The 144,179-nt window shown below is 38.0% G+C and overlaps 1 protein-coding gene across 1 annotated transcript; it reads left to right on the forward strand.

Moving 5' to 3' along the window:
* Positions 1-37,502: 37,502 nt before the first annotated feature.
* ADGRL4 (adhesion G protein-coupled receptor L4) lies at positions 37,503-110,620 on the forward strand. The gene is made up of 16 exons (XM_030455451.1): positions 37,503-38,140; positions 39,628-39,777; positions 76,052-76,204; positions 82,204-82,359; positions 82,881-82,951; positions 84,519-84,692; positions 84,784-84,967; positions 87,138-87,254; positions 88,342-88,535; positions 89,793-89,963; positions 91,501-91,704; positions 92,648-92,868; positions 92,963-93,029; positions 106,683-106,774; positions 108,360-108,528; positions 108,972-110,620. The coding sequence occupies exons 1-16, from the start codon at positions 38,119-38,121 to the stop codon at positions 109,032-109,034; spliced, it is 2,208 nt and encodes a 735-aa protein (XP_030311311.1). The 5' UTR covers positions 37,503-38,118; the 3' UTR covers positions 109,035-110,620.
* Positions 110,621-144,179: the final 33,559 nt, after the last annotated feature.

Below are 144,179 nucleotides of genomic sequence, written 5' to 3' on the forward strand. Positions count from 1 at the left end.
GCTTTACAAATGACTCTGCATCTAAATGGCATTATCACACCATAACACCTGACCTGAGAGGTGAAATTGATTACTTTTATTGAAATCAAAACAATTATATTTCTATCTTCACTGGTTTCCTTCAGCTACCTTGGGAAAACATTTGAAGAAAGCAGAAAGGTGAAGTGGTTTTGGTTTTTTTTTGTTTGGGTTTTTTTTTTTTTTTTTTTGTATTCTTGCCAGAGTACTGCCTTTCTGAAATATAGCAAAGATGCCTTAAACAGAAATGCTGGTGAATAGCAAATGACACATGCCTTAGTTTTCCTCCACCTCCATCTTAGTTCCTTTACCGTGTCTTTTTGGAGATAAGACATTAGTCTCAGTATTAAAAACATAATGCTGCAAGGACAGAAAAATCAAAGATGCACAATTAAAAACATTTGTCCAAACTTCTTACTGAGGTATGCCAATTCAGCCATTCAACATGGTACCTACATTCATCAGACACATTATTACATAATCCTTGTGCTTTTGGGAAGCAATATTCTGTATGTGTTGGTTTTGCTAGAGGGGAGATGGAGTTGGCAGAAAATCCAAAGGAAGCAGTGAGTGGGAGTGATGTACGTGCTTCATAGTAACAATGAAATCAATTTCTGGTATGCACAGAGTAGAGACAAGCTGATTTTATTTTGTTCTGTTTCAACATGGCTTAAAACATTTTCTTCTCAAAGTCATTTTGAGAATGCCAGTATGTATGTGGTGTGAGACTGTGGGTACATACTAATATTCCACTAATATCAGAAAGACAGACAATTTCATTTCTAAAAGGGCAATGCCTGACACCCTGATACAAACAGCTTGTTTCAGAGTAGATGAAATAGGAGATGAAAGTTGCCCTTAATGGAAATCAAAATTGTTTAAAATTGCAAAATGATTGCTCTCTGACTTGACCATACTTCAAAGCTTTTCATGTTGATACATTTAGTTCCTGCCTTTATTTTTATTCAAAGTTCAAGAAGCTGGTGATAATTTATCTGCTTCCTTCTATATTGCCCATGACTGTTGAACTTAATATTGGTTTAAAGTAATCTGGATATAATTCTTCCTGTAGATGATTCCTAGATAATTCAGTTAAATTATCCATTTATCAGATAAAACAGGTACGTGGTGCATGCAAGCCGTGTTCAGTCTTATGGGCATTTCTTTCGCAACCTGGAGCTGCCTGTTTGGTTTTTGTTGGTTTTGGGGGGGGTTTTTTTGGCCAAAAACATTTTGCTCGTGTTTAGAGAAGAGGAGAATTCTGAGAAAGCTGTATCACTTCACTTTCACTTTTAAAACAAAATAGGCCTGTGTTCTGTGAGGAAAAAAATCTTTATTAAAAAAAATAGGAAATTCAGAATAAGAAATGCTATTTCAAGAGAAACAAAATGCTTCATTCACTCTATAGTGATTTGCCATTTTTTAAATATATGGGTTTGAGCCATAAAATATGAATTTCTGATTTTGTTGTTGGTGTTATCAATAACAAAAAGACATTTCTTTCCAAAGCTTTAGAATAAAAATAACCTTTCTTCACATGTCACATTTGTAATGAACCTTTCCCTGTTTCCAATCATCACTGAAATCCTTTCCCAGAAGTGAGAAGACTATCAATCAACTACTATTGGATAAGAGCTTATCTACATGATTACCCAAAAAGTTATTCTGAATTAGCCATTAAACTAGTGGACCTAAATCACTTCAAGAACTTAGTGTGGATGCTGCTATTCAAAATTAAATTGGTGTTAATTTGATTTGATTTTGTTCACAATACAATAACACTTTTTTATGGCAGGTTCTACTGTAAGCCTATCAGACCTTCTAAATGGGAAAAAAATATGCTGTAGGATGTGATACTGGTTATTCAATTAGCATAGTTTCAGTATTTGGTTATCATTAAATGAAAGATACAGGTAAGTATTTGGGGTAATAAGCTATTGAATATGAATCTTAATGCAAAGCTATTGAACATGAATCTAAATGCAAAATGTGAAATTAAGATCTTGACCACTTTGCATAAAAATGTGTCCAGACTCTATCTCTTAACTGCTATTACTGTATCCGCCAGAGAACATTATTCCAGCCTAAATTACATTTTACTGTGTTGTTTCTCGGTTTCATGTAAGGAACAGTTTTATTTCAGTTGTAGTTATGCATTCTTTATTTTTTAACAAGTGAAGTAATATTTATAATTTATTCTTATGTCTTAAGAGGAAAATAGCTACGGAAGTCCAAACTCTTATTTATCTTCATCCATGATGTATGCTGTGTGTGATGACAGGAGTTCATCAGAATATATTTGTGTTAGATGCAAATCAGATCATGAGCTTAATCCAAGCCTTTTTAGAAGACATTTTTATAAGACATTTATAAGACATTTTGCCTTGAATCAGAAATTTGCTGTTGCTGCCATTGGTTATGCCCAAGGATTATTAATATTTGGCATCAAGTTCAATTTTATTCAGTGACTGTAACAAAGATCAACCTTGTTTGATCCCTTGCTTTTTCTTCAGGGAAATTAATTCCAAATGTTGAAGCTGGATTGAAGAATTGAGAATTTAAATTTATCTTCTCTGCTAAGTGAAGGAGGATGCATATTTATAGCATGAAGAGCAAACGCTCTACATCCTGGCTTCCCATATTTTAGTACTTTTGTAGCAAAACTTTATACTCTCAGTAGTAGCATTTCTAGAAGTTTTTTGGTTTTCTTAAAACTCTCATATCCAAGAGTTAGCAGTCCATTCACAGAATTTCATAAAGGAATATTCTCCTGCTTTTATAAAGTAATGGTTGTTTTGAATTGTGTCACCAAAGGGTGAAAAAGAAAAGCATCTTCTGTTCTTCATTATTTCTATCTGTTCTTCCTGGCATGTTCAAAGAGTGTCCAGACTCACATGCTGTTCATGTTTCTTTGCTTTGTCTGTATGTCAGATACTGATTTAGCCCTCCTTGCTAAATCTCTATGACAGCTTCTAATGGAAAATGACAACAATGAAAATTAATTTACAATATTAATATTCTCTCATTTGGCCTGAAATATCAGCGCTCAAGGCTTTGTACAACCTTCCTCACCAGAGAACTGTTTCTTCTTGAGAGCTGCATCAATTTCCCTTGTGTTAGCCTGATAGGCAATTCCACTCATTACCTTCTCGAACCCCAGAGTGCCACCACCATAGCCTGCCTGTTAGATTGAGCAATATAGAGTGTATATTCTCAGCCTCCTATATCAATCTAAGTAGTTGCTTTTAACCTTAGTTGCTTTTTCACTTTAATAAATATTTTTAATCCGTCCCCTACTCCCCGGTTTGGCACACAGTAAGCATCACTCTGTTTATGTCACCTCCCCTACAACCACATCTTCTGGAAATGTCCTGGAGATGTGCCCAGTGAGGGAAAAGCAGGACACAGCTCTCCTGTGACTCAGGTGGTAGCATAGAAAGAACTCAGAAACTTCCTTCCTTCTAGTCTGTCTAAACTTCTATTTTCTTTCCCACAATGTTTCAAGTAGGATTAGCCAGAGAAGTACACAACAGAAAGCAAAGTATCCCAGCATAACAGGTCAAGGGTGCCTTGAGCATTTTCTGGGCATGGTGGTTTTGCACCCAGCCCATGGGTGATGATAAGTTTACCTTGTAGTTAGAGGGCATAGCTTCTACTTGAAAGTTCCTTCACATAGGAACAGAAAGAAGCGAGCCTGTGTGATATAAGTTGGTGAAGGGACAGTGTTTGCCATCAGCTCCCTTAGCACACTCCCTTTGCTTTCATCCTAAATTCAGCAAATGAAACATTCTGTCCTGTCCTGACTCACCATAATTAGCTGGGCCTGCAATCGATACCAGTAATGAATTTAGGGACAAAGTTGATGCTATTGATTAGAGTACTTTGTGCAACCTTCCCTCTTTTGGCAGCATCATGGGGAGAAATGTATGGTTATTTCAAGGCCTTTTGACATCGGGCTTTGCAAAACATTCAGGCATTCTGAGCAACTGACCCCAATTGTTCTTTTTTTCTGCTTACAGGGCCTGTTTTTGGTCAGAACCACAAACCATTTTAAAAGTCTATAAAATTGATAGGACATTAAAATTACATGTTTCCAGAGTGTCTTTTTATTACTGCGCTGTGTCAGCCATGCTCATGCCCACCGTGTTACAGCAGTATTCAACAGATCTGCCTGCATGATGATGATGCTTTTTCAAAAAGCACTTTGGATTTAGAATAATAACCACAATCTGCTACAAGACAAATGTTGATGAAAAGAGGATGCCAGCAACAGAAAATGTGACAGAGCTGGAATTTCTAACAGCAAAGCTGTGTGCAGCAGTGTTATTCACACTTCAAAATGCAATCTCCCTCGGATAGCACTGCCTTCTCATATGTAATATGGGCCTGATCCAAAGTCTATTTAAGTCAATGGACTGATTCCCAGTGACTTTAATGGGCTTTGGATTACACCCTAATTGCACTGATGTTCCTTTTACTAAAGCTCTTGGTTATAATGAAGCTCAACAATGCTCTGTTTGTTTTTCCCTCATTTCCAGGTGTTAATATTTTCTCTGTCTCTCTCTCCATCTACGTGAAGCCTCAGCTATCAGGGAGGAGAAGGAAAGCTGAGTCTTTCACCAGCTGCAGTGATCTGCTGCACATAGATCACTAATGCTCAGTGTTGAGTCACAATGAGCAAGATGATGATCGTCTTGTAAAGGCACTTAATAAAAGCAATAGCACTGTGGCATTTCAAGCCTGATTTGGCAGTAAATGTCTCCATGCATGAATGGCCCACTCTAGTGAGAGAATCAAAAGTATTTTGGGGTTGGGAAACTATGGAATATAAGGTGGGAGCAGAGTTCAGCAGGAGGAAAGGTCTGAAGAGAATCAATGAGAGACTTTTTCTGTAAAACATAAAGAAAACAACTCATAGTTCATAGGGATATTGACAGTTTCTAGAACTTTTCTCTAAAAAGTTAAAAGAGAAAAAACCTACCAGATACACCTTTTTTGAGCTGGCCTTGCAAATGGTGGAGTAAATTGCCCTTCCGTTCTCTAGTGGGCATGTCCCATGAGGACATGGCTCCATCCATTCCAAATAAAGCAAAAGGTAGGTACAATGTCCTGTGTCTGTTTCCAGAATGTAAAGCAGGATATCTGACAAAATACCAACTTTTACATCATTATATTCTTATCTCATAACTAAAAATAATCTTCCCGCTAGTCCCTGGCTGATTTGGCTTCTTTAGTGAGATGGGATACTCCTGTGGCAGCTACTTGCTAACTAAATGTATTGACAGAAGCTCCCTATAAATTAATTAACTGCTTAAGCAAATTAAACAGATGGAAAATGGGGAATCAGCCATGAGGGAGGGATAGATGGACAGTCAGAGTTATACACACACACGCTGCTGATGGCAGCTTTCCTTTTCTCTCCCTACAGTCTTCTCCTTTTTAAACAGGATCCAAAACTTTGCTTATTCTATGAACACTGTGAAGTGATAGAACCCAGAGAAAGTGAGTTAATCACGGCATTTATTTTAGGTCCTGATTGTAATTGAGTATTCCATAAGATTAATAGCAAACCAAAAATTACAGAAATAGTAGAGAAACAAGAATACAGAAAGTTAAAAAATGTTCCTTTTATTTTTTATTTTAAGGTAAGCAAACAGATATTTTCTTTTTTATCCCAGGCAAAATGTTCTGCCCCACTTCCAGTTTATTTAATCCATTTTCATTTGAGTACATTTCAAATTGCAGAAATCACAAAAAGTTGGGGGTTGGAAGGGACCTCAAAATTAATTTCAAAATAAAAATTTAGAAAATTTCACCCATAAAATGTCTATGTGAAATCTTTTGATGTCTCCAAAATTGAAGATTTATGTTTCAAAAGATGTCAAAACAAAATGTTTGGTATTTTGGCTGAAACTAATTGCATAAGGAACCCTGCATTTCCTAATAGGTTCACTCCTTCCACTCAAGAGGGATTTTTTTTTTTTTTTATTTTTTTTTTTTTTGGTTGGTTGATTGTTTATTTAGCAAATGTATTATTCAACACTCTTCTTTCACTCCAGATTTGATTGCATACGTGTGGGTTTTGGTTTGGAAAATATTACTTTACTTATCAAGGCACAAATACACTATCAAATGCTAAAAAACTTGATCTGAGAAAGACAAGAGGTGAGATGGACTAACAGAATTATTTTCGGTATGAGCAGAAATAATCTTATATATACCAACAGAGAAGTAACTCTTTGACAACTTTGAATTTTCTCCTCTCAGTAGTTAAACTTTGGCCACAAAAGATACATGTATTCTGTACACTGCTCCTACACCCCAGATTCAATAATACACAAATGTTTCTGTGCACTTAAGAAAACCAAAAGTTCCAGAATTTGAAAAACATTAGAAAAGAATAAAAAATATCCCTAAAGAAAAAATTACTCAGAAATCCCTGGGAATTTTAAAAAGTCTCACACAGATTTGTATCTTCATCATTTTTATGGGACAAAAAGTAGCAGTAGAGCGTGGCTTAGCAGCTGAGAATCTCTCCAAATAACTATGAACCACTGGTATTTTTGTTGTTGTCATTATTGAGGGAAGGTGCAAGATCTGATGCTAAGTCTTTTCTAGTATTTTAGGAGTTCTACTTACCTGTTTTCATCTTTCTCAAATATCTGAATTTAAATGATGTTTTTTGTGGTTCAGCTCGGGAATTTAATACTGATTACTTAATGGTAACTTTCTCAGGTTAAACTTTTAACAAAGCTGTTCTTGTGAAAAAACCAAAAATATTTGTTTATCAGTAATCTTTTACAAGACTAGATAAAAATGCATCTAAAATTTGTTTTTAGTTTTTAGATACTTTAGAAGAGACACTGACTGTCCTGTTTTGATCGGTAATTTCCTATCTCCTTTTAACATCTGCATTTTTTGCTGTACGTAGTATGCTATCACTGGGTAAGCTATGCACATCTCAATGAAATATTTTTCAGGTTGTAAAACCCTACATAAAACTCTCCTGGGTCTTTGAAATTCATATTATTTATCTACTTGTGTAGACCACACCTTTTGTGGTCTTAATCCTTCAAATGTTATGACAGCCATGCAACATTTATTCATTTTAGATCTCTCTTAGGTATATGATGCAGGAATTGTGAGCTCTTACCTAAATAAAGGCTTCAAGAGAAACCTATAGTGCAAATTTTTATGTGTTTCCATTAAAAAAAAAAAAAGTTGCCATGGTGATAATTTGTTTACAGTCCTGGGTTTAAATATTCACTGCTTCAGTTATCTGTGATTTTGACTATACTATATCATCAGCCTCTTCTCTGACAGTCACTTGCTTTCCCTCCATGACCTGCAGCACTTCATTGTCACGTGTGCTCACATAAAGTGCACTAGTGCTGTCTCTTGCAGCCAGTTTGGGCTCCTGGATGGATAATTTACATGTTACTCATTGGTCTATGCTTGGCCTGGCAGCTTTTCTCTTTAAATGCTGTTGTATCAGTGGAAGCTATGGTGAATAATCAAAGGCTTGTTAGATTAGAGATAACCAATGTCTTAAAATTTCTCTTTGGTTTTAAAAGCACAAAAATATTTAGGTTAGTTAACATCGATAAACTGTATTCCCAGTAAGACTGACATGGGTAAAAGGGCCCATGGTGAATCATGCACTGTTAGTATGTTTTTTGTTTGATCTTGGTCATAGATGTATTCTTTTCTACTGAAGTCTGAGTGTAATTTAGTTGTCAGGTTGAATGGGCAGAGAGAAAGTTGTTCATTGACCTGAAGAAATGTATGGTGTCTTCATGATGATGAGGAACATAAAAGAGTCTCCTTCTTGGGAAATATTAGAGTTGATAGGGAGTGTTTGAAGAAGAATGTGTCAAAGAGACTGACAGCACCGTGAACAAAAGGAGGAAGGGGAATAGAAGATGAGAGGCTGAACTTGTTCTCTTTAGGATTTCACATTTAGGAATTTTAACAAAGAAAGGGTCATTATCTGGGCAGCATAACTTCCTGAACCCAGCTTTTATCTCTTCTTGTCCTTTTATGTAATTGAAAAAAAGGGTCTTTCACACAGAAGAACAGTGGAGGAGCTGGAGGAAACATGATGGACACTGGAGAAAATCCCTCTGGCACATGGCTTTTCAGTGCTCCTTCTCATGGGGCAGGATGCAGCAACCTCTTGCTTTCACCCTAGGTTCACTGCTCTTTAGAAACTGTCTCCCTCTGAAGTTGGAAACTATTTGTTGAACTCTTTAAATGTTCATTTTTTGCTATTTGCTACACTATGCAAGAACTGTGTTAATTCTTTCTACAAGATGTTTGATCTGAGTCTAGTCCTTTACTAATCCAGCTCAATTAAAGCAAAGAGAAATTCTACCCTTCATTCATAATCAAATTGTAATATTATACATTCAGACAAATATTTGCTAGATTGTATGAAGTCCATTCAGGTTTGTTGTTTGTTTTCTTTTCCAGGGATGGAATTATTAGATTTTAAATCCCAGTAATAGAAGATGTGAAAGACAAATAAGCTCTGAACTTGCCTAATATTCTGCTGGTATTTGATTTGTTATTTCTCTCCTTGACCTCATCCTTAGCCCTTCCCACCTTAAACCTTAGATTTCTTAACCTAGTCCATCTCACATCCTCATCTCTTGTCTGACTTGAGTCTAGTAAATTTCTTCTGGCTTAGTACAAAGGAAACAACTCATGTCAGAGTGATGAAGCCCACTAGATACGGGTTGTCCATCAGCAGTGAATTTGGCTACTGGCATAAGTGAAATATGAGGCTAACAGCAGATCTGAAAAGAAAAGCTTCAGAGTAGGAATGAATGAACTACATAATTGACTCAGATTATATGCAATTTCACAATCCCTTCCAGTTCTTGATTAGCTGTGGGTCAGTTCTCTTATTCTGTTAACTTGCTATGCATCTCTACAATGAAACAGAGCATTATTTTCCCATAACTGTTATGATTGCACCATTTTTATAGATCAAAGTATGCAATCATAAAAATCCATGATTGTAACAGCAAGTTTTAACAATAATAATAATAAAAAAAAAATTACATATGTGATGAGCTGCCTGGCTCCACACAGAAAATAAAAAAAAAACAAATAGTGAGCCCAGGGGACAAAAGACATACCTTCCAGGTGAAGTGCCTCTTATACATGCAACCCCAGTAGGTTGGTTGGTTTAGCAAAATAGTGGTTTGTGGTTAATTCAGAATTTTAAAAATGTTCTGTTGACGCTGAGTTGCCAGGTAAAAGCTACCTGAAGGGATGTGAGGTATGTACATGCACATATAGGTACTTACATATTGGTGAAGGTTTCTGGCCTTGAGGACTGTAATACCTGAGAAAAGGAGACTTGAAAAAAAGCTGCTTCCTTTGAAACTTTCTTCTGCAAATATTTATTAGCTGTGTAGTAGATATTTGCTAAATAAAATAATGAGGAGATTTCTCTGAAGTTTACTGTGCCAAATTTAGAGACTTCTCAAACATTAAAGTGTGAAACAAGGGGATATCACCCTTGATTTAAATGCAAATCTCAACCCAGTCTTTACTGGGTAGCCATCACCAACATGCTATTATAAAAGAAACCATTCAGTGTTCTTGTAGTGCTTGATTTTCCTGCCATCTTTCTTCCCTCAGCATACCATTCTACTAAGAAAGAGACTTTTCTACTCAATAAGGCGCAGGATAAAAGATGCTACTGGCCAAAATCCAATCCTTTAATTTCTACATGTTTTATGTCAAATTCTCCTGTTTCTTCTAATAGATATCTTCTTGCTGCTATTTATGTCTGATAGCATAACTGATGCTGACAGCTATGTAACATTTATACCTACTGTGTGCCTTTAGAATTGGTAATATTTATGTAAAAAGCAGTATATTTCTGTGTTGGAAATGCAAGCTGCTTTTGCTACAGCATGTTAACAGTCCCGAAATGCTCATAACAGTCAAGAGCTTAACTTCCTTTTGTCTGAGATTTTAGCTGCAGAATGTTTTAGGGCAGTATTTCAGTATTTTGCTGAATATGCAAATTCAGCTCTACAGTGTTGAAGAATCCAGGCATTTTTGTTTCTGTAAACAAGATGTGTAAGAATTCCCCTGACTTTCAGAATTGCACTTACAGATCTTTTTTCTCATCTTAGCTGATCAATGAAGTGCAAACTCTTTTGATCGATTTCAAGTTTCCATTTATACAATGGTCCAGCTGCCATTTCTGAGGGTCTTGACTATTTGCTGTAGGTCAGTCCAGATGTAAATCCAGCTTGTATGAAGGCAAGACTTTAAACACAGATTTTTCAGTTTAGTGCTCAATCAATTTCATATGACAGTCTAATGGCAGAAAACGAAGCAGCTTCAAGGACTGTTCGTGAAATATAAAAGAAATACTTTAATGTTATGAGAGCAGCAACTCTCAGCAAGCTGCATGTTACAGCCCTGATCTGATATACCTGAATGCTCAAACATCTTCCATGAAAGTGCTTTTAGATCTTACTTATCTCTTTTAAGGAGCTAAATGTGGTACCAAAGAGGGGTGGTCACAAGCAAGACAAGTGTAAATGCTATATCTTATTCCCAGTTTAATTCCTGGATTCAGCTCTTCTGAGCACAGAAATCCCATTCATTGAAAAGGCTGAGAGGAGGTAATTCAGTCTCCCAGGCTTGAGGTTTGAATCAGTTTGCAGAAGAAGCATCAGTGCTAGTGTCTGTCTGTTATGTAAGACCTATACATGTATATAAGCACATAGGTAAGGGAAAAAGAATGAAAGGGCTATATTATTATTTCAGTGTTGCTGAGAATGGCTGTCAGTAGGTTTAAATAGAAACTTGAGGTAAACTGTGCTCTTCATGCATTGCCTGCACTGAAATGTAGATTTTGGCTTCTTTTATAGTCAGATTCATTATTTGAACATATTTATTCATTTTTAATCAGTGTGCTTCATTTAAACATAGCTTCGTACCTTCCCTTCTTGCCAACACTTAATACTTTATTTAAAAGTGAATGATAGAAGTGAATATCTGATTATGGAAATCCACTGCAAAACATTGCCTGCCTACTCATTGTAAAAACAAATCAAACATCCAAACATGGTTTTTAATATGAGTTTGAGATCAAAGGACAAAGTGGCTATGTTCTTCAGAAAACAGCAAAGAATTTGTATTTTAATGTATTTGAACAGGGCAGGTGGCACTAGCAAATTACATTACAGTCCCTGGGTAATGCAACAAGGAAAACAAGCAATAAAATACCCCTTATTTGAACTCACTGCTACAGAGAGTAGTAAGTTTTGTTTTAAAAAGCACTATCCTTGTCACTCTACTGTCGTTAAAGACAAAAATTGCTTGGCATCTGCTCACATCCTATGACCTTTTCTTTTCAAATAGGGATCCTGTTTCTCTCATCCCAGTCTTAGTTTCTGCAAGGAACAAACACACAGCTGTATCTCAGCTAAATAATATTTCAGCTGTTATATGCAGGAGGCTGCCCATTTAGAAAGGTGTCCAGGTAGTGAGTAGATAACAGGTGCTGGTTTCTTATGAGCCTCTGAATTGAATTGAGCTTCTGAATTGAATTTAGGGTGTGAATTTTGATCTCTTAGAGGTCCAGAGTGTTTGGAGTATTTCTAATAGAACCCATGATCCACCACAGCCATCATTGTGGTCAGTGGCAGTTCACCTCCTGCATCCCCAGTGGTTTAGAGAGGGATGGATGGGTGGGTTGAGCTTCAGAAAACCAAATAGAGGAAAGTGAAATACCCAACAGGTCAAAATTAGCCTCAGTCATTGGTTTAATGGTGTGCAAGGAGGAAATCTGGGGAAAGGACAGCAGATAGGGTGATGTCTGCAGAGAGATAACCATACCAGTGGTTAGATTTGTGGTAGGGAATGAAATCATGTTCATTTTGTTGTAGGCAGAGTTCTACTGGGAGGCTGAAGTAAAAGACTAATTATCTCTGATCTGCTTCTGCCAGGACTAAAGTCTCTTTATGCATTGGAGACACAATGAATCCAAAGAATTCCCATAAATTAATGCTGGGTTGGGTGTGGGGGATGAAGAGGAGTGAGGCATGTCAGAGTTTCATGGCATTTCTATATCTTTTAGTGGAAATATTAATGCATATTACTCATATAAAATTCACTCACATAGGCAAGATTAAAATGTGCTACAAAAACACTGCACATAAAAATAAATAAATAAATAGAAGTCAGTAAAATTGCACTTGGTAAAAATGAACTAAAGCCAGAAAAATCTATCTTGACTCAGAGCCAAAACACTTCTTTTCTTCAGATTTGGATCGTAATTGAAGATGAAAATAAAACAGATGCTAGGAATGTCAATTAAACACATTTTTCAATCTGGTTTTTTTTTTAATTTCTAGCTCTTTATACACAGACAGACTTCTGCTTTTCAAATCACTGCTAGTCATTTGGTTTTTTTAGAAAGAAATTATGTTGCTTCCATGGAGCATGACTCAGTGTATATATGGCTAGTATGTTCTTATAAGCCTGTTTTTCATGGTATTTTCCAGTATTTAATTATTTCTCTTATTTAGTAATAAGATAATTTTTCAATTATAATTTATAAGTATTTCCATATTTCCAGTGCAAATAACTAGTACCTTAACTGGCACTAACTGGTAGGGGCATCCCTGCCCATGGCAGGGGGTGAGAACTAGATGATCTTTAAGGTCCCTTCCAACCCTAGCCATCCTATGATTCTATGATAATCTACTTGCTACAGTTTTATAAATATGAATTATAGAATTAGACCCTGTAATACTTGCTATGCAAGCTCATTGTGAGATGACAACCTGAGGAAGTTATACCTGAAATACTTCAAAAATTTACTTTTCACCATTTATTCTGTTTGTTTCCAGTTTTCTTTCAGTAAACAAATGAGCTGAGAAGTCTGGTTTATAATTTCCTTCCCTGTTGAATGTGTGTTGTGAGAAAGTTTTGCCAGAGTTTTCTCAGAATTTATACATCAAAACCTTAGAAAATATATACAAATTGCTCTTTTGTTTTTTTAAAAAAAGGACCTTTACAAAGTGTCAGTCAGGAACTGCATTTGATCTTTTTCTTTGGCTTTTCCTTTACCTAAAGGAAAGGTTTACTTCCTTGATAGAATGTTTTGAAAAGTTTAATGTTCAATATTTTTATAGTCTGGCAGCTGGTTGTGTAAAGACACAGCTGAATTTGGCACGTCCCTGCCCTCTGATGGGAACAGGTCATGGTCTGGGATGCTAAAGGGAGGGGAGGAGAAGGTGCACCTCCTCCTTCCACCCCTTCTCTGGGGAAGAGGTGTTGCAGAACCACACAGTGAACCACTACAACATGTTGTAGCTATGGGGAAAATTGGCCCGGAACCTCAAACTATTATTTGTGGCTTGTCTATTCACAGCTGGAGTGGCTATGGGTTTGTTATTTGTATAACATCCATGAATTTCACCACAGGCCTTTCTAGCAATATTGAAGCATCTGTGAATCAAACTGTTCCCCAGCTGTTCGTTGCCTACCTGCTGGACTCCTCCAGCCCCATTACCACTGATGGTTACACCGGGCCCCAGGGAGCTCCTGCCGCACGGCTCCGCTCTCGCCGCGGTTCCAGCCGCTGATTCCCAACAAGACAACGAGTGTTCTTTCTTTCTTTCAATAAAAAGTTCTCGCCAATGGTTGGGGTCCTTGCCAATGTTTACTGGCAGCTATTGATACTTACATTTCAACTATTTTTTGGTCCAGCCTTTGCAACCTCGTCAGAAACACTCAAGGTGATTTTCTGCCTTAAAGAGAAAGAAATAAGAGAAAACTAATATAAAACTGTTTCCATCAGGAAGGGGGAAAATGAACTAGAGGGTGTGGAGAACATAATGAATATCCAACAAATGTTGTTCGGAGCTTATCTTCAAACGAGCAAATCAGCTCAGAAGTCTTAATAAATGGCTTTATCGATAAACCTCAGAAATTGTAATTTCTTTTTACAAGAAGGATATATTTTAGGTTTTATTTAAATGCTTTTAGTGATACCTAAATCATTGTAATAAGTCACTTATGTTTAAGAAACACATCATATTTATAGACTACTGAAAACTGTTTGAACTTTTATTCGATTGGTTCTTTGTTAGACGAGGGCACTGGAAAAGGAGATCAGAGACTAACCAGTGCTTTCTCACTTGTAGAGAATTCCTTGGCTTTTCAAGAGTGCATAGTACTATTTTAAACTACTAACACATGGTATCTGGAGGCTGTAATGCACAGAGAGGAATTCAGAGGTTTAGGAGCTTTCCCAGGTTTCATCTGAGTGTGCCTAAGGCCAAATATTGTTGTAAAATGTCTGTGACTTTTGTAAGCTTCATCTTGACACAGGGAAGTTCTATTTTTGAAAGCTTAAACAATATTAATGAGTCTGTTCTGTTGATCAGGGAAATTTACAGCCTTCTTCTGTGTCATGGAGACATTCAAGTGCCTCCATGCACGGGAGTAGAAATTTGTAATTTTATAATGAGAATTTCTGAAATGTAACGAGTTCTTACTAACCTTAAAGGAAGTTTTGCATTTGACCATGGAGTAATTTTTTTTAATTCTCAAGAGATCTGCAGAGTTTTTCAAGGAAGGGACTTGTACCCTATATGCTAATTTATGATTTAAGATATCTTAGTGTTCGTGGGTGGCAATGAAAGTGTAAAAGCCCTTAACTCTGGAGGGGATAAGCTCACAAAAATACAGTGCCAGTCATTTTATTCTAGGCAATGATCTTCAAGCTCTCATTACTGGTACTACATGCAGCATGCAGTCTTCACAGATTACACTAAATGTGTTGGTTCTTTACTTCTTAAGATTCATCACTTTTATAAACTAAAAGTTTATAAACTTTTAGTATCTTCCAAAAAACCAAATCCCCTGTGTCACATTTTTGGAACTCCATCCCAAGGGATGAATATCATATGACCTGAGTAGAGGTTTCAGTCCTTAAAATTCAGAAAGAACTGACCAGCTGTGTAAATTCTGCCATGGTTTCATTTTGCTTTCAATTAAAAAAATAATACCCAAAACAAACAAACCCTCACTCAATGCTTATTATGTTGTTCTAGTCTTGCTGTAATTTGTGTCTAGTATTAGGATACCTAAATTGATTGATTCATCTCAGATCATCTAACAGTGAAGTGGATCTATTTATTTATTTTGAGGTGGTCATTTATTTCCTTTTCAATTCTTCAAGTTTATATTCTTACCTTTCATAGCTAAAGGTGCTGGATGGTTTACCTTATGTTATCTGAGGAAGTTTTTATATCAGTTTTTCTATCAGAGGCAATAGAGTAGAATTTAAATCACATCAGTTTTATTTCAAAGATTTTTAGCAAACCAAAATATTGCAGACATATGAGAACAGTTGACATTCATGTGTTATTTTCCCCACTGTAACATTTCTGTTGTCTTGATATAACAGAAGACATATACTGCAAAAAAAGGGGAATATATCTTTTTGTCCCATTGCCTTGTGATGCACATTTATGTATACATTTATTAGAGAAAATGAGAACAGAATAACTAAGTAATAGCCATACCTTATGCCACTAGCAAACAATATTTGTGCAAGTTTCACCCATGGCTGCCTGGTATCCCAGCTCTGATGCTGCATCCCCATGCACAGACTGCTGGACCACCTCTGATTTCTGCAACAGTCGACACGTACACCAAGGTCCCTCTTCAGGCTCAATTAGCATTTAATGCTATGCTCAGATGTGTGTCTGCAGTTCTTGCCTGAAGACAATACCTCGGAAAAGCTTTTTCTCAATGAATAAGCGAGCATTTTTGTTCACTCCATTTAGAAGAAGAAGAGGACCATCATACTGCAGGTATTATTAGACAAAAAAAAAAAAATTGATATTAAGCCATTATTTGTACATTAGCAACTTTTCCCCAGGTAGGTTTTATCATTTCAAGACATATTGTTTTGTGTTGTTCTTCTTTTTTTGCCTAATCACCTCTAAAATTATGAACACTTCGAGAATAAAACATCCTGAATAGCAAAGCAGCTTGAAATATTCATAACTATGAATGCAACTGGTAATGCTCATAAACAAAGTTGTTTGGAGACCCCTTTATTAATTTTTAATTTATTTTCAGCCAATTCCTTATTACTTCCAAATTCCTGTAGGGGATTCTGTTAATTAGTCATGTGTAAAATATTCATTAAAAACAGCTTCCTATTTTCTTCTTTTATTGCGAATTTACATTTCTAATCTTATAACCAAAATAAACGCCATTGGGTAGAGAGACCACATTAATTTTGATCAACCCCTTGAAAAAGAAACCCAGAGAACAAAAGTTATGGTAATAAAATTGTATTTACATTGTTATTCCAGATCATTAGAAACAGGTTTGCATTTGTGATGCTGTTTTCTACTTGAGATATAAACAACAGACATTTTAGATTGTTTTAGGAATTAGTTTTAGGGCAGAAAAATCTCCAATCAATAAGCAAGGAGAAAATCACATTCTTCCATTGGCATTTTCTATGGGCATTTACCCTTCTGAATTGATAGGTCTAGGTACAGAAAACAGTGCTTTTGAAATCTGGCCCTAAAATGGAGTCAAAATCTTTCCAAACAAACTGAAGTCAAGTTTTTCTTCAGTTCTCACTTTTTATCTAATGATTAAATAGAGGAAATGTGCTCTTGTGATTTAGTTGGATGACTGAGTCTCGGAGGTCTGAATTCAATTTTCCTTCTGCTATAGAGTCACTTCCTGGCAACTCACCTAATCCCTCTGGACCTCACTTCTCTCTGTGTAAAAGCCTGATGCATATTTCTGGCCTTGTGAGTTCTTTGGTTTTGTACTCAGCTTTAAATATGTGGTGAGGCCAGTGGAAAGGATTGATGACTATGAGTAGCAGAAGTTAAACATGTGCACAAATGTTTCTAGCATCAGAATCTCTGGATTGTCTGTTCTAATGGGTAGGAAAAAAGATGTTTCTGTCTTTCAACTGTATTAAGAAGCAAGGAATATCACCATGTTTTGGACCTTAATCTGGTAATATTACCTGTATATGATGTTAATCCAGAAGTCCTTTTTATGGAGGTCAGACTAAAGCAATGTTTCTTCATTTTCTCACATGCTTTGGTATTTATCAGCAGAGGCATAGAGAAAAAGTTCTGACAAACCTGTAAGCAACAATAAAAGCTCTGTGTGCAGATCAGAAGCCAAGTCCACAGCCTGGCAAATATCTCCATAAAATCAGGGGCTATTCTTTTCTCTCAACGGGGCACATCTCCCACTGATGTCAGGCATATGGTTAATTTGCTAAAATAAAGCCAGCTTGGCTTCTTTCTCTTTTGTTGTCAGGATGGCAGACACTCCAAAAGAAAATGCTGTTCTTCATTTTTCTGGAGAAATGACACTAATAATATAGGGAGAAATACTTTGCAAATCTGTCAGGTAACAATATCTGAGTATAGAAGACATGGTAAAATATTGGCCAAAACCAGAGTCTTTACTCATTTATCTATTTTTAGACCAAATAAAGAGAGGTTTAAGTGGTTTCATAACAGGCAGAGGAGACTGGGAAAAGTGAAAACACACCCTGTTAGAAGGATGGAATTACAAAATCTTGTATATACAAAGGAAAAATCAAGATGACGTCAGACAACAAAAAATTCCAGTTCCAGCAGATCTGGAATCGAGGCAGAATGATTGATTTCTGAAAGAACATATTGAGGCATATTGCTGCTGCAAGCATTTCTGGTTTTGAAAGGTTTTCTACTCCCACCACCACCAAACCTGTGCAGTTGTAAGAAAGCAAGGGTGGTTCAGAGTATTCATAAGGTGATCATTGTTTCTATGAGTTGTTACCTTTTCTTCTGGAAGTAGCCTGTGCACCAGAAAGGTGACCAGGTTGGGAAACAATTAGACCAACATCCCAGAATGTTGTTTCTTACCTGGGAAAAGCATCTGCAGTCCACCACAGAAGTAAGAATGTCAGGGTATTGCAGGAGGCACTGTTCAATCTTCCCCCTGCACAAATGCAAATTAATTACTTCACTCTCCAAGTAGCAATATAATTTGTTCTCTAAATCCCAGCCTGGCCGTTATAGTAGAGAATAAAGGATGTAGCTATGTGGAATGGTTTTATTGGCAAACTAGATTTTGTGGGGCTGTTATAGTGTAGGAAGGCTCAATTCTATCTCAGCTAGGGAAATCTGCATTTCATGTTAAATTTCCAATTCATAAACTGCTTCTCCTTTTGTGATGTAATTTTCAAAAAAATACACTTGGACGTAAAATGCATAGTTTGTGGTATTCTCAATATAATTGGAGCAATTAAGAATTGCCTTGAAGCTTCTCTCTGAATAAGGAATGTTACTGACCTGAATTCTCTCACTCAATATCACAAGCAGCCTGTCACACTCCTGAAAGTGGTGAGAAACTTCAAGCATTCGTGCCTGGTAGCATTTTGTACTCAGCTCATGCAGGTACACATTACTATGCAATAAGCATAACTTATGTCCATATGTATTTATCCCAGGAGAAAACTGGCTTTTCAATGGCCTTTTTATGTTTATTCTTCCCCTACTTTATCCACTGTTTTGCCCCTATCTCTATCTTTGTAATAATTTTCTAAATAATACTTAAAAATGGGTTTATAAATTGTGACTCACCACCTCTTCCTTCCCTTGACATAAGAGCTCATAACTGCTGCTCTAACAAGACCCAGAATCCTCCTCAGATGCATTTAATGCATATAGCATCAGCTCTAGGGAAACAACTATTTATTGCTGCTCCTAATTCCAACAATAGATTTGATCAAAACCAGATTAATCACTGCCTTAAAATCATTAGACATTATGTAGTACAGAGCTGGCTGAGCTGAACCATGACTCAGCCCGAAAATACTCTATCTGAAAACTAATCACCACCCACCATATCATCATCTTGAGCCAGCAATTCATCTCCATTATCTCAGTGGCTCTTCTGATTGCAACTAGATCAAAACATCTTGCTGAAGTCCAGATTAATTTTACCTCATCCTTTTTTGTCCAATTCAGTATGTGGAAAAAGTCGATCAGTAATGTTATCCTGAGTTCAGCAAACCCAGGCTGGCTCTGCTGAGATGCTTTCCACTCCATCAGTTCTCATAAATTAATTCCTCTGTGATTCTTTCAAGTTCCTCACCTGGAACAAAAGCTAGGTTAAAAGTTTACGTGTCCTGGTCACTCATCCTTTCCCTTCTGTTTAAACTCAAGCACTACATTTTGTAGAACATTTGGATAGTGGAGCCTGAAAAATCTGACAGATGCTCTCTGCTAATGTCTCTGCTAATTCTTTGTTCCCAAGGAGCAAAGCCCTTCAGATCCCAAAGTCTTCGTTGGTTAACTTTTCTTAAGTATACGTTTACATTCCCTTTACTGAAGATTAGTTTTATATTTTCCCTTTGGTTTCTTGGATTTTGCTCCCAATACATCTCTGCTTCTGATTCTTTCCTGTTGACAATACAAAGAGAAGTATTTACACAGGAATTTTGCCATACTTAAGTCCTTGTTGGTTGTTTCGCGTTCTCTGTTCTCAGAAATCTTATTTAGCCTTTTGTTTTTCTTTCCCCTGGACATTTTTGAAATTCTATTCTTCTTACTTATTGCTACAACACACAGGAGTTCAGTGTAATTTTAAGCATCTCATTTTCCTCCTTCAGTTCTTGACTGCTAGTGTGTATTTCAGGTGTGTTCAGGGCATTTTTAATCATGTGCTCTCTCTCTCTTCAGAAGTCTTATGCAAATCTGTTCTGTACTTACACTCTTCTGAAGGAGAAGCATTTTAATGTTTTAGTTTAAATTCTTCAAATACAAAATCTACAATACAGAATGTTGAATGATAAAAAAGTGTGACTTCACATCAGAGCAGAAGTTTTAGCGGGGGACCTCCATAGGTCTCAATGAAATAATTAAGAAAGGAACCATGGAGCATATTATTCCTACGGCAAACTTAAAAACTACATGTCTTTTGAGGCATTTTGTATGTACTTGTACAGGAACTGAGATGATTTCCAAATAGGTTTATATTTTGATTCTTTTGCCCCACTAATCCTGTTGGCCAGTACAGGGATAAGTTGGTAGGGTTGAGTGCAGGAATGGCTGCTTTAATTCTCTGATTGGAATTTGGTGAAGATCTTCCATTTTTTATGTTTTCTTCACATTGCTGATTTCTTTTACCTATCTCTTTCTTTATCATTTATTTCATCATAGTGTATTAGGAGAATAGTTGTACTAGGAATTTTATACAAATGTTATACAAATTATATACAAATTTTATACATGTTATTTTTTTCAAGGATGTTGTGCGTACAATGTAGGCTGTAACTCTTTTGGAAGATTGCACTGAATTAGTCAGAGTACTTATATTCAGAATGAGATGATACTGTGCCCTCCAGAGCTCCCTAGGTGGATATTTGTATCATGCCTTGACAAAGACTTCCTACATAACCCTAGTATGTCCCCTCATCTCTGTGCTTCAGGTTCCCAGCTACTCAGCCAGGATAGAAACAGCTCCCTGTCTTTCATCTTTTAGGTTAGATTGTAGCATGCTTATATTTTTTGCTTGATTTTTGCCCAGAACAGTTAGCTAGATTTTAGTGGAATAACTTCAGTGTACAGAAATGGTGTCAAAGGGAGGTGCTTTCCTAGTACTGGATCTCATCAGCTGTTTAAGAGACATACAAAGCTTTAACCAAAATAATTTTAATGCTGTATTAATGATATTGTCTTCAAAAAAGGTTAAACATTTTTCTAGCTAGTACACACTAATTATAAATCTAGAAGTGAGTGACATTATGCTCTGAAAAGAAAGTTATCTGGTGATTTTCTTATACTTTATACCAAAGGCATAAATTTTGAACTTTTTCCCCTTTAAGCTTGTTTCCCTTCATTTAGCTGGTAGATCACTGCTCACTTGTTTTCTTTCAGAAGCGTATTGCCTGTTATGAGAAGACAAGTTATTTTTCTCTTAATATACCATAGTGTAAAAACTTTCCCAAAGTAATCAATCTTCAGCCTTAAAGGTTATTTCATTTTAGAGCACAATATACCACAATTTCTTCTGTGTTTGATCCATTTGAGCTGTGGAGTTGGGAAGATTATACATGGTTTATACTGCATGGATTTTTAATGTTTCACACATTAGCTTTTAAAAATTACCTTCATATTCCCTATGTCAATTTCTGTGGGTCCCAACATTCAGCACCTGACAAGAGCCTTTGCCAAACTCTCCAGATAAAAATATGATACAGGAATCCTCAGCAGGGGCAAAGACAACCACAGATTAAAAAAACTAGCATCCAATTGACCATTTTTCTAAAGTCTCATTGCAAGCTTTTTTTTTTTTCTTTTTATGATGGCATGCACAGTATAACTGCCTAGGGGCATGCTTATTATAGACTGTATTTTAAAGCTGATTAAAAATAAATTCTCCATGCCTGTCTGAAACTTATTCCACAGAGAATCTTGTTTCATATCAGACGAGTAAAAGGATCTGTTGCTTAGTTAACTAGGTTCACCTTTTACCTCAGCACACATTTAAAAACTCATATCAAATTTCTATTACACTTCATTTGTTACCCAGTCTTTCTACTTTCATCAGAAAAAGCATTATAATGACCGTGACTTTGAAAACTTTTATAACTGATGTGTGTCTGTATATATATACACACATATATATAATACTTTATTTATACTCCATATAAAAATTAGGCTATCAATTCTGACAGAAAGATCTTGGTACCATAATATTCAGACTTACCTTTGCAATCTCTCTGCAGCACACAGGACCTGGCAAACTGTCAGGTGGCAGGATGAAGAGGTAAAGCTCAGTATCTGCAAATTCTGGCCGTACACGTGGGAATAGGTTCTGGGCTTTCCAAGAACTTGTAGAGAAAATGAAACTTGGCAGGATCCATGTGGAAATTCAGTTCATCTGTTTTCATTTTACACTGTCTGTCATCTAGTTTTTGATCACTAACTGAAAAAGAAGAATGAAATTCTGCCATATGCATTCTATAAATTTCAATTTAGCTATCAGGTATCCCACCTGCCACAATTTTGCATTTTGCTGCGTTTCAGACAACAGACGTAATCATTTGTTTGTGTTACTGATGTTGGTTTGGGGAAGTTTATTTATGGAAGTATTTGCAGTAAATCTGCTGGTTTCCATTGCAGTATAAACCTACCACTTGAAGTATAGGCAGTTATGTCAGCTTGTATAGGAAACATATTGTATAATGTTAATTCAATGGCAATATTTATACTCACTACTTCTCTGCTGAAATGCTCTGAGCCCTGAAACTGGCTGCTGTGACATTTGGAACAAAGTCACCCTGTACACATTTCAGGCCAAGATTCCCCAAAGTAGAGTGGGTTGATTTATATTCCACATTTCTGGTTTGCCTGTTGCTGCCGAGAGTGGGTTGCCCTGCCAGGACAGATGGGCAGGAAACCTGGCTGCCCACCACCTCCTCACAGGGCTCTTTCCCTGACCATAAAGGGTTTAGAGGGGTGAGGTGAGTGATGAGCTGTTGCATGTGTGGCCATTCAGAAATTTTGTGTTGCTGTGTTTGCTTTTGCCATGAAACATTGTCTGAGGCCAACCCCTCATCACCCACCCTTGAGTGCCACATCCCCACCACACCTTTGGACTGTGGTCCCCAAGATGTTGCCCATACCTTCCTGACACCCAAAAAGCCTTAATGCACCTGCATGCTGAAAAGCCACTGATTATTTACTTATTCTCTTAAAATCTAATTTTTCATACCCTCAAAGGGAGGACTCCATGTAGGGTAAATTTATGCTGCCATTAGCCGGCAGAATTAATGGCAGAAAGTTATCTCTCCATGGGCTGTCAAATATATTTATGTTGGCACTTCTTCCCCAATTGTATTTTTTTCTTCTAGAAAACCATAAAAAAAAAACAAACCTTGAAAAATTCATAAATAAATTAATCTTCTTGCCAAGTATGAGGAAAAAGCTAGAGGTAGGTCAGATTTTGTTGGAAAACACTGATTGGGTGGCAATGAGTTTTTCCTTGGTTCCATTTCAATTTCTCCGAATTGTTTGTGTCAAGAAGAGATGGATGAAAATTTAAATAAAAACTGAAACAGAAGTCAAGATGCTTTGCTCTGATTCAATATCTTGATATTTCGGTACTTTAAATTGAAAGGGTTTTTCTAGTTGAGGATTTTTTTCTTTATTTTAATTTTTAGAGTTACATGTTTTGTTTTCAGGCGGTTCATGCTCTCTCATTTTGACTCATTTTTTTTTGGAACCATTTCAGGCTTTCTGGAATTGCTGGAAAATCAGGAAAGATTTGTGCATTTATACACAGAGTACAAACATAAGTCTATTGATTTACCCATTTTATTTCTTCTCTTCATACTCTCTTCTTTAAAGTATAAATCTCTAACTTAGAATGTGGGACCAGGTATGCAACACAGAATGCAAGCATAATCTATTATATATTTTTCCAGTAATAAAAAAGAAGTCATATAGTAGTCATATTAATGAATCAACATCATGTTGTATACCTGAGTTTTGTTATCTTGGATTACAGGGCCATAACACTTTTTTTTTTTTTTTTTTAATTTGAAAGTTAGTGAGAAGATTAAAAAATGCATTCTAGTTGAGCTTTAAGATATTTCATGATTTTAAATTGAATTTCATTGAGGGCTTTTTACTTTCCCTTGGATAGGTAGATATTTTACCAACTTTCCTTTAGTTACGGTAATTTTGAAAAGTTCTGATTCATGCTCTGGTAAATTTTGGTCCAGGATTTGAGAAAAATGTAATTCACTTTAAGGAAATAATGGAGAGGATTCATTGGGTGAAAGTGAACATCTGTAGAGTGACTTACAGGGTACATGATTTTTGCAACTGAGTTATAATGAGCAAGCATCTGTGGAGGAAATTGTCGTGTTGTGTGCTGATAAGCACTGCACTGATGGGCCAGTATTCTCCTTGTACACATGCACTCCATCATACCTATCCAAAGGTGAGTGTATCACTCAGTTCAAGATTCAAAAATTTGTTAGATGCATACAGCAGAATCATCATATTAGTGCGTGGGGTTTTTTTGGTTGGTTGTTTGGGGTTTTTTGTTGGGTTTTTTTTTTCCTCTCTTTGAATTCCTGGTATTTCACAAGCTTATGTATAATACATTTTATTGTAATTTCTTTCATGGAATAATGTCAAACCTCTGTACTTCTAAGATACACAGTGCCAGCCCCACCTCTTTCTGTTGTCTGTATCTGCTGCCTCAACAGTTCAGCTACTGCCAGCACCCCATTGCCAGACACGTTCCAGCTCACCCAGTAAATTAGGCTTTCTTGTAGGCTTTTCATAGAAAATCCACTTAAGTGTTAAAATACACAGATATTATACCTTCATCTCTGAGGAAGCTGAAGCACCATATACCTATTACTAAAAATGTTGAGTCAAATATATCAGGGCATGTGTCTCCTGCTTTTTTAGAAACTGACACATTTAATCAATTAAATTCCAGTGCTCTATTCATAGCTCAAGTTTTTTTATGGTACAAAGATTTGCATTCTAATTAGTGCTCACAAAGAAAGTTCATGTTAACCTGATCAGTAGTATTTCCCCCTCCTTGGTGTCTTTCTTATTCCATTGAGACTGCAGCAATGTGTCAGGAAATGCATCTCTGTTACCTTCTGATTGAACAAAACTCTCTTAGGCCTCCTTTGAAATCTTGAGGGCTTGTCACTTGAGATGCTATTTTTTTAAGCATGAGCAAATCTTGTCAGCCTAAGCTGAGAGATCAGCTGTACTTTATCAGCACTTTGGGATCAAACTTCACATTCGGTATTCAGCATTGGGTGCTCTATGTGAGACAGCACTAGGGGTTACAGTCTGCTTTAGGAAGATCATCTCTGGTGGCAGGGGGGGATAAGTTTCTTGTTGTTTACAGAATACACTTTAAAAAAGTAACTCAGATGCTTCTATCTGTGTGATACATAAAGTGTGTAATATCTTGCCACACTTGCTGCTAGACGCATTATGACAGCTTCTTAATGCTCCTTGAATCCACACACAATTTTTTAAAGAGAATTAATTGGCATCATTGGTCTTTTGTAATTAATCCTCCTTAAGGCTGAGGTAATGCTGTTTTGCAGCAGGTCTATCACTTATCCAATTACACATTGATTGCTCTACTCCCTGATCTTCCAGCTGGACATCTGTAGAGCTCTGGAACTCAAAGAGCTGCATGCACAGTCCCATATGGAGGAGTGTTGCAAAAGCAAACATCTACAAGATGTTGAAGTAAATAAATTCAAGATGGTAATTCTTGCTCCTACTCCTAGTGCTGAGCCAAAGTAAAAATGGTCTGAGATAGTGATAGAAGACAGGACAGGACTAAGCTTTAATCTGTGCTCCCAATACTTGCCCAATTTCTTGGGAAAGGAGAGTACTTGGCAAGCTGTTCTACCAGTGCACACATACACTGACAAGTTTCTCATCATAAATCGTAACCCAACAGGCACCCAAGAAAAGGTGGCAGGCTCTCAAGATACCATGAAAAAAACTCACTCTTTCCACTTACATGCTGAGGACCAGAAGGAGACTTTGTACCATGACCACGAATTACATGACCTGGCAAAAAAGTGAGAGGTCTTCATCCACAGCTGTTTCTGAGTCCATGCTGTGGAGCTTGTAAGAGCCAGGAGTTTAAGCTGGGTCCCAAGACTAAGCCATAGGTCAGTGCTGTAGTAGGGAGAAAGCATCAGGGCTGAAACACTGCCTGGCATCCATAATAGATGTGAGCATTGATGGGCTAATATTTGAATTGCAAACACTTTTAAAGAAATTTTAATATTTTTTAAAGCATACTTTGTACTGTGGGTGCAAAGTGAGATAGGTAGATGTCATTAAGGGGAGCTCATGGCAAAACTTTGTTTTAGCATTATCATTTCAAGACAGATTTTATACTTAGAATTTTCTTTCTAACCAAGTCTTCTTCCATTTCTGAAGCTGTAATTTCTCACCCACTGGCAGCACTGTATATTACAGGCCTACCTGGATCTGCTTAATACCTATAGGGAACATCCAAACTAACCAGTACATTCCCTGCTTGCTGCTTTCAGTTTAGCCTCTTTCAGTATTGTAGGCAACAAAAGTTTAAAATTTGGGGGAGAAAAAGGGTTTCCATGTGAATGTTTTTTTGCTCCATATGAGCACCAAATAGCTTATAGGAATCACCACTTTCTGCAGCATAACATTTTTCAGCACTGCCTTTCTTCCCAGGATTGCATCCTAACTAGCATTCACAGCTCATCAAGTAAAGCAGCAGTGTTGCACTTTGTGAAAGCATTTGCAGAGAAATGCCTCAAAAAAAAAAAAAAAAAAAAACAAAAACCCAAAAGACAACAAAACAACAATAACAAAAAAACAAACAAAAAACCCAACCAAACAATACCCCAGTAACTAAAAACCTCATAAACTGCTTTTCCTTTATCCTATAAATCTCCTTCTCCTGAAATTATAACGCTACTTTTCCAAAACTACAAAGCCAAATCCATCTGACTGAGTGCAAATACAAGACATTTTCCTGTTTATATTAAAGACTGCTGTGAGTAATGTTTCTTCCAGGCTGTTCTCGTGGCTGTTCAGAAATGGAACTGGAAAAACACAGCTGAGTTATGGCAGAAGCATCATAGCAGTTTAGCAGAAAAGTCTGAGGCCTCCTGACAGTTGTAGGAGGCATCTCATAAAGCACAGTGAGAAAAATCACAGAGCTGACATGCAAAAGTTTGCACTGAGTTTCTGGCTAAAATTGCCAACTATGGAGTCAAACAAAAAAGACCTGCAAATGAAATGGTTAACATGGGAATTTCAATAAATCAGCTTTAGGAGTGGTGTAGAAGCCCTTCTGTTTAACATAGTCTAGCACTGACTTCTTTTCATCATGTAAAAATCCTTGTGTAGACAAGCCTAATGTACTAGAAAAACATCAAGATAGTTTAAATTTTAGAAGACTTTATCTTCATCCAGAGTAGTTTAAATCAGCTTCTTTTTGCCTTGTATACATTACATTGGAGAGCAAGAAATATTAAACATTTCTTATTTCATCTAGCATCTTGAGCCCACACGTGAATATATATTTTAATGAAATGCTTAAAACATCTTTTTCTTGTAATGCAGAGCAGTGTGAAAACCATGAGAAAAGAATAAATTGCAAGCATGCATAGCAACCACGTGTCAGTTTAAAAACTGCAGTAGCTAAGCCTGAAGAGGAGAGTTAAGGATGTATATGTGGAAGCAGTAACCCTAGAAATTGTATTATGCAGGTTTAAGTCCCACCATTATAATTATTTTAAATTTTTTTTATATGTTGTTGAGTAATAGTTGGTCCATGCCCTGGCTGTTACCAAAGGAACTGCTTGTGCAGCAGTTGTACTGGGTAACCTCTAATACAGTTGGGGTCACTTAATTAAGCAATTTGGAAGTTTATTTAAGGTGACATTTAAAACTGAGATTTCAAGTACATTATTCTACTATGTTCTCTCTTGCTATTGTTCAGTAAAATGCTGTATTCAAGGAAATCCATGAAATTACAATTCAAAGACTGTGATAAGAATGGATTAGTTTTGTACCATTTTTAGCTCTCATTACAATTTTTGTTGGAAGACTAAGTCTACAGATTTAGTATAAAGTATCTCAGGCTTTAAACTCAGTGATAAGTCATTGTTAGGACAGAGAATATAGTGATAACAGAGCCAGAAGATTAATCCACTCTGATGACAGCCTTGCAAGTCTATGAGGAACAGAACACAGAGTAAGATTTATCCATTGCATTGACAGGGATGGTAAGGAGAATAGGAAATAGAACAAATGAGTCCATTTGCATGACAACCTAAGACTATAATCATATGATTCCACTCAAATCCTACAGTAATGGATCATAAAGAAAAAAGCATAAACAAGGCACATGATTCAAAACTACATTGTACTCATCAACCTTTCCAGTGTCTGTAAAAAACATAATCAGGGAAGAAAAAATAATTTCAGTCTGCTAAATTACACTGTAAGTGCAGAGAGGATACAACAGAATTGTTCAAACAAAGTTATTCATGTGGCTTTCATAAGTTTGAATAAATTCATTCTGCTCTGTATTCACAAAGATGAAACGATCAAACTAGATTCCCAGCTTACATAAAGCAGCATAGTTCCCTTGACTTCACTGAGCTCAAAATCTTCTCAATATCTCCAAGGAAACCCTCTTATTGATAGGGAGGCTTTGAAAATACTGAAATAAAGATAATTTGAGATACCTAGGGGAGAATTTTAAAGAATGGAGATTGGCAAACACTGTGAAATATAGAATAGCAAATGCACATGTGCATCTTCCACATCTCTATAGCTGTCTGAAGTACACTGGAACTTCTCACTCACGTCCATTTTTGTTCCCAGATGTTTGCAGGATCATGGCTTTAAGCATGTAGGGAACAGATTTGTGACCTAAGTTCAGCACACCATCAGTTAAAATAAAGCAAGTGTGATAAGTGTTAGGGCTACACTGTATTTAAGAGTATATCATGCACATACTATAAATCTATAGTTGTTTTAGTCTTTTAAGTAGTTAAAAGAGTGCAAACTGAGTCATAGACACCAAGTAAATATGATGTAATTGTTGCAAAGCTCTTGAATGCTTTGTCTAAAGGTCAGAATCAGAATTATATTCATTTAGTCATGAACCTTTGCAGTTTCTCATCTAAACAATGGAATCTCATTTTAATTTCCTTTTACTCTAAATACAGGCATTTCTCTGACGGAAGTTGCATATGAATATCTGCACGTCTCCTTTCCTGAAATGTTATGAAAAAAACTGTATCATACAATGTAATCGGCTATGACTATACCACACACATATAGCATCAGTGTGTTCTGAAAATATTTAAAACAGTTAATCTGAAAATCTGAATTAGTAGCAAAGATTTCAATGTGCTAGTTCAAGAATTACATTAACAGAATCTCTCTATTTCAGTTCTTTTAAAGAACAAGTTCTGTAGCCATAAATGAGCAAAATTTCCTCTAACTTGAGCTTACAGACAAGAATTTATTCAGGAACTGCCTGCCATATCTGGATATTCATGGGGAGAACTACATATGACAGAGGCAAATATATATTTCTTGCTGCTTTTTTAGTGTTTCAGACTATATTCCATTCTGGTTTTGTCATTTTACTAATACGGAGAACAGACTTTAAAAAAATGTGGGCTAATCATCCCAAAGGCCAAATGTTCCTCTGAGTGAGTGTGTGAGAACTTTGACATTGTGTTCATGCAGAACTTAATGTGGAGCACAGATTTGAATTTACTGAACTGACTGAAGAGGCTTCTTTCCTAATATGCGCACTTAACACTGTAGCAACGCCACTTAAAAATAATAAGGAATAACGGATGGGGGGAATCAAATTAAGCTGCCCACAAGCTACCTCCATTCGACCTCTTCTTGGTGTATGGAAGTCCTATCATTTTAATCTCTCTGCTGTAACATGGTTTCTCATCTATTGTGTCACAGTATTGAAAACTCCTTGCCTTATTGACAGGCTTTACTTCTCTCTTTCCCCTTTCTAGCATCTGTGTGGATTTAAAAGATAACCTTGATCTAGGTTAGCACTGCTGTGCGACGCAAAACAGAAGTGGTGACAGACTGGACTGGTTCTTAACTGCTATTATAAAATACCTCCTTCTTTTATGATCTTGATTTATGACATATTTTATGATGTTGTTTTAGGAGTACACGGTGTCATGTTTAAAAAGAAGGTGTGCCTCATATTCACAGTTGCTGTGTATGGGTGAGGGAGTCTGCTACTTCTTGAAATGGCTGAGATTGACGAGGTCCCTCAAAGTCCCGTTGTCTCCTGGGGCTCGGTCTGGGTGTGCAGCTACAGGGGAGAGCAGAGATGTGGTGGCCAGCAGCCTGTTTGTGAGAGCTGTGGATGGTTCAGCTGAACCATACCAGTTAGCACCTGTACAATCAAACCTGCTGGGAGTCCATAATCGCCTACTAGATGGGACTGAACCAGAATGCCAGGATGCGTGGAACAGCAAATCCATAAGCCAAAACAGTTGGAAATAGGGGATTGGTCAGGAGCCAGTGCAGATGGTGATGGAAGGCTGGTAGAACTGCACGTCTGCTTGGCATTGGTTGGGCACTGGTACAGATGGTGAATGGGATGTATCAAAAATATAGTTCTCTCCTTACTTGTCTTGTGTCAGATTGTCTCTGCATAAAAAAGGAAGAGGTCTTTCAAAATACACTCTTAGCTTCTGGGACTCTGTCCTCTCTACTGATAACCTTACTACCCCTGAAATGTGGGATTTGCCTAGAAATATGAAGGTTGAATTTTGTTGGAGGGATTGTTTGTATGTGGGAGTAAAATGTGAATTTCTTGCAAGCATTTGCACTAGTAAATGTGTAGCACTCAACTGTCTGCAGAAAGTGGACAAAGACAAAATGGAATTTGCTTTTAACTTCAAATGAATATTCATGAATAATTTCCTCCACTATTTGCTCACCACTCATATTTTATGATATGGGAAATGAGATGAATAACAAGGTGCTGAAATTTGCTGACAATACAAAATTGTTTAAGTTAATATAAACCAAGGAGCAAAGTAAGGAATTTCAGGAGGATCTAATAAAACCTGAGTGGCTGAATAACAAGATATCAGATGAAGTTCAATGCAGATAAGTACAAGATAATGGACATTGGAAGAAATTATTTGAACTATTTGTACATATTAATGGGGCATGAATTAGCTCTAACCTCTCTGGGTAGAATGGATATCCAGCAGCAGTGAGGAAGGAAAAAAGGCTGCAAGCCAGTCCTGAGAAATTATGAGTCCAGATCAGAAGGATCTACTTCAGCCATACTCAGGGCTAATGTAATACAGAAATAGGGATCTCTAGACCTAAGTGCAGGAGTCCACAGTGGGGAAAAATATCCCTAGATTTACTTATTTTTAATGAATTTTTCATATTGTGGATGGAATGACACCAGTTTAAGCCAAAAGGCTACTCAGAAAGGATATAAAAAAACAACTGTAGAGGAAAGGGTAGACACATGAAAAGTGGTCTAAAGGATGCAAGCTAAACATACAGCTTATTTTTATAGTCAAAAGAGCATCAGCATCATACAAAATAATATGCAATTTATGCACCTCTGTCACAGGCATATTTTGAATTTCTTCAAGGCATGCCACAATAGAGCAGTGAGCATTAGAGTGCAAATAGAAGGGTTTATGAATGAGTAATTAGGTTTAAATTAAGATGCCAAGCTTTTCATTGAAGCAACTGAGATAAATTGTTACAGTGGTGGTGTCTAGCAGAGGATCAAACCAGCATACTACAGACTTTAATTTTAAACAACTTCAACAGGACTTGCCAGAGCTCAGCCACTGATGCCCGAACTCCACAGGAACCTGAGCCTCTAGCATGAAGAAGTGAGTAAGAATATGCCTTTAAATCACTGCCCCAGGCAGCAGCAAAGCTCGAACTTTCCTATAGCTGCTATGAACTCTCTGCTGTGTGCTACTGGAGTCCAGAGGAAGCTCTTTCTGGAGTCAGTCCACATCAATAACAGGGTTTATCACGTAATTGGGATACAAGAATCAGATAGTGGAGATGCCTGAGGACCTGTCCCTCCCATTCATTCTGCTCTTCTCTCTGTCCATGTTGTCACTAAGTGGAGGGACCTCTCTTGTGCTCTGTGGGCTGCTGCCAATTTTTCCTCAAACTTTACATAACTTCCTAGTTCTTGAAACCTTGAGTGAAGAAGATTATATCACAGAGAAAGAATATTACAGAGTAATTACTTTCTTGGCCCACGCATCACAGAGAATGTTCTGCCTTGGAAGGGTTAATGAGAAAAGTCAATGGTGATACCTGTTTCTGTGCAGGTGTTTTGTTTTGTCTTAGAGCACTCTTGGCAGTTTATAGGGTGAACTGTCTGCTCTAAGTCCTAAATGACTGTCCAACATTTTCCTCTTCTGAGGATTATTTTGTTCCATTTCAGTGTCCTCAAGCATTTTTCTTTCTCTGAGAGTTCTCAGATAGGAAATACATGCACAGATTCCTGTGGAGTCACTGGGAGAGAGGAGGAAGGGATGCAGCTGGCAGAAGGTGGTGAGGCAGGAATGAGGGCAGGGTAAAGACGACTCTGGCTGTGGGCAGGACAGTGAGGAAGAGGGCGGTGCACAAAAACAGCATAGAGAAGTTGCCTCCAGTAGATGTTAACCAGGAAATTTGTAACTTTGAGCTACCAAGAGGCTGGAAAAGCTTATTTCCAGCATTGTGTGTACCTCACCTGACCACAGTCCTCTCTGTGCATGTACTAGCTGATCACACCTCCTCCTCTGCTCTCTTTGGGCCTACATCTTGGCAAGATACAACCTCACAGCAGCTGGAGATTCCTTGGAAGAACAGGATCCTTCATACAACTATTCCCATATATCTACCTTTACCTCTAGAGTAGGATACTCAGGATCTTGTCATTCCTCAAGAGATGTGAAAGTTAATTCAATAAGGATCCAAATCCTTAAATCCTTAATCCAAAATGTAACCATTTCTCAGCTTGTTATCTGAGAAGAAAGAATCCAGAAAGGTTTTGAGAAAGATAAACCTAAGGCTGTGAAAGTAAACACATGGACAGTTTAGGTACAGTGACAATCACTACTTCAAGTCTAAGACTGGTGGCTGACATATTAGCACTGCACTGTAAACACCTTTCATGTCTAATGCTCTGTTATAAAATGGGTGTGGACTAAAAACAACATATAATCTAGCATTTCATTGCTGTAATTGTTCATGGGGTTCATTCTATTTATCCTGCAGAGATGGGACTGTCATTAGCATTACCCTGGCATGACCAGTCCCATGGAAACAGAATTACTTTACCCCTTTTTACCTGTGAGAATCCTTATACTCAGACAGTACATCTCTTCTGTATTACAGTAGCTGTGGAAACAGAGCCCAGGTTCAGGGCAGCTAATCTGGCTTTCAGAAATATTGTATTCACTTTAAATACCCTCATTTCATGACTTCATCCTAGGTAAAACAAGGAGCAGAAAGAAACTATCTCTGAACACTGAAATATGCAATTTCTTTCAGATGGGCATAGCTACACAGATTTAGTAGAATGTGTGCATGCATATGTTTATGTGTGTTTGTGTGTTTATTGCTTTAGAATTGCCTAGAGTTACATCATCCCAAGAGATATGTTCAGCCCTGGATGCTCAGATGGATTATAATGTTTGCCCATAAAACGATAGGGTTTCGTGAGGCTCTCAGACAGGAAGGTGAGGTGAGGCAGTTATAAACCAGATGCTAACACTGCTTTTGGGCTAGAGTCCTCTGTGATAGGCTAGTCTGCATTCAGAAAATGTTTTCCCTGGATTTTTTATTTGAAAATAATTATAACCAACCATGGAAATTAATTATTTTGATCTGACATTTAAGTACATTTTCAGTTGTATCCAGATTTTATTAACTGGAAAAAAAAACCAAACTATAATTGCTCCAGTGACTAAGATAAATGAGACATTTCTGAAGTAGTATAAAGACTAGCTGAATTCTTGAGGTGATAGGATTCGGTTTAAAACCAATAAATTAATTTTATATTTAAAAAAAAACCAAAAACAAAGCAAGCAAAAAGAACCCAGCAAGCAAAGCATAGAGGAAAAGCTTTATCCAAGGCATATGTGCATCCTCAGTCTGTTTTACATTCCATCTTCCTCTTTTTGGCACCAAACTTGGTGATTTAAATGGACAGTCATTTGTCAAAATAAGCAAAGGCTGAAAGTAAAGATCATGGATCATGATAATCTTTTTATTATTGGCATTAAATATTTATCAACCCAATTCAGTAACAGAAACATATATGTGTTTATGTAATAGAGATAAATGTGGGAGGGTGTACACGTAAACACACGTGGCTGCTCTGTGTATGCAGAGTGAATTACAGTGGAGCACCCTGTTGGTGGGTTAGACATGCCAGTCTGAGGATGATGAAAATATGTACAACTCAACAACAAGGAGGCTGAAGATGTATGAACTCTCTTCTTGAGAGTTCAGGATGCCTCAGTCTGATATTCTTACCATCCCCTCTCAGGATGATCCACAGTGGTCTGAAAGCTGGGTCCCCAGCCTATGGTAGATACATTTCTAAGATGCCCATCAGATAATATTTTTGGCTCTTGCAAAGTATGTACAGGTGTAGTTAATTTGTAATTTAAAAAAAAAAAATATATCCTGATATATCACACTTGTTTTTCCCCAATGTAATATAAAACTGCACATGTGGTGAGACTTCTTGGTATATATCCAGCTAGGAGTCCATACTTAATCACAACAAAGGAATAAATATCTTTAATACATTAGCTCATGTTCATTTAAAGGAAACACACATAATACTAAATCTGTTCAGTTTTTGCTCCTTTGTTGGTACTATAGGCAGTTTCTGGAATTAAATCTGTTGGTTTATATTTATGCATATTTATCTTTTGAAAGCAGCTGAGACTGAGCACTAGGAAGACTTCCATCCCTCTTTAGCTGTGGGTCTTAGTTTCATAGCATTGTCTGCGCAATCAGCATCCCAATTGCCTTTAAACCACTGTGAATAAACACCTATCTTCACCATGCAAAGCTTTGAGAGTATCCAGTAATTTCTAAGAGCAGCCCGATGTTTTCCTATCAGTTCACCAGCAAAAAAAAAACACCAACTGGAGAACTCTACAGTCACACATAAGATATTGCAATCACAGTGATCAGTAATCAAAAATGTGTGGTTTGAAGCCAAGTATGTTAACCTGTGTATATTCATGTACTTATGCACTCACAATTCAGTCTTGCAAAGATATATGATCCCATTTATAATACGAACAACACATTTAAGTACAGATTTGGAGCTTTGTTTCCCATGAGTAAAAATGGAAAAGATGTCTTTTGGAGTGTTTCCACAAGCCATTTATTTTTAATGCTTCTTTATTCAAGGAAAAGAGAAATGAGTTCTGCAGTTCTGACATTCCACATTCTTGTACCTTTGTGTTTGGTTTAGATATATTCTCCTGTCTTCCAGAAATATGCATGTTTGAGTGTGCCCCTCCTTTCTGCCTATTAGAGACAGAAACCCATCAATACTTCAGTTTTATGACACCTTGATGATTTTTCTCAGCATATTTTGAAAATTTTGACAGCACAAATTTCAAGGTGTCTACTTTCTCATGTCTTCACCTTCTCATCTCCACTTGTTCAACTCCTTATTCCTGTATGCCAATAGATATTATCAGAAAATCCTCCTGGTTTAATCTCAAAAATGACTTAGAAATCTCCCCTTTCCTTTTTATTCTCCCCATAAAATCTTTGTCAAGTCCATCCTTCTCCCCATCCATGCCTACTGCGACCTTGCTGTCTTCAGCTTCTAACTGACACACACATTAGCCAGTTTTCAAAGTAGTCTAATGCAAAAGTAATCCACTGCTCCCAGTATTGAGATCTCATTAAGATATTCCTAAATCCCTCTTCTTCACTGTCTCCCCATTGCCTTTTAAATCTGATCGAAGCTCCTTTTATCACCCAGAGTTCCTCCTGGCCTAACCTTCCTTCTCCTGTCCTTGCTCTGTTCTTCCATATCTTTCTTCTTTATGTGCTCCCTCCTCACCCACTGTCAGTGTGAGTGTAACCCATTTGCCAATTAGACCTATGCACTGCCTTTGAAGTTGTCCACTTTGCCTGTGAGTCAAGTAAGTGGTTCAGCAATACAGTTTCAGATGGAAAGTAGCCTGATGTGCCTGGCCTGGTCCCGTTGATAAGTCTGAACTACTGACTAATAAAATCCAACTTACGATGTTTTTTGCCAGCGAAAATGAAAGAAGACATTTGCCTTCTTCTAGTGAATTTTTTTTTTCCTGAGTCATCCACAATTTATCCCATGTTCTTGCATAGGAAAAAAAATCAGGTTTTACTATAAATCACTATGACTGATTAATTGCTCTCAAAACACTCTATTTAACACCCCTTGCAGAAAGCTGGTGTCCAGATGAAATTGAAATCTCTTACTTTCAGAAGTATGGTTCCAGCTCTGAAGACCTGAATTTTAGGTTGTAACTTCTTGCTTTCTCCACTTGCTTACTATTAAACATTTCATAGCTTGATTTCAGGAAGTAAAGAGACAGGGCAATGAGATGTTATTTATGCATTACAGTCTTTCCAAATCCAGCCATTATAAGTTCACTTAAATTCAGCAGCACAAGCTGTAAGTTATTTCAGACAAGCCAAGTTTTCAGTACAACACATCAGCATTAAGGACATGCAGATCAAAGCTCCCCTCAGCTCATCTGACTTTCTGTTCCTCTGTGTCTCTGTGCATTAGGTTACAGGAAAACTTAACAAAACAAACTATCTCCTAGTCCTTTCCTCTCTTCCTCTTTAAGTCCTTCCCCCCTCACAAAGTGAAACAGGAGAAAAACAGTCTTCCTACACCTGGATCCTTTGTTCATTATTCATTATTATTGGAAATCAACATCCGGTTACTGGAGCTTCCTCTCTCTTTCCCAAGGAGCTGCAGAAGTACTTTGTGCCATCCAGACACCTACGTGCTATTTCAACATGCTTCACACCTCCCTGGCCTGAGCAGAGCTTAACTTGTTGAACTTCAGCCAGCAGCAATTATGAAGCTGGAAAATGGCGGTGAGCAAATAGTTTCTTAGAAGTTTAGGAAAAATTTTGCCATATCCACTTATGACTCCTAGGAACAATCTGGTGCCCTTGTATTGTTCCCTTCCAAACTCCAAAACTTTATAGTCAGACATGACATATTTTGCCACAGTGACATTCCACACATCCATGGCTATGTTAGTTTAGAAATTCTCTGTTCTTCCAGCAGCATGCCTGTTTGTGCGTGTCCTTCTGCTTCCATCTATAAAGACAGGAACACATCAGTGCTTCAGTTTTACAATGAGTCATCACCTCCAGAAAGCTGGGAAATGATGATATGCACATCATCCATAACAAGATTAGAGAAACTATTACCATGTCCATGCATAATATAAGGACGTGCTGAAGTATTACAGATTAGGAAGCTGTAATGAGGATAGAGCTGCTCTCATGTTTAACAGAAAGACATGTGAAATGCTCTACCAGATTAGCTCTATTGAGTATTTCCAACTACACAACGCCCTGTTTCAGTCTCACAAACCCATAGAAATTTAGGGTCCTTTGGCTCCTGAGCTCCCCAGCCATACAATTGCTTTCCTGCCTCTTTCCTCCCTGCATGTACATCTTTGTTTTCTTCACAAAGCAGAGTTCGGTGGATTTCCTGTACCTCCTCACAGGCCATTATCCTTAAAGCAACATTGCTTGGCTACAGTAAAGATTTGCCTTAAAACTGAAGAAAGCATCAGGAAGAACGACTGCAGTCAGGCAAGGCTGTCTCAAACAAAATAGGTTTTGAACCTCACAAATACTCAGCTCACCAGGAAGAGGTGGAAGGAAGCATGTAGATGGTTACTTCTGAGCCTGTAAACCCTTAGCTTGTTACTTATCTCCACCTTTTCCTCACTCTCCCTGATTTGCTCCACCTTTTCTGCTGCTCCTTAACTCCTTCTGCCGGCAGGCTGCAGCTCACCCCTTCCATCTTCATCCTCCCCCTGCCCCAGGCACCCTCCCCAGCAGTTCCTTTAACCCATGCTCCTCTCAACCTACTCACTCCTGGATCTTCTCTGATATCCCCTGCAAGACCCAGGTTCCTGCGTCTCTTTTAATTTTTGTGCTTATTCCTCTCCCATTTGTTCCCTATTTGCCAGAAGACCAGGTCCTCCATCCACCCCTCCTGACTCTCCCTGTCCTGCCTGTGAGTCTCAGGACGTTTTGGAAACCTGAAGCTAAGGACAAAGCAATTTCAGGGCAGTACCAGGACGGCACTTTCCTGATAGGCATGTGTGCACATTTTGCACATGGTCATACATTTTAAGGCAGGGAGTTTTTTTCTGTGACACAGGGGCTCTGCACCAGGCACCGCACAGCAACAGCAACACCAATGAAACTGCTTCCATTCCTAGGTAGGTGAAATCTCCTTCCCTGGGGAGTGAGGGGCAGGTGGGAAGGGATTGGGGTCTGGCAAGGAGACCTGTGGCAACAGTGATGGGGGCTGCAGAGAAATGGGTGTGTTGGAAATGGAGGGAAGCTGCTGGGTACACGGGACTGAAAGTCCTCATAGCTTCATTCGGTGCTTGCTACTGGATTTAGTAACTGCAGGGTTAGCATCATCCCAAAACTAAACCCCACAAATACCAGTCTTTATCTCACTGTTGCTTTTGTTATGTAAAAAAGTAAAAATACTGTGGTTTTCTGTGAGCTTGTTGGGGTTTTTTCGCCTCCCTTCATCCGCCTCAGAGATTTTTAGTTTTCACATGTTACAAACAGTAAAATAGTCCTACAGATTTCTCTTTTAATCTCTGTAAAATGGTCTTCTCTATCACAAACAGAGGGAAAATATAGAACTTGGTGATACCTAAATTGATTTGCATAATATACAATTGTGCATAATTTCTAGTCTTTCTAATTTTTCATGTTGTTTTAATTTGTCCAAGAAAACAGTGAGTGAAATCTCACTTCAGAGAGATTTTCTGAAGCAATGAAACCTGTAATTGTAACACTAGGCTAGAAAATATCCAGAATCATATTTGGGTAGGAAAAAGCAGAGCTATGGGGGAAGAGAACATCTAAAAGGGGCTTTGCCTTCTGCAGCTTTTATTATGTCCTATAAACATTTCATAAAGTACGAAATAAAAACTTACTTTCCTTTCTGAATTAAATGCCCCGTTTCTAACCTGTTACAGAGTGTGTATAATTATTCAGTCAGCCATTAATTTTCTCAAAGGCAGAGAATCTTTTGTTTTCTTTGAGTTGAAAATCATACGTAGTCATACAGCAGGAAAGTAGCTATACTGTTTAGTGAACATTCAGTGGATGGAAAAAAGGAAAATAGTGCTTTCTAAACATAGGAACAGTATTCTAAGAGATTAAATAATCTGGAGAATTTTTTAAATCCTAATTCTATAACGTGGTAAATACTTTGACACGTCAATTTAATCTCTCAGCCCATGCATGTGTTAGCTACAGAAATATGGAAGTGCTTATAAAACTCCTATAAGGGAATGCTCCTTGGTATTTTTAACTTGACATATATCGGGCAGTTTGGGTTACACTTAATACATATCAAATAAACGTGCTTTTCTGGAAAGAACTAGAGCACTTTTAAAACATTTCAAAGGTTTCACCCAGATCAACAAGCAACTTATACATTATTTACCAATTATACACTGAGTACATACGAGCTCTTAACCCACAGTGTCTGCTGTTTCTAGACACTGGGTAGTTTTACCAAAACAGTCCCCATAGTTGGTGGCCCTTGCCTCATCCTGCAATACAGGTGATTCTGTCATGATGTTATGTTTATTGGAATACACCAGTTTTATGGTTTTCTTTTGTATGATTTTAGAGTTTAGAATGAAGGTTTTAGAATCAAAATTTTCTTTTGTTTCAGTCCTGATTTCCAGTCTGCTGGACTATGGTTGCACTTCTGTGAGCTGCAATGTGACATGCCACAAAGATGCCAGGTGTGAAGTCCAGAGTGGGATAATAGGCTGCTATTGCTCCCAGGGATATACAGGAGATGGCATAGAGTTCTGTTCCGGTAAGCAGATGTTACCTACGTGCATTTCTATTAAGTGCTTGCTTGAAAAACTTTCTCAAAAGCCCATTTGCTCAAGAGTTAAATTTTATGTCACTACATCTTACACTAACGTGTTCTCAAAGCCAAAAACTTTAGCAGTTTTGAGAAAATTCTTCAGTTTTTCTTCAACCTTGTATTTTAGTATAGCATACCATGCATTCCAGCTAAGTACGACATGTTTTCCAGCTTCAATTTAGGTCCTTCCCTTTTCCATGACAGCTGATGATGTATCTTCTTTGATTTAGCTTCAGCAATTTCCCTTGTGACTCAGGAATTCTGAAGGTTGCTCCTCTCCAACCCTTACATCTCATTGAAGCACATAACACTAGACCTCTCTTACCAGCAACTGATCATGATCAAATATTACAGGTCCTGGGCTAATCTGAAAGACGGAGAAGGGATGTGTGCCACAGAGACGTGCTCATATGTGAAGCCAATATTAATTTTTCCATTACAGTTGCTTGCAAGGGAAATATTTCAGAAATCCCACAGAGGGCTCTGCCTCTGGATACCTTTAGCGTCCTTTCAAAGAAAAGAATTATTTTCCCTGCCTTCAAAATTGAGTTGTCTTTCATTAGCTCTAGTGCTATATTTGCTGTTAGATATAGCTATGCTCAGCTGCAGGCAAGCTGAAGTTCATATGAATATTGTCAATTGTCACTGTATCAAGAAGTAGTTATGAATATTGACCATCTTTTTGGTCAGTTGGGGGGATTTTTAGCAGTAACAGAGAAACTTTGTTTTGGTCTGGGCACGGGTAAACTGCCCACCCTTAGCTTGCATTTTTTTAGCTTCTTTGCCATGAATGTGTGGACTTTTTTCCTATGAAGACTGTCTACCCTCTTATAAGCTGGGATGCTTAGAGAGAAAAATAGCTGGCTAAAATAATAAACAATAAGAAATCACAGAAATCGTAGAATAATTTAGTTTGGAAGAGACTACCGAAGGTTATCTGGCCCAGCTCCCCACTTGGAGCAGATCCAACTTAGAGGAGGGACCTTGTGCAGGCAAGTTTTTAATATCTCCAAGGGTCAAAATCACCCACCTCTCTGGGCCCCTCTTCAAGTGGTTCACTGCCATAATATTGTAAACATGTTTTTGATACCTAGTCACAATTTCTCTAGTTGCAGTTGGGAACTGCTGCCTCTTATGTGCACTTCTGTACATTTTTAATAATAGTTTAGTTTTATCTCCTCTATAAACCCCTGTGACCCCTACTTAGGTAGCTGTAGACAACAATTTGTTTTCTCCTTTGCCTTCTCTTCTTAAGGCTGAACAAACACTGTTCTCTCAGTTTCTTCTTTGCATCACATCTTATGTAATCACTGAAGTTATTTCTTGCCCTAAATAGAGGTTAGTCATTATTTGTCTATTGAACTGGTCAAATGAAAATAAGAAGAAATGGCCTTCACCACACAAGTATTGTATTTGCACTAATTCACTTTTAGTACCATGAGTAAGCTGCTTGATTTAGAAGTTAAGTGCACATTATGTCTGCAGAGTCAAAGGCCTACACTTGTGAATAATGCAAAGAAGAAAAACAAGTCAATTTTTAGTGATGCTACCAGGAACAAATCAGACCAGTATTTATTTATCTACTATTATTTGGTATCCACTACCTTGCCTGTACTTTTCTAGAAAGTTGTGATAATATATCATTAATTAAATTTACAGTAAAGATATTTTTTTACTTTACTGACAATACTGATGTTCTTGAATCCATCCATTATAGATGGTCCCATTCTGGTGTTAAATCTATTTGTGTGAGGAAGGATTTATTTTACCTTCCATGTTCTTTTTTCTCATACAGTACCTTTTCTTCACTTTCTCTTTTGCTTATATTTTCTTAGGGAAATCTATATCCAAATTCATTAAAACATTTATAGTTAGTCTAAAGAAAATTTGATACTGTGAAATATACATCCACACATGTATCGATTTATTGTTTTGTAAGAATTATACTAATGTCACAGTTTGGAAACTCAGTCTTTAAAATGAAATCGTCAGTATCAGCCCAAGAAAACCAGCTACTAGATCTATTTGTGGTGCTTTTCAGTTCTATGGCAATGGTTTGAAGCAAGCCTCATTGCAGGAGACCAATGTTTTCTCTGGTTAAACACCTCAACAACCACCAAAGTCCCTTACCCTCCAGCTAAGTCATGAAGCAGAACTATGTGGCTGTTGACTCTGAAAGAGACACCCCGTTTCTCTAGGGCAGCTTGTTACGTGGTTCATTATTAATATTGCACAATAGTCCTCTAATAGCATAAACAAGTCACCTGGTTTTAATTGGTAAGCCTCTAAAAGGATTAGAAATATAGGCTGAACCCTATCATAGTTTAAGGCTACAAAAGTGTAAAGCAAAGCCTCAGTGATTCAATGATGTATTAGATCTTACTCATCTGTGTGGCAAAAGCATCAGGTGTATCTGCTGCTCTAGAGATAGCCACTCGTTTTTCTTCAGTGAATAATCTTAGGTTTTAACTACAATAGTGCAGTTACCTTTGAAGGAGATCATCAGTTATGTGCTAATACAGGCCTTTGCAAAAGAATATATACACTGTGTTATGTTTACATATTTGCCCTTTTTGTTAGATAGCTTGTGAGAATTGTAATTACTGTTAACAACACTAATAATTTTGTATAGCATAGAACTAACTTCTTCATTGTCCTTATCCTGGTAGACAATTAAATTAGATCAGTGGTTTTATTCTGGTATAAACAATTAAAAGTCTTTCTTGTAAAAATGTTGAACAGCAAAGAATGCTAGTTTTCACGTGAGTCCTCCTAAGCATGTATAGCTAGAAAACTGTCCTTTTTTGTTTATAGGTACATTCTCACTGTATTTAAAAGGTTTACATTTCTTTCTTTATTTTCATTTGCTTGTGACACCTCTTAAATACTTGTGAAAGTTATTTCTTTGCTTGCTTTGTCTTCTCAATGTGATAAACTTAGACATTTTCCCTGGAGTTTACTATGCTGCAAAAGGCAATAATGCCCTGCTACATTTATTTCCAGCACCATTATTGATGAATCATGAATCACTGATGTCAGCATACCTTAGGAATGGGGTTTGTTAGTTTTTACTTTGCTCCCTTTGCCAGCTGGCTAAGTGACTGCAGAGAGCTCAAGATTATTGGATTTGCTGTGTATAGATAAAGACATATAGATATGAATTTAATTTCCTGGTGTCAAAGTCATGGCTTTTAAAATAATTATCCTCTTACAATCTTTCCCACAAGGTTTCAACCACTTTAAATTAGGTCATGTTTTGGACCTTCCAAATGCATACTTTGGCTAGTCTAATAAAAAGTTAATTCTCTTCATAATCTCATTGTCTTCAGTAAGAATATGTGCAGGAATCCACACACTCAGGAGAATAACTGATTGCAAGATCTGGCCTCTTTTATATATTGAAATTATAACTAACATGGCAATAAATTCCTTCTGTACATTGTCTTCCAGAAAGCCATAAATGAGTCACCTTGCCAAGCTTTACACCTCAGAGGTACAAAATACTACCCTACTTACTTCTTCTTTTGTATTTATATTCCTTCTTTTATTTAGTATAAGTTGGAAAAGAACGGCCTCTGAAAATAAAACTATTTGCCTTTTCAGATGCCATTCTTAGGCAGATGTGTATTCTGATTGGAATGCACGAGGCATTAGTTTCAAATTATCATACACCTAATTGAAGCAGCACAGCTAGAACTCAGCATAAAAATACAAGTATATCCAGATAAGACTGATTTATAGACAAGTTAAGTTCCTCTTGTGCAAAAATACCATGGATTTTTTTTTACAGATAAATAGCATATACTTGCAACTTGTATATATCCATTTCTTTAAATAGAAAGAGTCGGCCATATAAATTAGGTGTTGCTCATAATCTCAGCTTTCTTCCAAAAGAAAATTAAAGGAAACATACAAACTTTCTGATCCTTCATAGAAGCCAACATTTTATTTTTAAAACAGAAGAAAAAATGAGTTGGCATCATTGATGCTTTCCCAAGCAGCTCTGCTGTTTCAATACTGGCTGCTTCTTGATTGCTGACTGCCAATTTGCTGCTTTGCTGGCACACTGCAGGAAATTAAAGTAAACAGTGTGATTACAGTGTTTACTTTAACTTTGTAAAATACGGAAGGAAAATGAAGCAGTGCTGTTTGTTCCAGGAGGGTACAGGCAAGCAGGAAAGGTCTGAACACAATATCCCTCCCAGATATCCCCGCACAATATTCCCTTGTAAACGTCACTTGGAAATTATGCTGCAAAATTAATCAGTCTCACTTGTAAAATGGTTACAGCTCCTCGAGAAATATTGTGTGGGGTCTTAGTCTTTCAAAGAAAGACTGTATTGAGGCTAGGCACTGACTCTCTTTCTGAAGTGTAGTTTACAAGTTTTTATCATCTTCCAGAATAAAAAAAAATTACCACTCTAAAGTGATATTTTCAATCAAAATAGAGTATCCTTGTTAGAGCAGGGCAATTTGTGTAAACTCAGCTGATACAAATCGAAAGCCTACTCAATATCTGAACACAAACATATTTTCTTGTATTACTAAGAGTCATATGACCAACTTTCTGGCTTTTGCCAGCTGCAAAAAGGAGCTTTGCTGTAAGACATCGGCTCCTTGCTCTAAGGTGGTGTTGCTCTGTCCCACCATCAACTTGTATTGTGGTCACTGAATTTGTTTTGATTCACTGGTGTCACCATTGTCATTCTGCAGCTCTGAGGGTATTTTCACCTTTCATATTAACACGACCCTGTAAAACCACTGTGTATAATAAGTTCTTTCTATCTAGAAGTGTCCTTCAATAGAGAACGATCTAATCCAAATGTTGGTTCACCAGAAAAGAATTTTTTATTTTTTTTTTTGCCAGCAGGCATATATCATTGGATGTCACTTCTGTGTTTACCAAATAGTCTGAAATCACTGATACGGAAGATCCAATCCACACACTTCCTAAATTCATTTCACTGCTATCAGATACCACAAGCAATAAAAAGGCAAATTGCAGCTGCTACTAGCATTGCACAGCAGGAGCAAGATATGCCTTAGCCAAACACAAATAACAGGGCTCAACAAAGTGGGTGACAGCTTGGAAGACTTGGGATGTGCTATGAGGGAAGCCAAAGCAGACCACTGATTGCCAGCCATTTGGACACACTCCTCTGCCTCTGGGCTCATCTCTCACTCTCTCTTACTCTTTTTCCTTTTCTTCCCTTCTCCTGTGTGTTCCAGTCTCTGACACTTTGCCTCCGAATTCTGCTGACTCGTTTACATGGTTTCAAGGTGGAGGCTGACTGTGTGAAAGGGCAGAAGTTATCTCTGAGTTCAGAATTCCTGCTTCAGACTTAGGTGTCTGGCCTTTTGGTGATCCTAAGAGGTGTTAGGAGGCACCATCCTATTTGTTTCATATATGAGTATTACATTTAATTAATTTCACGTCTTCAGATTTCCTCTCCAGGGAGCAGAAAGTTTTCCTGCCTTCCAGGCCTTCGTTGGTCATAACATAGCTGAATGTTATTCAGCTTTTCCTGAAGTGCGGAGATCGATCACAGAGCTGTGCAATATTGCCAGCTGAGGTATCCTGATCACATGTTCCAGATTAAACCTGTAGTTAGACCATGGAATTGAAAAGCCTGGAAAAATTAGCCAGGAGGGTTTAATACTCTGGACTGCACTTTCCTGGGAAAGTGTGGGCATTAACATACAGGTTAACACAGCAGGTTCCTGGCCAGCTGGGAACCTACACTTTTATATATATGGCTTTTGCCTTTTCATGTGCAAGATTTTACACTTTTCTGTGAATTTGGGTTGTATATACACTAGATGTAGACTTCTGGGGACTAAATAGCTGTTGTATGGCTGCCTTCAAGTTGCAAAGGATGAAGCTATGTTTATGCTCCTGAAAATTGCCATTACCTTGTCTAGCATTTAGTCAAAACTGTGTTTTTGTAGAGGTGTCTTTAGTTTTTATGACTGATTTTGCTTATTGTAACTAGCTGGTGTTGAAATTATATTTTAGTAAAAGCTTTTAAGGGTAGATTGGGAATTTGAAAGGGGAGAGTGTGTTACAAGAGTGTCTGGTGATGCATAAGAACATTAGTCAGATGGAGAGCAGTGCAATATGAAGTAACAATGCAATCTTGCTGAACAAGACACAGTGGAGTCTGTCTTAGTCCAATTGTCTTATGTCTGTAAATGGCTGAGTCCATAAAATTTTGACTCAAAGCATTTTATACATTCAAAGTCCCAAATGCAGCTTTCTCACTCGTTTGAAAAATCCCTGTTTCTTACTTGAAAGAGATAGAGAGAAATCTTCAGAGGGTTACCTCTCCTTCCTACTGACAGACAGCACAGCTCACCTGGGCCAGAGCTACAGCCAGCTATGATAATTTGTAAGATTTACCTTCATTTTAATAAGCCTTGGGCCAAGCCCTTGATAGACTCATAGCATTCATAATGTAAGAAAGAAAAAACAAAACAAACAACCCTCCCCCTACAAAAATAAAACAGGCAGCTCTATTCTTTTTTCCATGCTTTTTGCTTACATTTTCTTGAAATGGTAATTTGAGCATGACTTAGATACAGTAATGCATGTTTGACTGGGCCAGGAAGAAACAAAAGTTCCTATTTTTGTATCTTTAGTAATATCCAGTTTTTCTTAAAGTAGTCCTGTTTGCATCTAAAAATGTATGTAGACGATATGGTAGAAAAGTTAGTTGTCTCTCTCAAAAATGGACCCAAACTTTCAAGCTGATCAGCTGCACATGGATGGTTCTTATTTGTTTAATTGTGTTTTAACCCTTGCCAAATACTGCTAATTTCCCTTCTTGAGAAAATACTCTTTTCATCCCACTTTATGGTCCTAAGAATCAATCAATATGTTACATGTTTAGAGGATGTGGGAAAATTCTTTTAAGGAGCTTTAAACTTATTATCTCTGAGTATGCTCACTTTGTGTCTGCCAGAGACATGATTCACATCCTGTATCTCTAGCATGTGAAGTGATCCCAAAAGGTCCAACAGAAGCAATACAAGGATGGAAGGTATTTACAGAACATATATACTCATACAAGTATAATGAATGCACACAAATGTTCACACATGTGTAAGTAGATATATGCATAGAAAGCAGTCTTTTCTATAAAAAGAAAATTAAGTCAATCTCAAAATTGTTTTACTTGTTCTGTGGTTGGATATTTCAAATTAGCTTTTGTTAAGGTAAGACCAGGTTTTATTGGAAATAAATTGTATCTTTAAATTCCACTTCCTTGAGACATATTCTGTACCTAGGTCTGCACACTGTAAAGCCTGCTACAGCTATTGGATTCTTTGGTTGCCTTTGAGGCTATGAAGTTTGTGTTACTCATGTAACAAGGAAAGTATCCTAAGGATTTACACACATAAGAGAAGAAGATGTAATTTCTGTGTAGCTACATTGATTTTCATATAATATTCCACCAACCTGGCATAATGATTTTACTTTTACTCTCTGTTCAATAACTCAGAGTTCAATAGTAGAAAAGTGTTCTCTTAGGGATTGTTTTTTTCCTATTTTTTTGTTGTTTATTTTCCTCTTCCAGAATAAACTTCCCAGGAGTGGTGAAGTTGTCTGTAACCTCATTTGAAATGTGTAATTTATTTGGGATGATATGCTGGTGCAAAATTTTTCCATGTATGACTGTGAAAAATTGCCAACTGAGCTGTTGGCAGACAGAATATCAAACCCTGCTCAGACCTGTGTGTATGAAACAGTTTAAGAAGGTAACTGACACTTTGGGCTTCTATTTGCCAAAGAAAGAGATAATGACATTCTCCAGGATTAGAATCTAACCAAACATTGTGCTCTAAATATAGAGCACAAAGGCAGGTGATGCTTGTGAAAATGCTGCTCGGCAGCAGAAGGAGGAGGGAGCTGAAGAACTCCGATTTTGAACTGTATATTTTTTACGTACACAGATTTAATTTAGAGATTATGGCTTGAAAATGAAATTTACAGTATGAGTGTTTTTTGGTGATAAGAAATTGATTTCGTGACCTTGGTACACACTTAATTGAAATATCTGGTACTGTGTTTTGCTGAGGTTAAAGGAAGCCATATATGCCTGGAACCGCATTCTTCCTTCACCTTGAACTGCGCAGTTAATCACGACCACAATCACTGGCAGGAAGGAAGCTGCTGTTGCTGGGGTACAAGGAAGCTGAATAATCTCTGTTCATTGTCTAATGGATAGGTTGTTGTCTGATTACTTCAGGCAAAATTTAAGAGATTCACAGTAACTTCAAAATGGAGACTTCTGGTGGAATTAACATTCCATGAGCACCAGGGGCCAGAGCTTCACCTGCTGCTGCACAGCCACGGCAGCAGAGGTGAGGGGGCTTCTCCTTTGATCTGCCCACCACACGTGTGGCTGCTCATTTAGGGCAGAGAGAGCTCTGGCCTCTGCTCTTTGCCACTGTGCCAGGAGCTGATCCAAGGAAAAGGCTCCCCGGTTGGGCTCTCCTGCACACTGCTCCAGCAGCGGGGAGGAGAGAGAAGCACTTTGGCTGCTCTGCCCTTGGACACTTATTGCTGTGCATCCTCCTGCTTGAAAGGACAGTTGTAGTGTTTAGGAACAGCAGCTATGCCCAGTGGGACTCTGCTGGTGGGATTTTTATTTAATATGTAGGCTTTATTTAACTGGGTTTCTGCCTTAGCTTAGACTTGTGCAACTGTGACAGCCTAAAGTTGTCTATAAACCAGTGTGGCATGGTGTCCCATTATTTTGCTTATTACTTAATGTTATCCATTTGTTAGGTTGGCACAAGATCATGTTTTTCAAAAAGGAAAATGGAAGCTCCTGAAAGGCCTTGACAATAAATGGTTGTTTGTTCAAAAACAGCCGAGTCCAATCTTTGTTTATGTTAGTAGGCTGCTTGTAATGATGTTGTGATAAAGAAAAATAGCTATTCAGGATATGCTTTGGCTTTTATGTTTTATTTGTAAAAGCTATGCACATAGGCAGCAATCTACATAAGTTACAGGGAGGGAGATCATAAGCATAGGTGGTGACTTGCATGTTTATATATTTAATGTTTATTTGCAGCAAAGTTCCTGAATCTCAATTTTAAAGAATTAAATTGGAATGAGGAATTACAGTTTTCATTCCCAGAAAGTTGCTGAAGGAAGACAGAGAAAAGGTAGATTTGTACAGAGCACTGCTTCTCTCCAGCCCCATCCATGCAGAGCAGCTGCAGGTCCTTTCCCAGAAATGTTGCCTTATCTTCTGTCCAGTCCCAGGCTGGGAAGGAGTCCAGTGCTCATGTTGTAAGGGGTTATGGGTATCCCCAAAAGTTCAAATGGGCTGAGGGCAGCACAGCCCTGGCTCACAGCTTGTGTCAGGAATGTCTTGTGGGGCAGGGAGTTATTGCAGCCATGATCTCTGTATCCCACGAAGGCCTTCATCACTGATCTCTCTAAAATCAGAGGCCATAAAAAATTCCCAGAGAAACTTCAGGATGTTGGTGTGAGCTGAAAGAGAAGCTCAGCCAAGCTCTGTGAGTCTAAATAAGAGCTCTGAGCCTTTGAGTAGTTTTTGTGATGGGAAAGTGGTAGGTAGAAAATAATACTACAGTGGAGGCTTTGCCTTACTTTTTGTCTTGAATGAATAATTTGGGTGGCTAGTACTGATCCTGAGGAAGGTCTACCTTTTCAAAATCAGCCTGTAGGAAGTTCAGAATGGAGTTCAGTGCAATCTGAAGATGCTCAAGTGAACGTGTTTGGGCCTTTTGTACCTATCCAAAACTTTTCATTATCAGCTGTGATGAAGCATGCATCAATTCATAAATCTGACCTGCTGTGCAATAGAAAAATCTCAATATTTCTGTCCCATTGTTTAAGGGCTATCTGGTGCATACAGAAAGAATTTCATCTTAACTACCACAGAGAAAATGGGAATGGCAAATAGCCTTCAAAAGTGTATTGACTTGAAAACAGACATAAAGAGAAGTTTATAAAACTTAACACAGCTTTTCATCTGGGCTAATCAAGATAGCAACTATGCAGGATAGTGGTTGTAAACAATGCAAAGCTGCAATCTGGCTGCTTTTTGGGGGGATTTTCATGCAAATCTTGATACATAGATTTAACAAAACTTTCACCATATTCAGCTCTACGGTTAAAATTTAGCAATTCTTAGTAAAGCTGTCTAAAAAATGAGGTTGCTTCAGGGGTGAATCATACAGCATCACAGCACTCACAGGAGAAACTAGATCCACAGTCTTAGGTGCGTTGGGACGCAGTGGTGGCTACAGCAGTGCTGAGCTCCATTTGTATCATTTTGCACACAAGGTCTGAGGCTTAGATGAATGTCAAAGGAGAGGCTGGGATAATATTTACACAGCTGTTGGTTACAAAGGAAAGAACTGTTAGCTGAACTTTTTGTACATCCTCTTGAATAAACAGGTAGTATGCTAATACCACCAAATGCTGGTTGTTGGGAGGGGAGGGATGTGCTAAAAGGTCTCTGAGCTGTATTCTGTCTTCCAGAGAAAGTTATTTCAGCTTTAATTAGCTATAAAGTGCTCTTGAATTATTACTCAAGTTTATGCCTTTCATTGATGAACACTCAGAAAACTTTAAACCTGACAATGGCACATTACCCTCAAAGAATGCCATACAGACAGTGGCACTCAACTCAGAGCCAATATTTGATCTAGTAAGGGGTCTGTGCTGCAATATGGACATTGAGTGCTGCAATAGCATTACATGTGTGAGGCTATTGCTGCTTTCACTAGCAGTGTGGTAAAAATAATATCTTCCTCTACCTGCTGCCTCTGGTCTTCTTGCAATAAGCTATGGCAAGAGCACATATGAATACCGTAATGTATTTTGTTATAATTTCCTGTAGAAGAGGTGATGCTCATGACTTTCCTCCAACAGAGAGGTGAATTGTGATTGACTCTTGCAAGCCTCAATGACTGTAGGACACAAAGCCACAGCTAGGGGTGGATTTGCCAAAGAAATATTTGCTGAGCACTTTTGAACTGTCTGGCTCTATCCTAGGTGCCTTAAGGAGGACTGAGTTGTTTCAAAAGAATAATCCCAGTTGTGGGTGCCGAGCAATTGAAAATCTCTCCCTGAAGTGCTTTTTTTTCCTATCATCTCTTGGCAGTTTTGGCTTTTGATTGATTTATTACTTCACTTTTAACCGCAAAGACCCTTTAATTAGGGAGGGAAAGTATGTGAATGAGCTGGAGCTGCTGGTGGTAACAGCTCCTTGCCGTCGGAGATTCAGTAATTAAATAAGTAGATAATATCCTCCTTATTGAGAAGATTTAGAAAATCATAAGGACTTTGCATTATTACAGTGTTTAACATCTGCAAATGGAGGGGAAAAAAACCCATAATGGCAATTTTCATTATCTGCAGTGCATGTGGAGGGCTCTTTTTCTTTCTTTGAACAGCCAAACACTAAACAATTTCTAAATCCCTTCTTGTTACTTATGTTTTCTTCCTGGTGGTTAAAAACCCCATAAAGCAGAAATTGAAGACTTGCTATTAAAATACTTGCTGACAGCTCCATTCAAAGCATTCTTTCAAATAGTGCTATCACATCATGATTCATCTGCTGTTCTGATATAGTTGCTTTAACAACAAGTACCTTCCTTCTTGGTAAGGGCCCATCTCTTTTCATCAGAAAATTCAGAAAATTTAGACACTTTATTGAATCTCTGCTGTAAAAAGGTCTTTCTCTGGTGTGGTACTGTTTGTCTGACAGAACCCATATAACCGCTTTAAAAAAAGCACAGTAGCAGGCACGTTGGGGATGGAAAATGAGAGATGGTCACAACATGAAAAAGAAAACCCAACCTTTCTCACCTCTTCACCTGGAGTATATGTGTGCAAGTATCTTGTGCAGTTAGCATAATGAGTCAGGATTTCTGGCAGAGCAGAATGACCCCAAGCCCCTTGGTACCCAGGTGGCACGCAGTGCCCTGCTGGCTGCAGAGCTCCCAGGAAGAGCCCCTCTCCTCTGCCCTGACTCGGCCAGGGCTTCACCTGCTGTGATGCAGCAGCTCCACCACTTACCCACCAGCTGAACACCAAACCGAGGAGCATCCTGGGAATTAAGTGGCCCCCAGTGGAGCAGGGTGAATTTCCCTCTTGAAGTTAGAATTATTTACAGTCGCTTTAACAGGACAACAGCTGCTCTTTGCCTAGAGATGAGCCAACAGCATTGAAAGAATTTGGATCTGAATTGCAGATGGATGGATTTCAATTTGATTCAAGTAGCTGGACTGCATGATGCTGTACTGCAAACTCTCAAAGTCAGAGCTTGAGAGAAAAATCATTAATTTGGAAGCTGATACTCTGAAATACTTTTATGAAGCAGTATATTTCTATAGCAGACACAGATCAATTTAAAAGTAGTAATCAGGGGCCATGTGCTACGTGTTCACAGGCAGAAAATGTAGAGAATACAGCCAGAGCCAGACACTTAGCATTCAGAGCATTCAGAGTAGCACTGAGGATATTGCCTCTATGGAAAATAGTGTGGTTCAGAATTAAAGTATTGTGACTTTGTGAGATAATGACAGTGCTGTGCAGTTATAAGGATGCTGCCAGATAGCTGCCAGAAACAAGCTCAACATAACTTTTCTGGGCAAATCTGGATTTAACTTCTCTACAAATTTTGGTAGAAGGAAATGTCTCCGCAAATATTCCCCAGAAAAAAAAAAAAAATATTTAATTCTTGAGAAAAAAGGCAAAATTACAATATAATAAAACTCATAGAAATGACTTTTTATCATCTTTGAAAGGCATTCACTAAATTCAAAGTAACTACACCAGTTTTCATCAAATGAGATTCATGCCCAGGGATTTTTCCCTTGCCAGTCCTAAGAATTTTATGAGATGTTACATACCCTTAAAAAATAAAGCATCCACAGACCACTGTTTTATATCATGCAAGTAATAGCATTGTACAAAACCAAAATTCGTATTTACTTGGATTCCAAAACAACTAAACTCCTCCTGAAAATTTTTAACCTTGCTCCCTTAGTAGTCTCTTTGGGGATACTTATATGAAAAAATAGTGGCCACTGGCAGTGATAGATATTTCAAAAGGCTGATTCATTTCATCTCTCAAGGCAGTCATCGACAGACTCTTCTCTGTACCATGCCAAGTGTCTGAAATTAGATCCTCAAGCATTCAGGATTTGTACTTGGAACCAGACATGATTTTCACTCCCTTGCTGAAGTTGTCCTCTGTCATAACTTGAAGCAAACTGAAGGCTTCGGGTGTGAATTACTTACACCCTCACAGGTTGATTTTTCTCAAGTTTCTGTATCAATCTTTGCCAGCCATGAAGGAGAGTAAAGTATAATGAAATCTTAAATGGGTTGCTTTATTAGCTGTGCTAAGGTTTTCCATGGGACTGACATTGAAGTGTACACATCTTCAGTATTGTCTTCCATGAAAAAAAATATTTTTTAAAGGTTTTTAAAAAGCTGGAAGTTTTGCATAAGTAATCTGATGCAAAAAGTTACAATGCCAACTCACAGGCACAAAAAAATCAACCCAGAAGGGTTATTTTACTTTGGATTGAGTAATGAAAAAAAAATTTAACCTTGAATTTATGTTTCCCTAGCCAGCAAAGACAGCAGACTCAAAACATAAAATGGTAGGAGGCCAGGTCTCAACAGTTGCAGGTCTTGTGAAATATTTTGTCTGCTTCAAGTATTTATAAACTATTTTATATGAGATGTTCCTATCTATTTTGCTTGGCTTCATATTGAGTAATATAATGTCATCTTAAGAAGCAAAATTTTATGTCTCGTTAGACCTACAGTCTAATTAGGTTTTTCTACTCCTTGGGCTATAAACTAATAGGGAAATTTTCTTTATAAATACACACGTATATAGACCACACTGTCAATTACATTTAAAATGTGTTAAAACCATCTGAATTCCTTTAATTTATGTAAAGGTCCAAAAACTTAATTAAAAAAAATTAGATCTAGATCCAGTTCATCATAAAAAATGTATTCTATTGATGGATAAGAAATAAATAAAAAACATACTGAAGTTAAGCAGTCTGCACATAATTTCACTGAAGTATATCAGAACAATGAAATAGCTTCACTGTTTTTTTCTATAGCACATAGAGCACAGCAATTGAAAACAAAATTTATTTTTTTTTTTATTCTGTTATGGTGGAATTATTAGGCAGCTGCTCCAGATACCTAGAGAATTTATTTTTACTTTGACACCTCTAAAGAGATTCAATCTGGAGGGCTGAGTTGCTTGTGGAGAGTGAAATCCCTCTAAGAGCTTATTACCTGTGTGACTTTTTTGCCAATTCTCTCTTCATGTTAATACTTTAAGTAAGTAACATGTACAAAGAAAATGTTAAGATTTTTACCACTGATTTCTCCTCAGAAAACTGACATAGCACAGTGGTATTACATTGCTATATGCTACTCTGTGGCATGCAACCTGGCAAAATCTTAGAAAATCACAAATGTTGAAATTTACTGAGGCTAGAAAATGTGTGAAGCCTTTTCTGGGATCTTTCAGAGAAAGTTTATAATTAAGAATTAATATCCTATCTAGTTTTGTTATTATTTCTCTATTTCTACAGATTTTACAGATCAGATATAAACTGCTTTTGGCTGGTCTGTTAAGTGCGCTTCCATTATTATCAGCTGAGACATAAAACCCTCCTGCATATATATGTATAGGTAGATCTGATCACTGACTCTTCCCATTCCCATCTTTTCTGCTCTCCCTCTATATAATATCTCTTTCCTGACTGGTGTTAACAGCATCTAGTAATTTAGCATCATCTGTGAATTTAATTCTCAGGCTATTCATCTCTTTTTCCAGAGCATCAATAAATATGTAAAATAAAACTGGGCTTAATACCAACTCCTGTGGCAACCCAACTGGATACCTCTTCACAGCTCAGTGCAGTGCTGTTTGTCATGACTCATTATCCTTTGTTTACATTCCTTCAGCCAGTTTTCAATCCACATGACAGCACTCTTGTCCAAGACATTATAAATTATTTTTCTAATACGATTTTGTGAGCTACTGTAGCGACTGCTACACTACAGCTCAGATAAATTGCAGCCACTGTTTCCTCTGCACACAAACCCAGAAAATGGTGAAGAAGCATTTAGATTTGCCTGGCATTATATGTTCTTTGAAAATACAAACTGTTTACTGGTCACGGTTCTTCTGTTGTTCCAGATTATTTTTACACTTATAATACTTATTCTGTTGTTTTAGAAGATATGGGGAGCAGTCATTAAAGAAGATAACAGCAGGTTTGCTCTTCCTCTGTTTCCCTTTTTCATGGACAACTTTCAGCAATTGCTGAGGTTCACACCTAGGGTTTTAAGGCAAAGGGGGACATTTAATCCAAATGCATCTTCAGCAGCAGGGTGACATATGTGAGGAGAACCCCCAGAAGAATGGCAGGGAGATGGGATGATCTATAATCCAGTCGATACAGTCAGAGAGAAAGAACAGAAAGGCATGGCATGGCTGTTGGAGGACTGTCATGATGGTCTTAAAAGAAAAAAGAAGCAGGGTAAGACAAAGAGAATCTCAAAAGTGGGAGTGAGTTCAGTGGGGGGTATTCTGCAGCTGCTGGCTCTAGGGGAGGATGTCTAAGCTGCCATTCATTCCATGATTTTGTCAGGTGCTGTTCAAAGCAGGAGCTGTGCCTTGTTCTATTTCATAGTAATGCTTTTGCTGCTGTTTGCATCTCATGCCACTTGAGGCTTTAGAATACAATAATCCAGTTTCTTTGTATGAATTCAGTTGTAGGCATCATGATAGTGCACTGTGCAGTCTATATCTCTTGCCCATTTCTTCTCACACCAACTGGGAACTGTGGATTACTGTGGACAGGAGATTTTGCTCTCAGAACCCCATGTTTGGGGTTTGTCCCTGAGTCAAAATACAAATACATGGACAGACCTTTCACTGGCTTTACTAAAAGCTGTTCTTGACTGAGAACTGCAGGATCACACCAAGGATCAAATCCCCTTTGTGGAAGGATTACATTTCCTGCCAAATATGTGACATGGTTCAGTTTCAAGCACATACCAAATAAATCTGTGACAAGACAGACATTTAACAGTGGCTTAGTATCCAGGACTGTCATGGGAGACAGCTCTCAGTGTCTGATCTAGCAAGATCTGGTCTATGTCTTCATGACCTTGGGATCCAACTCTCTAAAATAATTCCTAGGGATGATGTCTAATGAAATTTTAGTACTAATTTACACAAGTGTGGATTTATACAGTTAAATTATACTGGGAGATGACCCCTGAGATGCTACTTCTAAAGAAACTGGTTTTCCTTTCTGCCAGCTCTTGTTACCCTTCTGCAAATCTTCACTGTCTTCTCTGTCATTTGCCTGTGCTTATCCTTAGACTTTAAAATGCATTCATCAAAGAGATAACAGGTTTTTGTGTATCACTAAGGATTATCCTATGAAAACAATGCTACTGAAAATATGTGATGGCTGACTTGGAAGGAATATGTGGACACTTTGTACATATTACAAAAATTTCAGTCCAGCTCCTGGACAAAAAAAACCAAAACCACAACATAAACTTCTCAAGGGATTCCTGTTCCTTGCAGTGCTGAGTGCCTGCCCTGGGAGCTCTCAAAGACAAACTTCCTGTACTGGGGACAATCAGTGAGGCAGCTGCTGTCACTTTCATCCTGGAAACTGACTCCCAATGCAGTTAATACTCCGCTCAGACTCAGGAAAGTGTAGGTAATAACGTAATGGGATTTTTTCTTATATGACTATGCAAAAACAAAAGAAGGAAATAAAAAGAAGAAAACCAAAACAAAATAAAAACAAAACCAAAAATAGTAGTAGTAATAATAATAATAATAATAATAAACAAATCAACAATAAAAATAATAATAAACAATGTTAAAAAAAGAAAAGGAAGCTTTCAAACAGATATGAAGGGCTTAAAAGATTTTGAAGCACCTTCCTCCTCTGGAATTAAAGAATATTTAAAGCAGACTAACTTGGGGTGTGTCAGCATGGCTATGTGATTCCAGCATGCCAAGATTTCACCAATTGCTACAATGCTTTCATGAAAAAAATAATAAAGGATAAAGTGTCGTTTATGATTTCTCAGCAGATTAGCTACGTACAGCTTGTAACATAGGCTGGCTCTGTGGAATATCAAGCACAGCAAGAGACCTGTTAGAAAATGAATTACATTATACAGCCAAAGCAATATCATAAATGTCCTGGAGTCTACACTATCTTAATGTTGATTTAAAATCATATATTCATATTACCTTTTTATGTCTAGTAAAGCAATATGATGGAGCTTTTCTTTTGCCAAAGCTGTATTATCCCATTTCTCTGAGTTAGATAAACTGTAACGTGTCTGCCTTACAGATGGGTAAATGTAGCATAAAGAGAGGGAAGCCATTGTTTTCAGTCAAGAATGCCTAAATGTAAGCAATCCCATCTATATTGGCCATCCATACTGGCAGTGGCTCTGAAAATAAGCCTCTTTCCATTCATTTATATGACAGATTATTTTTCTTTAAACAGTTCTTGGATAAAATACATTAAGCATCCCTAGGGCTGAAACCTGATATCACGACTCCCGCATAAAGATGCTACCAGCCCAGCTGGAGAGAGGTGTTCACAGGATCAGGGTGATTGAATTGCTGTTGCCAACTAAGGTAGCTTCAGTAAGAGGGACAGGGATGCATTTCTGCTCAACTACTGCCTGCAGCTGGGTGATTAGGGTGCTTTTCAGATCCAGAGGAGTGTGGGTTTGTTCAGGATGGTTAGACTGTATAGGACTGCCTTTCAGCTCCTGAATACTAAAACACTGCAATGAAGGACATTGCTACTGACTTCTCTTTCTCTTCTTCTTCTTCCTGTGTTTGAACAAAAATGGTTGCAGCTGGGTTAAGCACAGCACAGATTCCCATATGTATTAGGCATATTATGTTTATACGTCCCCATCCCTTTGGCAGCGTTCCCAGTGAAATTGAGGCATCACTGAAAAATAGACTGGGCTGCTTATTGCTGGCAGGACCAAGATGGTCCTGAGCATATCAAGGAGTGCAACACAGGCATTTGTCAAAGCCCTGCTTTTGCTGCCAAAATCCGTTTGTTAAGTTGTGACTAAAGAAGTAAGTAGCCAGAGAGCAAGGAATTAGAATACCTCAGTCAGTAACCAGCCTTTTCCAGCCAGTATTTTGATAAATGTTGTATAAATTATAGCATAGTATAAATTATAGGCATATAAATTACAACTTGTAGCATGGGATATCAAACCTGCTGGGGTTTTTGCCTGCATATATGGCATAGCCAACATGCTGTTTCCATCATTTTAATAACCTTTATAGAGCAAGTGGCTGATGCAGTTAATGCTGCTATCATTTTTCCTTGTGTGATTTGCTGTGATGACAGTTCTGTCATTTCATTTTGAGTATTTAAGGCTATTATGAAGCATTTTTAGGCAATGATCTAGTATAGGTATTTTCAAGCATGCCTAAAGCATATAGGGAGTCACTGCCTTTCACACTGCATATTTCCAAATAAGTATATGGCATGTTCTGTGTTAATCTGTGGAAAAACTATGGGCAAGATCACCAGCTGTGATAAACTGCCTAAATTCATTTAGTTAGATGGAGTTATGCCCTTGTATTTCAGATGGGGATCAAGCCCAACATCTTACAATGGCAAAGATTTCAAAGATGTAAAACATTTCTAAGTTTATTGAAATACGTATTTTGCATTTCAAAGATAAAATACAGAAACCAATATGTCATCAAACCATTTAATTTTCTTCCAAGTTTGAGAGTAAATTGACAAGAGATCAGCAATTGGCAGGAGAACAAATGGAACATATTGAAAGAGACAGTTTGCTAGTATCAAGGGAGCCAGATGTGTCAGTTTTACATCTGCTCAAACAAAGTCCTTGTTGCTGTTTTTCCCCTCCTCTTTTTAACAAATATTACATTATCTAAAACTTTAATTATTAGATAATTAAATAATCCTTTGTAAGTGACCAAGGACCATGCTGTTCATTGAAGATCCCCTTTTATCACTGTGCTGTGCTTCTGGCATTTGCAGTTAGTTTGTGGAAGTTTCTGATTTTTTTCCTGAACTCATCACACCTGACACACACCAGATTTCCATTGCAGCTGAGTAGTTTCCTGTGCCCCAGTATTCCAGATGCCAATTTACTACCTCTTTTTTAAACTAGCTATTAAGAGGGAAGGAAGTAACAACAGCACTGAGGTATCTACTGACAGCCTGCTTCAGGGTATGAGCAGAGATGGTGGCAATGAGCACCAGAAAGGAAAAAAAGCAGGCAAGGGTAAGCACTTACATGTTTTTTAAATGCATAAAGCAAGATGGAACCCTTACATAGCTACTTTCTCTATGGAGCAGGTAGTGAGGCATGAGCTGTCTATCAGTAGGTGTTATTCAGAGCTGTAAGTCTGAACTGTGGCAGTAGCTGTTGCTTGAGGGAATGTGTCCAGTTAATGAAATGAATAATTATCTGCCCTTGACTTCCCCAGCAACTATTTGCTGGCCCCTATTCTCTTTATTGTTAGTTTATTGAGCAGGATTTTTAACACGTCAATGAAGTTAGGTAGCAAAATTCTATAATTCTGAATATTTTATTAATTTTCAAAAGCTTTGATGTGTGGTATACCCTGAATGTGTATGACAAACTGGAAAACCAATGAACTTTGTGAGCAAAGTGGTAGGAACACTGGTTTTATAGAAGGGTTTTTGTCAAGCTCTGTGTCTATGAATCAGATTTCGTGTATGGATGTATCCTGCAAAACAGGAAACTGGAAACATGAAAATATGTGATTTTCATTCAATTTATGTAGTGGGGTTTTGTTGCTATGAGTTTGATTCTTGTTTTTATTTTTGTCTTGTAAAGTTTTGAGTATTAGAGTTGTTAATGTGACTTCAACAGTGAAAGCTTTAAGTAAAATAATATTAATGCTGTGAAAGTATTCATTTCACATAGTGAAGGTGTTTTTAAAGCACTGAGCACTGTAGCCTAAAGATGTCCATTGATGCTTTAAATTCCTTGCTAAATTTTTTTCCACAGGAGAATACTTTGCTCTGGGGAAGGGTTTGATCTGATTGCATCTATGGGCTGGGCTGGAATAGCTCCCCCTGTGCCTCCAGACCATTTCCAGTTCTCAGAAATGGGCACAACAGCACAGCAATGTGTAACTTCTCTGTGGTGTCAAAGGGTACTCAAGGTTAAATCTCCCAGCCACTTGAATCCATCACAGAATTTTTCCTTTTTAGCTCTTCTTGTTGTTGGGGGAAAAATGGTACTTCCTAACTATGCAACCATTTTTCATTCAAAGTAAAAACACTCTGGGGAGAAGTACTTGAAAAGAATTTTCAGTTTGTTTCATTTCTTAGGATTCATTATTTGGTTTATGCTTACCCAAACAAGATCAAAGTGCCAAACAAGTCCATATTGCTATCGACGCACATGTGACCTCTAGGAGTCTGGGTCTGGTTTGCTTAAATCAAAACAGACAAGGTAGAAGAAAGGATTTCGTGGATGGGGTCCTGAGACAAAGGCAGGTTAAGTGATTCCCCAGGCTTCCACCCACAGTCTATAGCAACGTCGATAAATGAAATTGAAACATGTAAGTCTCTCAAGGTCACATTTTCAAGGGTGCATCCAGCTCACAACTTCTAATTGTGGGCATGGCTTTTGGAGCACAGATGGAGGTGAAAAATGAGGAAAGGAGGCTGCTTGGTAAAGTAATGAGCAGGGTCTGTCTTCCAAGAGAAGAGCAACATAAACTGGAGAAATGTAGCAGAACCCATCTTTTTTTCTCAGGGAATTACTAGGGTTGGGAGTTGGGTGAGAGAAGTAATCATTATGGTTGGGGCTGTTAGATTCAACACCGATGAAAATGCCTCGAGTCTCTAGAAGCATATTGTATGTGTAGAACTGTAAAGGTCAACAGAGATGCCTGTATCTACCAGAACAGTTTACACTTACCTACATTGCTGTTTGTTACTAGGGGCAACCTCCTGCTGAGCAGCCACCAAACATGATATTTCCCATTGGGCTGATGACTTGTAATTTTACTGTTCCCATTATCATCCCAACAGCATTCTCCAGCAGCTAGAGCACAGCTGACATAAAAGATGTAGACATTATTTGTCATGAAGTCCACCAGAATCTCCACAGCACTTCTCCATTCCTAGCCTACATGGGAAGACTTCAGTAGCAGCTGGCAATTGTCAGACTTTGTGTCTACAACACTTTATACAATTATTGCCCAGTGATAGTAAAGCAAGATAAGCTTGGTGTCGACAAGAAGGCTTTTCCACTTTCAGAGTTTGGTTAACAGGCTTGCTGTTCAGAAATTCAAGAGGAGTCTACTCTTTCAGGAAGGATTTAAATAGAAAATTAAATAGGTTTGCATATTTCTCTGCATGACAGATTTTTTGTTAGCCTTCAACATCTGCATGATCTACCCAAGCATGTGAAAGTAAAATATTTATTTCTGAGTGCTGTAATAGCTGTAGTTATTGTGGAGAGGAGTTAAATATAAGCAGTTACCCCAAAATGTTCTTTTAATTCACTAAATATTCTGTGGATTAATAATGCTGTATGTGGAGGCAGGAGAACAGAGATAGTTGAATGATTTTTGGGTGGCTTCTCAATTGGTTGTCCATTCAAAGGAAATTCACTTCTTGGTCATCTTTTCTTTCTCAAGTAAATAAATGTAGATAATAAGCGTGATGACTCCACAATTATGCTGTGATTAGAAATAACTGACAGAAATTCCATTTGCTCTTCACCTCTTTCTGATAAAGTGCAGTTAGTACACCTCTTGCCTCTTTATGCAAGATGTTTGTAAGCAGTGGTACTGTGAAGGAGCATAAGCTGCCACTGCAGTTTTTCTTTAAACATGCAGTTGAAAATGACAGCTCTGCTGCAGTGACAGAAAACATCAAAGAAACAAAACACACTATTTTATCTGATGGGGGATAACAATATCTCAGCTAATAAAATGGCTGTCAACCCAGCATGTTGTATAGATAAGGAAGCTGAGGACGTTTGGATGCTCTTTGTTGGTAAGCCAAGTTGCAATTATCCTATGACAGAGCCCTTCTGGGCTATGATCGATGAAACATTTTGAGGGGGAAAGCGCTTCAATAAGTGAATTTCAGTGGATTTGATGATGACATTGCTCACAAAATGGTTAGCAAAAACAAAAACATTTTAAGTAGAACTTTTTTAATCTGCCGGGGATGTCCTTGCCACATTCATTTATTTGTATTGTATGCTGGATATAAACAAGTCTAATTCTGAAGTTCTTGTGTTGACCTTTTCTGGCATTGAGATCAAAGTGCTGTCTGCAGTAAAGATGAGAAGTCTTTAAAGGCTTCAGTGGCTTATCAGAGTAGGGTATGTTTAAACATAAAATAACACAACAATGCAGCCGTTGGCTAAAACAGGCACCAAATGAAGTTCTAAAGAAATTTGTTGCTCCTCAAGAAGCTTGTAATTATCTTGCAATTTAATGGCCTAAAAGTAGACCTTCTTTAAAAACATTTTTTCCTTCTTTTCTGATCCTTCTCTTATGTGGTGGCTCTGCCATTTGCCAGTAGCAGATGTAATATGGGTTCACAAGTTAAGAGGAAAGGCATGTTCTTTCCTTACTTAACTTTTTGGGTGGATTTGAGGACTGGTAAAGTGCTGAACAAGAGTTGTTTACAGCCCTCTGTAAAACACCGACCTTTTTAAAGCATGGTATTACCCTTTTTACAGCAGTATGTGCTGCTGTTCCATCCTCAACCTGCTCTTTTCTATGGCTGTAGCTGTTCCCTATTGCAGATCCTTCAGTGGGTCTCTGGAGGAGATCCTGGAGGTTAACTTTACATTGCCTGAGCTGGCATCAAGGCAGCTGGAGTAAAAATGTTAGCTCTAATCCAGTATTTACATATTTAAGAACTTGACCATTTGAAAATAAATGTCTTAAATAAAAATAAATGTCTTAAAACACTACTTTTCTAAGTGAATAGTCTGTGTTTTGATTTGACAGATAAACCTACTCCTCTTTACAGAGTAAACAAACAAAATGTTTAATTTGAGCACACAAAACCTTTCCCAAGAGTATCTTGACTGAGCTGAGACTTCTGGAGTAAAACTAAGGATATCCTATAGAACTGCCTGTGCTGGTACATCCAGAGATGTGGGCAGAGGACAAAAGGCAATGACTTTTTTAATGAACAAAACATTTGATACGGGATGTAATAGTTTTCCTGGATTGAAAATAAAGTAACAGTCTTTATGGTTGCTTTTGCTAAACCAGCTTCTTGTCCAGTTCATAAAAAAAGCTTGCAGTGTTTCTCCACATATCTAATAAATGGTCCAATTTTCAGGCATCTTTAACATGCTGCGGAAATCTACCTAATGGTTCTGAAACTTTGGTCTGTTTAATAATCAAGATGTTTATCTTGATTATGCTTGCTTGAACTCAAATTTAGCCGCTTCTTATGAGAGATTTATTTCAATAAATGAAGGGAAACTATTCTTTTTTGGGTGATTTGCTTGAGAAACAAGTTTTTATCATTTCCAACTGAGAAATTTGCAACTGAATACTTAGAAAAATGTTAGTGGAGGTTTCTGTGGTGCCTCTCCCTGTGACATGGCATGGCTGAGATCCCCAGCCTGGCAGTTTGTGGAAATCTGATATGCTTTACATGCCTTTATCCTCTACCTTATGACAGCCCTCCTTTTCTGTTACTTCTGTATATTTACATTATACCCCTCACTTTAATCAGTGGCAGTGGTGCTTTCTCCATGTTTTGTAATTGGGACTTTGTCTCCAAGTGTCTCCTGTGCTGACACAGTGCAGAACTGGATAAACCAAGGCAAGCAATAGCAAGTGTTGTGGCTGTGCAGCACAGTGCTGTATCCTTATTATGCTATTTTAGGCTGTGCTTAAAGGGCTGATGAACCAGGCTGCAGCACAGCACTGAGGGAACATCACTGCCTGCAGTGTGACCACCCTCTGAGCTCCATGCAGCCCTCTGCTATGGCCTACAGGAATATCTCCAGTTGCAGAAGGTTACACAGCATTTACACAGTGCATCTACAGCCTCCTGCTTGTCTACTCCTAGGCATAAAATGCACATAATAACAGTTTGTGTGGCAGGTTCCATTAGGGTAGGCAAACTTAAAAGTGTTCCGAGCTCTGACTTGTGCAGTGTTTCAAAATTATTCCCTGGTATAAGTATTACTTCTGTCCAAACTGTAGATATGCTTTTAGTGGAACTTTTATATTTTTGCCTGTGATTACATATGAGCAGAATATCTCAACCTAGTAGGTAATAACTACTGAAGAGCAAAGTTGTTGTCATAGTCAGCAAGGGAAGAGTCACTTTGGATTGATTTAGGATGCTGTGTGCGCTCTTCACATTCAAAATTCAGTAAGGAACCTGAGTGGGTTAACTTGTTCTGCTGTTTGATGGGGAGCTAAAGTTTTCCACATCGTATACCTTAGCTCTTTATGGACCTGTCTTTCTATCAAGACCATCTGGCATGAGGAGGCTACGAGCTCCATCACTTTAAAGACGTAGGGCTCAGGAGAGAGAGAAGAAGGAGAAAATATGGCCTTCAGAACAGTCTGGATTTTGGAAGAAGTTGCTTCAGGAAGGAGGAGAGACATATAATTTTCAAATAAGCAAATTCCACTCAATTGATATTTGGCTGTTAGATGGGAAAATGACTATGATTGTCCAAAAATCTGCAACCCTTTAACTGACCCTGAGCAGTACTATAGACCTAACTTCTCCTGAGTTTTATAACCTCTAATTCCACTTGCATCAATATGTTTAGCTTTAATTCACACAAGAAGTAAAAGGGATGAGAACCAAACCCTATATGTTTTTCTAATGACTTCTGTTATCAGAAATGAACCTCTGGGTCAGTCTCTGAGAAGCTGACTGTCAGTAGTTAAGACATTTTCAGCATAGAGTTAAATACTTACAGCATTGACAGTAGCTGGAAATACTTCAGTGGTTATTGTTGAAGTCATTAGTCTAGCTGAAGTAATGCTGGCATGTTTTCCCTCTGGGTAGAATTCCTCAGTCTAATTGTCTCCTCCTTGCCAGACCATATTTGATATCTTCAGGTTTGGAGACTGGATTTCCAGTAATTAATGGATTTTCTCAGCTATAGGTTGAAATTATTTCCTTTTGTGAATTAGTGTATTATCCAGTAGTGAACCTATTGAATTCTGGAGCATTTAAATGGGATAACTTACAAATAGAGATAATATAAAAAACACACTGTCACCAAGCCATGTGAAAGATATGTTGGCCAGTGTAGAACAGGCTTAGTTCACATGTAATTTTTCACAAGAAGGAAACAGTAGTGATTTTATTTTTTTTTTACTTGGTGTTATCTTCTAATGACCTAAGCTTAATATTGACTTAGAGCAATATAGTTTTAGGTCACTTCATCTAGCTTCTGAATAGTACTGGCTAGCAAATTGCATCCAGCTACTATAACTTGGGTTTGGCAAAAGTACATCACAAACTCAATGTCTCTGATGCCCAGACTAGACTCCTTAAAGTATGTCCACTCAGAGCAAAATGAGCCTGTGGTTTCAGAAATCAATGAATACTGTTCCACAATGAAAAAAAAAATTACTTCTCCTGCAGTTGCTGTTTTACAGTCTTCCATGTTACTTAAGCTATTACTTCTTTGAAGGCAATTTTACCACATCTTCCTTGTATTCTGCTTTTTAAATCCAGAATGAAACATAACACAAATCTGAAAGCCAAAAGCAAGAAATGTTTTTAATACTGTTTTAGCTATGTTACAAAAAATATTTTTTCAATGGACAAAATTTATTAAAGATAATAAAGTACAAAGGCACCCGTACTTCATAATGTACCACCTATTTTTAAGTTTCAGAGTCTAAAGCACAAAAAGGGTCTTCTCCTTATACACTGATAAGCCCAGTTGTACTGCTAACATACAGATCAGTCCCTGTTACACAAACCAAGGCTTCCTACTAAAGCTCTTATACTATCTCTTGTCATGATTCAAAAAACCCTTTTTGGTAGATTTCATTTCTTCTTTTCCCTGCCAAAAATGCTGCAAAAGTGGTAAATGTAAACTGACAGGTTATGTCTCCAGGGCCAGGAAGGTAGTCTGGCCATGTGAGATTTAGGAACTTGTGTTCATCCTGACTTCCAGGCTTGCGTTTCACTTGCTGTTGGATGGGGTGCTGTTGAACAATCCAGAGAGATTGAGACCTCTGAGTGATTACTCTTGTGAAATGGGCTGGAGGGGACGTCCATTGAGCACTTGTTAGGCCTTAGATATGGTCAGAATAGTCCTGATATGGTTATAATGTCTTTCTTCTGCATTTAAGAACTGTTGGATGTTGTTCAGTTGCAGTTCAAATACCAGGATTTGGTGCATGATAGTGTGCAAACTCTTTGCAGCTAGTGGGGAATTATTTCCACTTCAAGAGGGCAGTTTTTAAGGTTTTTTTCTGTAATATGCAAAAGAAAGTTTGGATTTAGACAAATACTAGAATGTACCATACTAAGTTTATATATTTTGGTTTAGAAAGTTCTGCAAGCTGTGCTCTCAGTAATGAGTATTCGAAATAACAAGAACCAGGTGCATTAGGAATTGAACAACTACTTTATTTCCTATTTTCCTGAGTGCTATTATACAGTGGCTACTGGAGCATTGAGGGAATATATGTGCACAGCAAAAATCATGGCATTTATTTGTTTAACCCTTTCCTCAGTTTCTATAATGTAATCACGATTTCAGCCTCACATTCTGATACATCTCCTTTCATGGTGCTGGTTCTCTGCCAGCATTATAGTACATGGAAAATACTGTGGGAAGTCTGCAAGACATTATGATGCAGATATTCTCTGGTTGTTTGGTTGGTGTTTTTTTGTTTATTTGAAATACAGTTCTATTTGTAGTGCTGAAACAGAACTTCTCCTTGGGCTGTTCATTAAGTTCTGCAAAGGGCATAATCATTCACTGGCAAATCCCCCTCAGTAAGTGATGTGCTTTAACCTCTGTTTGCTTTCCTCTAAGCAAAAATATCTAGATTGTGCCTATGCTGTTTTACTTTTCAATTAAAGGATGAGTTGCAGAGAAAACCAGCAAGTTAAAGTGAAAACTGGAATGACAGTGTTGTAATTTAATAACAGGAAGGTTTCCAAAACCCTTCTGCTAGTAGCACTTAGAAAAACATTGACACTTGCACACTGCTGGCAGTTCAAATCCAGCATATTCCCATTCAGCTGCACTTCACCTTGATTTAATTCTGTGTTTTTGAAGGAGGCAAACCAAGAAAGTGATGATGTGTCTCATAGATTGATTGTGTCTCAGTTAATTTGATCCTCAAGTGGGAAGCTTGATGCAGAGTGCCTGCCAGGGTGTCGAGGATGGGTCTTGGTAATTCCATCTATGTAGAGTGAGGGTAGAAGAGCAATGTGGTCTTCATTCTTGACTTCAGCTCTTGTCAGATTTTACCCCTTTGCTTCAGTAAAAACAAAGATGTAGGTTAATAGGAGCCCCTTGGACTTTAGTGAGTTTGAGGGCAGGCTCTGGTATCGAAACAGACTTTTCACACACAAACCAAACACAAGCATCTTGTTCCATTCACTTGGAAGTAAATGCAGAAGCAGTCCTGCTGTTTCAGAACCTGCCACAAGACGGAGTGATGGAGCAGGTCAGCTGGGTAAAGACTCCGGGGATTAGTTGCAGGTGAACCTGAGCTTGTCCTCTAGTTCTAAGGCTTCAGATTGCCCACTCTAGGGAGGAATTCAGCAACTGGCTTTTAATTTCTGGCTCCCGACTGTATAATATGAACTGTCCAAAACAAAATTATAGTCCTGTGTGACTGAAGGATAAGTCCATATCCTGACAGAAAACAGCATTACTTCTTATCACAGCCTTTGCTCCGTGCTTGTATTGAGTTTGATAAAGCACATCAGATAATGCTTAATGACACTGCCTCGTCCAAGCTGTGTTGTGTCTCACTTATCCCCTTTTTCCCATCTTGCTCACCCATCCCATGCTGGCGCCACTGTGGTTTTCAATCGTAAGCAGTAAAGCAGTGATGCATTTCCTGTGGTGTTTTCTGAATAAATATCTTCCCTTTCTGTTTTGTTTTGTTTTGTTTTGAAATTTGGGGAAGCACTGCCTTGAAAGTTTTATTCTCCCTTAATCAAACTGTTTGCTAAGCTGTTTCCCCTCTGTTTTATCTCTTACTTGGGACCAAAATGCTTAGATTTGAGTGGTGATGTGTTGCTTGTTCACGTCCTGTCAGTTGGGAGCCTACAGCTGTTTGAGTTCATGGCATGGCTAACTGGGAGCTGTGTGTCACTGGAAAGGAAAATGGGTTTATTGTTTTATCCCCTCCTTTTTAGTGTCTATAACTCAGTTTTCCAGAGAATTCATCCGGTCATCACTCGTCACCTCCTAAACCAGTCTTAGAACTCCAGCAGACCATTTTCATCCAGGATTTTTTCCATTTTACTGAAATTACTTTGCTACTGTGTCTGTCCTTTAGCTTTGCATTTTAGCAGTTCATCAGGCCAGGGGCTCAGCTGGTGAATTAATGCCAGTTTCCTAGGTGGAACACAGAAGGGGAACCTGGAGTGCTCAAGATATAAAGAAGTCACAGTCTGCTTCCCCAAAGAGTGAGTGACAGCTCCTGGTCCCTTGTGTCTAAGCTGTGGTGGGGGTTGTGCTCTTCACCCACACCCCTGACAGGTGCCCTGAGACCTGCTCACCACATCAGCAGGCGATGCCTCACTAACTCCGAGTTTCATCTCCAACAGAAGGGGTAAATCTTTGTAGCACTCACAGATCTTCCCCTCATGATCCATAAAGTGTCAGCCAGACAATGAATTTGAGGTTTCAGCACCCCAGTTGAAGCAGCTGCACAGCTCTGAAACTTTCGTGCTGAGTCTCAGTGCAGTTCCAAGGGGGGAGCAGTGGGGGCCCATTGCTGCTGCCTACAAACCCCTGCTTTCCAGAGGGGAGGCACTGCTGGGGAAAAGATGGAATAGGGCTACTCAGCCACTTATTCTCTCCTTTCCCTCTGTTTGACTAGCTTGAGCATCCTGTTACTTTTTATTCTGAAATTCCTAAAGATGCTTGTCTGGGTAAATGTTTTGTTTCTAGTCAAGGACTAGTACTTTTAAAGATTACCCCTTTTATTTGTCACATGCAAGAAAGCAAATTATATATTTTTCTCTTTTTCTGTAACTCCTCAAATGTTGGAAAGACAGGTTGTTCTGTGTGGCTAAGCAAATGAAAATTTAATTACTGGTGCTTAATAGTAAATGCTCTTAATTTTTATTCGGCAATGTCTGAAAACACCAATATGAGATAAGGGAAGCAGCTTTGATAACATATAAACTGTTCTGAACCTTTTCCATTCTCTGAAACTCAAGCAGTGAATTTCCTTCTTCTTTTAGACTGTTCTGCCCTTTTTCTTAACCTGGAACTAAGGGAATTTTTGTTACGAGTCTTTTCAGTTCAGCCAGATGCAAAACAACTGCTGACCCGAAATCATCTGTGTATACACATAGCCTGTGAAGAGTGCAAGAGAAAATACTTGTTTGCTGAACTAAGGACTTTTAGAAGTCCAGCTAGCTGCAGAGCCATCAAGTTAAAACCAGTTAAACTCCTGTTAAGCTTTAAAAACATCCTGAGAAGGCATTGTGAAAAGCTCCTGGAAGGAGATGGAGAATTATGGAATTTTAGCAAGACAGAGCTTGCACTGGCAAGTTTTCCTGTGCAGCAACTGCATGGTCCCCTGCCCCAGTATAGGACAAAGATGAATCGGGCCCATTATGAAAGCAATTCATATTTAAATGAGATTTCCAGCCCAATTCTGCAGTCTCAAGTGGTTTTTCTAAGCATCTGCTCTTTCATGCTGATTTAGACCAAACTTGAATGCTGAATCTTTGGAGAATCATAAACAAATTGTGCTAAATTACCATTAATGGAAACACATCACAAGGAAGGAAAGGCAAGGTTGTTAATGGTATCGCTGCTCTTAACTCAGGCTGTGATGGCTGTAGACACACAGTCCTGCAGCACAGAAGTAATGTATGTAAGATCACCCACTGTTCTGAGACCTCCAGACAAGCTAAGCACAGCAGGGTGAGTAGCACTGGAATTTGTTTTACAGGAAGCCTTTCATTTCCTTGCTTTTGAGGGGTTAAGTGAGGCACTTCAAGTACTATTGTCCCATGGGGGTTACACTAGGGAAGGGTAGTTTTAGTTTCCCTCAGGGGCTCCGTAGCAGCTTTGGCAGCAGAGCTGCTGTCGAAAGAGAACAGCCGGATGCAATGAATCAGTGTATTCCCCAGCTGCTCCAGCTGCCTTTCCTTCCTACCCAGTGCTGTCCACTTTTCAGACTACTGTGTCGGATGCTGGTCCCCAGCCCTGTGCTGCCACTGCTGTTCCTGACAGACAGCTGTGCCCCAGAGGCTTCCAACCTTGGTGTCAAAAGGCCTGGGTTGGGGCAAAACTAATTGTTGATGCTTTAGTTGCTTCTTATGTCACCTGGGGAATGCACTGAATAGAATGTGAATACAAGTTAGTGTGTGATAATGGCCTCAGGAGGAGCTGCTTGTGGTTCTTGTGGTAATACCAAGCACTTTTCAAATTCTTGTAAAACACAGCATCACGCCTCTGCTTGTTCAGGTGTAGCTTTGGGAAAACTCAAGCTCTGGTCAGAAGTTCTTATTTCATTAAAATCCTTCTCTGAAATGTCAAGGTGTCAAGAGACCTCACCTGCAGCTGCCAAATTGCTGCTGCCTTGGGAAGCTTGGTGCCCCTCGGGCCAGCCTGGCTGGGTATCCAGGTCAGACCCAACCAAGCACTCTGGCCACAGGACAGAACTGATCCCTGCAAGAGAAAAGGGAAAGAGTGTCTCCAGTGCTCTGCATGTAGCAAAGTCCTAGTAGTCAAACGATCAGATTGCAATCCCAAACTTTGAGAATTCCAGCTCTTCTGTAGAAGACACAGGAGCATGGAAGTCAAGGGCTAAGTTTACAGGATGTGCAGTTCTATGTGTGGGCCCCCAGATGGCAAGCTTCTTCAGCCATGGGCCAGCCTACCTCTGGAGTGCTCCAGGTGGCTATCACCGGTGACCAAACTCCAAGTTCAACATTGTTGTTTTGTTTTTTTTCTAGTCAGGTCAATTATCCATTAATAATGCTCATCAGCCTAAATAATACCAATGTAATTAAATGCCAGACAGCCCAGAACATATTCTCCAATACAAATTTTCACTTCTAAAATGTCACATTTTCCATCGACTGGTGAAGACTGATAAATCACTGATTAATTAGGGTGATTTCAACCTTGTTGTTTATTTTAAGTGAAAGGAGAAACAGTTTACTTCAAAATTTACAAAAAGGAAAAAAAAAAAACATTTTTGTGTGGTTGTGGATCATTATGACAAGTTTCAACTCAAAACTAACTCTTCATATTATATGTCATCAGATTATCAAAAAGTCTATCGTGGTGATGCGCTCAGTGCAATGGAAGCCCTTCAAAGCTTATCTAATAAATCTACTGCCATAAGAGTTTTTAATGTAAAATATATAAGCAGTGTTATGAAAATCTTATACCTGAAAATGACAATTCAAAGTATTTTCTTATGCTTGTCACAATAAGAAAAAATGTGTAGCTATAGTTCCCCTGGTATTTTCCTATTATAGATTATAATTTTATAATCACTTGGTATTAAAACAGGCTATATGAAGGGGTAAAACTAGCACTTCAGAAAGCATATGGAATGTGATAGAAGAAATTTCCTATATCCTTTTTTTCCTAAAATCTTATCAGATTCCTCTGGTTTCCAACTGCATCATGGCCCTGAAATCCACAAATAATTCTCCTTTTTTGTGTTTCCTATGTTTAAAATTTTTTTAAAGAATTGAATGTTCTTTACACAAAAATGTATTATATCAATGCTAAGCAAACTTCATACAAATTTTACATAACAGTGAGTGATATTACCTGATGTAAAGATTATTCAGGCACTGAATCCAATTTATAGCCCTTCAAGACTTCCATCAGTGTCCAGACTTCTGAGTGGGGCTACTTAGTCCTAAACTAATGGAATCCTTATATTAATGAACACATGCAGTTTTAATACAGAATTACCATCCGCAATTCAAGTTGAGCTTGAAATGGGTATATCAGCTTTTCAGATTTTTTGCTATTGAAAGTCCTCATATGTTTTTCAAGACACTAGTAGAGAACAGATAAAAGGCAGCTTGCAGCAGATTTTGTCCAACTATAGTTACATTTACATTTATGTGCAGTAAAATATACCATAGCTGCAATTTTAACATGAAAATGAAGGCTTGGTTTTATTTTACATGTGTAAAAATTAAATTTTACACATTTACCTGTACTCAAATTCATGTACACACATTCCTGTATCCACCCATGTTTGGGATATTTAACACAGATTTCCTATGAACCTTTATATAACCTTCCTCACATTGTGATTTTTAACTATAACATTTTAGAGCACTAAAATTAGCATAATATTGCCATTTTAAAAATCCCAAAATTAAAAAACAAAACAAAAAACACAAAAAAAATTCAAAGCAAAAAAACCAAAACACAATCACTTGCTCCCCTGCACCCCTCCCCTGATCCCCCCTCCTATTTCTCTGGGCAGTATAGCTATTCAGCAAATGTCTTGTGTATTAAACAAATGTGGATGCAGTATTATGATTTAGCCAAAAAAAAAAAAAAAATCTTGTCTTTTTGGCCAGTGTTGTTTCTAAAAGTCCCAATTTTTCATCTGTTAGTGGAAAGAAAATAAGAAAACAAATCTAAGATTGCATTTTTAAAATACTGCCTGTAGTCTTCAATGGGTGTCTGTGCCAGCAATGAGTGCATTTGGCATAATTAAATTAGATGTCAACAAAGCAGGTGGCTTAAATGGTCACTGTCATTTAAAGTATCCTCTCTGTATAGACAGTAAATTTCTTTAAAAAGAGCCCCCCAAAAAAGCAACCTAAAATATTTTACTGTCTATCAATCCCATGTTGTTTGGGATTTTTTTTTGTTGGTTGGTTGTTGGTTTTGGGTTTTTTTTCTTATGTCCTTTAAATCACAAGTCAAATAATATTGTAAGACATGTAATATTCAGAAAATTACTTTAAGCCCATGGTCTTAACACTGAACTTCTGTCTCAAGAAAAAAATCAAACTGTTTATACTGAGAACTAGAAGATATTTTTGCTGTCATTATACTCATCTTGTAAAATATTTTGTGTGAAATTAGGCAGATTATATAAAACACATGTAGTCAGAATATGTATTAACCTACTTTTTTTTTTTTTTTTTTTTTTTTTTTTGTGAAAACTACTTCCTCACTTGCCTTTCTTGTTAAACCAGTAGTTTTCCATAGCAAGCACCACTCTGGGCCTGTTTACATCACTGACTTTTATGCCATTAATCTCAATGGAAGCAGGATGTGGTCCAGTAAATTATCCCTCAGCATGGTCTGCTCAGTATTACATCAGACCATGGGAATAGTGAAAGGAGAGCTCCTTATGAATTTAACTCTTTAAAATATCTGTACTTGCGTTTGTGTGAGGTAAATTACTGCTCTTCTTCTTTGGTACTCTAAAGATTTATCAGATTATCAAAGTTTCCCTTGACAGGCAAGCCTTCCAAGGGAATATAGTCACCGTTAAACCCTTTACGGATATCCTAAATACTGAGAAAAACCACCATTAGAATCCACTGGGAGTAATTGTAAAGAAATCATTGATGACCACTTCATGAGTCCTAATAATAGTGCTTATAAACTCTCTGGATTACCTGAACAAATATTTTGAGGGCTAAAGAGGAGCTCCTAGAAAACAAATGCAAAAGAAAAGTTTTTGTGTGTAGCATGTAGCTTTTCTCTCATCATCTGTTATTCTTTGACTTTGAATCAAGTCCTGCAACAATCAGTGTCCTTGTACTTCTCATCTTCCATAAGTGTTATCACATGAGCTTTCTGAAGTCAACAGGTATTGTTTTCTAGGTTCTCTGATACTTTCCCAAGACCAAGTTTACTTGGAAGCTAAAATAAATGCCATAATCTGGTAGTAAACTGGGATTATTTAAGAGCCTAACACACAGAAACACACATACACAAGATATTTGAGCAAATGGATGTTCCCACCAAGATTTTTAAAGTGATCTAGAGTCTGGTCGCCATGATGCCAAACTAGATTTTGCATGTTCTCATGTTTAGCTTTTGAACCTGGATTAACACCACTTTTTTTACTTCCTATTGTAATGTCACTTAAAGTAATATGATTTTAGTTTAGTATTGTCTATGTAAAATCCAAATTATGCACCTTCACTGCTGTATTCTTACGAATACCAAAGCTGTAGCATATATAATGTTGACGCGTGTTGGCAGAGGGCTTTTATACTTGGATTCCTCATTAAATTATATTCAATTTCAGTTATAATGAGCATAATCTATTTGATACTGTTCACCCAAATTCCCCTGAGGAAAGCTGTAGTTCTGAAGTGGTGTTTGCATCTCTGAGTCAACTGAGTAACATTCAAAATCACATCAGACTTCAAATCTGAAAAATGTCATTTCCGACTTTATTCTAGGGGTTGTGACTAAGTTATATAGCAGAAATATTTTTCTGCAATGCTTTACAGCTTTTGGTGCACTTAAATCTTGCCATTTCCCTTGCTTATGTGACACTTTACTTGTCTGGACCATATCTCTGTAAACACTTTATGAGAACACTGACCATCAGGAAGCAGAAGCACCCTTCTGAAACTCATCCCTGGATGTCTTTTTTGAAATCATATTTCTTCTCCCTGTCATGCTGCTTAATCATTCCTCTTCTGCAATAAATTGTTATTTCTCTCCCTGTTAGAATCCTTTCCTGTCATTCATCATGTTATGAGTACCTTTTGCTTGAGAAGAGGAACAAAATCCCAGTAGACTGCAGGAGGCCTTTAACTCTTTTCTTTTCTCACAATGTAGAACATGGATAACTCCACTCAGAGAGTGGATAACTCCACCTATCTTCTTCGGGACAGTTTCATTGATTGGTTATGTTCAGAGTTTTGGGGTGCTTTGGGAGAAATGGCTGTTTGGAATTATCAGTATTGCAAATGTTCCTCTCCATTTTATAAACAGGGTCTGGATAAGGAAGGTTTTGAAATTTTTTTTCAAGTTTGACCTAAAACTTGTTTAATAGATAGCAGGGACCTGGGAAGATACTGGAGAGGAAACTGTCCTATTGAGTCAATGCAGAAGATCAACTATACAGTTCAAAACATAAGTTTATTATTTCACTTGACCTTTGATCAATCTAGCTGTATCCCCATGCTCACAATGTAGAGGCTCTGCAGAGAGGAAGTCGTCTTTAAAACTTGGTTATATATTTCCTTCTTCATGTAGCATTGGGGGCATGGGATTAGCCCTGTAAAATAGATCATTGAATTTTGCAGGTATAAAACTGATGACTTGCAGAGCAATTGTGTGGAGGTCAAGATCAAGCCATGAATCATCTTCACCTATTTATTAAGATCTTTGGGATAACTAGAGAAAAAAAAACATATATTTGAAGTCTCAGGTCTGCCAGTAGGAAAAACTTTGTAAGTTTGTTGTATGGGACTACTGAGAAGATTTACAAAATTAAAAACCTGGCAGTTTAGCAATATTGATCCCTCCTTGGTGTAAGTGTATGAAATTGATTATTTGCTTTTGAGGTCTGTTTTCTGTGATTCTGAATTCCCAGATGCATCCTCAGGGTGACTCTCTACCTGTAGATTTTTGGGTAGCAAAAAATGTTATCAAATATAACCACTGCAGAACATTGCCTCAATCCTTTATTTCAAGCAGAATCCAATTAAACTATTTACTTCAGTATCACACTGGTTTTCTCATTTGTTGACTCACACAGGATGAGGGCAGAACAGTGCTGGTGAACACCTGATTACATTATTTGCAATGGAAAAACTATATAGACAAACAAGAAGAGTGCCAGCTCAGCATTCAAAAATGGCATAAATAAAATACTGGAGGCCAAATTAAGCTTTTACTTCACTGTTTTCTTCAATCGACAAATGCAAATATATTTCTCCATAATTTATGTCTTGACAGATGATAATGAGTGTGAAAATGCTACTCAGCTTTGTGGAGAGCATGCCAATTGCACAAACACGGTGGGAAGTTATTTCTGCATGTGTGCACCTGGTTTCAAATCCAGCAATGGTCAACAAACTTTTGTACCTAATGATGGAACCTCCTGTGTGGGTAAGTTATTAATGTCTGCCAGCTAGCTTTACGTTGTCACTCATACGTTATTGCTTCTGTTAATTATAGAAATCTAGCAAGATGCTTTCAGATTTGTGAAATTCAGTGTCAGGATAAAAAAATCCCACATTTTGGACTGGTGTAAATTTATTATTCCAGTTCAGACCTGCAGTTCTCACTGATAACAGCAGCTGCCATTGCTTTCAGTAACACTTCAGTCTTGATTCTACTCACAATATTTTAATCCACATGTCACATTTTAGACAATTAATATATTGTTAAAGTAACACAGAAATCCCACACAGTCTACCCAATTATGCACCTGTTTCACTGATCTTTGAGTAAGGTGGTTATATTCTTAAGAAAAAAAAAGAAGCAGAGTGACAAAGTATTCTGTGTTCGGGTCACTTGGGGCCAACAAAATTCACTATGTGTTTGACCTACTATGCTCAAGATATCTTTTGTTTGAGGGCTTTGGTTGGAATATTTTTGGTAACGTTTCAGGACTGATCAAAAGAAGCAATGAGCAAGATCAGAAGTTATCCTACCTCCTGTGCCATCCATCGGCCTCTGTTTTTGTAGCAGCTGGATGGAACATGTTCAAGATTACAGGGGAGGAGAAGTTCCCTGGAAAAATGTTATTTCTGAACAACTATGCAGCCCTTTAGGATTTCCTTTGAATGGAAGAACTGCAACTATTTCTCTTTTTTCAGACTCCTGGTAATTTTCTCTGTATGTTGCAACAGTCCTCAGGAAATGGGAAAATGAGAAATAAATCTATTGCCCTTTACACCTTTATGCTGACTGTGTCTCATTCTAGATATGTCTCATGTGAACTTGTGAGTGCTGACAACCTCTCTTCGTACTGCTTTTAATATCTGCAGAATGGCTGCATATTAAGCCAGAAAGTGATCTAATCAACATTTCTCGCCCATTGCTAACATCCATCTAAAAGAGCTCTGCTTTATCCAGCCACTGTGAATTGTTCTTAAATTAGCTGGGACTGAGACTGTTAGCACATTGACCTGTAAATATTCTCACAGTTTCTGGTCCAGGCTTTGATTTTTACATTATGACATTTCCTCAGCTCAGAAGTTTTGTCTTCAAAGTTATTCTCCTGACTGTTCTTGTATCAATTTAGCTTTCTACCATTAGCTTGTTAATTTCTTTTTTTTTTTTTTTTTTTCCTTTTCTTTACTGGGCAGACTGATCTTTTTTTATCCTCTACTGAAAAGTTTACCACTTTTCATCTCCTTTTTGCAAATCCATATGGGAGTAGCTGAACACTTTCAAAACCCACACTGAAATAAAGTATTACCTGTGGGCACCTTTTCTCATTAAACAATGTACCAAGCAGTGAGTCCTAAAGACAACCTTTTGACCCACAATTAAGTTTCTACTTTATCTATCAGGGAAACCATAATTAGGGTATTTTATACCCGATGGATCTGGTGCTACAAATAGCAGCTATAACTTGCACACAAGCAGCTGGCAGTAGTGAGTTCAGGGTGTATGATACACAACTGAAGCCACCACCAAATTGTAAAGACAATGTAAGTGATCCAGTGCAATTTGGAGGATGGACCTACCAAGTATCCATTCTACACATGTTTCTAGGGCCCCCAAATCTTTTCTGATTCTGCAAACTCATAAGAATCCTTTTAAATATATATGTAAAATGAATATAGCAGTAGCTTTAAAAATGCATTTTTGAGAATATGCCATTATGCAGCCTATATGTTTATAATAAAATCACACCAAACCTGCCTGGAGTTCCCAGTGGTGTAAGTGTGGTTCATCACCATGTGTGTAAGTACGTGGCCAAGTCCATGTGCTCACACATGTGCATTCCTACTCTCTTTTGATACTCTATTAAACTTTTGAATACACAGTGTTTACAGTTCTTGAGGCAGTGGATCAAGAGAAAACTTGGCTTTCTGAAATGTCAGTTCACACTTAATCCAACCAGAATGTTGAGTTTTGAGTTGAGAGTCAGCAGTATCAGACAGAACTGGTAAAGACATGACAATGAAACATGCAGATAGAGGAGGAACTGAAAGGTAGGAAGGGAAAGAGAAAAAAAGAGAAGGAGAAAGAAAGTGGAGAGGAGAAAAGAGGAATGCAGAGCTACGATATTTCTGAGGATGACATTTTTCTGCTATCCTGACTGTGAGCTATTAAAATCCTTTTACTGTGTAAAAGCCAGGTTTTTTCCTTAGACTTCACATTTTTATTGAATGTTCGACTGCAGATAAAAAGGTGAAATTTAAACCTACTTTTTTCACCCCGGTCAACAGAGTGAAAAATGGCCATCTGTAAAATGAAAGTGCCATCTGTGCTACTTTGCCTTTTCCAGGAACATTCTATTAGTTTTCTTCAGGTTTTTCTCAGCTTCTTCTGAGAGTCCTGGTAAAGCATCCATTCTCCATTGCATCTTTGTCTGTGACAAGGGAACTAGTGAGCAGATGGGTTAGGGCATTATGCTGCATTGCTAACTTTTCTTTTACTTGTGCCATTCATAGGCTTTTTCATTTTTACTTTATGTCTGCTGCTGCCTCCCACAGTATGGCGACACGGGGAGGGAGCATCTAGTCCTTTGCAATTGGACTTCTCAATCACTTGCAAGCTACTAATAAGCAGAAGGTATAATGTAGACATCAAGCTGTCTTGACTGACTGGTGAAGAATCAAAGAGATGTAGGTACAATCCAGTAATTGGCAAGACTGAACATAATAACTGTTCTCAGCACTTTTAATTTAATTGGAATTTCCTTGCCTGCTGCAGTAAATGAGGAGTGACAGAGCACAGAAATAAAATAAAAGGTTATAAATCTATTTTCACAGTAGCCTAAGTGGTGTTGGTGATACTATTTTTCTGATTGGAGCCATTATAAAAGCTTCAAAATTCAGCTTCAGGATTTGTTTTGAATATTTACTAAAAGACCAGGGCATTTTGCAGAGCTATGGCAAATGCTCTTCCATTAAAAAGCCACTGTTCTTTAACCTTTGCTCAGGAATGCTGTCTGTGAAGACTCCTCACACAAGCCTTGGCAACCCAGTCCAGCTTCCACAGCAGATCGAGGATGGTGTGAGATGCTTGCCCCAAAGCTCCAGCAAAGCTGGATTGCTGAAAGCACTGGCAAGCTGTCTGTATGTGGTCCAACAGTTGCATATTCAGTTAAAAAGGCATAAATAAAAAATATAAAGAAACAAAAACCTACAGCAACTGCACACTGTATTTCAAAGAAAGAACTTAAAAAACAGCATTCTTGCAACTGTCACAAATTGTTGGCTGCTCATGACAATCTTTTTGATTTAAAGAGATATGAAGCCGGTAAGAACCTTGCAAGATCAGGCATATTGGCTTTTAATGTTGTCATCCAGATTTTTTTTCTCCAGGAAACAATAAATTAGATAGGCATGGTATGGACTCACTTTATATGGATATCTCAAATGCAGAAAGCCTATTTGCATATACTTAACAGGGGGTCTCTATCAGATTTCAAATAGCCATCCTGTTGCCAGAGGTGTGCCTTGGTGCTTGAGTTTCTGCTAATGTTTTGGGTAATCCTGACTTCTCATTAAAATCTTCATTATATTTAATATTTGACACAATTACAAAAAGAATGGGACTTTGTATTAATGCCCAATAATGACAAATAAATGATTTATCAAGCTAAGTTCATTAAAATCAAATTATCATAATAATTTTGAAACGCATATATTGGTAAATCATATGGAAATCTGATACTGATAAACAGTAGTCTGGGAAGGATTCAAATGTTTATTTATTTATAAGTCGTTGTAAGTTTTAGGAAAGGTCATCAGTTCCTGGTATTTTAGCACTGCATTACAGGCTGAATATCTTGTTAAGATGTACACGTCCTTCTTCAAGTACCTTCAAGGCCAAAGAAATCTTTGGTATAAGATTGATGTGTGTTCTTGTTATACAAACCAGTATTGTCATGCTTTTTACCCTTGCTAATTCAATTCATTTAAAGTTTTTGTCTTAAACGGAGTCATGCAACAGGGCACTGACAGGAACCCACTTGTTTCTAAAAGAGTTTTATAATTTACTGGTATGAGAGGTTATTTAAATGTTGAGAGTAAGAACTTTAGCCTTATGTCTTTAAATGACACCATTTAATTATGAGGTAGCCTTTGTGCAGCACTGCATCACTCTTTTCCCCCTCGTTTCTTCACTTTTGCCAGATGCAATGATGTGTAGTGCAGTTAGCTCCATGGCCACGAGTACTGAGGATACAGAAACTTTACAAATACAGATAATGCAAAGTTCAGCTCCTTGAAGAGTTTTGCAGTTTGGGGCATGAAATGTGGAAGCAATCTACTGCCCTAATGCAGATAATTATATTTTAACCTCATTCCTTAACCTTCAGTGCTTGTGCCAACCTGTTCAAACACAGAAGGGCCTTGGGGGCTCTCTCTGGAGGGCAGAGGTGGTTACACTGGAGAGGGCAACTGTGCTTCCAGCCTCCCCTCTCCTTTCTACCAGTGCTGTGCTAGAGTCTGAGTGGCTTTTCAAATGGATGTTCTTTTACCATTATTAAGGAACACTATGAAGTTACCAAAAATGCAGACTGAATAAATAGACAGCCCCCAGGTATCCTTCAGGCATCTTTCTGCATTCCCTAGATAGATCCACAGACATGCAGTACATTATTCTTCCACAATTTCCATTTCCTCAGCAATGTTATTTCACATACATTATTACTCATTTTTTTACAGTCCTTTCTGAAAACTACCAAAAATGGTGTATCAAAATAAAAGTGAAAAAAAATGGCTCCTCTACACTGATAATGCATTTCCAGCCCCCTACAAGTGCTTTCTGTCTGTTCTTAAAACCTATCTGACTGCACAAAGGCCTCCTATCAATTCAGATAGCTATTCTCTCCCACTAATCAGTTAATCAGTCTTCATTTTTCACCAGTTTCTTTCCCAAATTCATTGTCATGCCAGTTTTTAACTTAGTTTGTCTTCCCCTCCAGTTCATCCATTCCCTTCTCTGCATTTACTGTCCGTCAATTCAGTTCCCAGCCTCTCAGACTGTTCCTTTAAAGCTGCTCATGTGTCACTTCTTCATTTTCAGCTCTTTTCATCAGATATACCTGTCCCAAAGCTGTTCACTCTTTTCTCCTCTCCAGCACAGCATTTCACAGTCCATTACTTCATTCTTCTGAATTATTTGGTATTGTTCCCAGTTTACTTTCTCCTTTGAGTTATTTGATCTTTATCCTTAGCCAAGGAAATTATGCACAATAATCCCCACTTCAGCCAGGGAGTTACTACCCAGCCCTCCTAAACTGATCAATTCATGGATTCCCTTACCAAAATTCATCACTTTTACTCTTGGACTGTGCCCCACCTTGTTACTGAATTTGTTACCGAACTTGTCTACCTCATAGCAAATTATCTAGAAGCACAAAAGCCATTTTAGGCAAATGTAATTTAAATGTGGATTAAAAAAAAATACATGCAAGCACTTTAAAGGGCACAGTGCTTAAATCTTAGATTAATGAGATGGATAGAGTGATGCTTTTTAGCATATTTTAAAAGCCGTCACTTAAAAGAAAAGGCTGCCTTTTTCTTTCTCTTTTCTAACTGAATTGTAAAGCTGAGAAAATCTATTTAGTCTAATCTCTGGAAAATGGATTTCAGATGATTTGCATCATGCCAAGCATTTTGTTATTATAGAATTAATAGCTAAATGCGTAGTTTTAAAACATGAACAATGCAGTATTATATAGTAAGAAAAGTGGTGGTATAAAAATATGGTCAATTATGATTTATCTTTCTAATCCGTAAGTATTATAATTGGGAGGTGTTTTGCCATTAAGTTTGCCTTTTTAGTTTTTGCTTTTTTTATTCCATGAAACTGTATTATGAAAACTCTTGCAGTGTGCAGGGCTATTATCAACAAAGCAGCAAGGTGTTAGTCTGTAAATACTTAATAAAAAATTCAATTTCTCACGATATTTGCAGATGTAGATGAGTGCAGCAACGAAGGAACTGTAGCCTGTGGAGATCATGCAAAATGTGAAAACACGGATGGAGGGTTTAACTGCTACTGTAAGGAAGGTTATCAACCATCCACAGGAAAATTGCGGTTTAAGCCAAATGATGGCACTTCCTGCCAAGGTACATGATATTATAAAGGTTTATGTGTTATTATAGAGCTACATCTTCTGAGAAACCTGCCGGTGCCTCTTTATCTTCAGTTAGATTAATCAGCAAGACATGAAAAAGGGGTGAGCAGCAGCATCTACGTTTCCTGAAAATAGAATCATTTCATAAATGTATTTTTGCTAACCACTGTGATGAAATCCATTTGAAATAATGGATACTTCCTTAGAGTTCTCAGAGCTTTACTCCTCTCTGAAAATTTGAGCTGCCTCTGAACTTCACCTGTGAAAGTCCCAAGGAAAGGGGCCAAACTCTTTACCTGGGTAAAGCAGAGGCTCACAGTTCAATCCTGTGCTGTATCTTTGCCCAAGATTGTCTTAGTATATGAAGTATGAGAATGGAGTTCTCCACCTCATGTGTGAAAATTGAGAATGCTGGTGGTATGTGGGATTGCTTAGACAAGACCTATTCAAATGATTGTATATTGAATACTAATTAAACTGTAATATGTAATTAGTTTCTTTTAATTTCTACAGAAAATCTGAATGCCAAGTGTGAGTTATACAAAGACTGCATAGCTGAACATATTAACAGAACTTTAGCTGGTGTAAGTAGCACTGGTTTATAAATGAATTTCCAAATCCTTTAATTGTTTCTGTTTGAAACTGTTATTTCAGTTGTAATAGTTCTTAAGGAGCTTTTAACAAATGCTTGAAGCATACAATTGAACTTTAGCATGTTTACAGAAGTCCTTTTAATAATTTCAAATTATTTGAACTGGGTTGTGTGTTCAAATCATGATAATAACTTCCTGGGAATCTGTGAGTTCTCTTTCCAGCAAAGTGAGTCATGATGCATGAAAAATTCAGAAGTGTGGTAATCACTCAACTGTTTCTGCAATTTCTGAAGTTACACATTGCTGCATTTACAGATGTGCAATTATTTGCTTGTTCAGAGTGAAAGGCAGCAAGATAGCTTGCAATAGTAATGACAGCAACTGACAAAATACAAAATGGAGCAAAATCATCCTGGTATGCTAGTATGTTTACTTCTCAGGAACTAAGGACAGTGATACAGAATTTATAAACTTCAGGACTGTGGACTCAAGATGTTTTTCACCTGAAGCAGAGATTCCTGAAGCAAATTTAAAGATTATTAATTAATTCACTATTCATGGGTTTGCAGCTATAATATTGTCTAGTTTAAATATAAATACAACATAAGCATTATTTTTTTTTTAAATTATGTATGTTTGCATTTTGTATGAAGCAGTTTACTGAAGTTACAAGATCCAGAAAGATCCATAAAGGCTTTTATTTATCTAGTGTAAGATATGCATTGTGGTATCATGCTTTCTACATTAATGTGCAATATAATACATTGTACTGAATATAATACATGCTTACCATGTACATGTGCAAAGACATGGTAAATGCCATGCAGGATCTTAAGGAGCGATTTTTTATTTTTTTTTAAAGAGAAGTCAAACTAAACAGAGTAATAAGTCAGCATATCTCAACTTTATATAATAACAATGTTTTATATTTTAGCCTATTTTTTAGCCTGTGCTGTTATTTTGTTCAGCATCAGTCTAAGATGAAGTAAGCCTCGTAAAAGCTGTTCAGCAGCAGAGCCTACAGATTGTACAAAATCACGTGTTGAGAGGCTTTCTGGTGGATAAAATCTCATTGAATTTCACTATCATGAAGAATTCTTTTCTTACTGGGCCATGAGACTGAAACTTGTAATCTTAGTTTTCATCTCACCCTCTCTAGCCCATTACTTTTTAAACTAATTGTTTTATGGAAGTGCAGTTAGCAGTTCATAAAGTGAAGCAGTGAAGGTGAAATAAGCGTATGCTTTCACTGAACTACATGCTTTATAATATGCATTTGAAAAAAACCCCACAAAATACAGAAATAATGCCCAACTACTCCCACCTGTTCACCTAAAACTGAGCTTTTCAGTCAACTGAGTAACCATATCACTGATATTTTATTATTTTTGTGTAGCATTTTCTAGTTCATTCTGAAGCACTATGATAAACTGAGCTACAGCATTAAAAAAAAATGTAGCAGAAGCACAGAATTCAGTCCTTTACATTGAGTTTGCTTTAACTTGCACAAATGTGACTTTACCTGTTTCATTAAGATGTGGGTTCTTGTGTTTTTCAGATTAGTCATTTAAAAACACCTCTGGAGATGCTGCAAGAAATAAATAAGAATACTTTGGGACCGCTTTTACCTGTGGATGTGATTTCATATGTTGAAGCACTATCTTATTCATCGCTGAATACCCCACATTACTCTGTCTCTGACAACGAAGCTCTTCGTAATGCAACCATTAACGTGAGTGGATCAAGACTTAAAGTTGTGGGGGTTTTCTTGCTTTACAAATAATGTAAGGCTCTTTTGCTTAAAAACATTCTTTTCCTTACAGGTCTTTGTAAACACCGTGAACAATTTTTTGCAAAAAGACAAAATTACAGTCTGGGAAGCTCTTCCTGCAGAAAACCAAAGGCAGAGCCTGACTAAGCTGCTGCATACTGCAGAAAAAGCAACGCTTCTCATGTCACAGAACTTCAAAAAGACAACACAGCTAGATGCGAATGCAAGTGATATAGGTAAGATAAAGAAAATCTCAGGTATACTTTAGATGTGGAGTACACTGAGGATTTTTTCAGCAGAGTTATGAAGATTAGAAATGGTGTTGTATGAAATGCACAGGTGTTAATTTGGATGAGTTTCATCACTAACACCTGACTTTCAGTGTAGGTATCATAATTTTCAAAGATCGAACATTTGAGCCTGGAGCCCAGGAAAAACTTGAGTGGCTGTGAGAATTTGTACTTTGAGAGTGACTTTCAATCTCTGGTTATGGTCACGGTCACAGTGAATCTGGATGCATCTTGTTTGCACAAAATTACCCTATGCATTTTATATGCATACAAACACCAGTGGGATGAAACTTGCATTTGTTCTATACAGATTTTTTTACTCTTTTTGGTTCAATGAAGGTATTTGTAACTCAGCTTTGTATAAGGATTGGATCTTGTGAGTCCGATATGACATTGTTTTATTTTCAGAGAAATTTCTCATTTTCAGAGGAATTTTAGAGGAGAATTGCTTAGTTTCAGCTGTGCCATTTTTCTCTCTTACCTTGACTCTGTGTGCTGGTATCTTCACACCAATTCCTGATTTTCCAATGGTAATGATAGTTTTACCATTCCTTCCATGGAGCAAGGCTAATGGCAGCTGCTTTTGCAAATCCTAATAAGGAATTGTTTATTTCTTTGGCAAGGGCCACTTTTTTTAAGTGTTTTTCTAAGTGTACTCAAACTGTGTGAGATCTGATTTCTTATTTTAAATTCAGTACAGTCCTTCAGTGCCTCTTACTGGGTCATCTTATAAAATGAGATGAGAAAGATTCCTCCTTCGGTCCTGAGGCAGGTCAAATCACCTGTTCTTCCCTCACCTTTTTTAAAATAAGCCAGCAAAGGTGATGAAAAGATAGGGATTTCTACAATGATATAAACTCTGTAGCAGCATAATTCTGTTAGTGCAGAGCACCTCTGGATGTGTGGCAGATCCAAAGTGCATCCAGGAGCTGGCTCTAAAGCCTTTTCCCCCAGCTGAGAGCAAAGGCACTTGGGGCCACAGTGTTTGGGTGAATGCTCTGGTGGCACCAGTGTGGTCATCAGTTAGTAAAAACAAAAAAACTGATGAAGAGAATGGCAAGGAATTTCCATGTTGGAAGACTGGTAATTTTTTTGCTTTCTTTCCTTCCAAAATAGGAAGTTCTGTGAGCTCTTTTCAAAAGTGATCCCAAGCACTAAATTTTTAAGTTATTGACACTCAGCAAGAATACTTTTTCTACAGGGCTTACACATGCCCCATATATTTATTCTGGGACAAGACCCACATATATTACCCCTCTCTTTCCACTACTTATTATGTTGCAAGCTCTTGAGCTTCAAGCTTCTGAAAACTCCAGCCACAGAAAACATCCTTACATCCTGACAAACATTTTCTGACAGCTGGTCTATTGAATAGCTCATATTATTTTTGTGTGCTGTGCTATAAGCAATGCAGATGGTCTAGCTTAGTGATATCCCTCCATCAGTTCAAATTTTAGATTTGTTTGTTGTTGTTTTGGTTTGCTTTCAAAAAAGGCTTGATTGACTTTTTTTTTATTCCTATCCTGAGTGATGGAAACTCAGCACTGTAATGAACCAAGTAAAGAGTTCAATGTCCTCTAATGCAGTTTTTGTCCTAAGGGGTGATACTTGTTTGCTTTTTGACAAGACACATCATTATTTCATAATGCAATGTGCATTTGGTAGTATGGATAGATAACTATAAAATATATACTTTTCAAAAATTGGCTTTTATCAAATGTTACTATTCAGTAGAGAATTTAATGCTTTGCTTTTTTTAATTGTGATTTGTGGTCCCGCTCAGAAATGCATTTTTAATAAAGCAATAGCTCTTTCTAAAGTAACCTACATTATTCTTTCCAGTGCCTAATTTAATGCAAGGTAAATAAAACACTATATTTCTCATGAAAAGAGTAAAAAGCATGAAAGCAAAATGTATGCATGAAAATAACAAAACACAGAGGTTTAAGCAAACATGCTATATTAACAACATTTTTCTTTAAATATTTGGCACAATGGTAAATTCTTAAAATTCACAGTAATTATGCAATCGAATAACACATTTATTAACCCAACTGTAAATTATGGTAAACCATAGCGAAGCTGTGATTTTTACAGTATTTTTCTTCCTTTGCAGCACTCAAGGTTTTTGCCTTTGATTCACATCACATGAAACACATTCACCCTCATGTATACACGGGGGGAGATTACATAAAGATCTCTCCAAAGAAGAGAGAAGAATCTTATCCTAATGGTAAGAAAAAATCTTAGAGCATATGTGGGTTCACAAACAGCTGGGGATATACTCGTAAATAACCAAGTGTGCAGTTTACCAATACTGAGCTTCAGCCCTTCTAACTATAGATGGTACAGGTCAAGGTATTTTTATAACTGTCTCACCCATTAATTGACTCAAGATTGATATTTCTAACATTTTCAGTGGCCCAGTGAGTATCCAGTTAATTTTAAAACTTTGAAACCTGAGTATTATCCTTTTGTCAACAACAGATCTGTAGTGTGACTTTGGACAGGCCCCTTCAGCTCTCTGTGTCAGTCCTCCAAAAATTGGTGCATTTTGTTTTAGTTAGAGAGCAGCTCACTGGGGCAAAACAATGTATTCTTCAATACTGAAGCTATCAGAGCCTAGATCTCATCTTGGACCTAAGTCCTAGAGATATGGTTTCCAACTACTGTCATCATTAAAAATAAATAAATGTGCTTAAACATTCCTGGAACTAAACCGCCTAACCATTAAAAACAGAAAATATTTAAGTCTTAATCTTCCACCTGATGTGAATCTCATCATCTGTCAGTTCCTAAAAACATGGTTTATCTTGGTAGCAGGAAACAAAAGCACAACATTACTTTAAATCAGGACTGTATCCTAAAATACCTTTTGCCATATCCCTATGTATCTTCCATCCTGGCTCCACTGTGGTGGAAGCCAAAGCAAGCCATGCACTTCAGAAAGGCCCCAGTATTTACCCCATTTCTGAGCCATTGTAGTTTATGAGACTTGACACCACACATGAAGTCAATTGCAGAACAGCAACAAGCATATATTAATCCAGTAAAAAATATATATATGCATATATCTAATTAGCATCTCCAATGCAAATACACATTTTTATTTCTAATGGCAGTTACGTTGTTTTAAATAAAGCTATATTTCATTATCTCTAAAGCACTTTTATAAGTATTCTGAAAATATTCCATCTGTTTTGCATATTTTATGCAATAGCAGTAATAATGTTGATTGTTTATTGTTTCCTTAATGTCTTCAATTTCGTTGTTCTATAAAAGAACCACAAACTACTAAACATGGTCTGTTTTATTGATAGGCACTGTTGCAGTTGTCTTTCTGCGGTATAGCAATATTGGTTCTTTGCTTTCATCACCTAAAAACCACTCCTCAAAAGATACTTCAGAGCAGAGACAGACAGTAAGCTCATCAGTTATAGCTGTTGCAATTAGCTCAAATCCACCTACACTCTATGAGCTTGAGAAAATAACATTTACCTTAAAATATGCCAAGGTAAGGTTGGTTTTTTTATTATTATCAACACATCAAATATAGCAAAACAATAGCTGATTGTTTTATATAATGTAACCATACCTCCAGTGTGTATAGAGATATAATTATGTTGTTTGCTGATGTGAGTTTAATCGTATTAGAGAAATATATTACAACCCTCAATATGACATCCTAAGTGCAATATACTAAATATGATACAGCTGAAAAGTGCTATGGATCTAAAGCAAGGGCAACAATGCCATCTGTGCTGGGTTGCAGTATCAATACACAGTAGGTGTGAACCAGAGAACACTACAGTATCCTGACTATTCTGTATTTAGGTGGATTTTTCTGAAAATTTATCAGATGGTTAAAAAAAACCACACTAAAAAATGAAGAAATGCTTCAAAGTAAATGCAAAAAGTTAATCTGTAGCTAGGAGTTAGGAGAATCTGTAGTACAGCAAACGGATTACTTCTGAAACCTGACCACATTCATTTAAAACTGAGTTTTACTTCCAGTTTATTTTGATTTTGCTGACTGCCTTTGTATATTAATAATCATCTCACAGGTACAAAGAATTATCAGACATGTAATAAGAAAGTGAGACTCTAGTGAGTCTAGATGTCAACCTTGGTCATGCAGCTGGTAGTAAAACTGTTACTTGCCTTCTAATTTTTGAACTAAAGATCACCTTTATAAAAATTTGCTTGAATTTAGTCAGCACGTAGTTCAGTTGGGATGTTATCTTTGACTAGTGTTAGTAAGCACTAACTGCAATAAATAATACTAATGGACCTACTCATCTCTGTCATTACACCTGTCTTAGCAGGTGTGACATGACCCTGGCTTTCTCCCAGATTACTTTGTAAAATGCACAGAATAGTCTCAGTTTTTGAACTGCTCATCTGGAAGGAGCTATGAGCAAGAAGAGTAACGTGGCTGTAACCTTGGAGTTTAGTCCATATTCAGCAGGTGCAGGGCTATATGTAACAACATTTTCAGTAGGTAAAAACTCCAACGCTTTTGCAAGTGCCAGACGGGTTCAGTAATCTGATTATCCTGCATGTTTGGCGGAGTGGGGATAAAATTCTTCCATCCTTGACTGTGTTTTAATTGCTTGGACTAGGCCTTGCAGAATGTGCTTTTTTTTCCTTCCCAACCTTCCAATGGTAACAAACAATTTTTAATGAATTGCACCGGCTAATGTAAGAAAGGTCTCTTGATGGGAGAGATCCTGCCTTTTGCCATCAGTGAAACATCTTGTTTCCGTTCCAGACTGCGGATAAAGATATTAAATGTGCATTTTGGAACTACTCATCAGACACAATGAATGGCAACTGGGCTACAGAAGGCTGTGAGCTGACACATTCCAACTCCACTCATATCTCCTGCAAATGTAATCATCTGACTCATTTTGCAGTTCTGATGTCCTCAGGTGGCTCTGTTGTAAGTGCTATTTTAATTTAGTGTTTTACCTGATACCTTCTTTTGTCTTCACTCCTTATGTTTCTGTTTCAGTGCAACTTGCATATTTTCCCCCTTTAAGGTTGTCTCTTGTTTTCGTTCAGCAAACACACAATTTATTGTGCACAGAGCAAACAAAATTCCTCCCATATGCATCTGAATTTCCGTATGTCCTTTCTGCAGTATTACAGAGCAGTGATGCAGCAAAGTATCTTGTTCCAAATACACAGTCTGTTGTGCTTATTTTTGCTGCATTGCTTTTAATTTTAAATTCCACTTTAAGACTGCTGTGGGATTTATCTGGCATTCTTTGGTGGTCAGTAACCATATGGCTCACAATTTCTCTCCCGCAACACTTTGCCACCCATTTGTCTGACCTTGGCATCTAAAAGTCTGCTTTAAATTCTCTCCTGAGAGTTTGCAGCAGCATAATCAATTTTAAGTTTATGACTATTATATGTGGACACTCACGACCAACATAAAATCATGAGTATGACCACTCACTTTATGTCCCCCTCATGTTAAGAGGCCCCATAGATTTTTAGGGTCTAAGTGAGGATCTGCAGGAGCTCAGGTCTTGCCTCAGGAGGCAGCTTTATAAGGTATCAGAACTGACAGCAAGCAGAATATTAGCATGAATATACCGTATTGAGACAGTTCTCTCACACTGTGAATTTCATGCTGATAGAGGCTGTTTCCTGCTTGCTAAATAGCATCCTGAGTCTTCAGTTCAGATTTAAAACCTTTGCAGGTACTTATATAGTTATTTTGAAAAGGAAAGCTGGGAGGAGAATAATTTCTGGTCCTTTATTTAGAAAAAAAAAAACACTTTGATACATTTTATGGTCAGCTGAACACTATCCTTATGCTGATGCACAGTCATGTATTATGTATTTCAGAGACTCTTTGTGCAAATACCAAGCAGCAAATGTAACCATGTTCCTATGCAGAAAATATTCACATCCAAAATTAAAATAGCTTGTGTTTCTTTGGAGAATGTTCATGTTGCATATCTGGAATAGCGTTTGTTTGAAGTGATTGTTATTTCAGAGTCTTGGTTTGGTGATGTTGCAAATTCAACACGATGGTTATTCAATTTTGCTTATCTAAGTCACTGCTGTGATAAGTCTTTTTATATTTGAAAATGTTTGTGTCATATTAATACATGTCCTACTGCCAGTGTATTTGTTGTTTGTTAAAGCGATCTGATTTTTAAAATCATATGAGGAGATACTGATGTTAATGAAAAGTTTTATTAAGAAATATCAGAAAATGCAAGAGCAGAAATGTATACAATTCATTACTAATTTCCCCTGGAGTTCCATCTTCTAACAAAAAACCAATACTTTTTAGATTATCCAAAGTGTACACTTGCATTGAAACTCTGCAAACAGGTTTTATTAATATTTTGTACAAAAAAAAAAAGAAAACAAAAAAAAAAACTGTATTGTAGTATGAAGTATTTCTTGAGAAAGTACAATGCTATTCTTTTAAATATTATATTATAATTTTCCCCCAGGGTGTTACAAATTATAACATTCTTACAAGAATCACTCAGCTAGGAATAATTATTTCGTTGATTTGCCTCTCCATGTGCATTTTTACATTCTGGTTCTTCAGTGAAATTCAAAGCACTAGAACGACAATTCACAAAAACCTCTGCTGCAGCCTTTTCCTGGCAGAACTTATTTTTCTGATTGGAATTAATATGAACAATAATAAGGTGGGTAGTTTTCACTTATATCTTGATTTTTTGTTGTACAGCAAAGAGATGATCTTTCATTTACTTCCACTATTTCCTAATATCACTATGAATATTTTAGTGACACAGACTTCCCAGGCTAGTAACAGGAAATATAAAAAGGATATTTGAAGAAGTGGGGCCTTCATCTGAGCTGGTGCATTCTGACTTTGCTCCACGGGTTTCATTTAACCAAGACTTCAGTCTCAATGTGTTTAACATTTTCACTTTTCACATCTGTTTGGATGCTTCACAAAGCCACATTGATGGAAAATTTCCCCTGAAAGATGCAGTCCCAATCTGGCATTTAAGATACTGTGCTTTAGGCTGGAGCACCCCTTTCCCTTCTACATGCCACATCTTGACCCATCCCTCTTACTTTTCATTTAAATTGAGCTGTTTATTCTTGGATCTCATAATAGTTTTAGGAAATTAAATTATGTATAAATTTTAAAAAAAACACCTCTGCTATAAATACCTGAATAGAATTTAAAATGTCTTTAAAATATGATCTGTGATCCCTGATGTAGCACTCTCGTACTGATTGATTTTACAGACACTTTGTAGTAAATGAAGTTATTTCAGAATTAATTCCTTGTAATGCCTAATTATATTTATTTTAAAATTATAAAAAAAAACCTTTGTATAGCTCAGGAAAGCATGTGGAGTACTCAGCTGTATCTGTGGGATCAACCTTGTTAATTCATTTACACAGTTTTTCTGGAAAGATGTTCACCAATTTGAAAAGTTGAATGTTGTCCCTTTAACAAGTGTGCTCATGTGTATAGGCCAAGTTTCTGTCAATCAGCATTACATCTGGCTGCTGAGCCACCACTTTAGAATCACTAGCTTGCTGGGCATATGCTGTTAAATTGAGAGATTCATATTAATAGAATTATGACTCTTGCTTTCTCTGAATTTCTAGCTCTTCTGTTCAATTACTGCTGGATTACTCCATTATTTCCTTCTAGCTGCTTTTGCGTGGATGTGCATTGAAGGTATTCACCTCTACCTTATAGTTGTGGGAGTCATCTACAACAAGGGTTTCTTGCACAAGAATTTCTATGTCTTTGGCTATGTTAGTCCAGCTGTGGTTGTTGGAATCTCTGCTGCACTGGGATACAAGTACTATGGCACCACAGAAGTGTAAGTCACTGTTTCCATGTCCAAATCAACATATGTAAGGATGCAGTAATCACAATTGCACATTTCAAGCCATTTTCTGCTGTTTACTTTTCAGATGTTGGCTCAGCACAAAGAATAACTTTATATGGAGTTTTATAGGACCAGCATGTCTAATAATTCTTGTAAGTATAATTTTCATTTTTTATCGTAGTACATAAAACTGATAATAAAAGATGTTTAATAATCACCCACCCATTGCCATCATAGCTGTGAGTGCTAATTATAGGGTAGAATTGGCTAATTTAGACCTTTTTATAGTGTATCTAAATTATTTATATGCTGTACATCTGAATACTTTATTAGCCTGAAAAATTAATGTTCTACAAAAAAGCTCAATATAAGATCTTTTTTTCTTACTTGCTTGCTTTCTTTTTACCCAGTGGTTTGAGAAATTCTTTGAAGCATTCCTGTTTTTTAAGAGGTAGCATCTTTGTGTGTTGTTGGCGTCTCAGCATGGCTCAGCAGGAGGTGTACACAGACACTACCCTAGCAGACAGATAATCTGGTTTTTTAGATGTTTTGTGACTTAATCTCTTATCAGTGATCGGTTGTCTTTGTAAGATTAGGCTGTCATCTTTATGGTTTTATCACTCGCGTGTACCCTGTCATCATCAAAGCTATTTTAAACTAAATTGCGACGTCAGAGAAAAGAACCCACTATTTCACATGGGCAGACAAGTCAAGTATTGATAGCCCTATTTCAGCTGTGAAAAGGGCCTTTTTAATTCTTATTGGAAGTGGTTTCAAACCTGCAAATTTGCCAGGTATTATATGTTCCATTCTGAACTGAGACATTTGTGGTGCCTCGGGAGCATTTCTAAGTGCTGTAAAGTTTAACAAACAATTCCAACTGTAATGGGACATTACTGTGTGTGGCTGGGCTGACAGCTATATGGCAATAGGTGGAGCTACAAGGAGAAGAAGGTACAATGGTGAGGCCTCTTGACATCCATGGTCAACTCACTCACAACCCTTAGCTGTTTTTTGAACTGCTCGGTGATCACTCTGAGGGTTTGTAAAAAGGAAGAAGTGGCAGTGCCCAACACACACAAGATGAGAGTAAAACAGCTTTATTTCAATGCATTAGCCATTTCAAAGCTGAATAAAGCATCAGGTATATCGTTGGTCAAATTCCACCCCAATTTCTTACTGTAGATTAGGGATAGGCTGGGTGGGCCAGCTGTGACTGCAGAGTGATGCCTGCACATCTCACCCTCCTGGTGACCACACAGACTTCAAGAGAGTCAGGGCACCGTAACCTCCCTTGGCTCAGTGCTTCTGGGATCAGATAGGCCTGATGGCCAAGAAGGTACTTAGGTAAAACAAAATCATGGGGAAAGAACATCCTTTACTAGGAAATTCTTAAAATTCTGAGGTTTAAGTTGACAATTTTCTGTTTCCTCTTTGGACCTTATCTCTTTCTTCCATGAAGGCAGCAGATGGGATTTTTTGTTGTTGTTGCTGTCATTCTGTTCCTCATCTGCCTTCAGGTGTAGATTTATGGGCACTGATGTATCACTGCACTGTTAGCATAGAAAAGCTGCATTATCAAAATCCCCCAAATTTATGCATCTGTAACCTTGTTTTTGCTTCTAGCTGAGCAGTGCCAGGTGCAGGATCTTAGGTACTCATTACAGAAGCAGATCAGGTCTGCAGTAGCTTTAATATGTCTAGCTATCCACAGAGGCAAATACTGCAAGATGGGCTCTATGGTCTATAGCCATTCTTTGAGCATTCCAGATCTTCCAGTAGTTTCTGAAAATTCACAGAAAAAGGGGAGGTGGTGGAAGTTGAGATGGGTCCTATGTACCAGTGCAGTCCTATGTATGAGTATAGCAGCCAGTTTCTTTTTTAATCTCCATCTCCTTTGCCTAAACAAAGCCACACAAAGGAGCTGTAGCTGGACAGCAAATAGCCTTGTGGCTGTTTTGCTGGGTTTTGTGTGTTGTGGAAGTATTTTGTGATAACTTGTTTTCACCATATTTGCGTACCTTATTATTGTCACTCAATAATCATGCACTACTAGACCTGGGAAGAAAGGCAAAGTGCTTTCAGCAAGCTGCTTTGTCTTCTGTGTGACTCCTTTTTTTGAGCATTTGGGCAGTGTGTTTTGATGAGATGACAGCAAATTGAAGCCTGAACTGTGAGATGGGTCTTTTCAAAGAGTGCATGGAGCTAGGTAAGTTGCTTGTGCTTTGTCTGGGTAATTGTTTAAGGAAATCTTATAAAAATCTTATAAAAATGGACACTGGCTCTAGAAGGTGAAGTTGATGTTAGATGTCTACACTCTGGCAGAAAAGTGCCATTCAGGAGGTCCTTTTAATTACAGAAGCTGATCTGTTTTCCAGATTTCCATTCTGCCCACAGCTTATTAAACAAAACAAACAAACAAATAAAAATTAAGGGCTCTGAAAGGAAAAATTGTTTGTTTTTTTTCTGGAATAACCAAATAGACAACCACAATCCTCATACAGAAAGCTGCAAAATCTGGAAGCTTCGAGTTTACGTTTAAACTGGAGCTTCATCTACTATTAATATTGAGTTTGTAGGTTTTCCAAGATAGCCTGGAGAGTTTGGATACCAAATCTCTGTAGAGCCATTCACCACAAATCTTATTCTTGCACAAAAACATTAAACCCACTGTCAGCACAAATGCCCATGAAGCCAAATGGTTCTTTCGGTTTCTGTGAATGGGGACCCAGGAGATTTGTGGTTTGGATTATACTGCAAAATGCCTTTGAGACTGTATGGAAATGATGAACAGAACTGATTCTGTACCAGTGGGTTTTCTGTCTCAACATGTTGTTTCAAACACATCCTTGGACTTCAAATCTGCAGAGTGAAGCATAGAGAACTCAAGTGTTTATCAGTACAAACTAAGTTCTTCTCTGATTGCTTGTGCAGCAACACTACTTCTGAAGGTGCTTGCTTATTAATATTAAGATTCTATTAGAATTCTTAAGTGCAAAGCAACGGCCTTATTGATCCCATCTAAAAATTAGCATCATTATTATTAAATTGGTGACTGTACATGAAAAGGAATGGGTCAGAAGCTCTTTACATGAAGTTAGCAAAGAAAGGGCATTTTAAACCTTTGTAAAGCAAGCTGCAAACTGAAGATAATTTCTACAACTTAATTTTTCCTCCTAATACTTGTAATCTTTAGAACCACAATCATTTAACTAAAACTATGCAGTAGATTAGATCAAAGCATACAAGTTGGGAGAAATTATATACAACAAGTATTTAAACTTTTTAATAGAAAAATGAGTTTATCACAAGCTCTAAGTGACAAACTTTCACACACACCACAACCCATTCCTGATTGAGGCAAATACAAATAAAAGCTCCAGAGATAAAAGGTATGGGGAAAAAAATCCCTGGAACATTTTACTTTCTGCTGTAATACTCTCCTATAGTAATAATGGCCCTGGAATAAAAAGTGTGTAAAAGGCAAGGTAATGTTTCTGCAGTTTTGTCATGTAATGTCATTCAAGAGCAGACTCCTTCCCAATGTGGTGGACAACTTCTGTGTGGCTTTCCTCACCTCTGGCATGATAGCTCACTCTGTGTTGATTGAGAGCAGACCTATGTAAGGGCTTTATTCTGTATCATTGACATTTTTGGAAACTTCATCTTTTAACCTCTGTGGAGGGAGAATAAGTCTGTACCTATTGTGAGGGACAGCTATGTATTTGTTGTGCAACTGGCAATAGAAATGTCATTTGGAACTGTTGGACAAAGACTATTAACTGAACTTACAAAAGCCTACAAGCCATTAAAAGGAAAATTTGGAAGAGAGTTACTGCTACTCTGAGTGCAGCTATAGACAATCCTTACACCTCTCTCACACAGCCTTCTGCAGTTGAATCTGTTCAGATGAGCTTTATGTAACAAGTTCTAAGTCACCCATGATAACAGGATTTGCATCTTTGCAATATTGACAGTCACACAGGATTGATTATGGTACTGACTGTCACTGCCACAGTAAATTGGCAGTGGAGAATATAAATTCCTCTGTGGGGAACCAGGACTCAGGGATGTGACATGCAGTAACAGTCACAAGTGTAATTTGCTGTTTAATACCATCAGTCTACCAGTATCTGAGACCACCTCTGTAATAATAAAATACAGGCTTGTTCTTTGCAGTTGGGACATTGCCAAAATTGAACATCATCCAAATAATCTTCTCTGTTGCTTTTATCCAAAAATCCTAGCACTGTTCAGTGAGGAGGTGGCTCCTGCGTGCTCTTCATTGTTTTACTCCCTTAATGTGTGTTTTCAGGGACTTTCCATGTATCTGGCTTGGCTTCAAGCTCCAGCTCCTTGAAACAATTGCTAATTGTAGTGTTTACAGCTACAAAAATGGCTTGTAAATGGACCCTGCAATTTGCAGAGCATTCTTGTAAACTTGACTTGGAACACACAAATCAAGAATAGTTCTTGGGAGAGGTGTCCTCAGAAAAGCCAAGTTCTTTTTATTAAGCATTCTGTATGTAGTAAATGTAATGTATAATCAACTGTAAAACAAAAACATTCTAAGAACTGCAGTGTTGGATTAGCCATACTGGTTTTAACTTCCCATGTATAAACGAATGGGTAAATGAATAAAATATACAGATTGGAGTTGCAAAATACAAAAAAATGACATTTGATTGATGAAAGCAGGCTAACAGTAGAGTAATGCTTTTCATTAAGGAACTGCCTGCATATTCATTAGAGCTAGTCAATTACTTTAAAAATATATTCATCAGATAATTTATTTGATGAATTTTACCATTATTTTTCAAATAATTTATTCAACAAAAAAGGTAAAATTAATGAAATACTGCATTCATCAACTCTTATTGGACAGCTCTAATACTTATTCAGTTCTGTACATTCAGGTTGATTCAGGATTAGTAATACTGCTGCAATCAATGCAGACAAATTTCCTGGCAAACCCATTACTCTGCTGTTTTCTCATATACTCACAGATTTCATGTACTTAATACTCTAATCTAGGCCATTCAAGCTGAACATCTTTCTTGCGGAGTTTAAAGTTTCACATTTTCTAGACTTTAACACTGAGCACGAGCTTGCAATCCATTGGTCCCATTTAACAAAAACAGCAAACGAGAAAAATAGGGAAAAAACCCCATCCCTTCTGAGGATAATCACTCCACACTGTTGTAATCGGGTACACTACTCTCTGGACTTCTTCACCATGTTATGCCTGTTCATCAGTGAAGCTTCTTATGTTTTTTGCTCTTGATAGTCTAAAAAACTTTTGCTCTTGATAGTCTAAGAAAAAATCACAAGAAACCATACCACCAACTCAATTTTTTTTTTTTTTTTTTTTTTTTTTTTTTTTTGTGAATAATTATTCTTTTTTTCCCCAAAGGTCAGTAATGATAAATGCCTAGTTACATTTCTTAGATAGATGAAAAAAGTATTTTCTGTACCATTTACTGTGTATTTTTCAGAAAACATCTGTTTTAAACATGTTTTTATATCTACTCTTGTTCCTCAGTCTGCCTTTTTAGTGGAAATAAATTTCCTACACAGACTAGCAATGGCTTTTTTATTCCTTATGGAAGAATGATTGTCCCCTTTTCATTAGCCCCTCTGTGGCTTCAGTTAAAGGTGTCTCTGTTGCATTTCTTATGCCATTGTGGGTAAAGTGGAGATAACTAATCACATTTTAGCATTAAAGACAGAGTCTGCATCTTTGGCCGAAACAGATTAGTTCAAACTGTGATACCTGCTTTGCTAACCAATCCCTGAGTCCACAAGTACTTGCCCTGTTCAGTGGACAGGACCAGCTTTGATATCTAAGCCACAGTTTCCATACTGCCATACCCAATGGTTGTGGTTTCTCAGGACAACCAGAGCTTTCAAGTGTAATGAAGGTTCTTTCTTCCTTCCCTCTGTCATTGAAGTCTTTGTTCTAAACTCCCTTGGAAATACTTGGAAAAAGAGACCATGGCCTTTAGTCTACAACATGAAAATTACTTGCTCTTATGCTTTTACATAGAAGCAAAACCATCACATAAAACTCCAACATCCTTTAAGGATGTTCCATTATAATTATTTTTTTTTTAAATCAGTTTAGCTAGTAGTGTTATAAGAAAAAGCATGGGAGAAAGATCTCCCTCAGACTCACAGAAAGTTCCTTAGACTTGAAAAGTCAAGTGTCCCTCTGTCAGCAGGAGTGAAGCAAGCAGCCACAGCAGGTGAGGGAGTGCAAGTGGATGCCAAAGGAAGAGCACCCACAGGTCCCAGCTGGCTGTGGAGGTTTTCTGAGGTATCCCACAGCTTGGTGCAGGTCAGTGTCCCAGACATCAATCTTTCCTAACAAGATCTGGATCTAGTTGGGCTAATGTTTATGGCTGAGGTCAGATGCAGCTGTATTGATTCATCTCTCCTGCCCTTGGCTGCAGAACTGAGGCTAAATAAAAATACATAAGTCAGTATGAGTTTGCTTTGCAGTCTAATAAGAAACAGCATTGAATCCAGAAGTCTGACAATCATCAGAGTCTACTCTGATGGAAGATACAGAAACCCTATCTATCTATCTATCTGTCTGTCTGTCTGTCCATTTACAGTTTGCTATACCTGATCCAAAAATATAAAGGATATTCAGTTTAAATCTTATCTTGATGTGTGTTAAAAGAACAACTCTGACATATGGATATATAAAGAGCAACCTAATTTGGCCATGTTTTAATGTTTAAACCAAGTGAAATTACTACCCTCATAGAATCATGAAATTCTAATTCTGCATTATTGGAAATATTTCACAAAAAATATAGCTTAAAGAGGGTCTGCTAATGGTTTTTTTACATTTTCTATTCCCAGATAAGACTGCTGTTGTATACCTACAGCATTCAAGAAAGTATATTCACTGGGGACATGCTAATGAGAGAAATCAGTCAGGAGACAAACCCAGACTGTTTGACTGTCAGCTTGTGTCCAATTTTATGCAATTAATATGGCATTCATTTTCATTTTGAAGCTTAAACTGTTGTATTGTTAATGGCTTAATTCTGTTCTCCTCTGACTGAAATAACGATGACCCACTGAATGTTGTCATTTTACCCAGCTATTAGCCATACAGCTAAAGAAACAAAATGTATTGCTCTCTGTGGCAGAATTCAGACCATCACAACCTCATTAATTCAAACACTTATAATGAGGGTCATTGTAAAGACTGATACAGATACAGCCGCTCTGAACTTCAGACATTTTTTGAAGGAGTCAGATTCAATATGATATATGTAAAAAATTCAAGTACATGCCTAAGAGAGCAGCAGGAGAATTTTCTCATTCTTTTTTGTGAGATCTGACATCAGCATATAGATGGTTTCATCAATTATTGAGACAGAGACTAAGAAAGGAAAAGGGAATGATTTGGGGGGGGTTCATTTTTGAAGTTTGAATATGAAGTGCTCAGACTGAATCGGAACTAGTTTGTCTGAATCTTTAGACTTAGCTGCCTCTTTCTTAAGCCTTTTCTTTTTTGTTGCACAGAGAATCTTAAAAGGATGGTATTTGAAGTGCTTTAATAATTTTTGAAAGGCTGAAGTGTATAATTTACAGAAGGATATAATATATTAAATTAGCAATCCCTTTTTGATTCTTTAAATACATTTGTATCAGAAATAGCCTCAAAAACCTCTGTCTCATACTAAACAATTACTGCACTGTTAAAAAAAAAAAAAAAAAAAAGAATCTTAGGCTAGGATGAAGGAGATCAGTGTCTCCCTTCTCCAGTGAATATAATTTATATGTCATGGAACAGATCCAGCAGGGCTGATGGAGCAATAGCAATGGATATCTAGTACAGAGCCAGGAGAAAATAAGGGTCATGGCCTAATCTGAATAGTAAGAACAACAGAAAGTTATGGATAAATGCCCTGTCCACAGGGATTTTTATTGTTCAGGAGTTTCAATCAGAAAAGCTATAGACAGGAAGCCTTTCCTGGTGAAAGTAGAGTCTAAAACAGTGACTGTCTTTTAGTTTTAATGAACTGACATTTTTCAACAAAAAAAACGTTGGACAAAATTTTCCTGAAGAATGCCTCTTGTCCTGATCTGTTTCGTGTTACCAGATGTCCAGTTGCTAACTGAGCTATCACCATGAAAGATGGACCATTTTCCTCTGAGCTTTCAAGTGCTCTTTTGTCTTCCTTTAAAAAAGGGAGGGGAGAGGAAGAAAAAAAGATTTCTTAGTTGCAAAATTTGACAGCTGTCAGATACCTTGATGGGGCAAAATGATGATACATCACTTCACTCAGTATCTTACAATTTAATTGTAATTAATTATGAGAGAAACTACAACTCTTCAACATGAGTGCAAATATTTTTATTTGCAAGCAGATGTTTTGCATGCTTTATTAAATTTTGTGTATTTCATACCATTCAGTGCTCAACTAAAAATAATTATAATTCTGTACCTACACAGAGAGTGCTTCATGCAGTGTGAATCCCTAACATCGTATTTACTGGAGGATAGACCATTATGTTACTCTTCCAGTATCCTAGTGTGTGTATATATATATATATATATTCCAGTATTTTAATACACACATTTAACAGTGGAAATAAGGACCTATTTTAAAATAGCAGTTGCTAAGCAATGTGCTATTAGCAGAACTCCAACAGCTTGGAATATTTAGCATTTTAGGACCTTCATACTTATTTTGATATTATTACATGGTTTTCAAGATACAGTTAGTAATCAACAGGAAGTTTGTAATTTGCTTAAACAGTAGATGAGGTTGTTTCTCATTGACTTTCTCAGTCTCCATCTTGGGAAAAAGAACTGAGGAAATATTATGTCTTGATATGCATACAACTCTTCTGTTGTGGATGGGTGATATTCTCCTGCTGTGGTCCCACAGCTGCAGGGAGTACCAGTCAAAGCAGCAGCGTCTTGCAGTACCCATGTCCACTGCTGGGAAGTTTTCCTTCATTACAAAAACCTATGCAGGAATACTCTGTTTAGTTAGCCCTGGTAGTATTGAGACAGAGGGAGGAAGGCATCTGCAAAGAGATTTACAGAGCCATCAGAGCTCTAGGTGGAAGTATGTTAACCACCACCACACCCATCCTATCCTAAAATACATATGTGATGGATTGAACAGAGCTCCCCAGGCTAATTCATTTGGCAAAACCTCCTTGTTGTTGACAAGATGATAAGGAAACAACTGCGAAATTTCTTTTAATTTGCAGTTGCTTTTTCCCCCCTGTGAATTTATTTACAAGAAGAAATTACCCAGACTGATGCTGTGGAACAAGTCTGACCCTAGAACTTGTACCACACAAGACAGCTCTGAAGTCTTCTTTGCTTGCCTGCTTCATCTTACCCACCAACATCAGTTGTGAATATGGGAACTGTATCATGAAGATCCCCAAAACTCAACTGCAGGGAATTTTCGTTGTCCTTCCCTAAATCACAGTGTGCATCCATAAAACATGGATGTTTCTGCTAATCCGCAGAGTGAAACCCACAGCAGTATCCACTGTTGCCTGTATATCCCTTGAGGCAGCCACTTGCTACCATGTGCAGAGGTAAAGCTGTGACAATACTGGAGGCAATTGGAGTCTGGTGTTTAACAGGAGTTTTGCTATTGATTTAATGGAGCCAGAAGTCACTCCAAAGTCCTAAATCCTTGTGATCCTTCACACAGATGATCACCCCGAGAGAGATGTTCCAAACACTTACCATCCTCCCTTTAAGCTCAGTCATGGATGTACAGTAAAACCTTGCTCATTCAGATATGTGGCTCCTTGGAGATTATCCTGTGTTACATGCATACATAAGGCCTGTATCAACAAAGCCCTAGTTTCATGGGATCCTAATAATTACCCTTATTTAATGCCTATTTGACATAAACATAGCTTAAGTTTCCTACCATTTGCTCATAAATATACCTCGTTTTAGAATTTAAGAAAGCTAGAAATACTTTTACAAATACCTTTAAGGAGAAATGATTCCCTGAAGATGGTATGAGTGGAGGCTGTTCTTATATCAACCTTGTCTTTGATTAACCACTTAAAAAAAAAAAAAAAAAAAAAAGAGGAATAGATTAATTATTAAAATTAGTCCTGTAGTGCACCTGAGCACTCTGAGTGAAATCTGATTTCCATTCAGGGATGTGGGGGGGCTGAGGATGCTCAGCACCTCACTGAACTGGGTTTGCAGGGAGAAAGTCAGAGGTTTCCTTTGCAAAATAATAAGTACTGAGTGCACTGTTTGCCCAGTAGTGATTTGTTAAATAAAATAAAATAAAATTTTAAAAAAATAAAAAGTTCTGGGCTTGGAATCAATGCAATTCCCCTTTACCCTATTAGACTTGCCGAGAAGCCCCTCTCAGGACATACAGCAGTTTCTCTGACTGCTGAGCCATGTAATAACACTGAAAACAAGGACAGAAGAACTTAACCATGTCACACTGTAATGTCGTTATTCACGTGAAAAAACTGTGGCCATGGGTTTGCCCAAAGCTGAGGAGTAGCTCTGCTCATTATACAGGTAACTTCTCCCCAAAGCCGGCGTGTGGCAGCAGCAGTCCCCAGGCTGGCCCTCTCCACATCTCCGCAAAGCCTGTCCTCATCTTGCTTTCACACTTGCCTGCACATCTTGCTCCACTCCAGCTTGCTGCCTCTCCAGAGACAACGTGCCTTATGTTTGCCATTTCATTCTCATTCACCTTGCCTGTCACCTTAAGGCAGCCTTAATTATAACATCCAAGGTTTATTCAACAAGATATGAATATTGTGTTTTAATTACAAAAATGAAAACTCAGGATTACAACCAAAGTAACCAAAGTAACCAAACAACCAAAGTAATAAAACACAGTATTTGGCTATAACTAGCAGCTGAAGTTCCTCAGTTTGTCTGATCTGGAATATCTGGAGATCCAGGCTTCCTTGTGCCTCTTTATATTTTGTGTGCGTTTCACAGCCTAATGCTTCCATTTGTGTTCATTTGAAACTCAGTTTTTAACACAATTTCAAATGTATTTGGTCAGGTTTTTTGGGTGATTTGACTTCCTATCTCATTTGTTGAAATACAAATGCCTCTTTGGGGATATCAGTTATGGAAATGTTGTTTCTCTTTAAGTCCTACTCAGTCCTTCTCAGTATTCCTACTCAGTCCAACTGCCCAACATAAATTTTTAATTCACATTTCCCAGAAATGGGGCTACAACTGTGTTCATAGTAAAAAAAGAGATATCAATTCAAAGCAGAATATACTAAGCTTAAGATACCTGTTAGATTATCAGTTTTCTCTAAAGGTCACACTTGATACATCATCAACATTCCTCCCATGAGTTCCTGTTCTTGTTTTCCCTCAATTTTTGCTGTATTTTTCTGTCACAAAACAGCTACAACTACCTTGTTGTCACCTAGTCTGTCCCCAGTAGGACAAAATGCCATGCCAGAGGGCTCTAACTTAGGTTGGAAAAAAAAAAAAAAATGAAATTGGTATGTTGCCTAAAGCTACTGTTTTGAGACTGTGCAAAGGCAGACTATGCACTTTCATATAGATATTTTTTATTAATGGAGTGCTTCAAAATGGGGAAAAAAACAACTTAAGACTTTAATAAATCTTGGACATGACGGGGTATTTTAGAAGTTAAGCTCACCCTCATTTCCCTGTAACATTACCTCCTGCAAGGCTACCTGAGACATATTGTACAATAATTGTGTTCTGGCAGCTGACTCCAAGAAGCCGGTGTTAACCTCTCCCGCTCCCCCAGTACATACAGATTATTCCCATTAGAATGGATTGATGAATGGAAAGGTCATAGTTAATGGGTATTACTTTAATTCAGAAGGCCAAATCCTATTATCCTATGCAACAGACAGTGTAAATAATATTTGTGTTGAGGAGCCCCCCTAGGACAAAGAGAAAAGGATTCTGCTGACATAACGCTCCACATCTGCCCATTGCCCACCCCATCCTTGCTCAGCAAAACCTCTCTAGTTCTGCAGGTGGTCTGTGTGGCCAAAGAATGAAGAGGTTTGACCCACAGAGCTTCTCACAGAGCCTAATAGGAAGATTCTCATTGACATTAGGGATCTTGGTGATGGGCAGGCAGAGAGGAAGGTTAGTCATGTGGTTTGTGATTGCATCTTGATAAGAGTTTCTGAAGGAGGAGCAGAGTGGATTCTCCACACTCATGGTACTTTGATCACATTTCACTCTGCCTTTTTCAGATTAATAAGTACATTAGGTTGGTTATGCAGATTACAATGTGTTCACTAAGTTATTTGATATGTTATCCACCAACAAATATAAGATAAAAAGTAAATCTGCATATAATTACCTACAACTGCTGACTGACTTATAATTAACTTTGAAAAATTGCTGGTTTAGGAGATATTATAGATTACAATTTTAAATATAAGGAGCTTCAGAATAGCTCTCACGATCAGCACAAGTACAAGGTATTCAGTGAAAGATTAATTCCCTAAACTGCTAATCAGCTCTATCTCCTGTCTTATCAAATTGTAAATACATTATGCTGTATTAAAGTATGAGCGTGCAGCTAATTAAAGCAGAGGCTGCATTTAGTATCAGATACCCCCCCCCCAACAGAACAAAAATGTTTTAAGGGCAAACATAAAAAGTGTTAACAAATGCAAGTGATACTTTTTAAAGTGATGCTGTGCTCCTACAGCAGCCTTCTGTTTTCATTTTGGAAGATTTTTTTATTATTTTTTTTTAAAGAAAAAAGATGGAGGGAGGAAAACCACACAGTCTTTCTGGACAAACAGGCTGGGCAAGACATTAATTCTATTCAGTCTACAGATGGGAGCCCACAGGAACCAACCAAGGGATTAGATATAAGGATCTACAAATAGTATCTGGATTACATCCAGCTATTGGTTCATTTACAAATATTTTTAATAGAGTCTGATGTTAAATGCTGCAAAGCAATATAAGAATTTCTTCAAAAAGCAAGAGAGCAAACCCATCCACATTGTTAAAGGAAAGCAGTATAAATTTAAATCAAAGATCAGTGAAGCCTAGCCAAGCAAACAGAGGTTTAGAACTGTAATTGAGCATCATTTGCAAAACTGCTTTTTTTTAGTTGCTTTTTTCTGTTTCAAACTCAAATAAAGTGATGCCATTATAAACAAGGCAGGAAAAAAGACACACTGTAATTATTCACCTATGAAACAAACATCAGCTATAAAAGAGAATACTCAGCACAGTTAGTATTTTAAAAATTCTTTGTGTAAACCTTGACATTTTTTGTCACTCGAAAGTTTTCACACCCCAAAGACTACAGATTATATGATGCTATTAATGTTACTCAGCAGCAAAAGATATACATTTTGTCAAGGTCTAGACAGTACAGTACAATAAAAAATTTGGGATGGGGAAGCACATCTTGGGCTTTCTCTTTTCTCTTTATTTTTTTTATCTCTTTTTTTCTCTTTTCTTAACATTTCTACTTAGAGGGAAAAAATCTCAGCAGGAAATCGAAGAGATTTACCAATAAAATCAATAAACATTTGAAGACTGTTGGTAGTGATACTGTTGAGATAAGGTAGGGTTACAGCCCTATTTGATCAGTGTTTATTACAGGGCTCATATTTTTTCAATAGAAGTGGATCAGAAAAGTGTGGGGTATTTTCCCCTGCCAGCAGTGGATTCTATAGGTTTCATATACACAGAAACTTTATCTGGCTTGGTTCATTTAAATGTGTAACAGTTATTGAAATTCACAAGCATCCTGGTTTGAACTAAAAGTTCCTTTCTTCACTCCCCTCAGGTTAATTTGCTGGCTTTCGGAGTGATTATTTATAAAGTATTTCGACACACTGCAATGTTAAAGCCAGAAGTTAGTTGTTATGAAAATATAAGGTAAGTTTGCCATTTAGTACAAATTCTACTTCATGTAAGTTTAGATACAGCTAGAGATGAAAATGAGTATTCAAAAATTACAATTCAATCTTCTGGAGGATTTGTAGAAAAATAAAGATTTTCTTTTCTGTTATCCCTGTATATAGATTCAAAGGTAGATTTTGTGATCTTCATTCCCATTGAGCAATGCCTTATACAGTAGCACAGGATTTTATGAGAGGTGTATGAGGAATACAATGAGTGGCCTGTATCAACCAGAGGGTAAAGCCTGATGGCAAGGTTACAGAAGCAATTGTCCCTTTTTCTTAAGTACTTTCCACATCTTCTATGCAAGCCAAACCAGATTTCAAAACTTATGCCTGAATTGGGATCAAAATATTTGCCTTGAAGTAACAAGTAATACAGTGATAAGAGAATCAAGCCATTCATGTTATTTGGAAGCCTTCTACAGTAGGACATTGTACTTCTGTGGCATGAGGGGGTGGGGAAGGTTCTCTCCAGGATTTTTACTTTGCATGCTGCTATGATTTTTCCATCAACTCACTCTCTTTAAAACTGATTTATAGGGACCTTGAAAACCGTTTGCACAGGAAAAGCTGAAGTGTACTACAGGGAACATTGAAAACAACTTACTGTTTGTGTTGCTTAGGAACACTCCTGCAGTTTCAATGCATTGCACTAGATTTATAGCTAGGATTTAGCAATTGTTTGATTGATTACTTTCTCTTATTCCTCACCCTTCATAGCTTCATGTGGTGAGCTGGTTTTAATGAAGTTGAAAATTATTCATTTTCAGGGGAACAGTGCTAAAAATGTCTGTTGTTCAAAGGAAGTCCTGCAATGACTGGGCTGCGAATGAATAAGAAAGTAATCAGTAGCTTCATTTCCAAGATAACACACTGTAATTTGCTCAAGTCTGTGAGGAGGGCTGTAGAGTATGTTAAAAAAGAAACCAAAAAAATATAGCCAATCAGTTACTATAATTTTAAAGCATCAATATGCTGACCCAGGAACTGTCTGAGAGTACTTGTGTTCTAAAAACAAAAATATTTTTTCTAAAAGAGAAAGAATGAAAGAAAGAAAGTCTAGTTTTATGACTGGCACCATCTTCTGCAGTGAATCTGAGAGGCAGCCTGGGATCCCTTTGATGTCATGCACATATATTGACCTGAGAGCATAGTGTACATTTTTCTAGGTTATTTTTTGAGGACGATAAGGGGGAGGAGGAAAAGTGAGGGAATGCTTCATAACAGACATATGTTTCTCCTTGGGGAATTACGCTAACAGTAGATTTAAATCGAATCATATGGTGTGGCAGTACACCAGAGAAAACATATCTGAAGATTAAAGAAGCCAGTGTTTTAAGGCCCTCCAGTTTTACTCCTTTGCTATTCTGCAGTGATTATTCGATCTCAGTCATGCCACAGTGCTACAGCACACCCTAAAGAGCAGCCCATGTATTTGCACCTCCCAGGCCTTTGCAGCCGTGAAAAAATTGCCCTGGCAGCATTAACCACCCAGAAGAGTGGAGGAAGGGAAGTAGTAAAGGCCCACATGTTGTTTGCAATGTTTCCTTCCTGTCCAGATCCTGTGCCCGAGGTGCTCTTGCTCTCCTGTTTCTTCTTGGGGCTACCTGGATCTTCGGGGTCCTCCACGTTGTCCAGGGATCCGTGGTTACTGCTTATCTTTTTACAATCTTCAATGCATTCCAGGGGATGTTCATCTTCATATTTCTTTGTGTGTTGTCCAGGAAGGTAAGTGCCCCACTCCCTGTGGGAAGCAACTCAGGCAGTCTCACATACCTACAGGAAGGTGCCCAGCCCTGCAGTAGAGCTGCAGATGTAAATGGGTTTTTTTTCAGAGAAAGAGGGAAAATCCTTGTGCCACTGATGGGGGAGGGAAAGGAAAAGGGCAGATTTGGCTGTTGCCTTCACCAGAGACAGAATGCCCACCCAAATTTTGCCTTCTCACATATTTCCTCTCAGTTTTAACCTGCTGAAATTATGCAATTTATGCAATAAGATTCTCTGCCAGTCTTTCCAGTTAACTGCAGGATTCACCCACATTATCCACAGATTGTACTTTCCTCAGTATTCTGCCCCTTCTTAAAACATGTAGTGACAGGAGCCATACAAAATTAATTAAAATACATATAGACTTATTAATAAATTGCATTTTTAAATGCTTTTTTTTTCAGATTCAGGAGGAGTATTATAGATTGTTCAAAAATGTTCCCTGTTGTTCTGGCTGCTTGAGATAAATGGAAGGAAAATGTGCATGACAGTCTTATTGGAAGAAGGGAGTAACCAGGGCAATGTGGTTATGGATATTACAGAAAAATATGGTATTGTGAAAGTATGAAATGACCCAGTGACCAAGCATATCTCTTAATTGATTTACTGACTGGTTTTGTACATATGTGTGCATTCATGCAGAGCATTTATATTATTCTGTATACAAACAGTATACAAACCAACTGATTATTGCAAAACAAATACTGATGAAGATCAGGGAGAGAAGCAAATTTCTAAAGAAGCTCGAGACTTTTCATGACTTGGATTTTGTTTCTAATATTAGAAATATCTGCAACTCCTGAAAGCAAGATACTAAAACCAACTGGCACAGCAGATTTTACAAGTTGCTTTGCTAGTGGAAACATGTTCACTGTCTTTTTGTAGTAATGAGCTTCTTACATAAAGTTGTATGTGACCATCTGCAGGGAATGGGTTCCATTAAAAAGCCAGTAGATTAAGATCTGCTCAGACTTTTGAAAACATTTCTTTTAATTTAAAGTAGATTTAAAAAGGAATTTGTTTAATGTTATTTGCTTATCACTCTGAAATATATATTTGTATATTAATCATTTTTTTATTTTTATAACTTCTAATGAACTGTTTAGATCTAAAGAGCTGAGGTCAGATCTGATACAAGACTGATGGGACACTTATTTTATAAGTGAAAGATTATTTTGTGAATACTCTGAAAACGATCTGGTTCTTGTTTTATTTAATTGCCAAAATACTGAGATCTACTAAGCTGGCACTATGATTTTGGAGGCTGTGGGAGGATGATGCTTTCACAACTTTGTAACTTGGTAGAGTTATTTGGAATCCAAACCTTGAAGGATCAAAATAAAAGTAAATTAGTAGAAATCACCCATGCAGATGTCATATTCGTCCATACCATGTAAAATTTCAATTACAGAAATTTTCTGTTCATGGCATCTTTAAGTCAAGCAATTGTCCTCTGAGGCTTCTGGTTTTGAAAAACTTAGCCTGTGTTTAACCATAGGAGCCATCCATGGATCTCCTGAAATCAGAGGCAGTACTTGAGGTGTAAGTTTTGCTGAATCAGCTCATAGACACGGTCAGGTCATCAGCATTTCCACCTTTGCCATCTTAATTATTTTAAAAGAATGCTTTTACCTTTTAGTTTTACCTTTTTAGCTCCTAGCTTATGTGAAGTGCTGAGCATTCCTCAGTCCACATTGCCTTCTCAGGAAGTGTCTAGGATCTCAGATGAAGCCCAGTATTTTTACCAGTGAAACACTGTAAATATGTAGGTTTTGATAAATCCCACTGTTCTGTTGTCTGTTAAAATAAAGCACCACTCTGGAATTTTATTTATATTAAAGGAAACTTTTTTGGTAATGGTCAAATTTATTTGTTTTTTATCTTTCAAATACACAAGGCTTTCATTGTATGCACTGCAATGACATGCTTCTTAAAGTATATTACATGATGCTGTCAAAATTTTGAAAACCACAAGAGGAATCTTTTTTTTCTGAAAAAAAAAAAAATCTTTTGGTCTTTGGAGTGTAAAATATGTGAATAAACTGAAGTACTTAACTTTCACATTTTGACACTTTTCCCTTCCTTTAAATAAAAACAGTGGTAAAAGTTCTCATGGTTATATATTATTTACCCTGAATTGTTTCCTTTGCTGTTGTATATGTTTTTCCAGGTTTCAGGAGATGCAGATTCATATTACTTACAAGATTTTTTACAAGGATATCTGTTGATACATCATTTTTTATCTCCTGCAGAAATATAACTTATGGAAAGTCTGTCCGGACAGAGATGCATCTCCAGTAAATATATATAATATATGTTATATACCAGTAAATATATAATGACTTCAGCTTTATCAGTGAGATTGAAAAAGTTCCTTGGGAAGAAAATATATCATAAAGTGTTTACATAACAATAGTCTTTTTAAGGAAAGGACATCTTTTATAGGAAAACAGTGGTATGCAGTCTCTGGGTCAAATCTTCATTGAAACTCTGTTTTCCTTACATGCAAGGATGAGTTTTCATCTTTTAATACAACACAGAAGGAGCAGAAAAAATTGCTTAGATTCATTGCCTCAGAGCCTGAAGGATATTGCAATTGTCCTCCTGAATGCATTAAGAAATATGAGAAATAAACATGGTTCTTTGTTGCTGCCCTTAGTAATATGAGCCACCGCCCAGCAGAGAGAGAGGAGGAGAGATAATGGACAGAAACTGAAAAAAAAAGAGAGCTTTCAGCAAGATAGGAGGAAAAAACTTTTTTACTATGAGGATAGTCAAAGTACAAGCTTTGGTGGTTTTTAAGACTGGATAAAGCCCCCAGCAACCTGATCTCATACCTGACCCTAATTTGGTATGAAATATATATGAAATATGTATGAAATATCAAATCAGAAAAATAGGTTGGGCATTAGTTAAATTTTTGTTAAGCAAACTTGCACTCAGGTACCATGCATCAGCTGAAAAAACTTTTTCCAAAAATAAAGTTTTGTGACATATTTCTCAGATCAACTGCTAACTAGTTGACTGGTTTGAAAAATGAAAAACTGTTCAGCAGCTTTTCAGACTACACGCCTTTGAGAGGTTTATGACATCTCCAGGTGGGCCCAACAGGCAAAAGATAAAAAATCCAATGATTGACAAGACAGATAAGAAGTAAAATATTAAGGTTTCACTCTGAACCAGGTGCTTGCTGAAGAGAGAAATCATTTCCATTAAACCAATCAAAGAGAAATTTGTGTTCAGTGTTGCATTTAAAGGTGTGCTTCAGAATATAATAAATAAGGTCTAGATTAAGAAAGGCTGCTTTATTCTGAAATAATTATTTCCTTAAAGAACTGAAAATATCTCTCAAAGAAAGCACAGCATTTAGTAGTTAATTATCATCACAGCCTTGGGGAGGCTCAGTCTGCCAGAGCTGTGCTGATGAACAAATCATCTGTGCTCTTTACCTACTGGGATGAAGCAGGTAGGCACTGAAAATACAAGAGATACCGTTCAAATTTATTTCAGACTTTCCTCCACTCTTCAGCTGTCACTGTACTTCATCTCATAACATGGTGGTGCCCCAACACCAGGAATGTGCAAACTCTTGCATCTTATTGACCAGCCATATAAAGCAATGTTGTGAACATGCTGACATTAGGCAGAATGAACAAATATTTGCAGAGCTGGCTCCTCCAGCTGCTGCACCTCCAGCATCACTTTCCCCTTTTTATATCTTTGTCATGATAGTTCCCTAAAGCCCCATTTATAATCACACTCTTGCCAAATACCAGTTAGTTGCAGGACAAGTCCTATTGAGTAGATAAGATTATAAAGTCAAAACTTAACCCATGACAAAAGTTAAAATTTTTTGTCCTTTGGGGAGAAGGGCTCCCAGCCAACAACCTGCTCCAGCCTGTGTTACTCTTTCCATTCAATTCTCCTACATTCAGGACACATAATATTACTGTGCTGTGAGCTTACAGAAGTGAAGATGCTGCCTCATCAAAGTCATCCCCCAAAGCTGTTTTAATATATAAAAATTGAGTCTTTAAGATGGATGCAGACTTGAAAACAGCTGGTCATAAATGCACTGATACACTCTTTAACCACAACCAAAATGTCCAGTGCAAATGTGCTAAAGCATTTCCACAACTTGCCTGGCTGCCTGCCAGCCCAGCTCTCGTGGCCATTGCTGCAGGGAGCCTGTCCATACAGACTGCAGCCATGTGGAAGACTGTACTGCCTTTTCCAGACTCTGTATCTCCATGACAACACCCCTGAGGAAAGACAACAGAGAAGCAAGAGCCTTTGAAATATCCACACTTCACCAGGAGTCAGATACACGGACACACCTGGTCCTGGAACCACTTCTTTGAAATAAGCTGCGAGGTATGAGGAATAGAAAGTATCATAATTCCATCAACTTTGCTACTACACAGCAAAACTGATAGCACCAGTTCTACTAGATGAAAAGAATAGAAAGTATGAAAAACAAACAAAACAAACAAACAAACCAATTAACACACAAGAAAAAGTAGCAGTACAGTTGACTGCTGAAAATGTACTAATTTTATTCAAAGTGGAATAACAAAAAAACTTAGAGCATACAGATATAATCATGAAACATAAACATGACTTTTGACTGATTACGGTAACAAGACCTTATTTTTTATAGAAGCCTTGTTTCATCCCAGTGAAATAATTATCCTTCCAAAACAGGGTTACACTTTTCCCAGAATTCCTTTTCAGACCTATCCCTTTAAATATGGCAGAAGCTTTACTTCTGCAGACTTTGTTTTACAGCTCTTTGTTCTTCCTTGTCTTGCTGGTAAGTATTCAGATTTTATTGCATTTACTCTTTTGGATTTCCAAGGAAATAGCATGTTTAAGTAGCATGTTTTCATCAAGTTTCATAATATAAGGGAGCTCTTCTGTTTTCTGAAGCATTGCTGAATGTTCTAATTAAAACTAACTCCAAGACCAGCCATCAGTCTTCACTGTAGTGCAATAGGCACCTCCCTCCAATGTAAGCTATTGTATTTATTGTAATTATTTACATAAATGCTGTAGTCAGCTCTGAATTCACATAAACCTAACACCATTTAAATTAATTTTGTAAGAGTTTTGTGAGACACTAATGAATAATTTAGTCAAACCCAAGTTGATTATAAATGGTTCTTCTTTACAATAACTAAGTTTGCAGTCTGTGGTTTTAAGAAACAATGTGGTTTATCTTATAAAATGTGATGGGAAATATTATGTCTGCAACACTCATAATCAGTTATATTTTAATCTAGGCAGGGGTGTTTTTCTTCTGTGTTTGGGCCACTATTACCAAGCTTAAAGGGTTGAGTTAAAGGCAGTAATCTTCAAAATCCCTCCCCATCTTTGAGTTTTTCTGCACTAACTATACTTCTGGTACCACCTTGGCTTCTGATGAGTTTCAGAAATAGTCAATGATATAGTAAATTTGTTTTCTATCCCCTGGGTTCAAATCCCAGGGGGATGAACAAACACTCATACATTTGCTCAGTTTTATGGATGACTAAGTCTTTGGCGTTAATGAGACTGTTCATGTGCATAAAGTTAAGCATATGTGCAAGTCTTGTCTGATCTGTGTCTTAGGATGCCAATTTGCAGTAATAAAAGATTTGCATAAACTCATAAACCCTCTGCATTTCAGTAGTGAAATTTGTTTAGCTGTTTTTCCTTCACTGATGTTATAGGCCTTTTTCTTTAAGGTAAACTTAAAAAGGTGCTTTTCTTGCTGCTCTTGTCCCATTACTGATTTCATCCTTGTGACCTATGTGGGGTTTTTCCATCCTGTCAATGCACTTATAAATGCCCACTTTACCCGTGTTAGTTCATTTATGTTCATGATGAAAAATCAGGGTCACACTTCTTAAGCTGAAAATATGTTCCTTGCTGCATAAGAGAGCTGCAGAAGTACCATGAACAAATACCCAGCTAGGACCCATCAAACATTTCTGAACAAGTCATGGCTTCTATCCTGAAGGGGTTCGGCCCTAAATGAAATTAGTAGCAGCTGTAACCCATTTAGTATAAATGCCAGCTAAGGGAGAGGTAGCTGGTGCACCTCTTTGGCAGGTGGGTCACAGAGAAGCAGAGGAAAGCAAAGTGTATCCTCAGTGAAATGACACTGCATGTCATAGTGAAAGGTAACCTTTCTTTTTATGCTCAGTTCTGTTTTGTCATTGTTACTACCAGCACTTAATATCTGTATTTTAACTCCTAAAGAGTTTGAGGTTTGACTCCTTGTTCTTAGAAGCAGCAGTGCATATTGTCCACCTCAAAATGGATGGGGCAGGGCCACGGCCACCACGTGCCCATCCTCCTCTGGCAGGTACTAATGAGACTGTAACTGTCTGAAGCCCTTCTCCTGGTGGAGTACCCAGCACCCATGGGTGCCTTTCAGCCCCCAGTCTAACAGCAGAGCTGAGGGAGCTGGAATGCATCATTTGGACTCTGCAGTGAGAAATAAAACAGTGCTGAATGGGGAGGCAAAAAGAGACAGACTGGGATACAAACGTAGAAATGGTGATACACTATGGGCAAAAGAACAAAGGCAAATATTGCAAGTTTTCAAAGAGGGACGGAAAAAAAAAAAAAAAAAAAAGAGAAAGGAATACATTCATTGCTGAGAGTTGACTCTAAATAATTGAACTTGACAAAAGAAAAAGAAGCCAGTGATGGGGAAGAGTGGGCTGTGGCATTTAAAGCAGAGACGTAAGCAGGGATCAGAGGCTGAAGGCAGGAAATATAACCAGATCTATGGATTTTTGGTGAAATGAGAGAACCATCAAAAAGTAACAGTTTGCCAGGATGTCTCCCACAAAGCTAAGCAAACCTGGAAGAAAAAAACCCCTCAATTTTAAAGCAGCTTCCAATTATATCTGAAATGCTGCCTTTTTAATGAATATCCAATGCTTCTAGGGTAAAAACATTACAGGGTAGTGAATCAGACAGCATAATCCTGCAGAAACAGTGGAAAAATATTTATGATAAGAGAGTGGAAAAGTGAAAGATCTTGTGGTTTTTCTCATCTTCCATGAAATCATGTCAGCCTATGAGATTTGCTTGTACTATCATATGGCTCAAATGGTTTTTGTTGGTTTTTCTCATTTAAAGCTTTTGCTGTCTTCAGAAAGACATTGCATTTGTGCACACATATGTTGTCAGCTACAAGTAAATAGCATCATTTTGGATCTGACAACCTTAAAGCTCGTCAATCTTGAAGATATTCTTCTCTGCCTGTGTTGTACATCTGTGCTGAGAAGGATGAGCAGAAATATACTTCATATTTGTACATAAAAACAGCTTTTAAATGAAGCTTTCCTTCCAAGTGGTCAATGCTATCTTAATCACTTGAGCGACCAAAGTGTTAGATTCTCTCTGCTGTGTACTTTAAGTCTATTCAGAAATTATCACATGAGTTATGGTTATTTTGAGCCTCCTCACCCAGATCTAAGTTCAAGCAATGGCAATGGAGGATGTTACGACAGTTGTTTTGACTCTTCTGCATACAAGAGTTGCTGGTGAAGGGCTTTATTTAGTTACCACAAAACAATGGTGTCTTCTCCAGACATTTTACAGTTTCAACACAGGCCAGTCTCAGAGGCTTTACCTGTCAGGCTCTCCAGATGAGTGCCATGGTCTGGTTGCCCAAGCAAACATCCTCTCCTGGAGTGCAGCCATGTTTGGGTTCTCCTCTTTCTAGAGCAGGAAGAATGGAAGCAAGCTCTGGATGTAGTTCTCAAGCATGCTGGGTGGAGGCAATGAAAAGTCTTGCTCACTTCCATGACAATAGTGGTGGCTGAGAGCTGTTCTAGTTCAGGTACTTTAGGAGGCTGTTGAACTAAACTGGCTCCATTAACAGGGCTGATAGCATCACAAAACCAGTGCCTGGCTCCAGCTGTTTGAGGAAGGGAGCTCCAGTGGCAGGAGACTGGTGCTGGGATGGTGGGATGGCCTGCAAAGCTCTTCTGCCCAGGAGAAAGTACTGCCAAGCCCATCACTGCTGTGTGCCCATGGCAGAGCTACCAAGCTGCCAGTCTCTGGGGGCTGCTGCTTTAGGGGAACAGCCAAAAGCCAAGCAGGGCTCCCAGGGAAGTCTAAGATGAAGTGGAGGGGGAGAAGGAAAGAGATGTTGTTGGTAATAAAGTCTCTTGTTCAGCATTACGTGAGATCATGTTCTCTGTGATCCGTACCACTGGCACATTTAAGAGGACTTTTGTGGGTTCCTGGGATTTCACAATTCTTTACTTTACTGAACCTAAATTTCAAATTATAACCCCCACATCTGTCACTAATGAGGGCAGCAAAACTTTAGAGATTTCTGAAAGCCATCTGGATTCACAGAGAGCAAAATCTCTGGAGGTAAGCCCAGGAGGAAGGTATTAACCCTCTTAATGCTGATGGAAAAGCAGAAAAGCCAGTTTATATTAATAAATAAATTAATCTCTGTGTAGCTCAAAGCCTTGCTGCAATCATTTTCAGTACAGCACGCTATCTTTACCAACCCAGGACCCTTGAAAGCATAATCATAGGGGATAATCAAAGAGGTTTCATAGTCTCTTCACTTGTGCTGCATGCATGAGCAACCTGAAGGTACCAAGTACAGGTCTTTGAGGGGTGGAAATGTCATCTCATTGTGTCCTGCTTTTTGAAAGGCAGGAACTCCCCTTCCTTAAACAGCTCTGCTCCCCTTACAGGGGCTGCTCTCAGAGGCTACACGTGGTTGTCGTGGCTGCCAAACTCTGGCCCAGCTCTTGCAGACAATATTCCTGTGACAGACAAGCCTGCTTCTCTGCCACTTATTTGTTTAAACGAGTTCAAAAGTTCTCAGCTTCCTGACAATTTTTTTTCCCCTTTTGTTTTATACCAATCAGTTAATTTGCTAACATCACCCTCCATATCTTCAGATCTTAGGCAAGCTGGCTGGGTTTACTGGTGCCTTTATCGCCACATTACAGCCAGCAGTGAGGAATGCAAGGCAGAAGGGAAATGAGGAGGGACGGCGCTTTTGAAACAGGGAGGAACAAGGTCAGGGCTGTGGGGCAGACAGGAGAGGGTAGAAGTGCAGAGAAGGGATGTACTTTAAAAACAAACTCATGCTGTACTAATCCAGCTGCTATTCAGCTTTATCCCACTTTGCTTATGCATTGCTAGAAATCTCTTTTTATCTTCCTTTGTCTCCTTTTCTCGTTCTTATTCTGCCTGTTATTGAGTCTTCAGGACACAACTCTGTTTTTCTCATGCATTTTATAAAGTGCTGTGTGTATTTCACATGACATGCTTTTATTAACTTCTGATCAAGGAGTGTGCTTCAAATGGAAACATTAGGACTGATCAGAAATGGGAACATTTTTCACAAAAGGTGATTGTTGTTGTTTTGAGACCACTTTACTTTTAAGTCAGAATCTGTCGTAACCAACCACAGAGCTTTTTCAGTTCCCTTTCAGTTGCTCCAGATTTACAGGACTGTGCATCAAAACAGACTGCAACTTTTCTCTTTATTAAAAAAGTGGACAGAGATTTAGAAGAAAAAGATTGCTTGAGCAGTTTTACTGGACTAAAATTGTGCTCTTTGGCTTTGGTAGCTTTGTGCTTTGTTTATATCAGAGGAATAATCAGAGATGCTCATATTTGTTTTTTTCCATGGGTCTATATATCCTAAGTGAAGAGGACAGTCCTACTTTATCTCTTGCAGTGTTCGTTTAGATCACAGTTGAGCACAGAGGCATGACCATGAGGAAACTTGCCTTTACTTCTGCCAGCCATATACCAGTCAATAAAGATAAATCCATTTTTTTTCTACTTAGCACTAAAGTGGAAGGAGAAAGGGTCTCTCTCTTTTTCTTTCTTTTTTTTTTTTTTTTTTTTTTCCCCTGTGTGTGTGTGCATGTGCACAGCAAAGAATACAAAAGCTTAAAGTAAACTTTTTCAAATACCTCTTTCTCCTTGCAGAACTTTCTCTGCCTTCTGCTGGCTGAAGGGCATTGTAATTCATGCAATAAAAAGGGAAAAGCTCTGCTGGTAAAGACTGTTTACTTTAAACTTCTGTTTGTTTTGCCTCCACTCTAGGAAAGAATGCAATATTTCTATGAAGCTCTGTTAATTATTTTTTTTTCCCCTTTGACTCACTTAAGCACTGGTGAAAGCACCCAATCAACAAGCACTAAGCCAAAGGGCTTTCAGTTGCTGTAGGACAGAGATAGCAGGAACTGTTTCACTGCAAGCTTTGTTAAACTGATCCTCTCTGAGGGAATGGCTGTTACCTGACAATAACCCAGGGGGGGCAAATTTTTTAAACCATTCTCCTAAGCTCGAACACCAGCAACGAAATCAACAGTGAAGTTATTAAACCACTTCAGACACTAATTTAAAAACTGAATAAGGTATATAAGTGCCAGACTCTGGGTTTAATCAGTTGGTCAGCATTTATAGGAATATTGCCACTCTGAAGATCTCTGTTTCAGCTTGTTTCCAGACTGACGGACCAGACGTGCTGATCTGGGAGCTGGCCTGCACAAAGGGACAAAGGAACCTGGGAGGTGAAAGCCCCATGGTTGCTGCAGGCCAGGAGTATCTGTATGTGGTAACTCATCACTCTGTGGGCAGCAGGTCATGAACTGCCCATCCTAAAGCAGCTGGAAACTGAGTTTCTGATACATTTTCCTTTGCCACCTGCTGTGGATAATGTGGGCACACAATTTCCTAGGTACAGGAAGAGGCTGAAGATGGGAACACGCAAAGGGTCATAGGGATAAAAGTCTTGGTCCAGAGTGATGCTTTTCAGGGTGGTGTGATATCTGACATTTTGCACTGTTTTTCTTCTATATAAAACAAAATTGGAAAAGGAGGAGTATGGGACTAGCCTGTTTTCTCAGCACAGAGGTGATTGTTAGGAAGCCAGTCAAACATGCTGGACCTGGTGTTTCTGGAAGCTATAACCTACATCCAGTTGCTTTGTAATAGAGCAAGGGTTGTTTTCTCCCCTCTTAATTAACCAACAGCAATGATGACACTGTTCTACTTTTACCTAAGTCCCTGGTAGCAGTGAGCAGTGTATCTGGGCAGGGCATCCTTCAGCTCCTCTAAGGCTGCAGATCCACATTTCTTACTTGTTGGGAGCACTTGCCAGACATCTGCCCATGAGCAGGACTTCAGCAGAACAGGGGCATGTTTTCCTGGTGAATCTCAGCTACTGAAAGCAAAAAGCAAGGAAGAAGGGCCTGAATGCCTCTTCCTTTGGAAATGCACTGGACCTTGAGGAGGAAGCATGTACTCTGACAGCTCCTTTCAAGAGTTTTTTCTTTTTCTTCTTCTTTTTTCTTCTCAGGTATCTTTTCCAGCTGCTATGGCTGAGCAGAAAAAGAGCAGGAAGCATGAGAGAACAAAAATAGCCCTGAGACTAGAGGTCAGAAGTCAGGACTCCCCCCTGCCACTGTCTCAACTGTGTGGCTTTACTGACAGAGTCAAGTGTTCCTTCTTTCTTATCCACAAAGAAGAGTCAGTCAAAGCACAAACAACTGTTCCCTTCTCCCTTGTTTTATTAGGAGAGTTAAGTTGATGCTCTGGTGTTTCTGAGGCACTCAGTCCTCATGGTCATAGTTGTCTACTGGTATCCCCCTTTACACAGTGCCACACAGAGGGCTCAGGTACCACTCAGGCACCGTATTGCTGCAAATGCCCCTGTCCCTGCTTCTGTCTGTACAAAGGCACAGCAGAGCTGGAGGCACCTGCACAGCTTGAAGTCAGGCAGGGAGATATCTGGGGTTGTATGAGAGATACTGAGAGCACATTTGGGCATCTCAGTTTTGGTTGCTGTCCTTTAAAAAGCTCCTTGATGTTCCTCAAGCTTCTCAAACATCTGATCTTAAATAGTGATGTAGAAAGTGTTAAATTTATTTTGGCATTGTGCGGTCCATTCCCAATATGTTCAGGACTACAGATGTTCAGAGCCAAGAGATTGAAAACTTTACCTTCTGTGTAATGAAAAACTGAGAGCCTTAACCAAAAATGCGTGCCTTGGGTTTGTAGCTTGTGAAGAGATATTGCAAGACTCTTAAAATTCTGGGATCTGCAGAATTCTTGCCCATTCAGCCCCTTTCCTGTTCTCTAGTCTGCCACAGTTCTCGAATAAAAAGATCCTGAAAAATATATATGTAAATGCAGGGCATTTTACAACATGCTTACAAGGCAGGCAAATGGGTTGGGCCTTTGAGGAAGCATGAATAGGTTAGGATTATAATTCATCGTAATGTCACGGCAAGCTGCAATTTCAAAGGCATGTCCTCCATTTTGTAGCCAATAAAAATTTAAAGGGACAAAAAACCAAATTGCTTTATGATCAACTTCTTTATCTTATTAGAGGAGGCTGTTGGTTGCAGTCAACCATTGTCAACAGGCTGTTTGATCTCTCAGTGAAACAAAGCATTACGAGGGAAACAGCGCTGCTGCTGTGGCTTTTGCGGTGCTTTTAATGAAGACAGGCAATGCTGCTGTTCCATCACAAGATTTGAACATTAATTTGTTGGAGTCATACCCAGGCTTAAAGAAGTAGAGAGGTGTTTAAAATAATTAACGGCGCTACTCCAAATAACTCAGTAGATGAAGGAATCATTCAGAATAAAGCAACTCCCTGTCTCTGTGAATGGCATTTAAAGCTAAGACTGTGTTCTGCTCTACTTCAGTCTAACCTTGGGACTGCACGGGATTAGAGGGCACACACAGCTGCTCTCAAGTGGGCAGTTCAAGGGGGATGAAGAGTCTCAGCACTGATATGAAAAGACAATGGAAAGAGGAGAAAATGTGACAAAGAGGGAGAGGGTGAGTGCTGCTTCGCAAGTGTTCCCACTGTCATTGTGGCAGACCCTATACACAGAAGCCCTGAAGGTCATGCTGGCACCCAGCACTGTTGCATCCCTGCAGCATGTAAACTGGACAGCCCTGGAAAGGGGTTCCTTGCCACACATGTGCTGCTGGCTCAGGCTGTCCACTTCTGTCCTCTGTGCTTTCATGTCTTCTTAGATGTTGGTCCATACAATGAGGTGATCAAGGTGACATAGGGCAGGCTGAGGTTAGGGGCATGGCTTCTTTAGACATGTTTCCCCATAAGGAGCCCCTCCAACCCTTTGGCATTCCTTCTGTAGCACTGTGACTACTCACCAGACACAGCTGCTGACACATGAGGGTCAGGACAGGTTTTCCTTTCTCCCAGCCCCAATGGAAACCGTGTAGCCTCGAGGGGAGAGGTAACTAGGGATTAAATTTGGTCTGAGTTTGAGATGATAGATGTGGGACAAAAGCCCCTGTGAAAGACATCATCTTAATTCAAAGGTGATGCTAATGGAAGGCATACCCTTAGGTCACATATTTCCTGAAATAAACTACAGAGTAGCCCAGTAAATCAAGGAGAACTGATTTGCAGCTCCTCCTCCACCTCAGGCTGTGTCTTAGGCACTTAGCTCATAAGAAAGAAATCTTATCCACCTGGCAAAATACAGGAGGCTGGGAACAGCAGCACCTCTGCTGAGTCTTGCCTGTCATTTGTGCTTTGGGGTGTCAGTGTGCTTAGCAGAACAGGTAACTGTGTCTGGGAAAGGGTTGTTCTGGGAAGGGGCTGCAGACAGTCTCCTGCAGGAGCTGGGTTTGGGAGTGCCCTCTGTGGCCTTTGGAGCTGCTTCAGAAGCTGCTTGATCTGGATGGGACCCAGAATTGTCAACAATCTGAGTAGCCTCTCGCAGTCCTGCTGTGAACTGATTATCACATCTAACAAAATAATTTGCTGGAACAAATAATACTTCAGCCTCTGTTGTTTCAGGTGAAACGTAGTCCTAGTGAGAATAAATTTATAGTAACAGCCACAGCATTATGAGTTTCCCAACAGTCAGGCTTAATTCAAATGCATATTTCAAACCCTTACAGGGACACTCTCATCTTTGTACATTGGGATTTGGGGATTTACACACATAATTCCCATTAACGCTAATAGGAGTTACAGTATGCACATATATTCCCCTCTTGATGCAGAGATTTCCCCCTGAGGATAATGACTACATTTTGAATTCTCCTACCATGACGGTTTGCTGTGATATTACATATGCTCAGACACTAAAACCCTGGCTCCTTCCAGGAGGGCTGCACCCTGCAGCCCCCCCCGACCCCACACCCCCGGTGCTGTCCCCAGCCCGGGCGGCACGGACGCCTTTACAATGCAGTGAGCTCACAGCAGCTGCTGCCAATACTGGGAGCACGGAACAGCCCCGCTTTGCCTCCGTCCCGGCCATGAAATGGGGCTTTTGGAAGCGTCCGCCCTCCCTGCCCGCCCAGCCGGGGCGCGGTGCTGGCGGCGGAGCCCGACTGCCACCTGCCGGGAAGATCCCGCCTGGGGCAGCGGCGGGCACGGAGGGACCCGGCGACAAACCCCAAGCCAAGGTGAATGAGTGGATGGAGGGGACCCAAAGTTTGGGACCGATGCAGCCGGGAGTACACGAACTCATACAAGGAAATAATGGTGGTGGTGTAGCAGTGGGGGGCATGTGACACTTGCTGGGGTGGAGGAGAGGGGAATAAATATTTACCTCTAAATCCATGCAGAATTCTTGTGTCTGGAAAAGAAAGAAAAAAAAGAAGAAGGAAAAAAAGGAAAAAAAAAGGAAAAAAGAAAATGAGAATTACTTAATTCTGTTTCCTTTTTTTTTCTTTTTCTTTTTTTTTTTCTTTTTTTTTCTTTTCTTCCCAGCCATTAAGAGCACTGCTGAGAAAAGTTCTGTAAGGCACTTCACTTAAACAGGATTTAACCTGATGTTTAAATGAGCTGCCCAATCAAGGCCTGGAGGGTACTAGAATATCCTCTCTGGAAGTGTACTCATTATACTCTGTTGCATTTGCAATGTTTTGCAAATGCCTGCTTGTCTAACAAGATCTACTTACATAAAATGCATTTGTAACATAAGTGTAGTGGAGAAAAAAGGTCATAAATACTGTACCCTGCCTGACTAAAACCTATTCATTGTGTCCTGTTCTCTTTTTAGTCAATGTGAAGTTGACCCTGTTGAAATTAATGGGTTTATGCTTTTACAAAGCATGTGTAAGAGATTGTGTAGAAGTTGACTGTGCAGTTGCTTTTGAGAGAGTTTTTTGGTGTTGTTTTTTTTTTATTTATTTATTTATTTCTAGCTTTGATGATATGCAATGTACTGGTAGCTGCAGAGCTCCTCTGACAGACCCACTATGTCCTTAGACACAGGACAGGTTTGTTCCTGGTCTGCAAGCATAGAGGAGCTGAAGGCAGGATCTCACCCATCCAGGTGCCATGCCCAGAGATGAGGACATACCCCTCATATTTCTCTGATTTCTTAGCTAGTCTTAGCCACAATTCCTTCATGAACTCAGAGTTGTAATTCTATTGTGTGTATGAATTGCTAACAAGAATTTTCCATGGCGTTGTACATACAAGGTAGGACCCAAATTTGTCTAGAAACAAGAATATGGAATGCCCAAATCACCTTTTTTAATAGTTCTGTGGTAGCCTAAACTGGCTAAACAATCATTTTATCAGGGTTTTTTCCAACTCCTTCATAGATCTGTCCTCAGAACTACAGGGAAATGGTGTCTCTGTGCATGCACATACACATCAGTTGCATCCCTTCATCGTGCGTTAAGCTTCACTTCTTCATGCAAGCTAAGAATTTGGCCTTCTGTGTATTCCTGTATCTGCAAACAGAAAATCTTTGTTAATAAATCTCTTCTATATACTGTGAAATGCTGGAGGATCTCCCAGCTCATTGCAATTATGTGTATTTTAGATCAGAGAGGTGATGGCTTATGCTTGGAGGCTCTGCAGAGAGTGTTGCATGTTATGCTAGTGACATGGCTTTGGCTACGGGCCCTGGTCCAGAGCCAGTTGCAATCAAATAGTCAAAGGTCATGTCTACACAGCATAAAGAAACTGTAATTGTAGCTTGTCCTAGAATTACCCTTGGTAGTTTAAGCCAGCTAACATGAGAAATAATAACACAAGCAAATGTATAGTTGAGAGCTACCAGAACACAAAAGTCTCTAGTGTGAGCTGGTGGTGCCTCCTGGAACTCATCTCCATACACACACAGGCCAACTCCATGTCATGTTTGTGCCCAGAATGGGGTTGTCAGCTTGCCCTGACACCTCTGTGACCCCATTGGATGCCCTGGTGAGAGGGGTGGTGGGACCTTCAGTCATGATCCTCCTCCCAGGATGCTGCAGCCAAGAGCTGCCTCTTCCCTCTCCCAGCAACTGCTGCACTTTCACACAAGGGGGTGAGTGCCAGAACAAGTGTCCCCACTGCCCCAGATCAGTAAAAAGGCTGACTACATACCAGCTGAAAAAGGCTGGCTGCTGGAAAGTGAGGATTCCAGCTGCCATTAGACGGGTGAAAAGTCTAATTCTCACAGCCTGGAGGAGAGCAAAAGCTTCTGAATGTGACTGAATTTTCAGAAAAAAAAAAAAAAAAGACAGGAGGCACTTTAAAAAGTAGAATGTGTGTTATTCAAATATATCTATATCTGTATAAATATATATACATATATATTTATTTTATAAAAACTACTGTGTATATCTAGCTGCACACATGCATTTACAAACATATTTAGATACATATTAGCATGGTTATATATATATATACACATAAAGATATAGATGTAATATATTTAAATGTCTTGCAGTATTAGCATGATTTTTTAAGCTACCCTCTATATTTTAGGACTCTGCATCTTCATTTCAAAACTTGTACCTTATCTTACCAACATGGAAGCTCCTCTTGCAGTAGTGAGAAGGAGAAGGAAAAAGGTGTTGAAATGGACTTCTCCCAGTGCAGTGTCTAAAATTTTCATCTTAAAAGAAAGTTATTTATTACCATCTCCCTAAGAAGTTGTTGTTCAGAGTGTGGTTTACTGTAATTTTTTAATATAATGGCAATGATTTTTTATATCATTATGCAAAATCATGGGGATCTCATACTACTACTTGTTTAAAAAAGCAGAAAAGATCATATTTCTCTAACATCTGCCTCAGAATCAAAGTAGTTTGCTGTGAACAAAGTCACTGATTATTTTATGTCAGTATGAATGCTGATGGGTCACCCTGAAATTTAGGGGGGAAAGGGAAAGGGAAAAAAAGCAAAGTGGTACAAGAAAAGAAAGGATAAAGAAGCTTTACATTGCTGACCTTTCTTGAAGGCAGACTTTTATCAGATCACTTTGACCTATGTCCTGTCTACCTGTCAAAATGATTATTTGTTCTTTCACAGTGCCTAGAACAGTTGTAGGGTAAGGGTTTGTTTACTCTTTTACATCATATTGAAATATTTTACTTTTATAATTATGGACAGCTGGAAAAAGAGTGCTAGGGAAGAAGATAGCAAAAATTAAGAGTGAAGAAGAAGGACTTTAAGAAAGAACATAAGCCAGTTTTAATGCTTGAGCTCATCTAACAATGTCTTATTGAGCACCAAATACAACTGTATAATTTTTGTAGCTGCAAAATAAATTACTGCTTTAATCAAATATCAATTTCTCTCTACAACAGTAATAATCATGAGCCAATATGTTTATCTTTTTCACACAATTTTCTCAGAATCAAAAACTTTGGCAGGATTACTATCATCTGTCCGTGATGTAGAACATGTATCTATTTAGTCAGCTTCTGAAGAGCTCATTTAAAATGCTCTGATCTCTGCTTTTAGCCATTTTGTGTGTTCAGACTTAGGTAAACCCTCAAAATCTCCTTTCAGTTTCCCAGATCTTTGTGTAGTTTTTTTAAGGCACTGTTTTTTTTTCTTCTAAGTATACTCAGAAGAATATATATTGTTTTTATCTTGTTGCATTGTTTTTAGCAGAATAATTCTTTAAGAACAATAACCAAGTGTTTGGGAAAAGAAACCCCAGTGTCTCACGTAGGCACTGCTATTCACAAAGCAACACATCCTGTCTGTGAGATTAACTAAAAGACAATACCTAAGAATGAGCTTCAGCAAATTACCAGCATATATAATATTTTCTCAGTATTGCCACCAGGGGCATTGGGTCTTTTCTGATCCTACTGTGATAGCTCTGTATTGGCCTGAGTCACTATTTGGTTCAGAAGCTTTCCAATTAGTCATGTATATTTTTCAATAGCTGAGACACTTCTTGTTTAAAAGACACATTCAGTAAATGTTTTGGTTTATTTTGAAACTGCAGCTTGCATTTTTGTTTCAATTGGCCCATTTTTCTTATTAGAATACAAAGTGAGCAGTTGTTTCACCTTACTAACTAATATTTCCATAATTAAAAAAGAATTAGACTGGTTTATGGTTTTACTTTTATTAGGAAAACCTGAATTCCCCCATAATACACTTTGAAGTATTTTTCCCGAAGAAGTTTTTTCACAAGTCCCTGAGCAAATATAGGTATAGATGGAATACATATTAATATTTAAACACCTGTCTATGATGGTCCTTTAATTTAATCAGAAATACATGCCCACTTGGGGCCAGAATCAGAGAGTGCAATACTAAATTATGCCAAATGAATCTTTCAAGATTTTTTTCTAAGTGTCCATTCATATTTGGGTTGAATTTCATTTTCCTCTGCCCAGAAGTGAGGGCTTTGCTGTTTCTGTGCATGCAGTGCTGCTTGTCAGTAGTCCCCTCCTTCTACCTCCTGACATGTTCCAGTTTCTGGTCAGGCCCTTCAAAATGAATCCCAAAATCCTGCACAAATATTTCACTTACTTTATTCACAGAGCAGGTATATGAGAACACTAAAGCTATGTCCTCTTGTTGATTGGATTTTAGTGAAATCAGAGTAAAAATTCATGTACCAGGGGATTTTCAGAGAGACACTCCCACAGAGCATTACACTGATGGATGTCACCAAAGAGGAGGTGACACTACAGCTCACGCACTCAGCTGTGCTGAGCAGGGACTTCATTTGTGTGCAGCATGGGGTGGCCTCTGGAGGGAATGGTCAGTCCTGCAAACATTTGTGACAACACAGAGTGGTCTGGGGAAGTTTACTTTGCTCTTGTCCGTTTAAAATATTTTGTCAATCCCCTGGAGTCTAAGCAATATTAGTTTATGGATCAAAGGGGTGGAGGGACATCTTTATAGCATTTATTAGGAAATATGTTTTCAGAAAAGGTAGAATTTGGGATTTCTGAGCTCATATTCTAGGGAGTGATTTGAACAGACAAGAAATCTTTCTGTGTGTTGCCACAGCTTCAGAGCAGGATGGAAAACTCCATTAATATAATGTCCATTATGTGGAGTAAGGTCATCTCTAATGCTGTCTACTGTGGGATCTCAGCTAGGGTCCATGGATATTATTTTATAAGATGTTGAATAATTAACATGTAATGAAAATCTTACTGAATTTATGTCTGAATAAATTGCATGAGGATAGGAATGGTGAGCTAGATCAACATCTGTACTGCAGCTTTGGTAGAGGTGAAATCTGAGCCTGGGTTTTCCACAACCCAGACCTTTTGTGAAAGGCACCATCATTGCTTCTTTTCTTTCTTCAGCTTTACCAGTGCTGCTTAAGTCTCTGTGAATCAAATAATTTCTTTTCAAGTCTGTCTTATTTTTCAGGTCTCAAAAAAATACCTCAAATCAAAGTTAATCAAAGTTAAAAAACAATTCAGAAAAAAATCAAATATTTTTATTTAACCCCAAGCAATTCTTGTTTCAATTGTGGATAATTCGAGGGAGGGAAGGGGAATAAAATTAGGTTCATGTGGATATCAGCTTACTGAGGGATTTTTAAGAAATGTCAGTGGTGAAAAAAAAATCAATTATTTCCACAGGTCTTTTCTTAGCTCTTTATTCACAGAACCTGTATGTCTGTCATTCCTTTCTCTGCTTCTCATTTTTTTCCTTTTCTTATACCTGTTCCTCTTCTCAATATTATTTATAAAAAGAGTTATCTCAGGTTTTTATTTTCAGATGTACTGTTTGTTATCTTACAGTCTGCAAGCAAATAAAAATCTTTTGTATCTCCTCTATTCCAAGGAGGTCAGATGCTTCAGAAATGAAGCTACAGTGCCTTCTTTTAAACATAGTTGATAACAAAGGTGGGCTGCTTAATTACTTCTTCATTTGTTGCTTTCATGAGAAAATAAATTAACACTTTGTTAAGCTCTATTGGGCTTTGATCACAAGTTGTGGTTTTTTTTTTTTCCTAATGAAAGACATTAGGATTTTTATGTTTATTTTGGTAAGCTAGCAGATTTATTTTTTTCTGTACAGAGTGATATAAGCAGCCATACCAAGTGCCATGGTGAAACTGAGCTAGAAATGTGTTTGATGAAAAGAGTTAGCACCATTTGTAAGGAAATACAGGAAAATAATGAAAATTATTATGAAAAATTGCAAATAGGCAGCTTGTGCCTGTGTGTATGTGTGTCCTTTTTAAGACATGCACCAAATCACAGGTCTGAATTAATACATAACTGGTAGAAAAAAGCTGAAAGTCAGCCCCACATTTTAGAAGTGACCACTGTCAAGTGGTGACACTACAGGTGTTTTGCCAAGTATGAAAATGTGCTCAGGTGTCCATACAGTCAAAGAGGTGGTTCCTGTATGAAGCCACCTCTAGCTCAGCCTGGGGTGTGCAGAGCAGCAGTATCCCAGTGCAGCAGCCACATATGGGTGTGTGGTATGGCTTGCACCATACAGAAACGACAACATTTTGCTGGAGGGGAGCCCCAGCAGCAAAAGGCACATGCATACACTTGATTATGTGGACACTCTGAGCCAAAAAAGAAGCCAGTAAACAAGGAAAATGTGCTTAAGGACAGGTGGCTTTCAAGAAAGGAGTCAACAGCAGCAAGAAGACAGACTTGGCAGAGATAAGGTTTATTAGTGATGCACAGCCAGCATCACAACTTTGCTTAGTTTTACCCCCCACAACACCTCTGGCTTCACAAGTTAGGCTGAAGTTCACATTCACACCTTCCATTTTCTACATACAAATAGAATCACATTTTCTACTGTGTTCATGGCAGGCACTCAGTTACACTAAGTCTGGGCATTCGGATACCTGCCTGCCCACTGTTGTGTGTTTACTTCTCATTTAGGAACAGAAGCGTTGGGTTTGCTCATGTAAAGAAGCAAATGAACTTATTCAGTGGTGCAGCCTTAATGCATTCCTTAGCTGTTGGCCTCTGTCTTTCCCAGTTTGGTTTCATAGTGCTTTTTTTTGTTGGTTTTGTGTGTGTGGTTTTCACTTGTTTGTTTGTTTTGAACAAGTCCTCCAAAATGTTCCTTGATTGAGAATTTTTTAATCTCCCAGAATCTTTTTAAGTGGACTTGCCCCCTGCTTACCAGTGGCAGAAGTTGAGAGCAGAGAAGAAAGGTGCACAAGGTCCATTTGACCATTGTTCTGTTTACCTCAGCGTAAATGTCTCTATTCTTTGTTCTTTCTAGTAATGTAACTTTCCAATCATGTAGAGTACAGCATGCCAGGAAACTTTGTAACAGTTAATTCATTTTTATGCAGTTTCCAACTGCCAGAAGTCAAGGGAGCAGAGGAGAACACAGCGAAAGCCACAGTTCACATGGCTGTGCTGCAGACCACGAAGACTGTTGATTGATGCACTGTGAGTTTACCCTCCAGGACATAGCTGAGGTTATTGGTGGGACAAGGAACTGAAGATTGTGTTGCAGCTATTGGCTTCATTCATGAATTGTTAATGTAGAAGAATAAAAGAATTCACTCATGGCAATCAATTTCCCTTTAAAAATACAACAATTCACCCCAAAAGAGTGAAAGAAAGCTTAAGTGATAAATTGCAGGAATATTGCTTTCACATTTGACACCCATTAGCCCTGCTTTATATTGGGAAAATAGTATCATTAAGCAAAGTAGACAGTGCTTTAAAACTATTAGCTTATGAAAAGATTCAGCTACTACATAAAGATAACTATTATTAAATAGGAACATTTTGCAAAGCCTTTAAAGGATAAGAATCATGAAAAGTTTTCTTTGGTAGTATAAGTCTTTTTCTACATGCTTTCAAAAAAAACCAAAAAACACACATTTCACATTTTTAAGACAGAACAATCAGAGCTATTTGAGTTGAGAAGCATTTAATGGGAAGCTAGATTCCCTTAGCAATAAAAGCATATATCTGTACAAACTGAAGGAAGTTGCTGTCCTCCTCCAAAATCACAGGAGTGAAGTAACTACTGTGTACTGAATTCCCACTGTGAAATGGTAGGGACTGTTGTTCTGCCCCAGGAGAAGTCATGGAGCAGAAGCAGAGTGATCAGTGTCCAGTACTTCAGGGTTAAGGGCCAAGTTAAATAGTTTCTCCTGCATCCTTGCCAGGCTTTTCAGACATAAGCTGAAACTACTTGCACCGGGGACTTTCATCCTATAGTCCTTTTCCAACACAGATCATAAACACTCACTCAGTCTTATAATACATTATCTTGTAAGCTGTTAAACAAAAAAATATGTGACCGAGTTTCAAACCCCTGCCAAACAAACCTTCCTCCTAATGTCAAGAAACTGCTGTCCTTTCTATCTCTATGTCTAGTTTGAGGCAGATAAAACCATCCTCTCACCATGCTTTATCCATCTGTAACATGTCGTCCCACCACATTATACCCAAACGTCCTTAGTATAAGGCTGATAGAGGGCAGTTCATTTTCTAACCTATTTCTGAACAAAATGCACAGATGTCTATTGAAACCATTAGCCCTCATATCAGGTACCAGGTTGTGCCCTAGAGCAAGGTGCAGCAGTATTGCAGACGCAGAAATTTGTGAAAGGAAATTAAGAGAGAAGTAGGATGTTGAGGACTGCATGAAATATCAAACACAGGGACAAAGAGAAAAGAATTCAGAGCAAGCGTTAGCTTTGGCACTGAATGCTGGCTAGGGGAAAAAAAAAAAAAAAAAAAAAAAAGGCTTGGAGCTTTTGTCCTTGTCATTACCCCCCTATTTGGTTCAATTTTGAGATAAAAATAACTTTTTCTAATTCTCTGCAAACTTTCTGTTTTGGATAGTGCCAGACTACAGAGTGTAAATTGCTTGGGATAAGCACTGATCCTTACACTAAGCAAAAAAGAACTGAAAAGCTCTGGTTATTGGTTTGCAAACATGTAGAAAAGAAAATGCCTTTCATACAACGTGTGTGATTCACATGAACATTTGCCTCTCTTTTGCCAGCATGCTGTCTTCCATTTCAACAACATCAGTTCAACCATGACTTTCCCAAAGATCTTCCCTGATCTTAGCAGTTGTCTTCAAAAGTAACTGCTCTTCACCATCTGCCCACCAGAATATCTTCACCATCTCATTTTCTTGGATTAGTTTTTCCTCACTTCTTTATTTCATTTTGTTCTCTGCCAGCCTTCCTGATCTTCAGCAAGCAAGAGCTCTTCCCCAGCATCATGACAGCTGAGTGCAGAAGCAAATCTGTGTACCCAGTCCCACACCTGAGATAATCTCCAGCAACCAGGGTGGGCTGGGAAGAGACAGTAATCTTTGTTTTTGTTATTGATCAGTCTTTCTAATATAGGGGTACCTCAGCTTCATATTCAAGGTAGATATTTCTTTCAGGTAGATAAGGAGTCTTCATCTAGTGAGAGATTTTTTCCCTGCCTTAACACTTTTATAGTCCAATAGGCATGACACACTATCCACATTTTGTATTAAGACTGATTTGCTCCAAGAGCAACATGGAACCATAAATTGAAAACAGTTCTTCTCAGACTATATCCACTGCCTCAATCAAAAACCAAGTTTTCTGACTCCTGCAGGCTATTTAGCAATTTGAACTCAGAAATATTTCACCATCTCTTTTTCTTAGTACCTATAAATTGGGTCTCAGTGAAGCCAAAAGGGTTGTTTTGTTCTAGTGATGTTTGTAATTTTGCTGCATTTTGTCATGTTTGAATTGAAGCTTATATACCATTACAGCCTTTCTGTACTAACAAAAATGTGCTTTTTCCTCATTACTAAACTATTTAAAATCTTTTTAAAAACTGGGTCCAGAAATGCACTCCTTTTTAAACTGTACTGCACCAAGTAACTCCAGAATATTTTCTTGTCTCCTTTTCATACCTACATCAGGCAAGTGCATCATACACTATGATTGATGACAGGTATTTTCAGGTATGTCAGTGTTTCATATGAAGCTGTGTACTAGAGCTTCTTGGTAATCAGGAAAGCTGCTACTTGGACTGTTAGATGGCTGCCATAAGAATACCTAAGTGTATAATCTATATTATAGTTATGCTTAATGTCACCGTTCTCCCCCACATATTTCATTCTGGCCACTTATCAAGTGATTGAGCAACACTTTTTCCCCAGCCAAGCATTCACACAGCTGTGCTGCTAAGTCAGTCTCACGACCATGTCGATTTCTACTACACCTCACCCAAGTTTTATTCAGGTTATCCACAGATTGTTCTACTCTTCTCAGATAAAGGACATTTTATACATGCAGTTGCTATTTGATTGGCAGCAATAATACTATTAGGTGCTAAACAATCTGAAAAAGTAGGTCACATAAATTTGCAGTGTAGTTTGCTGAATACCAGATTTGCATATGGTATATTGTAGGGAATTCTTCTGAGCATGCTTTTCCCATACATTCTATTTTGTAGAATCATAGAAGGGTTTGGGTTGGAAGGGACCTTTACAGGTCATCTAGTCCACCCCACCTGAGTGAGCAGGGATTTCTTAAAATAGATCAAGTTGCTCAGAGCCTGAACTGAACCTTTCCAGGGATGGGACATCTGTCACCTCTCTGGGCACTGTTCCAATGTTTAAAATGTAAAAATTTCTTCCTAATACTTAGTCTAAATCCACCCTCCTTTGGTTGAAAAACATTAATCCTTCTACTATCACAATAGGTCCTGCTAAAAGATGTGGAAGTTGGGAATGTTCTTTTAACAAAATACCCTTCATACCTTTACAGGACTACCCTGATACTGGAGGTAGTTATTCTTGAAATTTGAGCATGAGCTGAAAAACAAGTGGAAGAAAGTGACTTGAGGGGCAAAAATGTAATAAAGATGATGGAAATAGATAAAAAAAAAATTATATATATAAATATATATATTTCAGAATTTATGCCATTTTTTTCAAATATAGTTATATGGAAGCCGGGAGTAATTCTCTCATCTCATCCTCCAAAAACCTCCATAGTCCTCACAGGACATCAATGTGAACAATATAGAATCTAAACTAAGCCTCAGCCTAACACCAATTTATCTAACTAACTACAAACTGTCAGGTTAGATACAACATTGTGTAAAATCTATAGCCTGTGTTACTGAGGCCCCTAGTTTAGGTACCATAATGTTCTCTTTTGGCCTGCGAACCTTTGAAATGATCATTCTGCTTTTTAAAGAAGACTCTTAAGCATCTTGAGGTCATTGCATGGGGTTAAAATTGCAGCTATAAAATGACCAATAACAAACCAAACACATTTCTTTTCTCTTTTCTGAATCATGCTTCTTATGTTGCAGACACTGCTTCCCTCACTCATTATAGTGAGATCCCTCATTGCCCAGTATTGTACTAACTCTGTCTGGTCTATTGTATTGTGATAACACTCCTTTACCCATTGTATGAGGTTAGCACCTCCTTGGCTATAATAAGTATGAAAAAAATTCAAGGTTTAACTTGACAAATGGAACTTTTCAGTGACTTATTAAAAGAACCCCTGTGGTATTACAAAATGCCGGTTTTCTGTCATCCAACTAAAAGATCCCTTTAGAAACCTTCATTTTTTAATGTGTGTAAAGACAATTTCTTCAAGTGAAATGCTTTGATTCTTCCCTGAATGAAATCAAGTGTTTTAAAACTTTTTGAGGTGCCCCAAAGGCTCACTTCTATACTATGGAATGTGAAAGACTGTGAACCTCTCACATAATCGTCACACAGACACTTTGCTGTGTGCTCCTGGCAGCAATCGTTCATTACATACTGCAGGCTTTCATAAAAATAAAAAATAAAAACTGAATAAAATCAGTTGAAGGGAAAACTCTAAATTGAATTTGGGAAAAGAAAAGCTGGAGAGAAAACAGTTGCCAGAGATTGTTAATGAGGTTATGATAAATTGTTGCTGTTCTTACCTAATGAAATAGAGTTAGAAACAGAAATATGGAGATGGCATCCCTATTAACCTCCTTCAAGCAGATAAACCTTAAGTGTGGTTCTCTCTTGTACTTTACATGCAAACAGTAACATTGGTTTGTATGAGTGGAGCTCCTAAGTCAGTATTCTTTCCTCTCCCCCCTGCATCCCTGCTTAGAGCAACCTTCCTCCCACCACAGCACATGAATTACTGCCAGCAGAGGAAGTTGCTGCAAGTGAATCAGGTCCCTGGACTGTCTTCTCACATCTCTCATGCTTCTCCCTTTCTCTTTTATCCCTTGTACTCTAGTCCTAAAGCAAAGCTGGATTTTTTCCCTTTGAGAGTCCCTGTGGCTGCCGCTAACACACGTGGCAATGAGCACAGCATACACACGAGGAAGGCAGAAAACATTTTATACAAATTACTTTCTTTTGGGTTTTGGGGTGGTGTTTGGTTGGGGGGGGGTCTTTTTTGCTTATTTATTTGTTAGCAGTGCCTGTGATAAACACAAGACCAGTTTTGTGAGCAGTTTGGGAAGAGTGTGCCTCCCACTGATGTGAGTGCATAAAGGAAGGAGGGGAAGGTTGATGTGACTGTGTCATAGTGCCGTGGTCAGGGCACCACAGGAGGAGGCATCAGCACCTAAAGGATGGTTTAAATGAAGCTCACTTTCCATTCTCTAGACAGCTAAGAGGAGTGTTCATGTGTCTTCAGTTTTATGCAGTCTTCTTCATCGATAGTACAGTTTAAGTCCCCACGAAGCAGTGCAGATCAGTGAGAAGTTTAGAGAACTACACTATGGGCTGTTTAAAAGATCAAGGAGCCGTCTGAGGGGTACTGCTGCACTGTGCATTGAGTTTGGGACCAGGACACCATGTCTGTAGTGCCATAAAGAGACAGGAGGAAAATGATTAGAGATGTTAGAATAATTTTTCTAGATAAGAAAGAAAAGCCAGCTGGGAGAAATAGAATATATGAAATTCAGAGATCTTCCAGAAGTGCAGGACTGAGAAATAGAAAATACCTGAAGCTTTCTTATATTGTTCTGAAGGATCTAGGGAGGGATCAAAGAGAAAAAAAGTTTAGTTTTGGTTCCTTTTTTTTCTACATTGTACACTTGCTCCTGGCTTCAGATAAGAGACTGAAGCAGACACCTTTTTCAGGCTTCAGATCTGAAGAATTTTAAATGGGCTTCAAAAAGTAGAATTTTTTATATATATGTATCTTTTATCATGTAGCTTCAAATTACTCTCTCGGTTTTGGTGTGGATTTATTTAAATTGTTTAAAACCTCTCTATCTTCTTTTGTTTACAAGGGTAAATCCAAATAATTTGTCCCTAAGATGGAGCCAAAAATAGGCTACTTAGTGCTCAGGTTAAAAAATGGACAAAATATCACCTGTGTGATTCACTTTAAATCGGTTTTCCCTTGGTTATTTCAATCTATGCACTGGGGAGACCTAAGAGTTTCTCTGTAAAAACAAGAGGTTTCCAATTAAGGATCATTAGTGGGAAAAAAACACCTGCTTTGGGTCGAAGATCTTATAAGGCTCCAGAGTAAAATGAGTGACAGTGAGGGTAAAGTGCTATGACAAGAAATCGAACTTCTCCCTCCCTGGGAAGTCCGGCATCTCTTTTCTCTCTCCAGATCAATCTGAAGCTGTTGTCAGCTTCTTGTGTGCTTTATGCTCTTTAGCAAAGTACGTTCCCTTTATCTCTCAGGGTCAGGAAAAACCTGAACCTGTCCTTTCATACAGTTCCCAAAAGTTATCTCCTCACACCTTGTACCAACTATCACTGCAGACAGCTCAGGCCAACTTCAATGACTGTTCTTCCAGCTCTTTCTGCAGAAACACATTGCCTCATTCTGAATTTGGGCATGGTCCTTGGCACCTTACTTCTCACAACCAGAGGTCTGTGGGCTCATTTCAGGTCCATTTTGAAGATCTGTCCACAGGTCTCACCCTTCTTGTTAGAAAGAGACGATTTACCCATTAAATGGCAACAAACTCCCATTTACTGTAACTTCAGGATGGAAAGCAGACTGTTTCAAGCCCATCAGTAAGCTGCTCCTTGGAATTGAAGAAATGTTGTAGAAATACCTTTAATGGTCTTAATTTCAATATACTTTGAACCTACTGCATCAGTAATTATCTTCAGTACTAAGGGTGGTTCACATACATGTGGTTCTACATGGAGTGTAGACAGTTCTATAACTTTAGAGCCTCTTAGCTACTAACTTGCAAGCCAATGATAGGTTTATTTCATGAATGTTTTGTGAGGCTGGAGCTGATAGCCTATTTTCTTGTTTTCCCTTTTTTCTTGTTTCCCAGATGACTGGCCTGGCTTTTTAAACTGTACTGTAGGATCAGTTTCTTTTCAAAGCTTCATTAAGACAGAGCATTTGCTACCCTCTCTGTAGACATTACCTAAAGTATTGGTACATCCACTGCACTCACTCCCTTTAATGTTTTTCTATACACTTTGCAAAATGTTGGTTGAGTGGAAACTTATGGATGAAGCTGCTGATGTTTTCATGTAGAGCATGTTTTCTCTTACAGTTCTGTGTTGCACATTTTAATTTCTCTTTGTTGTTACAAAAGCAACACTTTTATGCCTGGAAGATGAGCTATTCTCACAATCCTCCATAGCTTTTTCCCAGCAACATGTCTTTGTAGACTGCTTGGTGAGGAAAACTGAAAGGCTATAGGGCTGCTGCCTTCCAGAAAGACGCTGAATTATTTAGAATTATACCTAGAATGATAGCTTCTTTTCACTGAATGTTCAACAATGGCACTGCCATAATCTGTTAGAAGAATGGCTCAAGCACACTGCTGCTGCAGAAAGCCCAGGAGCTGCCTGGAAAGCCTAACCATGGACAGATTTCAGAAAATCTTTCATGCTTCTGAGTAATAGAAAGATATCTGAGGTTTATAAATACAGAAAATAAGAGTATTGACTATGTTAATAGGCAGTTCTGCTGCAGCTTTGTACAAGCTGGCTGCCAAAGGCCAATGCAGCGAAGAGTAGATGCCAATGGTGGCTACGTGCAAGTGCTATAACAAGTTAGTATAACTAGTTAGGAGTTAGAAGAAGCCATGTTTAAACATGTGTATTTATTACATCTTTTAGTTTTATATCCCATATGTATTTGTAAGTGCACAAGTGGTAAATGTGACGTTCACTTCAGAAAACTTGAAGATGTATGAATACAAAAAGTTTTATTTGCTATAGGAGAGGTCTAACATCAAACTTTAAATTAAGAGAAAGCCAAATTTCCTTTTAATTTTACTTCTTCCCCTGTTAAAATTGTCTCAGTATCCAGAAATTCTGGGTGAAGTCACAAGAATGTTTGAATTATGTGCTGGATATTGCATGTTTTTTAGTGTTTTGAAGTGTATGTATTCAATTATGGGGTTTGTGCACTAATAATCAGTTGGAAGGAATTTGATTGTTCTTTGAAAGCCTCTAGAAAAATAAGAAGGTAAGAATCAATCAACATCTTCCTATGTTAAAAATGTTTTTAGAGTGTGTTAAATACACAGCTGGGATAAACTCTCCCAATTTCATGTAGTTCGAGTGAGTTACATATCAAAACAGAATTGTCAGAGGAGAAAGGAAATAACAAGACAAAACTGTAGAAAATGTCCACGGAACTTGTTTGGCTCCATTCCATTGCCTTCCCTGAAGAAATTTTGAGATCAATACTGGGTTGGACCAGTCCAGAAATTCTTGAAGATTAAATGCAGAAGTTGCTTTCCTAGTCACTTGCCTTTGAACACCAAGGAAATAGGGATCTTCCTAGTGTTTTCTCCAGAGACAAGCAAAATTAAATTCATTTAGATATTACTACTAAAAAAAAAAATAAACAAAAGGCTAAGAAACTGTATGGTTTCTGAAACAGAATCTTAAAGAACTTTTTAAAATTATCTGAGAGGTACAGATTTTCATGCTCTACTCATATTAAGAAGTATTTTATTCCTTGACTGTCTGCACTGGAGTTACAGTGATTGGTCAAAGAGCAAATTAGTGTCAGTTTATATTAGATAGAGCTCCAGTTAAACTCCAGTGAAACAGACACTATTAACTTCAGTGCAGGTTAGAGGGTGTAGTGAGCCAGAGACTGCCTTTAGCTTTTGCTCATCTTCATACTAAAAAATTTTGAAACAATTGGAGAATTAGAGCAGTTTAACATTAAGGCTGCACATAGCACACTAGAGAATGGCATTTGTCGTGCTACGGTCAGGAGAATTAGAGCAGTTTAACATTAAGGCTGCACATAGCACACTAGAGAATGGCATTTGTCGTGCTACGGTCATATTAAATTAAGCCTGCACCAAAAGACAGTCTTTGTCATAAGACTGTTAAAATTAGTCCCAGTCAAATGAGTAAGAAATTTTTTGCAGTATGGGAGAAAATGCAGTTCTGTAAGAGTGCAACACACCAGTTAGCTGAAAATTGCAGGCCTGGACCTGCATCCAGATTCCACATATCCTGGTATCCTGGATATAGGAATTTGTTCATCCTTCATTCTTTATATTAGGGGGAAGAAATTCTTCATAGTCTTAGCCAAAGGTCTGTTCAAAAGTTAGTATGTCTTCTGATGTTTATGGACAACATGGAGTCATAACAATGTAATGGGTCTGCACTTCCTTAATAAGCAAATACAAACATCAGTGCTCCATTTAATATTTTAAAATGTGGTTGTCTTATATGAAAATTGGATAATGATTTAATACCTGCTGTAGTGGGAATAACCATGTAGCAACTTTCTTTCAAAGTAATGAAACATATGGTGCTCAATTTATTACTGAACTAGCTTTCACAGTAATTTAAAACCAAAACTGTTCTTCTTTTATGGTTAGACCTTTCAATCTTTGGAAGTTGTAGTCATTGATTAAATACTGGTAGATGATTTTGCCTTTTTTTTTTTTTTCAGGATAAAGTCAATGCCTGTTGTTTGAACTGGCAAAGTATTATCTGCTCCTTCCTTAGGAATAATATAGTGCTTATCTTATCTGACCCATGACCTCATGTCACAGTGACCCAGTGCTCTGAAACTAAGGTAACACACCTCATATATTCTGTACCAAGAGTAAGTTCATAACAAGCTTCCTCCTGATACCATAAACTTATCTGATACTCTGGCACTAGAAAGTGATGATCCAGATCCATCATGTTCTTGCAGTGGTTCTGCCATATAAGGGGAATAAATCACTATGGTGCAGGTCTCTGAAACAGAAAAATAATATCATTATACCCAAGAATATTGGCTTCTGGGGAGAAAAGTCAGTGCTTTCCCTTTCATTCATAAAGAATGTTTTGGATGAAACTAAAAATAAGTAGCTATTTTTGGAATTCATTATGTATTTGTACAATGCCAAACTTAAAGGAAAAAAAAATAATCCCAATTCTTTATTAGGAGAGTTTGAACTTCTGCAGCCATGATACTCTTGGCGTGGTGTAAAGAAAAAGAAAGACTTGAAAACGTTCTTCTTTCTAAGATTCTCCCACCAATGACTCAGGCCTTGTTCCTCCTAGAATAGAAAATTATCCTGACACAGGTGAAAGAAGATTACAGGTCTTTTTCTGAAGTGGCATATTTATGTTCTCACAGCACCACCTCCAAAGGGTTGTTGATACCAGTTCTGCTAAACCACTCCCTGTTACTGCAATCCATTCTAAGGCACATGTTATGGCCTGGGATCTCCTCACCTCCCTGCAGCAGTGCCCACATTTTATGCAGTCAGAGTACATTGAAGTAAACCATTCACAAGTATTATTCCCTCTGGATAAGTTACTAGCCATGAGAGCTTTAATCAAGCATGCATTTCCTGGCAGCACCTCACCCTGCAGGAGAATATTTAATGCAGCACAGAAAGCTCTGCTGTGTCCTACAAATTAAGTCACCATTTCCCCCAAAAAGTGACTGAGATGGAGACATGACCAAGCAAAAGTTCAGCCTACCTGATTTCCCACCAGTACTCATGCCAAAGCAGCTAATCATTCTGTGACCATGAAGTCTAAGTTAGGGTTAAGATAAACTTGGAGAAGTTATCATCTAGTGCAACAGAATTACATGGCAAACACCAGTCCTCAAATATGACATGACTCAAACCTCAGATGGCAAGCTGTCCAAAATTTAACCCTACTGAATGACTTGGGAAATAGTTTCTACTGAAAGGGAGGGGGGGATCCTGAAACCCCTCTGAGTTAAATTCATTTTTTTCTCTGAAAAAACATGCAATTCCATGTGTGGTGTTAGGGATAGTCCTACTGACCACTGAAATACACAAAGACACGGCTTTGGCTTAACAGCATAAGAATTTATCAAAAGAGAACTTTTAAGCTATGCTATAAATCTAGATGAACAACACCTTAAACCATACATACTCCAAAAACTAGACTAAATATTTCTATAGAAATATTAGAATTTTTATCTATAGAAATAGACAAAAGTATTTCTACACCTTTTGTTTTGCAAACCTTGTATCTAGTTCTTACAGTGATCCCACAATTCCCAAACCACTGGGGGTGTGGCATCATCAAAGTGGGATAACTGTGGGGAAATGAGCCTATTGGTTTCTTTTTAGTAAAAGGAATGGAAGTAAAAACAAACAAAAACCAAACAAACAAAAAACCCCCAAACAACAACAACAAATAGGTACCTTTTAAAGCAAGCAAAAATGTGACAAAAATGTGACAAAATCCCTTTCTGAATGTACTAGAATCAGCATATAGTAATATAGCTCATCCCAGAATACATTCTTATTCATTAGACAATGTCCAGAGTCTCTGGAGACAATATCAAACATTATCTGGGAGGCTATGCTATAGTAGCAAATGCTGAATATTTTGAGAAAAAATTCAAGAAATGAATGTTAAATATGAAATAAGTGTGATTTTTTAAAAATAATTTTTAAATCTAGGTTTCTTCAACTTTAGAAATGAGGAAACGGAAGGCTAAAATTTACTGAGCCCAGCCAACTGATAATATCTATTTTAACCTGCTATGGTTGCTTGGGAGCTGTTTTGCTAATCCCTGCTTTGTCGTTGTATTATCAGGATGGGGATGGCACCACTGCACCATAATTCAGCAATATGAATACTGAACAAGGAGATTGCAGAGCTATCGGCAGCAGAACAGCAGCAGATAATAAGACTCCGTTACTCAGGCAGAATGTGTTATGTAAAGACAATTGCAGTGTAGCAGCAATAGCTCTAATCAGGTTAATTAGGCTGTATTCATGTTTCATTTATGGTGCAAGTGCCCTGTAAATTCAAAGCAGTCTACCTCATGTTACTGCACTCCTTACACAGCTGTCGTGCTCTCCGTAACACTCAACACCATATATTGTCTTCTATTAAAAAAAAAAAAAAAAAAAGACAATTTTCCTCACTTTTTAAGCATTCCTTTTCTTTGTTTTTAATGGGTAAAAAAATAAAATAAAATAAAATGTAAAAGGGATAGATGCTGGTTCTGTAGAGAGTCCATATTGACATTTAAATTCTTTCCTCTGCAACCAATTTAGGCACTTGTAAGTTGTTCTTGGAGGATCTGTTTAATTAAATTTTATTTATAGTGTATCTTCTTTCTCACTAGGACAACATGTTCAAAGTTTAAGAAAAGTCATGTTGGCTTTAAAAAGTGTGTCTCTCACCTTTTCTCCTTTTAACCATTTCCTTAATGTGTTAGATTGCCCATATATTCCCACAGAGATAGCTTTGGAAAAAGAATTGGGGCCCAGTGCTGTGGCACTAAAACTCCAGCTGTGTGTCCTCTCCACTTTCTGAAATTTTCAGGTTGTCCATTTAAAGTAATAATGGATACAATAATTCTGAGATCACTTGCAAGTGAGATCACAAGGAAACAAGCCTGGGTAGAAAGGAGCTATTAAAAAGAGAGAACATGCTGCAGCCTGTGCAATCTTAATTATTTTAGGGAACTGCCTGACAATCAGATGTCTCCATGCTGATTGTGAGCTTAGACTCAGCGCTCCTCATTAAAAAAAAATAAATGCAGTATTTCCACTACCAAAATAGCACAAATCTATTAATATTTAAGGGGCAACATTAAGCCTTTATTAAACTTGAAAACATTAGCTCCTTTTTAATGTGTCCCTTAGACATTACTTTAATATGCTGTTAATAACAGTACTTGAATTAATAGCATGACTTATATTGTTCTGTAAATAAGATATATACATTCTTATATATTCTGTCCCACAGAAGCCTGGCTCATTGAGCTGTACAGCACAATATTACTGCAAAAGTCAAGCTGTGGTGCTGATGAGCAATGCCATAAAAGCTGGGTGACCAAAGCAGGAGGGTTTTGCATGGTACTCCTTACAGTATTACACTGCTGCTGTACATTTAGTTCCATTCTGGTTGCCAAAAATATGACTGTTTTTACGACATTTCTAACTACATCTGACAGTGCATACATGCCAGACAAGGAATGCCACTGAATTTCAGGGCTCACAAGCATGGTGCATCTTGTCATATTTCACACAAGTAATAGCCTAGAAGAAAAAATCAGGGAAAATCCATGTGTACATATTTTTTTGCTGACTGAACCTACAACAAACCAACACCCTGGTTATTAATCTCTTGTAACAGTCCACATGTCTATCATATATTTTTAACCATTTATACATTTCACTGGAGATCTGACTGCTTGGCCAAGTGTATGTCCTTCCCTTTATGAAAGACGCCTGTGATACTGAAGTTCTCAAGGCTTCTGGAGGTACTGGTTGCAAAGACATCCCAGTGACACAGCCCTCATTGGATTTTCACCTGTGTACCCCAGCAGCAGAGTGGAGGGTCCAAGCACGGGCTGTGGGGCTGGACCCTGCTCCAGCTCAGGTGCACCAGCACCACCATAATAAACTTCATGATTATTATTAAATGAGGTAATGGTGTAAAGGGACTGTTTGATGGGGGATGGAGTAAATATATTCTCAGCCCCAGCGCTAGAGCCCTCGGGTCCTATGCTCAGGTTTCACCCTTCTCCCTGATGTATAGCAACAGCTAAGAAAAACTTGCTCTGCTCCTGGAATAGAGTCGAGTTGCCTGCCTGTGCAGACCTTGTATCTTTCATGGCCTCAGGGAAATACCAGATAAAGATTCTTGAGGTCTCCTCTCTGCCCCTTTAGTAACCCTTGTACCCAGGTGGTTTTTTATGTGATATTTAATTTATCATTTGACCAAAAGAAAAGCTTAAATTCAAAGTAAATGTTAAATACTTAAAAAAAAATACATCTGAGGTTAGGAAGTAAACTCCCTCCTGATGTAGTGTTTCTACCGAAACGTTTTTTTATTGTAAGTGGAAAATTCTGGAACTATTTTTCCAAGACTGGCAGCAGGCAAAGCCCCATGAGAATCCACTGAGAAGGACTGGATGCTCCTAGCTCACTGAGGTCTTCCTGGAGATGTCACTTGTTTTTTAATTTCCCTCCTGTTTTCAGAGGATAAACTTTGACCACTAGCT

This window comes from Calypte anna, chromosome 8 (genome assembly GCF_003957555.1).
Source record: "Calypte anna isolate BGI_N300 chromosome 8, bCalAnn1_v1.p, whole genome shotgun sequence".
Taxonomy (NCBI): domain Eukaryota; kingdom Metazoa; phylum Chordata; class Aves; order Apodiformes; family Trochilidae; genus Calypte; species Calypte anna.

What these genes read in the sequence shown, in the direction of transcription:
- ADGRL4 (XM_030455451.1), top strand. Translation starts at nt 38,119, where the DNA reads ATGAAACTGCTTCCATTCCTAG. An exon ending in TGATGGCACTTCCTGCCAAG is followed by an intron (nt 82,360 to 82,880) that starts GTACATGATATT and finishes TAATTTCTACAG; the next exon opens with AAAATCTGAATGCCAAGTGT. An exon ending in TTAATATGAACAATAATAAG is followed by an intron (nt 91,705 to 92,647) that starts GTGGGTAGTTTT and finishes CTGAATTTCTAG; the next exon opens with CTCTTCTGTTCAATTACTGC.